Here is a 101,750-nt window from a genome sequence, read left to right on the forward strand (position 1 = left end):
ATGCTGCTGCAAATGGTAAGAATTCCTTCTTTTTTATAGCAGCATAGTATTCCATTGTGTAGATGTACCATAGTTTTCTAATCCACTCATCTGCTCATGGGCATTTAGGCTGTTTCCAAATCTTAGCTATTGTAAATTGTGCTGCTATGAACATGGGGGTGCATATATCCTTTCTAATTTGTGTTTGCGTTTTCTTGGAATATATTCCTAGAAGTAGTATTACTGGGTCAAATGGCAGTTCCATTTTTAAATTTTTGAGGAAATGCCATTCTGTTTTCCACAATGGCTGCACCAGTCTGCATTCCCACCAGCAGTGAAGAAGGGTTCCTTTTTCTCCGCATCCTCACCAGCACTTGTCATTTGTTGATTTGTTGATAATAGCCATTCTGACAGGTGTGAGGTGGTACCTCATTGTTGTTTTGATTTCCATCTCTCAGATGATTAGTGACTTTGAGCAGGTTTTCATGTGTCTCTTGGCTTTCTGTATGTCCTCTTTTGAAAAGTATCTATTTAGGTCCTTTGCCCATTTTTTGATTGGGTTGTTTATCTTTCTTTTGTTAAGTTGTATGAGTTCCCCGTAAATTTTAGAGATTAAACCCTTATGGGAGAAAACATTTGCAAATATGTTCTCCCATGCAGTGGGCTTTCTTGTTGTTTTGTTGATGGTTTCTTTTGCTGTGCATAAGTTTTTTATTTTGATGTAGTCCCATTTGTTTATTTTCTCCTTAGTCTCTCTTGCCCTAGGATCTGTGTCTGTAAAGATAGTGCTACGACATTATGTCTGCAATTTTGCTGCCTGTGGAGTCTTGTAGCATTTTTATGGTTTTCCATCTTACATTCAAGTCCTTTAGCCATTTTGAGTTTGTTTTTGTGTATGGTGTAAGTTGGTGATCTAGTTTCATTTTTTTTCATGTATCTCACCAAATTTCCCAACACCATTTATTAAAGAGACTGTTTTGACTCCATTGTATGCTCTTGCCTCCTTTGTCAAATATTAATTGAGCCTAATGGCTTGGGTCAATTTTTGGGTCCTCTATTCTGTTCCCTTGGTCTATATGTCTATAATTATGCCAGTACCAGGCAGTTTTGAGAACCGTGGCTTGGTAATAGGGTTTGATGTCTGGTATTGTGGTCCCTTCAAGTTTGTTCTTCTTTTTCAGGATAGCTGTGGCTATTTGGGGTCTTTTTTAATTCCAGATGAATTTTTGGAGAGTTTGTGCTAGATCTTTGAAATATGTCATTGGTATTTTAATAGGTATTGCATTCAATCTATAGATTGCTTTAGGTAGTGTGGACATTTTAATGATGTTGAGTCTACCAATCCATGAACATAGTAAGTTCTTCCATTTGTTTATGTCTTCCTCTCTTTTTTCAATGTCTTGTAGTTTTCCGAGTACAGGTCTTTTACATCCTTAGTTATGTTTATTCCTAGCTATGTTAATTTTTTTTTTTTTTTTGGTGCAATGGTAAATGGGATTTTTTTTTCATTTCTCTTTCTGTGAGTTCATTATTGGTGTATAAAAATATTAACACACGTAGATTTCTGGGTGTTAATTTTGTATCCTGCTACCTTGCCAAATTCATTTATTAGGTTTAGTAGTTTTTTGATGTAGTCTTTGGGGTTTTCTATGTATAGTATCATGTCATCTGCAAATAAGGACAGTTTTACTTCTTCTTTTCTAATTTGGAATCCTTTTATTTCTACTTCTTTTCTGATTGCTATGGCTAGTACTTCTAGTACTATGTCGAACAGGAGTGGTGAAAGTGGGCATCCTTGTCTTCTTCCTGTTCTTAGGGGAAATAGGTTTAGTTTTTTCCCATTGAGTATGATGTTGGCTGTAGGTTTGTCATATGGGGCTTTTATTATGTTGAGGTATGATCCCTCTATTCCCACTTTGCTGAGAGTTTTTATCAAGAAAGGGTGTTGGGCCCTAACCGGTTTGGCTAAGTGGATAGAGCATCGGCCTGCGGACTGAAGCGTCCCAGGTTTGATTCCGGTCAAGGGCATATACCTTGGTTGCAGGCACATCCCCAATAGGAGGTATGCAAGAGGCAGCTGATCGATGTTTCTCTCTCATTGATGTTTCTAACTCTCTATCCCTCTCCCTTCCTCTCTGTAAAAAGTCAATAAAATATATATATATATATATATTTAAAAAAAGCCCCTCATTTAAAAAAACAAAAGTGTGTTGGTTTTGTCAAATGCTTTTTCTGCATCGATTGATATGATTACGTGATTTTTGTTTCTTAGTTTGTTTATGTGATGTATCAGATTTATTGATTTGTGGATATTGTACCAACCTTGCATCTCCGGTATAAATCACACTTAGTCATGGTGTATGATCTTACTAATGTATTGCTGAATCCGATTTACTAGAATTTTGTTGAGGATTTTAGCATCTATGTTCATCAAGGATATTGGCCTGTAGTTCTCTTTTTTTGAGGTGTCTTGATCTCGTTTTGGGATTAGGGTAATGCTGTCTTCATAAAAAGAGCTTGGAAGTGTGCCTTCCTTTTGAATTTTTTGGAATAGTTTGAGGAGGATAGGATTTAGTTCTTCTTTGAAAGCTTGGTAGAACTCCCCTATATAGCTGTCTGGACAGGGCTTTTGTTTGCTTGAAGATTTTTTATTGCTGTTTCAAATTCATCGGTAGTTATCAGCTTATTCAGGTTTTCTTATTCTTCTTGGTTGAGTTTTGAGAGCTTGTATTTTTCTAGGAATATGTCCATTCCATCTAGGTTGTCCAGTTTGTTGGAATAGAGTTGTTCATAGTATTTTTTAACAGTTCTTTGTATTTCGGTGGGGTCTGTTGTTACTTCACCTCTTTCATTTCTGATTTTGTTTATTTGGGTCCTCTCTCTTTGCTTCTTGGTGAGCCTGGCTAGAGGTTCATCAATCTTGTTTATCCTTTCAAAGAACCAGCTCTTGGTTTTGTTGATCTTTTGTATTGTTTCTTTGGTCTCTATGTTGTTTATTTCCGCTCTGATCTTTATTATTTCCTTCCTTCTGCTTACACTGGGCTTTTCTTGTTGCTCTCTTTCTAACTCTTTGAGTTGTAGGGTTAGGTAATTTATTACCATTGTTTCTTGTTTTTTGCTGTAGGCTTGTAGAGCTATGAACTTCCCTCTCAAAACTGCTTTCATTGTATCCCAAGATTTTGGATTGTTGTGTTTTCATTGTCGTTTGTTGCTATGATGTTTTTTATTTCTTCTTTGATCTCTCTAGTAACCCATTAATTGTTTAGTAGCATGCTATTTAGTCTCCATGTGATTGAATTTTTTGGATTGTTTTTATTGTAGTTGATTTCCAGTTTTATGCCACTGTGATCTGAGAAGATGCTTGATATGATTTCTATCTTCTTGAATTTGAAGAGACTTTGCCTGTGACCCAATATATGGTCTATCTTTGAAAATGACCCATGTGCACTTGAGAAGAATGTATATTCTATGGCTTTGAGGTGAAATGTTCTGAAGCTGTCAATTAATTCCATCTGATCTAGTGAGTCATTTAGGATTGATGTTTCTTTGCTGATTTTTTGTTTAGAGTATTTGTCCAATAGTGGGGTATTAAAAACCCCTACTATGACTGTATTGCTGTCAATCTCTCCCTTGATATCCTCCAGAAGTTTTTTTTTATGTATTTAGTTCCTCCTGTATTGGATGCGTATATGTTTACCACACTTATATCTCGCGTTGGATTGCTCCCTTTAGTATTATCAAGTGGCCTTCCTTATCTCTTGTTATGTCATTAACTTTGAGGTCTAATTCTTCAGATATAAGTATTGCTACCCCAGCTTTTTTTTTCTTTTCCATTTGCCTGAATAACCTTTTTCCATTCCTTCACCATCAATCTGCATGAGTCCTTTTTTCTGAGGTGGGTTTCCTGTAGACAGCAGATATATGGGTCACGTTTTCTTATCCACTCAGCTACCTTAAGTCTTTTAATTGGGGCATTTAATCCATTTAAAGTTATTATTGCTAGGTACTTGTTTGTCACCATTTTTATTCTTTACCCCTGTGTTCCTTCTTCACTTCCTATTTCTTCTTTTTACAGCAGACCCTCTAGCATTTCTTCCATTGCTGGTTTGGTGGTAATAAACTCCCTTAGTCCTTTTTTGTCTGTGAAGCTCCTGATTTCACTTTCAATTTTGATTGGTAGCCTTGCTGGGTACAGTATTCTTGGATTCAGACCCTTCCTTTGCATGACTTTGTATATTTCATTCCATTGTCTTCTGGCCTGATGAGTTTCTGTTGAGTAATCAGTTGCTAGTCTGATGGGGGATCCTTTGTAGGTAACTTTATGTCTCTCTCTGGCTGCTTTTAATATTCTTACTTTGTCATTGGTGTTTGCCAATTTAATTATAATGTGCCTTGGCGTCGGTCTTTTTCTTACTATTTGTAGCAACCTGGATGGAATTGGAGAACATTATGCTAAGTGAAATAAGCCAGTCAATGAAAGAAAAATACCACATGATCTCACTCATTTGTGGATAATAAAAAACATTATAAACTGATGAACAAAAAGATAGATACAGAGGCAGTAAAGCATCAAACAGACTGTCAAATTACAGTGGGAAGGTTAGGGAGAGTTGGGGGAAATAGGAGATCAACTGAAGGACTTATATGCATGCATATAAGAGTAAACAATGGATGCAAAACATTGGGGGGTGAGGGCATGTATGGGGGTGGGGGGGAAATGGTAAGATATGTACACATATAATACCTTAATAAAAAAAAATAAGAAAAGTAAAAAAAAAAAAAGATGAATTGTTAACTAATATATAACCGATGGATAAGCTGCACATTTGTGGAAGAGTTCTAGGAAATAGCTGTTGGGGAAGGAGGCTGATCCCAGCAACCAAATATTCTGGCTCCAGGAGAATTGCTGATTTTCAAGCATAAAAACCCGACCTTTGCTGCCCTGACTGGGTGGCTCAGTTGGTTGGAGTGTAGTCCCATGCACTAAGAGGTTGCCAATTGGATTTCTGATCAGGGCACATACCTAGGTTTTGGGATGGATCCCTCAGTCAGGGTGCATATGGGAGGTGGCCCATTGATGTTTCTCTCATATTGATGTTTCTCCTCCTCTCTGTCCTTTCTTCCCTTTCTAAAATCAATTTTAAAACAATATCTTCAGGTGAGGATTAAAAAAGAAAGTTAAGCCCTAACTGGTATGGATAAGTTGGTCTTATGGTTTGATTCCCAGTCAGTACACATGCCCAAGTTGCAGGTTTCATACCCTGTCAGGGTGCATTCATGAGGCAACTGATTGATGTTTCTTTGTCTTTCTCTCCCTCTCCCTTCCTCTCTCTCTAAAATAAATAAAAACATTTTTTTAAAGTTAAAAAAAAATAAACCAGACCTATGCTTGACCAATTTCAAGATAATCATTGGCATGGACTATGCTGTCTTACACATAGAGAACTTTCAAACACACTCCTCCCCCATTTCTTTGTTCTGCTTTCCCTCTCCCTCCTCCTAATAAAAATCCCTGCCTTCGTGAGATGTTAAGATGGGCTTTGGGATGTGAATCCTCCACTTTCTCAGTTTGCTGGCATTTGAATAAACCACTTTCTTTCTTACCAGCACCTGTCTCATGAGTTTGGCTTTCCTTGTGGCAGGCAGCTGAAACCTGTGTTCAGTTAGTTTTACTGAGCAGCAGCTAACTAAAATCTTAGTCTAACCAAAGTTGACTTGATAGTAGCAGGAAATGCAGTTTGGAATTACTTGTATTATATCTTCACAGTGCTGCATTACTCCAGTAGTAAATAAATTCTCAAAATTTCAGTAGTTCCTTGGGGGTCAGGAAGAGAGGCTGTTGCTCCCTATTTCACAACTCAGTCTTCATTTTGTGTTTCAAATCAAACTGACAGATTCTATAGGGCTCCCATTCTAAATCACAGGCATCTACTAAGTCCATCTTCAAAAAATGGAGGGGTTAGACCTGAAACGCAGAGCTGATATTTTCTAAGTTCACCTTCTTAATCAGAGCTACACATCGCCCTCCAGGGAGGAGCCTTACAACAACTTATGTCCTCCCCTGCACCTGGTGGGGCACGGTCTGGTCCTACTTGAAAATGGTCTCCAGGAGAGTAGTGTGTATACACAGAGAACATCCAGTAGTTCAGCTCTCCGTCCAGGAAGAGTTTTTCGCCTCAGCACTTCCCCAGGCAGTTTCCTCCCGCCTTTCCTTCCAGAGCCTCCTCCGCCCCACCCCGCCCCGCCCCTAGGGCGGAGTCGCGCCGAGGCCCCGCCCTGAGCGGGCCCCTTTTGTGGGCCCCAATAGACCCGCCCCAGGGTGAGGCGACACCGGCATTCGGCGGCCGTGCTGCCGCCGCCCCGAAAATGGCGCCGGGCCGCTTCTGGCGCTGCTGCCTACGCGGCGCAGGCTGGGTGCCAGTGCTGTTCATCACTTTCGTGGTGGCGTGGTCCTACTACGCGTACGTGGTGGAGCTGTGCCTGTGTGAGTACCGGGCGGGCGGACGGGCGGGACGCGACCCTCAGCGGCGCCGTGGGGGTGGACGTTTCCCGGGGGAGCAGTGGCGGAAGTGTGTGGCCGGCTCTGCGTCTGTGACGCTCGCAGTGAAGAATCGGGCCGGGGGGCGGTGGCCGTGTGGGCCGCGGAGGCCGCGGAGGCCGCGGAGGCCGCGAGTGCGGCGGCCGGCCGGCCGGGCGGGGTTGTGGTGTCGCTCTGCCGAGGACAACTGCCGCGGACGCGACGGGCGGCCACCTCCAGCCTCCCGCGCTGCCTGCCGGATGGAAGTTCATTATTTCAAGTCAGTTAGTAACTCGCATACAACACTGCTTTTAGACAAAGAATAAGTGAGAGGAGGATCTTTTTCGCTGCTGTTTTCTAACGGAGGTTTCTAGTTCGCTCATCCCTCAGATGTTGAGATCTCCTTTTATTGTCCTTAACTATTTCCCTGGTTAGTTCTCACCCGATTCCCTGGAAAAGGGAAGGAACATCCCATTACACTTCAAAGATTTAGGATACTGGTTTGGTTAGGTTGTTCTTAGGATGGAAGGAAATTGGCTGTCAATCAAAACATTGTTCTGGGATATTGTTTGATTGATCTATCCTAACGGAATAGGCTTTGTGCGACTGCTTCAGATTTACACTGGCCTGTGTCTGTCTGTCTGCTGCTAGTATCTGTTCTTCGTGAAAACTTAGGGCCACACCGTATGTGGTGTTTGTCAGAGCAATCCCTTGCTATCCCTAGTCTTCGCGGCCACTCAGAGTCCACGCCATCAAAAGGACCGCTATTATGTATACTTAAAAAAAGAGAGTCACAGGAGAGAGAAACGAATTGTATGAATGGAAAGCTGTACCACCCACTCCACTTGAAGGTTGACACAACCAGGACTTCCTCAGTTATGGCTGCGGATTTGTACAGCTCTCAAATAAGTACTTGGCAAAAACCGAGTTCTGCACGTGGAAGAGAATGCTTTGCCTCAGAAGGCTTGAAGATGGGTTTTTAAATGAAAATATCCACCTTTAAGAAAATTATTTTGTACTCTGGAATATTTAATTCCGAGGAAAATAGAACCAGAATAACTTAGTTGTGGAATACATTTCCAAATAATAATCTGCTGAATATTATTCAGTCTCGTCTTTTTGGATACCAGACTGTTTGCTAACAATGATTTTTGAATCAATTAAGATTGGCTAGAGTTGGGTATTTTTTGAGGCTACTTCCAGTAGGTGATAGTGATCATAGGGTTCTCATCAGCTTATGACTATACTTTATCTTATTTACTCTGAAGTGGGCATTTATTATAAAAGTTGTACCTGTCTTATTTAATTCTGTCAGAAGATTGTCCCCACCCTATTTTAATCCCATAGTGGTTTTGAAGTAAAGCCTGTGACGGAACACTAAAAATGTGCATTTATGTTGAAATTGCACATTTAATCTATCAAAAGATGACATCAAACATAAAGAAAGGAAAATGAACATGAATTAAGAAGTGCTGTGTACACTAATGGGGATAGAGGGGGGGCATTTCATCATTCTTCCCTCAATATGCCACAGATGTAAGAAATGAGACTGAGCAAATAGGCTCTTTGGTTAGGTCACACAATTGTTGAGTGGGTATTAGAAAGTGCCACATCTTTCTATTATACATATAATTTTTAGTGAGCCATGAGCGTATTTTAAAATACTGATGGTGAAAGGTCTTACATAGTGCCTGTATTTAATACTTCTAAGTTATCTGAGTTAGAGTAGGGAGAATTTGGGAGGTCTGCTGGACCTGAGCATAAAAACTCATAGTCTCATATTCAAACTCTTCTTTAAATTATTCATGTATATTTGTTTTCATAAGCACAGACCTTCCCAATGAAATACATTAATATATAACTTTTTTATTTTTTTCATTAATATATAACTTTAAAATGAGAGAAGTGTCTTAATGTGCTGTTTTCATAATTTTATTATTTTTTAATTTAATAAATGTTTATTGTTCAGATTATTACAATTGTTCCTCTTTTTTCCCCCATAGCTCCCCTCCACCCGGTTCCCACCCCACCCTCTTGCCCTTACCTCCCCCCCACTGTCCTCATCCATAGGTGTACGATTTTTGTCCAGTCTCTTCCTACACTCCCCACACCCCTTTCCCCCCCGAGAATTGTCAGTCCACTCCCTTTCTATGCCCCTGATTCTGTTATATTCACAGATTATTCTGTTCATCAGATTTTTTATTCACTTGCTTTTTAGATTCACTTGTTGATAGATATGTATTTGTTGTTCATAATTTTTCTCTTTACCTTTTTCTTCTTCTTCCTCTTCTTAAAGAATACCTTTCAGCATTTCATATAATACTGGTTTGGTGTTGATGAACTCCTTTAGCTTTGTCTTATCTGTGAAGCTCTTTATCTGACCTTCAATTCTGAATGATAGCTTTGCTGGGTAGAGTAATCTTGGTTGTAGATTCTTGCTATTCATCACTTTGAATATTTCTTGCCACTCCCGTCTGGCCTGCATAGTTTCTGTTGAAAAGTCAGCTGACAGTCATATGGGTGTTCCCTTGTAGGTAACTAACTGTTTTTCTCTTGCTGCTTTTAATATTTTCTCTTTGTCTTTTGCTCTTGGCATTTTAATTACGATGTGTCTTGGTGTGGTCCTCTTTGGATTCCTTTTGTTTGGGGTTCTCTGCACTTCCTGGACTTGTAAGTCTATTTTTTTCACCAGGTGGGGGAAGTTTTCTGTCATTATTTCTTCAAATAGGTTTTCAGTATCTTGCTCTCTCTCTTCTTCTGGCACCCCCATAATTCTGATGTTGGTACGCTTGAGGTTGTCCCAGAGGCTCCTTACACTATCTTCAAATTTTTGGATTCTTTTTTCTTTTTGCTTTTCTGGTTGTGTGTTTTTTGCTTCTTTGTATTTCAAATCTTTGACTTGATTCTTGTGGTCCTCTAGTCTGCTGTTAGATCTCTGTATAATATATTTTTTTTTAATTTTTAAATATATTTTATTGATTTTTTACAGAGAGGAAGAGAGAGAGATAGAGAGTTAGAAACATCGATGAGAGAGAAACATCGATCAGCTGCCTCCTGCACACCTCCTACTGGGGATGTGCCCGCAACCAAGGTACGTGCCCTTGACCGGAATCGAACCTGGGACCCTTCAGTCCGCAGGCCGATGCTCTATCCACTGAGCCAAACCGGTTTCGGCTCTGTATAATATTTTTTATTTCAGTCAGTGTATGCTTAATTTCTACTTGGTCTTTTTTCATGTCCTTGAGGGTCTTGCTAAATTTATCGACCTTTTCTAGAAAATTCTTGAAAAACCTTAGAATGGTGGTTTTGAACTCTATATCCAGTCTTTTGCTTTCCTCCATTTCTTTCATTTGTGATCTGTTTCTTTGTCTCCGCATTTTTGCTGCTTCCCTGAGTTGATAGAATGGCTTTATGTGCTAAGTGTCCTCTAGGGCCCAGGGGCTCAGCCTCCCCCAGTTACCTGAGGTGGACACTCTTGGTGCACCCCTTTGTGGACTGTGTGTACGGCCTTGTTGTAGTTAAGTCTTGATTGTTGTTGGTATCACTGGGAGGAATTGACCTCCAGGCCAATTGGCTGTGAGGATTAGCTGTGTCTACACTGGGAGAACTTCTGTGCTGCAGACACCCTTATGAGACAAGACTTGCAAAATTACAAAAGCCTCTGTGCTCAGCCCTGATGGGGTGGAGTCTCAGGGCAGAGCAGACAGCCTTGGCTTCCCTTCAGCCCTGTCCTATGAGGCCCCCATGTCTCAGTGTCCCTCGGTAATCACTGCAAGCACCTCTGAGAGAAAGCCGCCCTTGAGTTTTGCCCGCTGCCAGACAGTCCAGTTTCTCCCAGCATGAGTCTGGGTTCCCAGATTTTCGCCCGGAACTGGAGTTCAGTGCATTCGGGATCTTCCGTCTCCCTCCCGCTTGAGAAAGCCAGCCGCGCACTCAGCAGTCAGTCCTCTTTGCGTGCACGCGCCTCTGGACCTCTGCCTTTCACAGCTCCCCTGAGTCTCAGTGTGCTTTTCTCTTTTTCTGACAGTCCAGATTCCCCCCATATGAGTCTGGGTCCCCAGGGTCTCGCTCTGAACTGGAGTTCAGCGCAGTCGGGAGCTTCCGTCTCCCTCCTGCTTGAGAAAGCCAGCCGTGCACTCAGACATCAGTCTTCTCCGTGCGCGTGTCTCCGTACCTCAGCCTTTTGCAGCTCTTCTGAGTCTCCGTGTGCTTTTCTCTTTCCTTCTAGTTGTAGAATTTCCACTCAGCCAGCTTTCCTGTGGTTCTGGATAATGTCTGTTTTGTCTTTTAGTTGTAGTTTTGAAATTGTTGTGCAAGGCAGCAGTTTAGGTGTTTACCTATGCTGCCATCTTGGTTTCTCCTCGCTGTTTTTATCCTATATAATAAAAGAGCAATATGCAAATTAACTACCACTCTGCTACACCCACCAGCCACGCCCACCAGCCAATGAGGAGCGAATATGCAAATAAACCCAACCAGGATGGCTATGGCCACAGAGAGCAGGAGGGAGGCTTGGGTTTCCCCGGCAATGGAGGAAGCCAAGCTTTCCTCCTGCCCTTGCTGGCCTAGGCTTCCACTCAAGGCTACAAAGTTTCAATGATAGAAGATACATAAATCCAAACAGAAATGGCGGCAGCCACAGAGCTGGAAAGAGCAGGAGGCTAGGGTTGTCCCCGGTGATGGAGGAAGCCAAGCTTTCTGCACACCCTGGCCGGCCCAGGCCTCTGCTTAAGGCTAGAAAGTTTCAATTATAGAAGATAAATAAACCCCAGATACCAGGGCCTCCGCTTGGGTCACCCGGGGGCGTGGCCAGCCTGTAAACCACCACAGGCTCCTCGCCCAGGCTGCCTCACGCCCCAAGGGAACCCCCACCCTGATCCAGGACACCCTTCAGGGCAAACCAGCTGGCCCCCACCCGTGCACCAGGCCTCTAGCCTATCTAATGAAAGAGTAATATGCAGATTGACCATCACTCCAACACACAAGATGGCTGCCCCCATGTGGTCAAAGATCCTGCCCCCATGTGGACACAAGATGGCCAGCAGGGGAGGGCAGTTGGAGGAGGGACCAGGCCTACAAGGGATGGCAGTTGGGGGCGATCAAGCCTGCAGGGGAGGGCAGTTAGGGGTGACCAAGCCAGCTGAGGAGGGAAGTTGGTGGTGACCAGGCCTGCAGGGAAAGGCAGTTGGGAGGGACCCAGGCCTGCAGGGGAGGGAAGTTGGGGGGGACCAGGCCTGCAGGGGAGGGCAGTTAGGGGTGACCAGGCCTGCAGGGGAGGGTAGTTGGGGGGACCCAGGCCTGCAGGGGAGAGCAGTTGGGGGGACCAGGCCTGCAGGGGAGGGCAGTTAGGGGCAAACAGGCTGGCAGGGGAGCAGTTAGGGGGTGATCAGGCTGGCAGGCAGAAGCGGTTAGGGGCAATCAGGAAGGCAGGTAGGTGAGTAGTTGGGAGCCAGCAGTCCTGGATTGTGAGAGGGATGTCCCACTGCCCATTGGGATCGGGCCTAAATGGGCAGTTGGACATCCCTCGAGGGGTCCCAGATTGGAGAGGGTGCAGGCTGGGCTGAGGGACTCCCCCCTCCCCCATGCACAAATTTCGTGCACCGGGCCTCTAGTAATTTTTATATAGTTATCTTAGCTTCTGGTATTCTTTATCAAACTATATGGGAAAGAATGATAATAATTATCTTTACATGTGTTAATTTATTTAGTGCTCATAATAATCTCCATAAAGTAGGCCCTAGCCGGGTAGCTCAGTTGGTTGGAGCATCCCTAATGCACCAAAGTTATGGGTTCAGTCTCCAGTAAGGGTACATACAAAAGTCAGCTAGTGAGTGCATAAATGAGTGGAACAACAAATCTGTGTCCCCCCCCCCCCCCCTCTGTCTTTCTCCCTCTCTCTCCCTTCCTCTCTATCTAAAATCAATAAAAATAAAAATAAATTAACTACTATGCAAGACTAGTCTACTTGTTTATCCAGACCTGTACACTCAAGGCACATTTCAGTATTATTTATGATCCATTTGTATAAGGCAGTGATTTTCAACCAGTATGGCAAGGCACACTGGTGTGCTGCAAGAATTTTTAAAACATGTAGTACCTGGCCCTAGCTGGTTTGGTTCAGTGGATAGAGCGTCGGCCTGGGGACTGAAGGGTCCCAGGTTCGATTCCGGTCAAGGGCACATGCCCAGGTTGCGGGCTTGGTCCCCACTGGGGGGTGTGCAGAAGGCAGCCCACCAACGATTCTCTCTCATCATTGATGTTACTCTCTCTCTGTCTCTCTCTCTCTCCCCCTCACCCTCCTCTTCCTCTCTGAAATCAATAAAAATCATATAGTACCTATTTAGTCAGGAGCACTGACCTCTTTTCTCTTAGATTGTCAAATTTAAAAAATGACAACAGCCAACACAATAATAGCCATCTGATGCCCTGGCCTGTGTGGTTCAGTGGTTAGAGTGTCAGTCCTTAGACTGAAGTGTCGAGGGTTCAGTTCCCAGTTAAGGGCACATACCTGGGTGTGGGTTTGTTCCCCAGCCCTGCTGGGGCACATGCAGGAGGAAACCAGTGGATGTGTCTCTCTCTCACCGATGTTTCTCTCTCTGTCTCTCCTACTCCTTTCCATTCTCTCTAAAAATCAATGGAAAATATCCTTGGGTAAGGATTAACAAAATTATAAATATATTTAGGATTGTTGTGTCCTCTTGATGAATTGACCTTTTATCATGGTGAAATCACCTTCTTACTCCTGGTGATATTGTTTACTTTGAAATATACTTTGGCAAATATTAACATGTCCACTAATCTTTCTTTGAATTAGTGTTAGCATGGTATGTCTTTCTCCTTCCTTTACTTTAACCTGTTTATATATGTATATTTAAGATGTATTTTTTTGCCCGGCCGGTGTGGCTCAATGGTTGAGCATTGACAGACCTATGAACCAGGAGGTCACGGTTCGATTCTCCATCAGGGCATATGCCTGGGTTGCAAGCTCCCCCATGGGGGGCGTGCAGGAGGCAGTCGATCAGTGATTCTCTCTCATCATTGATGTTTCTATCTTTCTTTCTGAAATCTATAAAAAATATATTTTAAAAAATGCATTTTTTGTAAACAGCATATAGTAGGTCTTGTCTTTTTTGTTGTTTGTTTTTGTTAATCCTCACTCGAGAATATCTTTTACATTGATATCTAGAGAGACTGGAACGGGGAGAGACAGAGAGAGAGAAAAAAACACATTGATGTGAGAAAGACACATTGATTGGTTGCCTCCCACACATGCCTTGACTGGAATCAAACCCTCGACCCTTCAGTACATGGGCCAATGCTCTAACCAGTGATCTAAAACATCTAGTGCAGGTCTTGTTTTTTTTCAATCCAATCTGAAAATCTCTGCCTTTTAAAAAAACTGACATGTAGCCTTATATTAGTTTCAGGTCTACAACATACTATTCATATGTATCTATATTGAAAAATGATCACCACGGTAAATGTAGTTAACATTCATCACCAGAAATAGTTATAATTTTTTTTCCTTGTGATGAGAACTTTTAAGATTTATTCTCTTAGCAAGTTTCAAATATACAATACAGTATCATTAACTACTAGAGGCCTGGTGCACGAAATTTGTGCATCTGGGACCGTGGGGCGGGTGGCTTGTCCCTCTTCCGGGCTGCAGCCTGGCTGCTCCCCATTCCTCTCTCATGAGCTCATTTGTGCCTGGCTGTTCCCCATTCCTCTCTCCCCAGTGTTGAGTGTCTGTGCAGTTCTGGCGCGAGGGTGTGAGGGCATGATGACCATTTGCATATTAGCTTTTTATTATATAGGACTAGAGGCCTGGTGCACGAAATTTGTTCAAGGGGGGTTGTTCCTCAGCCCAGCCTGCACCCTCTCGAATCTGGGACCCCTCGAGGGATGTCCGACTGCCTGTTTAGGCCCGATCCCTCTCACAATCCAGGACTCCTGGCTCCCAACCGCTCGCCTGTCTGCCTGCCTGATTGCCCCTAACTGCTTCTGCCTGCCAGCCTGATCACCCCCTAACCACTCCCCTGCCAGCCTGATCGATGCCTAACTGCTCCCCTGCTGGCCTGATTGCCCCTAACTGCCCTCCCCTGCCGGCCTGGTCACCCCTAACTGCCCTCCCCTGCAGGCCTGGTCGCCCTTAACTGTCCTCCCCTGCTGGCCTGGTCACCCCTAAATTCCCTCCCTTGCCAGCCTCGTCGCCCCTAACTGCCCTCCCCTGCCGGCCTGGTCATCACCAACTGCCCTCCCCTGCAGGCCTGGTCTCCCCACCCCCCAACTTCTCTCCCCTGCAGGCCTGGTCCCCCCTAATTATCCTCCCTGCCGGCCTGGTTGCCCCCAACTGCCCTCCCCTGCAGACCTGGTCCCCCCCAACTGTCCTCCCCTGCAGTCCTGGTCACCCCCAACTGCCCTCCTCTGCCGGCCCGTTCATCCCTAACTGCCCTCCCTGCAGGCCTGATCGCCCACAACTGCCCTCCCCTGCCGGCCACCTTGTGGCGGCCATCTTGTGTCCACATGGGGGCAGCCATCTTGTGTGTTGGAGTGATGGTCAATTTGCATATTACTCTTTTATTAGATAGGATAGTCACCATGCTGTATAATCTCTGCATTTTTAACTGAGGTGTTTTGACTCTTTATATTTAATGTGATTATTGATATGGTTAAGTTTAAGTCTTCTCATTTGTTATTTTTTAATCAGTCCTATCTGTTCTTCCTTCTGCCTTGTTTTGAATTAATCAACTTTTAAATGATTTAAAATTTCTGAATTATTCTTATGATTTTGTCTTCTTTGTTGACTTATTAGCTGTAACTCTGTTATTTTAGTGATTGCTTTAAGATTTATAGCTTACATCTTTTAACTTATCATAGCCTATCTTCAAGTGATATACAACTTCACATACTTCTACCTTATAAAAAGCATTCCTTCATTTCTTCCCTCCAAGCCCTATGCTATTGTCATACATTTTATGTTGCAAAACTCACACTATAGCCCTAGCCGGTTTGGCTCAGTGGTTAGAGTGTCGGCCTGCAGACTGAAAGGTCCCAGGTTCGATTTCAGTCAGGGGCACATGCCTAGGTTGAGGGCTCCATCCCCAGTGGGGGGCGTGCGGGAGGCAGTCGATCAATGATTCTCTCTCATCATTGATGTTTCTATATCTCTCTCCCCCTCTCCCTTCCTCTCTGAAATCAATAGAAATATATTAAAAAAACAAACAAACTCATACTATATTGCTATTATTTTGTTTAAACAGCTTATTATTTTTTAAAGATTTAAATAAGAAAACAAATGTTATATATTTACCTATGTAGTTACCATTTCTAGTGCTCTTCCTTCTTATTTATTTATTTTGTATTAATTAGAGAGATTAGAAACATCAGTTTGTTATTCCAGTTATTTATGTATTCATTGGTTGATTCTTGTATGTGCCCTGACTGGAAATCGAACCGCAGCCTTGGCATATTGGAACAACACTCTAACAAACTAAGCTACCCAGCCAGGGCTCTTCTTTCTTTCTCATTTTCTCTGTCTCTCTGTCTCTCTCTGCCTCTCTCTCTCTTTTTAAAATCCTCACCTGAGGATATTTTTCCCCATTGGGTTTTAGAGAGAGAAGAAGGGAGGGGAGGGAGGGGGAAAGGGAGAGAGAAACATTAATGTGAGAGAGACACATCTATTGATTGCCTCCTGCTCTTGCCACAACCAGGGCAGGGCTTGACCCTGCAACCTAAGTACGTGCCCTTGACTGGGATTCAAACCCAAGACCCTTCAGTGGGCAGGCCAGTGCTCTAACCACTGTACAACACCAGCCAGGGCCAGCCTAGGACCTTTCTGATGGTGACATTGCTAAAGCACTGGTAGCAGTATAAAAATGGTACAACCTCTAAAACAGGGATTTTGGGGATAAGGGGACAGATTTACTTTTGGTCCAGTAATCCCACTATTAGGAATCTACACTGAAAATAAACTTCCATAAATGACACATGCATAAAATTATTTATTGCCACATCATTTGTAGCAGCAGAAGATTGGAGACAATCCACATGTCTGTCAATAGAAGTCTGATCATATTACTGGAACTCCCAAACAGTGGAGTACTGTGCAGTGCTTTACAAACAAGCCATAATTGTGTCCATGTACTCATGTATAGTGATGAAAAAAAAAGTGTGGAAAGGTTTATAAGTGGAGAAATTGGAAATATAGGGTGGATAAAAGTAGGTTTACAGTTGTGAGTATAGGAAACAAAGAGCTTATACTTGTATTATTATTTATTAATGTATTATTTTCCATATAAACAACTATATAAACCTACTTTTACCCCACCCTGTATGTACTTACTTGCTTATTTTGCTAAAAGAAATATTAGAAGGATAAAACAGACATTAATAAAAATGATTACTTGGGATGAGGAATAAAAGGCAGGCCTTTCTGAGTACCTCTTTATAGAGTTTTGACTTTTAAACCATTGATACTTTATTCAAATTGAAAAAAATAAAATTAAAGAGGGGAATAAAAGCAAACAGTTCAATTTGAAATCATGAAATAAATGAACTTAATTTTTAAATTATTTTTCTTTTGTTTTTTTTTTCCTTTTTTTAAATGAACTTAATTTTATGTAAAGTTGATACTATACACACAGAAAAGAATTATTTTCAAATGACTTTTGAGCATAGTACTCTTTAGTGGGATATAGTTTAAAGCCAACCCAAATAAATTTAAAAGGTGCAAAGAAATCTTAAACTAGTATGCAGTTTTTAAACTATTTTATGTATATTTTAGGAAAAAACAAGTAAATTAATTAGGAACTAAGATTTTCATTGTAAAAGCAAAGAGATATAAATATGATACCAAATAAATTATTTTAAAAACTCTATAGAGATACCTCACAGACTAAATAACTCTGAGTGCCATGAAAGAGAGTCCTGTTCATTCTATAGGTAGCATTAAGGAAAGAGCTAAAGATACTTCACAACTATAAACAGGGATACACTTAAAATGAACAAAGGTCTGGAAAAAATGTGTAATGTGATTGCAGTGTTAATGATAAATAATTTGAATTTTAGCATTTTAGTGTTTTTAGGACTTTTTGAGTGTTCAGTTGTAAAGTTGCATTAGTTTATAACTAAATTTTATTTTTATGAAAATGATATTAAGATGAATAGTCAACTGGTGATAAAATTTATGTACAAAATGTTTAAAGTATATTTATTCACTGTTTTTTCTTTTATTCTAGTTACTCTTTCTGGAAATGGAGAAAATGGTAAGACACTTTTAGTCTCAGTTTAAGTAGACTACTTATAGTATCATAATTGCAACCTACCTACTTTTTATTTAGTGATGATGATTTGTGCTTTTATTTTCAGAAAGACAATATATATATTTTAAGCTTAAGTAACTAAAATGAGATGTAATACTGGGTTTATTTCTATATATTCAATATATTCTTCTTTGCACTATTTGTAAGTTGTTATTTTGTAAGGCACCTAGTACCCAAACTTCTTTGATATACTTATATATATATATTTCTGCCTTGTATAGTCTTCAGAATTCTGTAGTAATAGTTTAGATATTTAATATCAATTTTAGCTAGGGTGGAGGGAGGGATTTTATTTTCTTTTGTTTATGCATTTGTTAAAAATAGCACTGACAATTAGTTAAATAGGCAGACTGTAAAAATGAAGATTGCTAGTTCATTTTGAAAGGGAATTAAAGTTTTTATAATGACGAGTCAATGACAATATTTTGAGAAAAATATTTGCTCAAAATTCACGAGATAAAATAAATTTTTCTACCTATTGAGATCAAATTTCAAAAATAAAATTTGATTTGAGATATGGAAATCCAGAGGATATCTAGAACAGTTGCATAGCTAGAAATTAATATTTATCCTTATTACTGGAAATAATTAGGCATTCATTATGAAATTTCAAGTTGCCTTTGAATCTGGTTTCTCAGTAACAGAACAAACTCAATTTTGGTAGGCATGCTTTTCTTCTTTAAATCAGTACTGCTTTCCATATGTTGAATACGCACATACAGAAAGCAGAGAATTTCTGAGATTCTTACAACAGAATTTTTAACTTGTATCATTATTTCTCATTATTTCTTGGGGCTATTTTCCCCATGTTTTCCAAAGAGTGTTTTGATGAAGTTTTTTGTTTGCTTATTGGTCTTTAATTCAGTTATAGGTGATATTTGAATCAGATATTTTGATTTATAGGTTCAGTTTTTCTTTCAGCTTTGATTTAATTTGCTTAGTTAACTTTTACTGTATATATTTCTTCCAGCATATATATGACCAGAAGTTTGTTATTAGCAATCAAATTGATTCAAACTTATTTAAAAGCAATATTTTCTATTCTTTACATCATATTTTTTAAAATATATTTTTATTGATTTCAGAGAGGAAGGGAGCGGGAGAGAGAGAAACATCAATGATGAGAATCATCTATCGGCTGCTTGCTGCTCTCCCCCTACTGGGGATCGAGCCCACACCCAGTTATGTGCCCTGACTGGGAATCGAATCGTGACCTCCTGGATCATAGGTTGATGCTCAACTACTGAGCTACACTAGCCAGGCTACATCATAATTTTGATGCTGGAGGGGCAAGTCCCTGGTGGCAACTCAAACCCTGAGCCAAGAGGGATTTGGGCTTGGCGTAGAAAAGAATTCAAGATTAGCCCTAGCCCGTTTGGCTCAGTGGATAGAGTGTCAGCCTGTTGACTGAAGGGTCCCAGGTTTGATTCTGGCCAAGGGCACATGCCTGGGTTGCAGGCTTGATCCCCAGTGGGGGGCGTGCAGGAGGCAGCCGATCAATGATTCTCTCTCATCATTGTTTCTATCTCTCTCTCCTTTTCCCTTCCTCTCTGAAATCAATAAATATATTATAAAAAAAAGAAAAAGAAAAAAGAAATAGAATTCAAGATTAGAGCCAGAGAAGAGGTTAAAGTGGAAAAGCAGGTTTTATTGAGCAGAGGGGACAAGTAAGAAAAGCCACTCCACTGGACTCTCCTCACCAAAAAAGGAAGATAGACCCCCAACCATCTCTAGAGGTTGACTTATATCTCTTTGTAGTTTCTATGGAAAATTGCTGGTATGGAGAAATAGAGAGTGGGAAATGGTTGAGATTAACTCTAACCTTTACAAGGTATATTTTTGTGACATTGTGTTTTCCCTTTATGGTATGAGTAAATGATAAGGTATGGGTGAGGAGCTGTTTATCAATCTTCGCAGGAATTTTCTTTGTCCAGAGGCTCTTCATGATCTGCTTGCATCTCCAGTCAGCTGTTTCATGTCAGACAGCACGTAGCAGGCTCCTGACTTAACTTTGTTTGACTTCAGTTAATTTATATAGCTCTTGTACCCCTTTCCTATATCAACTTAATAATAATAATCTGTTAAGTACTTACTATATTCCCAGCATCATGTTGAGAGATTTATTTTACCTGTTTTGTAACAGGGTTACAATTTTTAAAAGCAAAAGCCATTTTGATTTTGTTCTTCTGGAGAGCTGAAATATTCTAAAAATATGTTAAATGTTTTTTAACATATTTCTGGAGTATATTGTTTTATATTCTGGCCTTAGTGTAAATAACTAAATGACAAAGTTTGAAGTAATTCTAGGTTACCATTTATTTCAAAGCTATATGATATTATGTAGATGAGGATTAACAGACTTGATTGAATATCAGGCCAGGCAAAAGTAAGTGAACTGAGCTAAGAAGTTGACAGTTGGCATAACAGTAGGAGACTGAGCTCCAGCATGCTTTTCCAAAGGAAAAAAAAAAACAAGTAAAGGAATTATATTGAATCTACTGTGTAGAATATGGGGTTCAACCTGGAGGGAACAGAGATGATACAAAGTACCGATTTTGAGAATCCAGGATTTTCAGTAAGGATGACAATCAGTTTTAATGAAAGTGAAAATAAGGCAAATTTGAAAATAGGAGGAGGTTGCAGTTAGGATTTTATCTTGGCATCAAATATTGGCTTGAAGTAGGCTGTGACTACTGTATGTTGCTAGAGGTAGACTGGTCTAGAAGTAGATTCTTGCTAAGTTGCAGGAAATGGATTTCGGTGACTCGTGTGTAGGATGATTTGAGCAATAATGACAAGATTTAGTAAAGTGTGGGCTGGGCATAGATACTCCTGAAGGGGCTGCAGCACTACTTCATCCTCGACCAGATGGCTCAGCTCCGTCTTGCTGTGGAAAGAATCCAGCCTTTGAGGCTGCTTGTTCCCACCAAGCCTAGGAGGAGGGCCAAGACCCAGAGCTGCCCTGCCATTATCCCAGCATCCAAGACTCCAGTACAGTCTCTGTTCCCCTCAGGCCTGCAATTGCGTTTTGTACCACCTGGCTGCTGAAGAGAGAGAGCATGAGGCAGATTTGGACCTTTGTTAATCTTTGATACATTTCCTTGGGTTTGGGAAGGAGTAAGCTTTCTTTCAAGTTACCTAATCTCTTTCCTAGATCTTCCTGGCTCTATGCTAGTGCCCCTCCCCTTTTGTAGGTTTTTTTCCCTCCCCTTTATGGTTGCCAGATTTCTTCCTACTGCACATGCACTCATAGTAAAAGGACCTCCCCCTGCACCATCTTGGCTTTCACTGCTTGGGTCTCAACAGAGGATTTTCCCCTTATTGTTTAACACCCCCTCTCCGCAGCCCCCACCCATGCAAAAAACCAACAGGGGACCCCAGGAGACTGGAAAACCAGTCTTTCCCATCTGCTCCAGAATTAGTAGTAACATTCCTTTGGAAGAGGATGTGGCTGTCCCCTGGAGTTTCGGTGGAGCTGTAGCTTCCTGACTTAATCTGGTTTAGCCAGTTTTGCTCCCTTCCTCTTTTGTTAATACCTTAACTAGCTACCTACCCTAACACTTAGATGATGGTTCAAGAAGTGGAAGAAAATATAACTTTAGGTATGACGTAGTGAAAAGAACCTTGGATTTTTATCAAGAAGATATGGGTGTGAATTCTGGGTTTCTCATTTAGTAGTTAAGTGAAATTGGGCATGATATTAAATTCCCTGAGCCTCAATTTTTACATTACCAGACTGTTGTGAGGATTAGAAATAATAGATACCTTACCTTAATCTTTCAGTGGACAGAAATGGTGATTTGAATAACTATAGTCAGATATAGTTCTGTTAATGTAAGGAACAGTCAAATCTGTAAAGAATTTTTGAGTCCTACAAACTGTCGACAATTTCCAGGAATCAGAATCTCAACAGATTGAGCTAATGCTTGGGAAAATGGCAGTTTTACACATTACAATCAAAGAAGGAGACATAAATGGGTTACATGAAATCCATTGGTGATAGGTTAGGGAGATGGGAGAAAGCAAGGGGAGGGGGGAAACTCTGGGATTGGGTAAAAAGTAAAATGATAGATCGTGCTTCTTTTACATAGGTGAGTACAGGATAGTTAACAGTCAACAATTAACACAGTAACAATGAAGGAATTTGTGGTCTTTGTCCTGATGCATTGGTTGTGCCCTCAAGGGTCCGGAAAAGGGGAAGTTAAAAATTACCCTGAAATTCCAAGGGTATGTTATCATAGATGCAAAAAGACAATAGGCTCAGTTAAAATCAAAGTTGATCTTTGTCAGGGAAGATACTGACTTAGGGCATGACCACCCACTATAAACTTTTGTTTTTTTTAAAAAAATTGATTTCAGAGAGGAAGGGAGAGGAAGAGAGAGATAGAAACATCAATGATAAGAGAGAATCATTGATTGGCTGCCTCCTGCACGCCCCACACTGGGGATGGAGCCTGCAACCCTGGCATGTGCCTTGACTGGGAATCAACCACTGAGCCATGCCGGTTGGGCTAAACAGCTTTTTAATTTTAAAAGTTTTAATTTCATACCATCCTTTGTGGTTACTTTAGGGTCTGAGTATGCAAGGCTGCCACGTAGGCCTTCCTTGAGTTAGGTTAGCATGTGGCCCCTTTTCATCCACAGTTCCGTTCTAGGAAATCCGAGTGTTAGAATGCATTTATTAGTCATGTAGATGGAGTTACTTCCCAGGAATTTCACTACCAAGGGATGGTGGTGGGAGACTGAGCAACATATTACATTGCCCACTGAGATGGGTTAGAAGCAAGAGAAACTGGAATAGTTAGACCAATTGGCATTTGCATTAATCCAAGTGAGTTAAGCAACAATTTATGAACTGTAGCACTGGCAGTGAAAATAATGAGAAATTTACTTTGAAAGAGATTTTAGGAGCTGGAACTTGAAGTACTTTTTACTGATTAGCTGTATGATTGAGTAGTCATTAAGCCCTGGCTTCATGTGTACTTCCTTCCTTTTCCTTGGACCAGGCATGGACCAGGATAATTGCAAAAGAAAATGCTGAAGTCCATGGAGTTGACAATTTTTTATTGTTATTTTATTTTAAAAGAAACTTTGTTAAAACCAAAAACATAAGGAAAAATAACCTCAGACCAAAGGAAAAACAGGATTTATTATGTGCCAGGCATTGTCATGTTTTACATTTATTATATTAGCTCATCAATATTAAGCAACTAACTTTAATGAATCAAGTAGTTTATTGCAGTCTGAGCAAATTATTTGGGGGTAGAGTATGAGGGGGTAATGAATTCATAAGGTAATAGAGAAGGTTTTTGTGGAAGAAGTAATATTTGATCTGAAATTTAAAATGAGTAGAACTTCAAACTTTTTAAAAAACATATTTCTATTGATTTTAAAGAGAGAGGAAGGGAGAGGGATAGAGAGATAAAAACATCCATGAGAGAGAAACACTGATTGGCTGCCTCCTGCACATCCTCTACTGGGGATTGAACCCAAAACCCGGGCATGTGCCCTGACCGGGAATCGAACCAGTGACCACTTGGTTCATGGGTCGACGTTCAACCAGTGAGTCACACAGGTTGGGCATGCTTATGTTTTTTAGTGGGTTTATGATGTTGAATTCTAAACTTAGAATTTAAGTACCTGGTAGATAGTTCTTGTTTCTTGTGGAAATCATTCTCACTTCTTCCAAATAGAAAAACTACAGAACCCAATAAAAAGCTTTAAGTTATATCAGTGAGTTAATATTTGGAGTTAAAGATGTTGTAGTCTGACACTAATTTACTTGGGAAAGAGTTATGACAGAAATTCAAAGTGGCTGAAATTTTTGGTTACCCTACGTTGAAAGGAGAATGAAATTTAGAATATCTTTCTGAACAATCCAAGAATTGAATTTTTCTAATGTACTGATTATTTGCTGTTATATGAACTTCCTTTATTTTCAGTTCAAATTTAATGTTCATAGTAATAGAACATTTATTTAATATTCATAGTAATGGATTTAATGTTCATAGTAATGGAATCTGGTTTAAGTCATTGAAAATCTAACTTTTAGGAAGAGCTTGAAATGCAACCAGTGAAAGAGGTGTTTCAACTTATATCTTCAGCAATTTAATAAAATCAAATCTAATCTCAGACTAATATTACAGAAACTATAAACCATGCTGTTAACCCTTAAATACAGAATGCGCCTTCATATCTGTAATATTACATCATGCAGATAAAGGACTTTATATATTTTATATCTTTAGTGTGTTTTTATTATTTTTTATTAGGTTAAACCTCCTGACCCTAAATATTGTGTTTTAATGTAATGCTTTTTTCTGTTTTCACCAGGATTCAATGAAATATTATTTGTTTTTATTTACCAGGAAAGGCCGTTGTTTACCTTGTGGCTTTTCATCTGTTCTTTGTTATGTTTGTATGGTCCTATTGGATGACAATTTTCACCTCTCCCGCTTCCCCCTCCAAAGAGGTAAATTTAATGTTGTTAAATTGCCAAATGCTGTAACTATGGAATTATTTTCCTTGTGTTACCTTTGTTAAAGCTTTAGTATATCATGCATTTGTTCTGTTTCCATTCATGGAACCTGCTTGGTAATTCTGCATTGTGGATGAGTCATCAGCTTATTCTCGGATACAACTCTACTGACATAGCATAGTTAAAGATTAAAGATGTGTTAAAGTTTAGCTGTACTAATATACTTCTGCCATGTTATATTTTCTTAAAGACATATTATGTTACTGGAGTAAAAATATCTTAAGGGACAGAATGAAGTTAGAAAAGTAGGTTTTATTTTTAGAAATCCTTTAACATTTATATTTCTCAGATCCGAATGAGTATGCTACAACTAAAGAGTGATTTGATTGTGGGAACAAATTGTCTAGGGCAGTGGTCGGCAAACTCATTAGTCAACAGAGCCAAATATCAACAGTACAACAATTGAAATTTCTTTTGAGAGCCAAATTTTTTAAACTTAAACTTCTTCTAACGCTGCTTCTTCAAAATAGACTCACCCAGGCCATGGTATTTTGTGGAAGAGCCACACTCAAGGGGCCAAAGAGCCGCATGTGGCTCGCGAGCCGCAGTTTGCCAACCACAGGTCTAGGGTATTGCTTGTTACACCTTAATTTGGCTAGTGTTTCTTCTAGTTGAAGGTCCTACCTGGAAAATAATGTGAGTGAACATTTACATAGAGTAAGTTTGAAGACCAGTGTGTCTCTCTTGCCTTGACATCGCCTGAATTCACCTTTACCTGTAATTTAATATAGCTAGATGTTTACTAATATATTCCCTAGAGTTAGGATCATCTGAGTTTGGTTTTTCTGCTGTAACATATTACTTAATGAATCTGAGCCTTAGTTTCTCATTGGAAAATGAAGTTAATAATAGTGCCTGTATCTGTAGGATGTTTTTGTGAGAATTAAGTGAGATTCACTCATGTAAAGCTTTTTTTTTTTATGTAAAGCTTTTGATATAGTACCTGCCACATGATTAGCCCTCAGATATTAGCTGATGATGATAATGGAATTATTTCTCTTCATAATTCATTAAATTTATAGACCAGATGTTTAAAATTATCTTCTGTTTAACTTTTTATAAAATAACATACACTAGTATGCAGAAAAATATACATACCATAAGTGTACACTTAATGAATTTTCACAAACTGAACACACTTGTGTCACCACCACCCAGGTAAGAAGCAGAACATTACCAGCTTCCCGTAGCTTCATGCTCCCTTCCACTGACCCACTTCATGGGAAGCTACTTTAGTAGCACTGATTAGTTTTGCCTAGTATTTCACATAGATGGGGTCATATAGGACATATACTTATGTGTGTGGTTTCTTTCATTAACATCCTATTTGTGCTTCCAGTTTAAGGTTACTACAAATAGTGCTGCTGTGAACATTCTAGTGCATGAACAAATGCATATACATACACACATACATATGTGCATACATATATAGTTCTTTTGGGTAGATGCGTAGGAGTAGAATTGCTGGATCATAAGTTATATATACTTCATAATCTATACTAATAAAAGGGTATATGCTAATTAGACCAGGATCTTCCGGACGTCCGACTTCCTTCTGGACAAAGCCACGGTGGTGGGGGCCGAGGCAGAGGCGGTTAGGGGTGATCAGGCCAGCAGGGGAGCAAGCAGTTAGGGGCGATCAGGCTGGCAGGGGAGCAAGCAGTTAGGGGTGAGATCAGGCCAGCTGTGGGGGAGCAAGCATTTAGGGGGTGATCAGGCCGGCAGGGTAGGGCATTTGGGGGCGATCAGGCTGGCAGGGGAGGGCAGTTGTGGGCGATCAGGCTGGCAGGGGAGTGGTTAGGTGGTGATCAGGCCAACAGGGGAGCGGTTAGGGGGTGATCAGGCAGGCAGGCAGGCGAGCGGTTAGAAGCCAGTAGCCCCGGATTGTGAGAGGGTGTCCGACTGCCGGTTTAAACCAGCAGTCGGACATCTCCCAGGGGGGGTCCCAGATTGGAGAGGGTGCAGGCCATAAATTATATATACTTCATAATCTATACTAATAAAAGGGTATATGCTAATTAGACCAGGATCTAATCCCCTAACCCCCCCCCGCACAAATTTTGTGCACCAGGCCTCTAGTTAGTAGATAATGCCAATTTTTTTTTGCCCATTTTCTTATTGTGTATTATAAAACATTAATAAAACTGTTTCTTCAAGTACATTCTTCAGACATTTGGTAATAGTCGACCCTTAAATTTATGCCATTCATATCTAAATCTCTAAGTTGAAAAGGACCTGATTTTATTTAATCAATCACTTGTTGTGATGGCTGTTGAAACATAGCATGCATGAGAGTTTAGTTCTCATTATGAGAAATAAAAAATAGAATAAGAAAACGCAATTGATAATACTTTCAAGAAGCAGTATAGTATAGAGGTTAAGAACTCAGACTAGCTCCAGACTGCCCAGGTTCAACTCTTATCTCTGCCACTGAGCAGTTGTGTGATGGCAGAGACTTTGCTTAGCTGTCTGTAGCTCAGACCTCTCCCCTGTAAAATGAGGATGACAGTACTACATACCTCTGGGATTGTTTTAAGGGTTGAATCAAGTAATATATGTGATTAATAAATGTATAGTAATATATAATTAATACTATAAAGTGCTTCAAAGAATGCCTAGGACACAATAAGTATCATCTAAATGCCATTATCTTGTTTTCTAGTGGTTGTTTTTGGCACCCATTTAGCCTTCTGGCCAGGGCTTAAGCTTTCATATCCACTGCTTCCCTATTTCTACAAGTTTAGCTGCCTGTCCAATTATGTGTCCAGTGGCCCTGTTTCGCACATTCTACCTTCCTTGTCATGACTCTATTATCTAGTATCATAATTGCGTGTTTTACTTGTTTGTATTACCTTATGGGTGCAATGTGCCAAAAAAAACCAACAGAAAAGAAGATAATGGCATTTAGATGGCACTTATTGTGTCCTAAGCATTCTTTGAAGCACTTTATAATATTAATTATATATTACTATACATTTATTAATCACATATATTAACTTCCAGCTTTTTGAGGACGGGGTCATTTCCCCACTTTTTACCACATAGTGGGTGTTCAGTAATTACTGAATGATTAAATTACTAAATCATTAAGGGCCAGCTAAGCTAAGCTGCCTTGACAACCAAAGACAGGAACTTAAGGTTCTCTTTCTAAATAAGAGTAGTGTGCTGACAGATACTCTTTATAAGTAATTACCAAGCTGTGAGATAGGGCTAATGTAACTGTTCAAAGGGTTCTTTAAGCTCAGAGGTTAGAGCAACAATTGGAGATCAAAATCTAGAGAAATTGATTGGATCTAAAAAAGCAAAAATACATTTTTAGGAAAGCTGTTATAAGTATGGGTATTTTAGTCAGCAAGTACATACTGAGTATTTACTGTTTGTAAGACTGGTAGGCAATGGGAATAAAAAAAGACAGATAGGGGCTTTACAGTTAAAGGGAATGACAGATGATAAGTGAACAAATAATTATAAATTGTGATACATTTTTTAAAAGGAATATGATGAGGTAGAGCATAACAGTAAAAGCTATTAGAAAAAAAGCTATTTTGGATAGTATGGTCAAAGAAGTCTTTTCTGAAGAAGTGCCATTTAAGTAGAGACCTTTATGAGTATCTCTTTCACTAAAGTGTAAGGTTCTTGAAGGAAAAATCTTTGTTTTTTAAAAAATATTTTTTATTGACTTCAGAGAGGAAGGGAGAGGGAAGGAGAGATAGAAACATCAATGATGAGAATCATTGATCGGCTACATCCTGCATGCCCCACACTGGGGATTGAGCCTGCAACCATGGTACATGCCCTTGACAGGAATCAAACCCGGGACCCTTTGATCCACAGGCTGATGCTCTATCCACTGAGCCAAACCCGCTAGGGCTACATGGCTAACATTTCTACTAGACTTGCCCTAGCGGGTATGGCTCAGTGGATAGAGTATTGGCCTGTGGACTGAAGGGTCCCAGATTCGATTCTGGTCAAGGGAACATGCCTGGGTTGTGGGCTCGATTCCCAGTCGGGGCATGCAGGAGGCAGCCAATCATTGATTCTCATCATTGGTGTTTCTATCTTTCCCTCTCCCTCTCTGAAGTCACTAAAAATATATTTTAAAAAAACAAACATTTTTACTAGACTTTATGAATGTACTTTTGAAGGCAAGGTGTGTATTTTTAGTCTTTGGACCCTTAATAACTTGGACATTGCCAAGCTCTTTCTTGGTATTTAATGTATATTTAAATTAAAACTGTCTGAACACTGAACCTAAAATGATATTTCATAGTTTGAATTATGTTCAGTAGTTTTTAATGGAAAATAGACTTCTAGTAATAATTTCAACACACTAATTCATTTTAAATTTTGTTTTATTCCATTCCTCATCTAAAATTTGGGCATCTCTTGAGATTTTCATTTGGTGTTAGGTTTTCATAATTTATAACCTTAGTTCTTAAGGAAAAATAATAATGTTAAGGCCTGGAATACTACGATAGGCTACAAATAGGACAGCCCAGGGAAATTGGTTCAGATTTCACAAGGAAACTAAAGTCTGGTTAAAACATCTCCTATCCAGATACATATTTAAGGTCATGTTACCAGCATTGGAGTTTTTGGGTTCCCCAAGATAGAAATCAAGAAGAACCCCAGAGAAACTTCCAGACAGGTTTTTTAAAAATAGCTTTTTATTTTTAGATTATAGTTGATGTACAATAGCATATTAGTTTAAGGCAAGCATTTCTCGCAGCCTGCATGCCTTGTTTACTTGGCCGTGTTAGCCTTTGAGTTTGACATGCTTGGTTTAAGGTGTACAGCCCAGTAATTAGATATTTATATAACTTATAAAGTGATCACCCTAATAAATCTAGTTACTCACCTGGCACCATACATAGTTATTACAGTTTTATTTACTATACTAGAGGCCTGGTGCACAAAAATGTGCATGGGTAGGGTACCTAGGCCTGGCCGGTGATCAGGGCCAATCTGTGGGGCAATTGGCGAGGCGATTGGGCCCCCCACTCACACCTGCCTTAGCCTGGCGCCGCCCACTCACTGGCCCCACCCCCGCCCACCGCATCTGGTCGCCATCTGTGGGGCGACTGGCGGGGTGATCAGGGCCCCCACTCGCAGCTGCCTTGGCCTGGCACTACCTGCTTGCCGGCCCTGCCCCCTGCTCGCACCTGCCTTGGCCTGATGCCACCTGCTTGCCAATCACCCCCGCTCACACCCGCCTTGGTCTGATGCTACCTGCTCGCCTGCTCCACCATCCCTCCACAGTCCCACTCTCTTTGGGCCCATCAGGGCCAGCAGCGCCTCCACTGCCGCCTGCTACCAGTGCTGCTTTGCTGATGCCCACCATGTTCTGCGCCGCCTCCTGGTGGTCAGAGCACATCTAACTCCCGGTCAGTTGAACTCCCGCCCATGGGGACAATTTGCATATTAGGCTTTTGTTATATAGGATTCCCTATGCTGTACTTTACATCCCTGTGACTATTCTATAACTATAATTTTGTACTTCTTAATCCTTTACCTTTTTTTACCAATTCCCTCAATCCTCCTCCCAGCTGGCAGCCATCAAAATATTCTCTGTATGTGTGACTTCGTTTCTGTTCTTATTGTTTATTTAACTTGTTTTTTAGATTCCACATATAAAAGAAATCATGGCATTTGTCTTTCTCTGTCTGACTTATTTCACTCAGCACAATTTCCTCTAGGTCCATCCATGTTGTTGTAGATGACTGGATTTCATTCTTTATTATGGCTAAGTCATATTTCATTGTATATTTGCATCACTTCTTTATTCATTTATCTATTTTTTATGTTTTTATTGATTTAAGAGAGAGGGAGGGAGAGGGAGAGATAGAAATATTAATAACGAGAATCATCTATTGGCTACAACATACATGCCCCCTACTGGGGATCGAGCCCCCAACTCAGGAATAGAATCATGTGCCCTGACCAGGAATAGAACCACGACTTCTTGATTCATGTGTCAACCCTCAACCCCTGAGTCACACCGGAAGGGCTACATTCATCTATTGATGGACACTTAGGTTGCTTCCATATCTTGGTTATTGTAAATAATGTTGCAATGAACATATGGATGTACAATATATGTTGTTGTTTTTTAATCCTCACCTGAGGACATGCTTAAAGAGAGAAAGGGGAAGGGAGACAGAGAGAGAAAAAGGGGTGGAGGAGTGAGAGAAACATCTATCAGTTGTGTTCTGCACATACCCCAACCAGTGATTGAACTCACTACCTAGGTATGTGCCCTGACTGGGAATCAACCAACAACCTCTCCGTTCACAGGACAGCACTCAACCAAATGAGCCACTCTGGCTGGGCTATATGTATTTTTTATTTAGTTTTTGGATAAATGCCTAGAAGTGGAATTGCTGGGTCCTTTATTTTATTTATTTATTTATTTATTTATTTATTTATTTATTTATTATTTATTTATTTATTTTGTTTAAAGTATTACATATAGTAGTTACATATATCTCTTTTTTCCCCCCCATTGACCTTCCCCCAGCCTCCCCTACCCCCTCATCCCACCTCCCCAGTGTCACATGTCCTCATCCCACCTCCCCAGTGTCTTGTGTCCATTGGTTGTGCTTATATGCATGAATACAAGTCCTTTGGTTGATCTCTTTCCCCCCGTCCCCAACACTCCCCAAACTTTCCGCTGTAATTTGACCGTCTATTCGATGCTTTACTGCCTCTGTATCTATCTTATTGTTCATCAGGTTATAATGTTGTTTATTTTCAATAAATGAGTGAGATCATGTGGTATTTTTCTTTCATTGCCTGGCTTATTTCACTTAACATAATGCTCTCCAGATCCATCCATGCTGCTGCAAATGGTAAGAATTACTTCTTTTTTATAGCAGCATAGTATTCCATTGTGTAGATGTACCATAGTTTTCTAATCCTCTCATCTGCTCATGGGCATTTAGGCTGTTTCCAAATCTTAGCTATGGTGACTTGTGCTGCTATGAACATAGGGGTGCATATATCCTTTCTGATTGGTACTTCTGGTTTCTTAGGATATATTCCTAGAAGTGGGATTACTGGGTCAAATGGGAGTTCCATTTTTAGTTTTTTGAGGAAACTCCATACTGTTCTCCACAGTGGCTGCACCAGTCTGCATTTCCACCAGCAGTGCACGAGGGTTCCTTTTTCTCCGCATCCTTGCCAGCACTTGTCGTTTGTCAATTTGTTGATGATTGCCATTCTGACAGGTGTGAGATGGTATCGCATGGTCGTTTTGATTTGCATCTCTTGGATAATTAGTGACTTTGAGCATGTTTTCATATGTCTCTTGGCCTTCCTTCTGTCTTCTTTCGAAAAGTTTCTATTTAGGTCCGTTGCCCATTTTTTTATTGGATCATTTATCTTCCTTTTATTAAGTTGTATGAGTTCCCTGTAGATGTTGGAGATTAAACCTTTATCAGTGATAACATTTGCAAATATGTTCTCCCATACAGTGGGGTTTCTTGTTTTGTTGATGGTTTCTTTTGCTGTGCAAAAGCCTTTTATTTTGATGTAGTCCCATTTGTTTATTTTCTCTTTAGTTTCCATTGCCCTAGGAGCGGTATCGGTGAAGAAATTGCTTCGGCATATGTCTGAGATTTCTCTGCCTGTGGATTCCTCTAGTATTTTTATGGTTTCTCGTCTTATGTTTAAGTCCTGTATGCATTTTGAGTTTATTTTTGTGTATGGTGTAAGTTGGTGGTCTAGTTTCCTTTTTTGGCGTGTATCTGTCCAATTTTCCCAACACCATTTATTGAAGAGACTGTCTTGACTCCATTGTATGATCATGCCTCCTTTGTCAAATATTAATTGAGCATAGTGGTTTGGGTCGATATCTGGGTTCTCTATTCTATTCCATTGATCTATATGTCTGTTCTTGTGCCAGTACCAGGCTGTTTTGAGAACAGTGGCTTTGCAATACAGCTTGAAATCTGAAATTGAGATCCCACCTACTTTGTTCTTCTTTCTCAGGATTGCTGTGGCTATTCCAGGTCTTTTTTTATTCCAGATGAATTTTTGGAGAGTTCTTTCTAGGTCTGTGAAATATGCCGTTGGTATTTTAATGGGGAGTGCATTGAATCTATAGATTGCTTTGGGTGGGTAGTATGGACATTTTAATGATGTTGATTCTACCAATCCATGAACACAGTATGCTCTTCCATCTATTTATGTCTTCCTCTATCTCTTTTTTCAGTGTCCTGTAGTTTTCTGCATATAGGTCTTTTACCTCCTTAGTTAAGTTTATTCCTAGGTATCTTAATTCTTTTGGTGCAATGGTAAATGGGATTGCTTTTTTAGTCTCTTTCTGTAAGTTCACTATTGGTGTATAGAAATGCCATAGATTTCTTGGCGTTAATTTTGTATCCTGCTACATTGCCGAATTCATTTATTAAGTCTAATAGTTTTTTGATGGAGTCTTTCGGGTTTTTTATGTACAATATAATGTCATCTGCAAATTAGGACAGCTTTACTTCTTTTACAATTTGGATGCCTTTTATTTCTTCTTCTTGTCTAATCACAATGGCTAATACTTCTAGTACTATGTTGAATAGGAGTGGTGAGAGTGGGCATCCCTGTCTTGTTCCTGTTCTTAGGGGAAATGGTTTTAGTTTTTGCCCATTGAGTATGATGTTGGCTGTGGGTTTATCATATATGGCTTTTATTATGTTGAGGTATGATCCTTCTATTCCCACCTTGCTGAGAGTTTTTATCAAGAAAGGGTGTTGGATGTGAAAACATGCTCAAAGTCACTAATTATCCAAGAGATGCAAATGAAAACGACAATGCGGTACCATCTCACACCTGTCAGATGGCTATCATCAACAAATCGACAAACGACAAGTGCTGGCGAGGATGCGGAGAAAAAGGAACCCTCCTTCACTGCTGGTGGGAATGCAGACTGGTGCAGCCACTGTGGAGAACAGTATGGAGTTTCCTCAAAAAACTAAAAATGGAACTCCCATTTGACCCAGTAATCCCACTTCTAGGAATATATCCTAAGAAACCAGAAGTACCAATCAGAAAGGATATATGCACCCCTATGTTCATAGCAGCACAAGTCACCATAGCTAAGATTTGGAAACAGCCTAAATGCCCATGAGCAGATGAGAGGATTAGAAAACTATGGTACATCTACACAATGGAATACTATGCTGCTATAAAAAAGAAGTAATTCTTACCATTTGCAGCAGCATGGATGGATCTGGAGAGCATTATGTTAAGTGAAATAAGCCAGGCAATGAACAAAAAATACCACATGATCTCACTCATTTATTGAAAATAAAGAACATTGTAACCTGATGAACAAAAACATAGATACAGAGGCAGTAAAGCATCAAACAGACGGTCAAATTACAGCGGGAAGGCTGGGGAGGGGAGAGGGTGGTAAGAGATCAACCAAAGGACTTGTATGCATGCATATAAGCCTAACCAATGGACACAAGACACTGGGGGGTTAGGGCATGGATGGGAGTGGGGTGGGGAGGCAATGGGGAGATACGGACGCATGTAATACCTTAATCAATAAAAAAAATGAAAAAAAAGTATTACAAAAAAAAAAAACAAGAAAGGGAGTTGCCTTTGTCAAATGCTTTTTCTGCGTCAATTGATATGACTGATTTTTATCTCTCAGTTTATGTGATGTGTCACATTTATTGTTTTGCGGATATTGTACCATCCTTGCATCCCTGGGATAAATCCTACTTGGTCATGGTGTATGATCTTTCTGATGTATTGCTTGATCTGATTTGCTAGAATATTTTTGAGGATTTTGGCATCTATGTTCATGAGGGATTTTGGCCTGTAATTCTCTTTCATTGTGTTGTCTTTATCTGGTTTTGGTATTAGGGTGATGCTGGCTTCATAGAATGAGCTTGGAAGTGTTCCTTCCTCTTGAATTTTTTGGAATAGTCTGAGGAGGATAGGTTTTAGGTCTTCCTTGAATGTTTGGTAAAACTTCCCTGTGAGGCCGTCTGGCCTCAGGCTTTTGTTTGCTGGAAGCTTTTTGATGACTGCTTCAATTTCTTCCATAGTTATTGGCATATTGAGATGTTTAGATTATTCCTGATTGAGTTTTGGAAGGTTGTATTTTTCTAGGAATATGTCCATTTCCTCCAGGTAGTCCAATTTTTTGGAGTAGAGTTGTTCATAGTATTTTTTAATAGTCCTTTGTATTTCGGTGGGGTCTGTTGTTATTTCTCCTCTTTCATTTCTGATTTTGTTTATTTGGGTCCTCTCTCTTTGCTTCTTGGTGAGCCTGGCTAGAGGTTCATCAATCTTGTTTATCCTTTCAAAGAACCAGCTCTTGGTTTTGTTGATCTTTTGTTTGTTTTTTTGTTGTTTTTTTTTGGGTCTCTATGTCATTTATCTCTGCTCTGATCTTTTTTTTTTTTTTTTCTGCGAAAAGCTTTATTGTTTCATTTGGTCCAATGCATGGGAGAGGGCTCCAGGGTGGTTAAATGAATGGCTAGTAGTTTCGGGAAGAGGCTCAGGTAAAAGCCAGGGACACCAGAGGGATGTAGGGGGGATACCTCTGAAAGGTTTCTGGGCTCCAAAGGCTCCTAGTTGTGCTTGAGGGTGAGCCTTTCGAAGAGATACTCGCCCAGCCCAGCCTGGGGGCCAGCCAGCCTGAGGATGTTAGTCAGGTGGTCACCCATCTTCTTGATCAGTTTCACCTCTTCATCCAGGAAGTGGTTCTCTAGGAAGTTGCAGACATGAGGGTCTGCAGGGGTAGAAGCCAGGGCATGCGGCTCCAAAAGGGCCTGGTTCAGGCTCTTCTCCAAGGCCAGGGCGGCTTCCATGGCATCCTGCGTTTTGGCCCAGTCATCCTGGGAAGGTTTCTGCACATCAGAGAAGATAATGCAGCTGACTCGCTTGTTTTGCAACTTTAAGAAATGCTCCGCGCCCTCGTGCTTCTTCTCCACCAACTCACGGAAGAAGTGGCCCACACCCTCCAGAGCCACATCGTTGCAGTCGAAATAGTAGCCCAGAGAGAGGTAGTTGTAGGAGGCTAGCAGATGCAGGTTGGCCAGGTGATTGACCTCAGTGGAATAATTCTGACGAATTTGGGAGCTCATGGTTTTTCAGCAATGAGGAGTTAAGGTAGAAAAAAAACCCCATGTGTTGGCTGGTCCTGGAGGTGGTTCTGAAGGTGGTGACTGGATGAGACACAGGAGAGTGGCCGGAGGCTGGAAGAATGGGTGGCCCTGGGTCTGTTCCATCCAAACACTGTTGAAGCAAGAGACAGATCTGGGACCTCCAAGTGCGCTCTCCGCTCTGATCTTTATTTTCCTTCCTTCTGCTTATACTGGGCTTTTCTTGTTGCTCTCTTTCTAACTCTTTGAGTTGTAGGGTTAGTTAATTTATTACCATTGTTTCTTGTTTTTTTGCAGTAGGCTTGTAGAGCTATGAACTTCTGTCTCAAGACTGCTTTCTCTGTATCCCATAGATTTGGGATAGTTGTATTTTCATTGTCGTTTGTTGCAATGATGTATTTATTTCTTCTTTGATCTCTCTGGCAACCCATTCATTATTTAATAGTATGCTATTTAGTCTCCATGTGTTTGAATTTTTTGGATTGTTTTTATTGTAGTTGATTTCCAGTTTTATGCCACTGTGATCTGAGAAGATGCTTGATATGATTTCTATCTTCTTGAATTTGAAGAGACTTTGCCTGTGACACAATATATGGTCTATGTTTGAAAATGACCCATGTGCACTTGAGAAGAATGTATATTCTGTGGCTTTGGGGTGAAATGTTCTGAAGATGTCAATGAATTCCATCTGGTCTAGTGAGTCATTTAGGATTGATGTTTCTTTGCTGGTTTTTTGTTTAGAGGATTTGTCCAATGGTGATAGTGGGGTCTTAAAGTCCCCTACTATGATTGTATTGCTGTCAGTCTCTCCCTTGATATCCTCCAGAAGTTTTTTTATGTATTTGGGTGCTCCTGTATTGAGTGCGTATATGTTTACCAGAGTTATTTCTTCTTGTTGGATTGCTCTCTTTAGTATTATGAAGTGGCCTTCCTGTTCTCTTGTTATGTCCTTCACTTTGAGATCTAATTTGTCAGATATAAGTATTGCTAGCCCAGCTTTTTTTTTTTCATTTCCATTCGCTTGAAAAACCTTTTTCCATGCCTTCACCCTCAGTCTGTGTGCGTCTTTTTTTCTGAGGTGGGTTTCCTGTAGGCAGCAGATATATGGGTCATGTTTTCTTATCCAGTCAATTACCCTATGTCTTTTGACTGGGGCATTTAATCCATTTGCATTTAAAGTACTTGTTTGTCGCCATTTTTATTCATTACCCCTGTGTTCCTTCTTTGCTTCCTATTTCTTCTTTTTACAGCAGATTCTTTAGCATTTCTTGCATTGCTGGTTTGGTGGTAATAAACTCCCTTAGTCCTTTTTTGTCTGTGAAGCTCCTGATTTCCCCCTCAATTTTGATTGATAGCCTTGCTGGGTACAGTATTCTTGGATTCAGACCCATCCTTTGCATGACTTTGTATATTTCATTCCATTCCCTTCTGGCCTGATGTGTTTCTGTTGAGAAATCAGTTGCTAGTCTGATGGGGGATCCTTTGTTCGTAACTTTATGTCTCTCTGGCCGCTTTTAAGATTCTTACTTTGTCGTTGGTGTTTGCCAATTTAATTATAATGTGCCTTGGTGTCGGTCTTTTTGGGTTCATTTTGCTTGGGACTCTGTGATCTTCTTGGGTTTGTGTGGGTTTTTCTTCCCTATATGAGGGAAGTTTTCTGTCATTATTTCTTCAAACAGGTTTTCTATTCCTTGCTCAGTTTCCTTTCCTTCTGGAACCCCTATTATGCGGATGTTGTTTTGTTTCGTGTTGTCCCAAAGTTCCCTTAGGCTCTCCTCCTGCTTTTTAATTTTTTTTTTTTTTAGAAGCTGCTCTACTTGGGTATTTTTTTTTCATCTTGTCTTCTAGCTCGCTGATGCGGTCCTCTGCTTCTTCTAGTATTCTCTTGATGCTTTCTATTGCGTTCTTTACAGCAGCGATGTCATTTTTCATTTCTTCTTGGTTCTTCTTCATTTCCTCTTGGTTCTTACTCATATTGTCGAATTTGTCTTCCATTCTTTTTATCCACCTTATGACCATTTCTCTGAATTCTTTCTCTGGGAGGTTGCTTGCCTCCATTTCGTTTACTTCCTTTTCTGGTGATGCCTGCTTTTCTTTCATATGCAGGCTGTGTCTTTGTCTCCCCATGGTCTCTCTTCTTTGGATGTCTGGTTATGTAGTTCTCTCTCTCCTGCGTTGATTTAAAGGCACAAAATACAACACATCCAGGTACAACACACAAGGCACTGAACAGAAATGTATTCACGATATTATTAACCTCCAATAAAGGTGACCACCAGAGAAAGGCAAATTAGGGGATAGGAGAGAAAGAAGAAGAGGAAAAAGAAAGAAAGGGAAAAAAAAGGAGTGTCAAAATGAAATTGGGAAACGGAAAAAAAAGTAAGAGAGACAAGAAAGAGACTAAGAGAGAAAGGGGAACAAACGATATATATGGGGAGAAAACTCCAATAGAACAACCACTAATCCCAGCAAATGCCAGCAACAAGTACCTGTGGATTAATACAAACTACAACACCAACTAATATCAAGCTAGGCAAGGGAAAACAGAAGCAAAAAACAAACAAAAATAAAGCGAACAAACAAACAAACAAACAAAAGAATGTGCAAAACAATCTCACAAAACATAAAAATTCGATATATCAACATTCAAGCAAACAACAAAAGGACAGAGAGAAAGACAATTTTCTGGATAGTTAAGACAGCGAAGAAAGAGGTGTGTATAGACTTGGAGCAGGGGTTTTTAGATTAGATATATAAGTAGGGTGAAATTTTATCAGGGGGTAAACAGAAAGAATAGGGAAATCTAAAGCAGGAAAGGGGTAAGATAAACAGGACACCAAAAGGGGAAAGGTTAGGAAGAGAGTGATGGCATAAAGGTAGAGTTGAGGTAGAGTAAAATGATGCTAAAGGAAAGATGAAAATAGAATGTAGAACACTAATCCCAAAGTAAAATAAAGAGAAAATAAAATGATATTTAAAAAAAATGTAAAAATAGTAGTAGTAATGATACTGATTGAAAATAAAAATGTAATAATTAAAAAGGTAAAATCAAGTGAGGACAAAGAAAAAAAATTAGTTTCTTGAGTTAAAGATGCAAAAAATGAAAATAAAAAAATAAAATTAAAAGAAAAATGTGCAGTAGTGAAGGTCATTCACTTCCTCTATTGTTCTGTTTGGCACGCCTGTTTCTCAGTCCGGACAGTATTGCAGTTCCCTCCGTTCCACTGCTCCTCAGTGTTGTAAGCCAGTCCTGATTTTTAAGCAGGCGGTGTGTCTTAATTTCTCGTATTCCTTTACTTTTAATTACACAAGATTCATTTTGTGATTCAGCCCCTGGGTGGCAGTGTTTCTGGATTGACTTCCGGATCTCTTTGGCCTCTCTAGCCTGTATTTAGATCCTTCTTTCCCTGTGGCACTCAATACCGGTTTGTGGAAGTGGGCTGCCTCAGAGCTGGCTGTCCGATGGTCACTCCCCACTCTGATCCCCAGGTTCCAGAAACACAACTTTCCCCTGCAGTCTCCCAGGGTGTCCCCAACTGGGTGATCCTATGTATTGAGCTTAGTAATCAGAAGCAAGGATTTGTAGAGGAAAAAGCCCAGGTGTGTGAACAATGGGTCTGCGCGTAAGTCTAAGCAGCCGGCACACCTTTGAAATTCTTAGGCTGTCCCTGCATGTCAGATCAAAATGGGTTGCTTTTTAGAGATCCCTTCTGTTAGCAGCTCTGAGGAACCCCTTCCACATTCACGGATCATGCCAGCCCCAACAGTCATGGATTTTTCTAGGCACAGATTTCCCTGTCCTCCAGCTCCCACAAAACACACATTTCTCTCTCCCTCCGGGACCAGAGACCTCACCTTATCCCAGGCGAAATCTGACCTTTCCGTGGTGGAGTGTAGCGCTCCTCTGAATCTGTGTGTTTGCGCCAATTGGGGACCGGTGATCTGGGGCTCGCAGCTGTTCGGTGGGTGCCGCAGTTGTGGATTTTCAGGCTTCCGATAAGCTCCACTTTCCCTTTCAAGATGGCCCAGTCTCCGCGTCCGAGCCTGTAGCTCCGGGAGGGGACCCCGCCGCAGTGGGGGCTGCCCAGTCAGGGGAACCCCGTCCAGCAGTCCCCCACCTTCTCCTGGAGTTTAGTTGTCCCTTAACTTGCCAACAAACACTCCTCGTGCGACCCTCAGCTGTTCGTTCTTTCTTTCTGCTCCGGGACAAGGCTCAGAACACGTCTGTCTATTCTGCTGCCTCCCCCCACCCCCTGTATTTCAAATCTTTGACTTGATTCTTGGGATCCTCTAGTCTGCTGTTGGATCTCTGTATATTATTCTTTATTTCAGTCAGTGTATGCTTAATTTCTAGTTGGTCCTTTTTCATATCCTTGAGGGTCTCATTATATTTCTTGGAGGTTTCTAGAAGATTCTTGAGTAACCTTATAACCGTGGTTTTGAACTCTATATCCAGTAGTTTGCTTTCCTCCATTTCTTTCATTTGTGACCTGTTTCTTTGTCTCCACATTTTGACTGCTTCCTTGTGTTGATAGAGTGGCTTTGTGTGCTAGGTGTCCTATAGGGCCCAGTGGCTCAGCCTCCGTAATTACCTGAGGTGGACACTCTTTGTGCACCCCTTTGTGGGCTGTGTGCACATTCTTCCTGTAGTTAAGCCTTGATTGCTGTTGGTATCACTGGGAGGAATTGACCTCCAGGCCAACTGGCTGTGAGGACCAGTTGTGTCTACAGTGGGTGAACTTCTGTGCTGGAGACACCCTTATGGGGCAGGACTTGCTTCAGTGGAGCTTTGGTACTCACTGAGTCTGCCCCCTGAATGTGTCTCTTATGGATGTGAAGATTTGTAATCTGGATGGTCTCACTCTGACCACTGGATACACTGGCTCTTGGATCTCCAAGGAGGTGCAAAGTCAGCTACTGCCTGAAACCACCCAGCAGGAGCTACAGAGAGATCTGCAGATTCCTCCTCTTTGTTTGAGGTTTGGAGGTGCCCAGATGAGACCCAACTGTGAAGCAATGCAAGCTGCTGTGGAGCCTTGGGCCTTCTTTTGGAAGCTCTGGGCTCTCTGACCCAGCTGCAGTTTGTTAGGTTTTTGATTGAAAAAGGCCAGTCCATTCATATGCAAAAGCCTCTGCAAACAGCTTGAGTGAGGCTGTAAATTGGGTGGGGCGGGGTCTCAGGGAATCACTAGGGCAGAGCAAACAGAAATGGCTGCCCATCAGCCCTGCCCCTAAGAGGCCCTGGGTCTCTGTGTCCTGTGGCACCATGCAGGAACAGTGATCACTGCAAGCACCTCTGAGAGAAAGCCACCCTCGTGTTCGGCCCGATGCCAGACAGTCCAGTTTCTCTCCGTATGAGTCTGGGTCTCCAGAGTCTCTCCCAGAACTGTAGTTCAGAGCAGTCAGGAGCTTGTATTGCCTTCCAGATTGAAAAAGACAACAGCGTACCCAGTTTGCTAGCCCCTTTCGCACGTGCGCCTCCATACCTCCACATTTCCACACCTCTGCACCTCCTACCGGACTCAGTGCACTTTTCTCTTTCCTTCTAGTTGTAGAATTTCCACTCAGCCAGCCTTCCCGTGGTTCTCGATGATATTCGTTTTGTCTTTTAGTTGTAGTTTTGATGTGGTTGTGCGCGGCAGCAAGTTCAGGTGTTTACCTATGCCGCCATCTTGGTTATCTCCTAATTCTTTTTTTTTTTTTTTTTAATGGGCCATCTTACAATGTAGGTAAATATTTCTGTACCTGAAAATTTCAAGAGGGGGTGGATCTTGGAAATGTGGTCTGAAGATTCCTCCCTGCCTGAGGTTAGATAAGTGACCTCAGATCTCAAGTTTAAGATCACAGGAATCTTTCCTGACTTCTTTCTGCCCTGTTTATTTGTCCGTATTGCTTCTTGTTTTTTATAAGTAGTTTGGGATTACTTCTGCCATCAAGATTGGATTGGGGTAGCCAGTCCAGGTAATCTAAATAGACTCCTCCAATTCCTACACTGTGATGTTTTGGTCAGGTTAGAGTAATGGTCTTTAAAAAGCAAGAACATGTATTTTATATCAGTAGTACAAAGGGAAACATGCTAGAGTAGAACTCAAATGACTTGTATTTAATCCTAGAAGAAACCATAGGCAGCACAATCTCAGACACCTCTCATATCAATATGTTTGCTGATACATCTCCAAAGGAAACTAAGGAGAAAATAAATGGAACTACATCAAAATAAGAAGCTTCTGCACAGCAAAAAAACCATCAACAAAATGAAAAGGGAGCCCACTATATGGGAGAACATATTTGGCAATGATGTATCTGATAAAGGGTTAATATCCAAAATATATAAAGAACTCATACAAGTTAACAAAAGGAAGACAAACAATCCAATTAAAAAATGGTCAAAGGACCAAAATAGACACTTCTCCAAAGTGGACATACGGAAAGCCAAGAGACATAGGCAAAAAATGCTCAAAGGCACTAATCATTTGAGAGATTCAAATTAAAACAACAAAAGGACTTGCATGCATGCATATGAGCATAACCAGTGGACACAGACAGTAGCGGGGTGAGAGCACATGTTGGGGGGTGGGAGTGGCTGGGGAGAGGTCAATGGGGGAAAAAGGAGACTCATGTAATACTTTAAACAATAAAGAATTTAAATTAAAAAAACAAACAAAACGACAATGACTAATCACCTCATACCTGTCAGAAGGCTCCCATCAACAAATCAACAAATGACAAGTGCTGGTGAGGATGTGGAGAAAAGGGAACCCTACTACTCTGGTGGTGGGAATGCAGACTGGTGCAGCCATTATGGAAAACAATATGGAGTTTACTCCAAAAATAAATACGGAATTACCATTTGAATCAGTAATCCCACTTCTAGGATTTTATCCTAAGAAACTCAAAACATCAATCAGAAAGAATTATGCACCCCTGTGTTCATAGCAGCACAGTTTACAATAGCTTAAGATCTGGAAACAGCCCAAGTGCCCATCAGTAGATGAGTGGATAAAAAAGTTGTGGTACATTTACACCATGGAATACTATGCAGCAGTAAAAAAGAAGAATCTCTTACCCTTTGAGACAGCATGGAGGGACCTGAAGCGAATCATGCTAAGTGAAATAAGTCAGTCTGAGAAAGACAAGTACCGCATGATTTCACTCATATGTGTAATCTTAGTAACAAAATAAACTGATGAGCCCTAGCCAGTTTGCCTCAGTGGATAGAGCCTTGGCCTGCAGACCAAAGGGTCCTGGGTTCGATTCAGGTCAAGGACATGCACCTTGGTTGCAGACTCCTCCCCAGCCCAGGCCCTGGTCAGGGCTTGCGCAGGAGGCAATGAATCAATGTGTTTCTCTCACATCGATGTTTCTCTGTCTTTCTTTCTCTCTCCCACTCTCCCTAAAAATCAATGGAAAAAATATCCTTGGGTGAGGATTAACAAAATGAATAAATAAATAAATAAAAAATATAGTGATGAAGGGAGTGGATCCATAGACCCGGAAGCATGGAACAGAGTGAGGAATCTCAGAGGGAAGGCAGGGTGGGGGAGGGGGAGGGTAAGTGGGAGGGAGGTAATCAACCAAAGACCTTATATGCATATATACATAACTCATGGAAACAGACAATAGGGTGGTGAAGGCCTGGGGTGAGGGGTGGGGGCAGGCTAGAGGGGGTTAATGGGGGATAAAAGGAGACATATGTAATACTTTCAACAATAAAGAATTATTTTTTAAAATTAATTGTATAGTCTCAGACAGTACCCTGAGCCTCTTGGGATCAGTTTCCTCAACCATAGCTCTTTCTTCTATGCCAAACTATTGCCTTGTTTATAACAAAATAGACTACATTGATAAGCTAATACTGTTATTGCTGAAGCATTAAGAGGATGGGGAGTTGGCATTTGAGTTAACAGGCAGACCAAAATATCCTATATAATAAAAGCCCATGTGGCATCACTCCTGCTCTGCACAGTGAGGCCTGGGTGTCCCACGGCTCTGCGCGGCATGGAGGAGGCTGGTCCTGGCATCTCAGCCACCTCGTGTGGAGGAGGCGGGTCCTGGTGGAGGAGGCGGGTCGCTGCAGGAGAGGGCAGTTGTGGGTGATAAGGCTGGCAGGGGAGGGCAGTTGTAGGCTATCAGGCCGGCAGGGGAGTAGTTAGCGGATGATCAGGCCAGCAGGGGGAGGGCAGTTGGGGCAATCAGGCCAGCAGGGGAGGGCAGTTGGGGGTGATCAGACTGGCAGGGGAGGGCAGTTGGGGCGATCAGGCTGGCAGGGGAGGGCAGTTGGGGGTGATCAGGCTGGCAGGGGAGGGCAGTTTTGGGCGATCAGGCCAGCAGGGGAGCAGTTAGGCATCAATCAGGCTGGCAGAGAAGCGGTTAGGGGGCAATCGGGCAGGCAGGCAAGGGGTTAGGAGCCAGCAGTCCCAGATTGTGAGAGGGTGCAGGCCGGGCTGAGGGACACCCCTCCCATGCATGAATTTCATGCACTGGGCCTCTAGTCTATATATATAAAAGCCTAAGCATGGAATCAGAGATGTCGAATCTCAGAGGGAAGGTGGGGGTGGTGGGGGGTGGGTGGGTGGGTGGGAAGAGATCAACGAAAGAACTTGTATGCATATATGCATAACCCATGGACATAGACAATAGGGTGGTGGAGGCTAGGGGCAAGGGGTAGGGGCAGGCTATAAGGGGTCAGTAGTGGAAAAAAGGGGTCATATGTAACACTTTCAACAATAAAGACTAAAAAGACACCAAAGGGACAGGGAAAAAAAAGTATGTAGTTTTGTTAAAATATAATTGATTTAGCTTCTTAAATTTGAAGACAAATTTTGCCTTCATAGAAGAAAATTTTTGTGTGTGTGTTGTTTTTTTCTGGATAAACTTTGTTGTTTTTTTCTGAGCACGATAGTTAATAATTTTGGGATTAAAAAGAATTAATAGTTTTTTCTACTTTTATAGTTCTACTTGTCCAATTCTGAAAGGGAACATTATGAAAAAGAATTCAGCCAAGAACGACAACAAGAAATTTTGAGAAGAACAGCGAAGGAATTACCTATCTACACCACATCAGGCTCAAGGAGTAAGAAAAACAAATTTTAAGCTTTTCTACTCAAAGAATTTTTAAAAATATGGTCATACCTGCCAAGATTTATTTGCATGATTTGACTGTTAAATGGATATTGAAATTCCTCAAATAACATAGGCAGGAACAAGATGTTCTGTGTCTTCTGTGATATTTTAGATATAGATATGTACATATATTGATACAGATTTTTTTAAGAGGCTCCCTTTAATATGAGTCTTTTTTTCTCTACATCTTTTTTTTCCAACTTCACCTTTATGGCTAAAAGTTTCAATTATGATTCTTAGTAAAACTATCATTTGGAAATTCTGGTTTGAATTTGAATATTATGTGCCATCTCTGAGTAATTAAAAAAAAATCAAGAACATGCTAAATTAGAGTAGAAAGAAGTAAAAGCTAATATTCAGAGAGCCAGAATATGAACTCAGGTTTGTGTGATCCCAAAGCTGTTGGTATTTCCACTGTCCCACTGCCTCCATTGAGAAAGATGTAACTGCAGTAGCAGCTTCCTTTTCTCAGGGACAGAACCTTATGATGGGGTGAAACTATGGCCAAACTTATTATTTAAATATAGTAAATTGTTTTAAATTACGTATCATGTAACTCATGAATTCATTAAATACTAGATAATAGTAATAGCTAACAATTATTCTGTTCTAAGTGCTTTGCACCTATAAACTCATTTAAACTTCACAACAATCCTGTGAAGGTGATACTGTTGTCTCTACAGATTAGGAAACTGAGACACAATGAGCTTAAATATCTTTTTCAAGGTCAGACAGATTTATGTAAAAAATATGGGTTTAAATTAAAGTGCTCTGGCTTCAGAACCCACCATGCTTCTCCACTCCAGTGGGAAACAAAAGGCTTTTCCTGTGTTTAGTTATATACACATTGTGAGTTCAGAAAGTATAAAGTTTGCACAAGATTTTTGGAGGGAATATTTGACCAAGTTTTTCGTTTTCTGATGCATTTAATGCTGTCCTTCTTACATAATCCTAACATATAAAAACCCTGGGTCCATCACATCCACAACGACTAGAGCAGCCGTGGGCAAACAACGGCCCGCGGGCCAGATCCGGCCCGTTCCGCTGTTCTATCCGGCCCGCGGAGCTGAAAGAGCGGAGGGTTCTCTTGCTCTCCCCTCCTCTCCTTTACTTTGAATTTATATTAGTTCACACAAACACTCCATCCATGCTTTTGTTCCGGCCCTCCGGTCCAGTTTAAGAACCCATTGTGGCCCTCGAGTCAAAAAGTTTGCCCACCCCTGGACTAGAGGCTCGACCTAAAGCCCAGACTACGCACGCAGCAGGCTCTGGTGGGTGGGGACTTATGGCAGTGGAGATGGGGATGGGGAAGGTGGGGCCAGCACTCACACTCACTCACAACCACACACATGCACAGGCACACACAGTGCACCAGCTCACAGCCTTTTTTTTTTTTTTTTTTTTAATATATTTTATTGATGTTTTACAGAGAGGAAGGGAGAGGGATAGAGAGTTAGAAACATCGATCAGCTGCCTCCTGCACACCTGCCACCAGGGATGTGCCCGCAACCAAGGCACATGCCCTTGACCGGAATCAAACCCGGGACCCCTCAGTCCGCAGGCCGACGCTCTATCCACTGAGCCAAACCGGTCAGGGCACTCACAGCCTTTTCTTCCTTTCTTTCCCTCCCTCCCAGCTCGCTCTCGCTCTCGGAGACTCTCTCAGAATGAGGAAACAAAACAGATTGGGCCTGAAGAGGCCTGGATGGAAGGGAGGGTGGACAGAGGGTGGAGCGGCCCCCCTAGCCCTGCCCTCTCCCAGCCGGGAAAGAGGAAGAGTGACACAGGGAGGCAGGGAGGCCTGGAGGACTGCTGAGAAAAACAAAGAGAGATAGAGACTGGGTGAGATCAGGCTGGCAGGGGAGGGCAGTTGGGGGCAACCAGGCTGGTAGGGGCGGGCAGTTGGGGGCAAGATCAGGCCGGCAGAGGAGGGCAGTTGGGGGTGAGATCAGGCGGGCAGGGGAGGGCAGTTAGGGGCAATCAGGCAGGCAGGCAGAGGCAGATAGGGGCGATCAGGCAGGCAGGCAGGTGAGCAGTTAGGAGCCAGCAGTCCCAGATTGTGAGAGGGATGACCGACTGCCGGTTTAGGCCCGATCCCTGGGATCGGGCCTAAACCGGATCCCAGGGATCGGGCCTAAACCGGCAGTCGGTCATCCCCCAAGGCGTCCCCAATTGGAGAGGATGCAGGCTGGGCTGAGGGGACCCCCCACCCCCCCGTGCACGAATTTCATGCACCAGGCCACTAGTTTAGTATATTACCATATGGAATGAAAACATGGATTTCAGATGAAACCCTAACTTTTCTATTACTAGTACAATGAGAATTAGTTAAACTTTTTAAGCCCTAGTTTCCTCATTTTAAAATGAGGGTACTATCTACATCTCTGGGTTAGTGGAAGTATTAAATGAGATACATAGATGAGATACACACTTAGTATAGATCTTTGTACATAATGAATTTTCAATATATGATAGCTAATTTAAAATAATCCTTTGTTAAAAATATTTTTATTGATTTTTAGAGAGAGAGAAAGGAAAAGAGAGAGAGAGAAACATTGATCAGCTGACTCCCGCACATCCCCTACCAGGGATCGAGCCCTAAACCCAGGCATGTGTGCTTACCAGGGAAAGAACCTTATGGTGCATCCTTATGGTGCACGGACATTGCCCAATCAACTGAGCCACATCAGCCAGGGCAATCCTTTATTATATTTAATTATTAAAGGTCTGGTTAACAATAATTCTTAGTAGTCAATAATAATTCTCTGCAGATTAGATGTATTTAACCCAAAGTCCAAGATTTCAGAGAATTTAGGAAGCCCTGAGGTTTTAGACAAAATTTCAAGTCGCCTATTCATAACAAGATTACCTGATTTTCAGAGCAGTACATGTACCCCAAAGAGTTAAGAGCCATGATATAAAATCTTGACTCTTTTTAAGAAAATATATTTTTATTGGTTTTTAGAGTGGAAAGGAAAGGGAGAAGGAGGGAGAGAGAGAGAGAAACATCGGTTTGAGAATGGAACATTGTCCCTGCTGAGGATTAAGCCCACAGCCCGTGCATATGCCCTGAGCAGCAATTGAACTGGCAGCCTTTCGGTGCACTGAACAGTGCCCAGCCACCTGAGCCATACCAGCCAGGGCTAAAATCTTTACGCTTAAAAAAGCTTTACTGCTTTTCATTATATAAAATGGCTGTCCTCTAATCTGAACAGTAGCCTTCATCTATTGAATACTACATCAGGATCAGGTCAAGAACTTTATTAGTGATTGTTTAATCCTCAGAACAATTCTGAGATGGGTGCTGCACTTGTCCCCATTTTAGAGATGTGAGGCACAGTGAGAGATACCCAGCATCCCAAATGGCCAGGCCTGGGACATGTGCCTTATCTTCTGACTGTTGGCAGGTCCTGCTCTGGGGGACCATTTTATACTGCATTTCTAATGCTTAGAATCCCAAATATTGGGGCTTTTTCTTTTTCTTGCTATAGAAGCAATACCTATTCATCTTTAAAGAACAGAGTTACAGAATACATGTTACAGAAAGTCAACCTTCCATAGACCAGAGATCATTGAAAGTATGGAGCTGCCTTCACAGAGGGGAGTTAGGGTGCTGGGCACCAGAGTAGGATATTCTCACTGAATTCCTTTGTACTTTTTCGAGCTGTGTGGATATATTATTACCTATTCAGGAAACAAAACTTCTCTTTCTAAACCAATCTCAATCCACCCAGCAGTTATCTCTAGCTTTGTCCACACTGTTTCCCTGTGTTAACTCTGCTAACACAGAGGTAGGGTTGTCCTTCCTCACCTTTTTTTTTTCTTTTGGTTGTTACCGCTGCCAGGAATGATTATTTTTCTCCCTTTAAATCCAGTTTAAAGTTTTAATTCACTGTCCACCTCTCTGCAACTTTTTTCACTTTAACAGGAAGTGATTTATTGAGTCTTCTCAGAACATCTCAAATTTTTACCTTGTAGACTATAAGTCAAAGGCTTTAGTCGATGTCCCTCTCACCTTACTGACTTTAAGCCTCTGGCAGCCAATAGTTCTCCCATGGTCTCTAACACAGTGTCTCAATAAACAGGCATCAGGAGATGTCTATGTAGTGACTCTATTTCTGGGTGTTCTCTTTCATGGCTATTTGTACTTTATTTATTCATTTATGTATTTATTTTTGTGCACTTTTTAATCTCCCTGGTTTTCTCTCCTTCACTAATTTTTCTCATCATAGAATTTTACTTTATATTTTATTTAAAATAATATTTTTATAGTGATAACTGCTTTATTGAGAATTTGCTATGTTCTAGAAGGTTTCATTTTAATCTGTAAACTAGTTCATTATACTTGATATTATTTACATTTACAGAAGAGGCCCTTAGAATGTAAGTTACTGGCCCAAGGTCACCAGCTAGTCAGTGGGCAAACTAGTGTCAAAACTGATGACAGTTATTAGTTGTCCATTTCCCCAGAGTTATTTATATAAGAAATGAAAGCAAATTTTACAGTCAAATTAACTAAACTTGTATATCCTTCAACACCTTTTAATTCTTAAATGTAGCCATCAGATATTGTGAAAGATGTCAGTTGATTAAACCTGACCGGGCGCATCACTGCTCAGCATGTGACATGTAAGTGTTACCCCTCATTTGCTTTCCTTTAACCCCAACATTGGAAATTGGTGACAGGAGAACAGAAGGGAAAGGAACATTTTATATGCTTTATACTTAGCAAAAACACTTAATTGTCTCCCATTATTTGCTACATATGTGGGCTAACATTAGTATTTCCATAAGCTAGAATATACTTTGGCGTAATCTTTAATAGTTCCTATACTGGTTGATGGAATTTTCTTTCTTTTTATTTAATCCTCACCCGAGGATATATGTTATTAGAGAAAGGAAGGGAGAGGAGAGAGAAACATTGATTGTTTGCCTCCCATACGAGCCCCAACTGGGGATCAAACCCACAACCTAGGTATGTGTCCTGACCAGGAATCGAACCCATAAACTTTTGGTGTATGGGACGACATTTCAAACAACTGAGCCACCCAGCTAGGGCTGACGGAGTTTTCTTTAAATATATTTTTTATGTTTATGCTTAAGATAATATTGATGAACAAGTAAGTAATAACCCCCTTAAGAATAACTATTTCCTGGCCCTAGCTCGTTTGGCTCAATGGATAGAGCATCAGCCTGTGGACTGAAGGGTCCCATGTTCGATTCTGGCCAAGGGCACATGCTTGGGTTGTGGGCTCGATCCCCAGTAAGGGGCGGGCAGGAGGCAGCCAATCAATGATTCACTCTCATCATTGATGTTTCTATCTCTCTCTCCCTCTCCCTTCCTATCTAAAATCAATAAAATATATTTTTTAAAAAAAATTAAAAAGGAAAAAAAAAACCCACTACCATCAGAGGGCAGTATTTGTTTTTTTTAAAAAAGAATAACTATTTCCTGGATTAAAACGTCAATTTTTTTCTTGTTTTTTATTATAAATATTGATATTAAAACCTAACAAGCCACACACACACAAAATATTTCTTTAATTTTCATCTGTAACATTGTTCCCAGAAAATACTTAAAATATTTTATTCCTGTGCACTTGTGAGAAAGTAATGTGTTGGAAGGAAAGATCCCCTGTTTGGGAATCCCAGTTAATTCTTGAACTTGAGTTAGACAAGCTATTTAACCTTCTGGGTTTTACTTTATTATTTATTATGTTAATGGAGATGATCTGTGGTCTGACTTTATAAATATATAAGAGGCCCGGTGCATGGATTTGTGCACCAGTGGGGTCCCTTGGCCTGGCCTGCGGACATCCCCTGAGGGGTCCCAGATTGCGACCCCACTGGTGCACAATAGGGGCCGGGGAGGGCTCCAGGGCATGTCTGGCCCATCTTGCCCAGTCCTGATTGGCTGGACCCCAGCAGCAAGCTAACATACCGGTTGGAGCGTCTGCCCCCTGGTGGTCAGTGTGCATCATAACTGTCAGTCAAATGGTCGAATGGTCACTTAGGCTTTTATATATATAGATAGATTACATATACTGGCGAGGAGGCAAGCTTTGGGATTTTTTTTTCCTGATTATAAAAATACTAGAGGCCTGGTGCACAGGTTCTTGCACGGGTGGGGTCCCTCGGCCTGGTTGGCGATCGGGGCTGATCAGGGCCACAGGAGGTTGGCTGGGGGGAGGGGCCATGGGAGGTTGGCCCTGGGAGGTTTCGATCGAGGCCATCAGGGGCCAGCTGACTGTGGGGAGGGACTGTGGGAGGTTGGCCAGCTGTGGGAGGTTGGCTGTAAGAGCGCATTGACCACCAGGGGGCAGCTCCTGCGTTGAGCGACTGCCCCCTGGTGGTCAGTGCACGTCATAGCAACTGGTCGACTGGTCGTTCGGTCACTTAGGCTTTTATATATATAGATAGTAATGCTTATCTATGGATAGAATTTTATAAAATACTAGAGGCCCTGTGCATGAAATTTGTGCATGGGTAGGGTCCCTAGGCCTGGCTGGCGATCAGGGCCAATCTGTGGGGCAACTGGTGGGGCAAAGGGGGACCCCGCTGACACCCGCTTTGGCTGGCCTGGGGCTGCCCGCTCGCCGGCCCTGCCCCCCGCCACCGCCAGTTGGTGCCTGCGGGCTGGGGGCAGCTCCTGCGTTGAGTGTCTGCCCCCTGGTGGTCAGTGCACGTCATAGTGGCCAGTCATTCCACCAGTTGTTTGACCGTTTAGTCGATTTGCATATTAGGCTTTTCTTATATAAAATGTGGAAAAAATAACCACATATAAGACCATCAGTGTTAATATTTTAACATAGTTGCTTCTAAAGTTTTCTTTTTATGACTTGCACATGTTTAAAGTAAGGATTGTCTGTATTTCATTTCATTTCCCTTAGCTGATTTGTGAGCTGGACTAGCTAATGTACCAAGTGCACCATATCTGTGTGTTAAAATGTCTCTTAATGTGGTCCAAGGCAAAAATCTACTATCTTTTACCTATGAAGGTATTGGTGGAAATAATCAGAAAATTTCTCTAATCTAATGCTTACTTGGTTGGTTTTTCTAAGATGTATTTGTAAAGAGAAAAATTTAAGGGAAAAAATTATCAACAATGAGAATTATGTTTATTTGTTTTTTAGATGTATTCTAAAGATGGATCATCACTGTCCTTGGTATGTATAAACATAGAGGAAGTAACATATAAGGGTGGAGAGGGGGGAAGGAGAGAAAATTTTCAAGATCAACTTAATTACTTATATACAATAAGATTGATCTATTTATATACATGTTTATGTTAAAAGTTTTCTTTTAGAGATATATTCTGGAGTTATTAATCCAAATAATTATATATTAAGAATTAATATTAAATTTCCAAGTTCCTTATAGAATTTATTAAAAACACACATTCACAATTAAGACATTGCTCCCTATTTTCCAAATGACCCATCCTATCTAATAAAAGAGTAATATGCAAATTGACCATACCTCTTCTACACCCACAAGCCATGCCCACCAGCCACGCCCATCAGCCAATCAAGAGGGAATATGCAAATAAGCCCAACCAAGATGGCTGAAGCTACAGAGAGCAGGAAGGAGGCTTGGGTTTCCCTGGCAATGGAGGAAGCCAAGCTTTCCACTTGCCCTTGCCGGCCCAGGCCTCCACTCCAGGCTACAAAGTTTCAATTATAGAAGATAAATAAATTCCAACAGAAATGGCGGCAGCCACGGAGCAGGAGGCTAGGGTTGCCTGCGACGATGGAGGAAGCCAAGCTTCTGCAGCCCTGGCCTGCTTTGGCCTCCGCTTAAGGCAACAAAGTTTCAATTATAGAAGATACATAAATCCCAACAGAAATGGCTGCCACCACGGAGCGAGCAGAAGGCTTGGCTCCACTCCAGGCTACAAAGTTTCAATTGTAGAAGATAAATAAATCCCAGATCCCAGGGCCTCTGCTTGGGTCACCGGGGGGCGTGGCCAGCCTGCAAACCACCACAGGCCCCTCGCCCAGGCCGCCCCACACCCCAAGGGAACCCCCACCCTGATCCGGGACACCCTTTAGGGCAAACCAGCTGGCCCCCACCCATGCACCAGGCCTCTATCCTATCTAATAAAAGAGTAATATGCAGATTGACCATCACTCCAACACACAAGATGGCTGCCCCCATGTGGTCAAAGATGGCTTCCCCATGTGGACACAAGATGGCCAGCAGGGGAGGGCAGTTGGGAGGAACCAGGCCTGCAAGGGAGGGCAGTTGTGGGCGATCAGGCCAGCAGGGGAGGGCAGTTGGGGGCGATCAAGCCTGCTGGGGAGGGCAGTTAGGGGTGACCTGGCCAGCAGGGGAGAGCAGTTGGGGGGTACCAGGCCTGCAGGGGAGGGCAATTAGGGGTGACCAGGCCTGCAGGGAGGGCAGTTAGGGGTGACCAGGCCTCCCGGAGAAGGCAGTTATGGGCAAACAGGCTGGCAGGGGAGCAGTTAGGCATCAATCAGGCTGGCAGGGGAGTGTTTAGGGGGTGATCAGGCTGGCAGGCAGAAGTGGTTAGGGGCATTCAGGAAGGCAAGCAGGTGAGCAGTTGAGAGCCAGCAGTCCAGGATTGTGAAAGGGATGTCTGACTTCCCAGTGGGATCAGGCCTAAATGGGCAGTTGGACATCCTCGTGGGGTCCCTGATTGCAGAGGGCGCAGGCTGGGCTGAGGGGTACCCTCCCCCCCCCCCGTGCACGAATTTTGTGCACCGGGCCTCTAGTTTCCTAATAATAATGATTAAGTTTTTTTGAAATGTCTTATTTATTATTATGGTTAACAAAAAACAACATAGCCCTAACTGGTTTGGCTCAGCTGATAGAGCGTCAGCCTGCGGACTGAAGGGTCCTAGTTCGAGTCCGGTCAAGGGCATATACCTTGGTTGCAGGCAAATCCCCAGTAGGGGGTGTGCAGGAGGCAGCTGATCAATGTTTCTCTCTCATCAGTGTTTCTAACTCTCTCTCCCTCTCCCTTACTCTCTGTAAAAAATCAATAAAATATATTAAAAAAACAACAACAACATACAGTGTACCATCTTAACCATTTCTAAGTTCAGTTTAGTAGTGTAAAGTATGTTCACATTGTCCAACCCGTCTTCAGAACTTTTTCATCTTGCAAAACTGAAACTCTGTACCCATTAATCAGCTTCTCATTTCCCCTCCCTCAGCCCCTGGCAAACATTCTAGTTTTTGTTTCTGTGAGTTTATAATTTGTCTTATTTTTACAGTGTGACCTTCTTTATTCTTCTAGGGTGAATAACTGTGTGGGATTTTCTAATTACAAATTCTTCCTGCTGTTTTTATTGTATTCCCTATTATATTGCCTGTTTGTGGCTACAACAGTTTTGCAGTACTTTATAAAATTTTGGACGGTAAGTCTTTTTCTATCCTAAAACATGTTTAAGACTTTTTAAAATGCTTTATTCATAAATAATTTATTCTTTATTACAAGTAGATATACTTTATTTTACTTTTACTAGTTAGAACTTATAATGGATCAGAGGGTAAGCAGGGTAATATTTTCCTATATATATACATATTTATTTTAAGTAAATGAATATTAAACAGGATGTAGTGAGCTTCTTTTTAGTGATCCAAATTGTTTTCAGCCACACTCTTAATAGTAGACATAACAATTTTAGGGAAATAATTGCTTTTATTTGAGTTGATGAGACTTACTGCAGTTTTATAGTAATAAAACTGATATTCTCAAGCCTTGATAATCACTAATCTCTTTCTTATCTGTATAGACATTAATCCTTTTTTCTATCATGAGTTTCAAATGTTTTTTCCACATTTTCATTTTATATCTTACTAGAGGCCCGGTGCACGGATTCGTGCACATTGAAAGGAAGTTAATTAGAAGAAATATTTTAGAGGTCAGGGTGGGACCATGGGAGGGCTCCAGGGCATGTCCAGCCCATCTTGCCCAGTCCTGATCAGCCAGATCCCAGCAGCAAGCTAACCTACCTATCAAAGTGTCAGCCCCCTGGTGGTCAGTGCATGTCATGCAACTGGTCGAACAGTCAAATGGTCGGACACTTAGAATATTAGGCTTTTATATATATAGATAACCCTGTTTTATTTTTATCAAATCAAAGTTTTACCTTTTAAAGCATACTTTTTTTAATGACTTCTGATTTTAAGGTGTTTTGTTTTTGTTTTTTAATTTAAAGGCAGTACTTTGTATTTATGATTCCTGGCGTTAGTTTGTTTGCTATAAATTTCTTCTGGAATTTTTATTGTTTGTGTTTTCACATTTAATCCTTTGATTTTGAAAGGGGGGTTGTTGTAGTTAAAAAGTACTTTTGGCCCTGGCCTGTGTTACTCAGTGGTTAGAATGTTGGCCCACGCATCAAATGGTCATGGGTTCGATTCCCGGTCAAGGGTATGTATCTGAGTTGCAGGTTTAATCCCCAACCCCTGTCGGGGTGCTTGCAGGAGCCAACCAATCAGTGTATCTCACATTGATGTTTCTCTCTCCCCCTCTCTTTACCCTCCCTTCCACTCTGCAAAGCAATGGAAAAAATATCCTCAAGTGAGGATTTAAAAAAAAGTACTTTTGGAATTTATTCTTTCTGAAAACCCTCTGAAGATGTTTTAAAATATAGGTTTTGTTATTATTCAGGTATGTTGAAGCCAACAGATAAGGAAGTAATTACCATTGAAAGGATAGTTTGTCGCTCAAAGTTCCCAAGGGACGAGGCATGCCATACCATGCTACTCCACACAGAGCCACACAGGAAGCACTGGGGTCATGCAGTAAGCAGAAGGGGCAAGCCCAGAGCCTTTATTGTGGTTTCTGCAGGAAAGGTAGGGCATTGGAGGGCACAGGGATTTATAATTGGCCAGTTTGAATAATTCAGTACTCTCTGAGCATACAGGCTGTTCCTGGTTGTCTGATATTTAACGCTTACACTCTAGGAGGGGAATATTGCACCCTAGAGTGTAAGAGTCAGGCAGAGGGGGTGTTTTGGAATTTGGGTTCTGAATTGGTTAGTTTGTACATGAAAGATACATTCCTTGCTATCTCTTAAGAATTGGATAGCCCTGGGAGTGGCAGTCTCTTCCCAGTCAGCAAAGCCCCAGATATCAGAGCATCAAGAACATAGAAAATAAGAAAGTATACTTAATGCAGGGGAGCTGTTATTATCATTCCAATTTTCAGAGTTGGAAAAGGAGGATAGAGAAGTTAGATAACTACCCAAGGTCACATATTTAATAGTATTGGAAGCCAGAATTTTAACTGACATTTGTCTATTTCAACATACAGATACTTACCACTATGACTTGCTATTCATAATCATAGTTGGGAAGAACATAATTAAAGCCTCAAGTCATAAAATGTGCCACGCCAGCACAGCCAAGGGTTTGGCGAGCCTGAGGGAGGGCGGCGATGGATGTAGAAAGACAGACAAAGAGAATAAGCTGGGTCTAGGTGGATCTTCCTGTGCCTGGCTGAGACCACAGAAAAGATCCAGACGGCAAGCTGAGCCTTTATTTTATAGTCAGAGGTAAACAAGGTAGTGATCACCATAGTTACAATGTTTTTGTGAGTTTCACTTGTTTTGGCCCTTTTACAGGAAAAGGATTCAGTGCCAGATGAATGAAGTTCAAATTATAGAAATTCATATTTCTTTATCAGAAACTTCAGCACTGTGGCATATAATGATTTATTAATGTTCTAGGCAGTATTCTAGGCACTTGGGATATATCAGTGAACAAAACAAAGAGTAATGTCTTTGGAAGAAGGAATCAAATAATAAACATAATAAAGAAGTAAATTGTATATTAGAAAGTAAATGCTGTTAAGAAAATAAAACTAGGGTAAGGGATTTGGCAAGTGTTTGAGAGTGGGTAGGGTAGGTGTAGTTCGCAGCATTAAAGAGTGATCAGGTAAACCTCAGTAAGATGTTTTGAGGAAAGACTTCAAGTTAGTGGATATCTGAGAGAAGAACATTTATGCACACAATACAGGAGCACCTATATAAAGCAAATATTATATTAACAGGAGATATAGCCTGGCTGGTGTTGTGCAGTGGTTGAGTGTTGACCTATATGAACCAGGAGGTCACAATTCCATTCCCGGTCAGGGCATTTGCCGGTGTTACAGGCTCAATCCCCAGTAGGGGGCGTGCAGAAGGCAGCCAATTGATAATTTTCTCTCATCATTGATGTTTCTATCTTCTCTCTCCCTCGCCCTTCCTCTCTCTGAAATAAATAAAAAAATATTTTTTAAAAAATGAGATATAGACAGCAATACAGTGATACTAGGGGACTTTAATACCCCACTTTAATCAGTGGATAGATCATCCAAACAAAAAATCAATAAAGAAACATCTACCTCACCTTAGCTGGTTTGGCTCAGTGGATAGAGCATCAGCCTCTAGACTGAAGGGTCCCAGGTTTGATTCCAGTCAAGGGTTGCAGGCTCGATCCCCAGTAGGGGTCATGCAGAAGGCAGCCAATCAGTGATTCTCATCATTGATGTTTCTCTCTCTCCTTCGCCCAAATCATTAAAAATATATTAAAAATAAATAAGTAAAAAAATATATATTTTTTTTTTAAAAAAAGAAACATCTACCTCAAATGACACATTAATCCATGTGTACTCAACAAACATGTAGTGAACACTCCATCAAAAAACTGCAGAATATACATTCTTCTTAAGCACACATGGAACATTCTCATCGCAGGATAGATCTTTTTTAGTCAAAAAAACAAGTCTTAAGAAATTTAAGAAGATTAAAATCATACAAAGCATCTTTTCCAACCACAATAGTATAAAACTAGAAGTCATTTACAAGAAGACAACTGGGAAATTAACAAGTAAGTGTACATTAAATGGTACTGAACAACCAGTGGATCAAAGAACATATCAAAAAATATCTTGGGACAAATGAAAATGGAAGTAAAACACACCAAAACTTATAGAATGCAGCAAAAGCAGTTCAAAGAGGGAAGTTCATAGTGATAAGCACCTATGTTAAGAATTAAGAAAGATCTCAATGCAACTTCAAACCTCAAAAACTAGGAAACGAAGAACAAATGAAGCCCAAAGTCAGCAGGAAGAAGGAAATAACAAAAATATGATTGGGGTTCATTCAGAATTCAGCTACCAGGGAAATTAAAAATGGTGGTGGAGTAAACTGATGCTACACAGACACGTTCACAGGACCAATGAGGTATTACCTCACACCTGTCAGAACAGCTACCATCCACAAATGACAAGCACTGATGAGGATGTAGAGAAAAGGGAACCCTAGTATACTGCTGGTGGGAATGCAGACTGGTGCAGCCATTATGGAAAACAGTATAGAGTTTCCTCAAAAAATTAAATATGGAACTGCCATTTGACCCAGTGATCCCACTTCTAGGAATATATCCTAAGAAACCAGAAACCAATAAGAAAGAATGTATGCGTCCCTATGTTCATAGCAGCACAATTTACAATAGCTGAGATCTGGAAACAGCCCCAGTGCCCATCAGTAGATGAGTGAATAAAGACGCTGTGGTACATTTACAGCATGGACTACTATGCAGCAGTAAAAATAGAAGGATGTCTAACCCTTTGAGACAGCATGGAGGGACCTTGAGAGTGTTATGCTAAGTGAAGTGAGCCAGTCAGAGAAAGATAAGTATCACATGATCTCACTCATGTGGAATCTAATTAACAAACTCATGAATGGAGTGGTTCCAGAGATATGGAAAAGAGTGGGGAATCTCAGAGGGAAGGCAGATGAGGGTGAGTGGATGGGTGGGAGGTGATCAACGAAAGAACTTATATGCATATATGCATAATCCATTGTCATAGACAATAGGGTGGTGAAGGCAGGGGGCGAGGGCGGGTTGGAAGGGGTCAATGGGAGTAAAAAGGGGTAATACTTTAAACAATAAACATTAAAAAATTCAACTAACATCTACAGATTTTAAAAAATAGATCAGAAATCAGTGAAATAGACTTAAAAAGAAAATAGAAAAGATTTGTGAAAACCAGAGCTGGTTTTTGTAAAGAGAAACAAAAATAAACCATTACTTAGACTCACCAAGAATAAGAGAGAACTCAAATAAAATAAAAAATGAAAGAGGAGACATTACAACTGATACCACAGAAATACAGAGGAATATAAGAAACTATTATGAACAATTATATGCCAAGTATTAGACAACCTAGAAGAAATGGATAAATTCTTAGAACCATATAACCTTCCAACACTGAATTATGATGAAATAGAAAATCTGCACAGACTAATTACTATTAAGGAGATTGAATCGGTCATCGAAAGCCGCCCCCAAGAAAAGTTCAGGACTAGATGGCTTCACTGATAAATTTCACCAAATATTTAAAGAACTAATTCCTGCCTTAAACTTATCCAATAAATGGAAGAAGAGGGAATAGTTACTTTCTGAGGCCAGCACTACCCTGACACAGAAACCAGACAAGGTCACTACAAGAAAAAATTACATGCTAAAATCCTTGGTGAACATAGATACAAAAATCCTTCAACAGAAATCAGTAATGCTTTAAAAGAATTGAAGCAGCAGCCCTGTAGGTTGCTTGGTGAAAAAAAAAAAAAAAAAGAATCATACACCATGATCAAGTGGGATTTATTCCAGGGATGCTTCACCATCTACAAATATTTAACACAATGAAGGATAAAAATCATGTTCATCTCAATATTTGTAGAAAAAGACATTTATTAAAATTCAACTCTATATATAAAAAAGTGGGTATAGAGGGAACAAAGTGGGTATAGAGGGAACATAACGCACCACAGTAAAGGCTATATATATATCAAGTGCACAGCTAACATCAACTGAAAAGATGAGAGCTGTTCCTCACAGGTGTCCTCAAACTACGGCCCGTGGGCCACATGTGGCCCGCCGAGGACATTTATATGGCCCGCTGGGTGCCACTGCCTGTCCTGCTTAGCAGCCGACTCGTCCCGGGCCCGCAATGCGCATAGGAATTTGTTCATAGTTGTTGTTTTTTTAACTATAGTCCAGCCCTCCAACCGTCTGAGGGACAGTGAACTGGCCCCCTGTTTAAAAAGTTTGAGGACCCCTGCTCTTAAGATAATGAACAAGACAAGGATGCTCACTCATTTATTCAACATAATATTGGAAGTCCTAGCCAGAGCTATTGGGCAAGATAAAGAAATAAAGACATTGCCCGGCCAGTGTGGCTCGGTGGTTCAGCATTGACCTATGAACTGGGAGGTCATGGTTCCATTCTCCATCAGGGCACGTGCCCGGGTTGTGGGCTCGATCCCCAGTGAGGTTCGAGTGGGAGGTAGCCACTTATTGATGTTTCTACTCTCTCCCTCTCCTTTCCTCTCTGAAATTAAAAAAAAAAAAAAATACTTTTTTAAAAGTTACAAAACTACTTAAAAAAGAAAAGAAATCAAGACATTGATATTGGAAAGGAAGAAGTAAAACTGTCTATTTGTAGATGACATGATATTATTTATAGAAAACCCTAAAGATTCCATCAAAAAACTTAGAATTAATAAATTCAGTAAAGTTTTATGATATAAAAATCAGTACAGAAAAATCAGTTGCATTTGCTACACTAATCATCAGAAAGAGAAAACAATCCCATTTACAATCATACCACAAAGAATAAAATACCGAGGAATAAATTTAAGGAGGTGAAAGACCTGTTACACTGAAGACAGACATTGATGATAGCATTTAAAGAAGACACAAATAAATGGAAAAATAGTCTGTGTCCACGGATAGGAAGAACTAATATTGTTAAAAGGTTCAGACTACCTAGAAGTGGTCATTGGGGGAAAAGGGGGACATATGTAATACTTTCAACAATAGAGATTTTTAAATGTTTAGACTACCAAAAATAGTTTACAAATTCAATTCATTTCTATCAAAATTTCAATGGCATTTTCCACAGAAATAAACAGTCCTAAAATTTGATTGGCAGATAAAAGGGGGTAGGGAAGGTAGAAGAGGGTAAAGGGGAGATAATGGTGATAGAAGGAAATTTGACTTAGGGTGGTAAACACACAGTATAATATACAGATGATATGTTGTAGAATTGTGCACTTGAAGCCTATATAATTTTATTAAGCAATGTGACCTCAATGAGTTCAATAAAAAAAGAAAACTACCACATGATCGAACAATTCCACTTCTGGAAATATAGTCAAAAGAAACAAAAATAATTATCTCAGAGAGATATCTGTAAGTCCATCTTCATAGCAGCATTATTTACAGTAGTGAAGACATGGAAACAACCTAAGTGTCCATTTACAGATGAATGGATAAAGAAGAAGATGTATCTATATACAGTGGGATATTATTCAGCCATAAAAAAGAAGGAAATTCTGCCACTTCGGACAACATGGATAGAACTTGAAGGCATTTTTATAAATGTAATTAGTCAAAGATAAATGTATGATCTCACTTATATGTAAACATAAAAAAAAAACACCAGCTCATAGATCTAGAGATTGGTGGTTGACAGAAGTAGGAGCTGAGGTGGGTGGACATAGTAAAAATAAAATAGACCCTGGAGATGTAATGTTCACTATAGTGACTACAGTTAATAAGGATATTTAAAAGTTGCTAACAGTAGATCTTAAAAGTTCTCATCACAAGAAAAAAATTTTAACCATGGGAGGTGATGGATGTTAACTAGACTTATTATAGTGATATTTCACAGTACATACAAATATCAAATCATTATGTTGTGCATCTGACACTAATAAAATGTTATGTCGGTTATATCTCAACTAAGGAAAATAAAAGTGATCAGGATAGACCTAAGTAAGAAATAATATTTGAGCAAAGACTTAAAGACAGTTTGGGGATATCTGCAAGTACAGCATTTCAAACAGAGGAAAATATCTGAAATTAGGAGTGTCCCAGCCATGTTTGAGCAGGAGAAAGGAATCTAGTATGGCTGAGGGTGTGAACAAGAGTGAGATTAGTAGGAAGTCCCTGATATGGGGCCAAAAAATAAAGAGCCTTGGGAAGTGTTGTAAGAACCACGGCTTCTACTCAGTGAAATGGGAACAGCCATGATGTGAAGGATCACTGATTGCTGTGCTGACACTAAAACAGAGAGGGGCAAGCGATAACCGCTTAAAAGGCTATTGCAATAACAATGAAGGGGATAAGAAATTGTCCCATCTGGATCAAGAAACTGCTAATTAGAAGTGTTTTTTTTAAAAAGCTACTTGCTAAAATTTTTTTATATGTTTTTATTTATTTCAGAGAGAGGAAGGGAGAGGGAAAGAGAGATAGAAAGATTAATGATGAGACAACCATTGATCAGCTACCTCTGCATGCCCCACGCTGGGGATTGAGCCCAAAACCTAAACTGTGACCTCCTGTTTCATAGGTTGACACTCAACCACTGAGTCACACCGGCTGGCCTATTTGTCAAAATTTTTTAATTTTATTATATCTCAGATACAAATCTGTTTTAAACACAGTGGAAAAGTGTGTATTTAAAATGTACCTGAAATGTGCTTGAAGAGTTAAATGTTCTTGTCTGTTTTGTGTTTTTTGAGAAAATGTTGTCAATGGTTTTTACAGAGCAACATCTTAGTGTTCCTTCAAAACAAAAATATAACAGTAGTATTCAGGAAAATGTTGTTTAAAAATTGGTTTCTTAATACATTGTTTCTATTTGTACAAGCTTTGCCACAGGAAATCTACACAGAGTTGTCCAAAGGTAAAACACATTATTGCCATGACATTTTTGTCATCTCCTTTATGATGTTTGTAGTGAATATATACATAAATATATAGTATTTATTTGCTTCACAAGAAGGGAGATAGGAGAATCACTTGATTTTTTTACAAAAATTTATTTACTGATTTTAAAGAGTGGAAGGGGAGAGAGACATCAATTTGTTGTTCCACTTATTTAGATATTCATTGGTTGCTTCTTGTATGTGCCTGACCAGGGATCAAACCTGCAACCTTGGCATATCGAGATGGATGCTCTAACCCAGTGGTCGGCAAACTCATTAGTCAACAGAGCGGCAAACTGCAGCTTGCGAGCCGCAGTTTGCTGACCACTGCTCTAACCAACTAAGGTACCCAGACAGGGCCACTAGATGTTTTAAAGGTATTGTGGTTGCCCTAGCCAGTGTAGCTCAGTTGGTTGTATTGTCGCCCGTACACCAAAAGGTGGCAGGTTCGATTCTCGATCAGGGCACATACCCAGATTGCAGGTTCTATCTCTGGTTGGAGCATGTGTAAAAGGCAATTGATCAATGTTTCATTCTCTTTCTGTCTCTCACTTCCTCTCTCTAAAATTAATAAAAATACAAGATATCGTGGTTACTGTTGAAGAGAAGATGAACAATAGAGTTATGTAATGCTGAAGACCTTTCTTTTAGCCTGTAAACAGTGTTTAAGTCAGGTAGCACCACCTTGTGTTGTAGTAGCTTTCATGATTACACAGTTTTAAAAGAGTCCTCCTTATCCTATCAATAGATACTAATTTCTTCTAAGTTAAGACTTTGCTTCTGTTAAAATGAACATAGCTGCCCTAACTGGTTTGGCTCAGTGGATAGAGCGTCAGCCTGCGGACTCAAGGGTCCCAGGCTCGATTCTGGTCAAGGGCATGTACCTTAGTTGCGGGCACATACCCAGTATGGAGTGTGTAGGAGGCAGCTGATAGATGTTTCTCTCTCATCGATGTTTCTAACTCTCTATCCCTCTCCCTTCCTCTCTGTAAAAAATCAATGAAATATATATATTTTTAAAAACTCTTAGCTTAAAAAAAATAAAAAATAAATGAAATGAACATAGCCATAAGAATGGGTAACCAACAAACTGTTTTCTTTCGCTCATAATTCATGTTAAATTTAAATTCATTTACCAAAATTGCTAACTACCAAAAAAGGCTCTGTAGGAATGGAGCAAGGATTAAAAAGATAGCAATGGAAACAGCTGAGAGGATGGGCATATTTGTAGTGGTGTTCCAAGAATAGAGATTAGAAAAGTACAAAAATAAATATATCATAATTAATTTCTGGTAAGCATTATATATGATTGAAATTAGCAGATAATTTAGCATTGATGTGAAAACTGTCCTACATCCTGGATGTTGGGGGAAAGATTTTCACTTATGCAGAAAGCATAAAACAAAAAAGTTGGGTAAAGAATCCATCTTTTTATTTATTACTGAAAGTATTGCTATTTTTTTTAAATGTTTAAAAGCAATTTTGTAAATAGCTCTGATTTTATGTAAGCAAGCTTCTTTGATAATACCAATTTTCTGCTTTCAAAAATATTATTTCTGGGCATATCTAATTTATTTTGTTACTCTTCATATCTGGCAAATTTTTATTGGTTTAACCATTTTTAGTAAAACCACATAATAAGAGTACATCCTAGAAGTTGACTATCTTCAAAATTAATACTTCTTTTCTCTTTTCTCAGAATGAACTCACAGATACACGTGCCAAATTCCACGTGCTTTTTCTTTTCTTTGTGTCTACAATGTTCTTCATCAGCGTCTTATCACTTTTCAGCTATCACTGCTGGCTAGTTGGAAAAAATAGAACAACAATAGGTAAGTAGGTCAAAATAAATCATAATGATTTAGGGAAATGACCATAAGTGAATATGAAATCTAGAGAAGGACAATAGATGATAAAGAAGTGTAAAGTAATTATATGTGAAAACTCACTGTGACTGGACAGGAACAATGGGTATATGTAAATGTAAAGGTTCATTCTTTTAAAGAAGTTAGATTGACTTTTATATTTTTTTTCAGTAGATCATCCTAATATATGAAAACCCTGGGTCCATCACGACCAGCGGCTCAACCAACCGCAAGTCAGTCCTGCAGTCAGCGCTGGGTTGCCGTGGCGACCCAGCACTGACTGCCTACGGAAGCAGGCGTGGTGACCCAGCATGGACTGCTGAGGGGGCTGTGAGTCAGGCCCAGAGAGAGGCCTGAAGAGAGAAGCAGGATCTGATCCGTAGCCTCTGTGGCAGCTGTTGATCAGCACTTGCCTCTCTCTTTCTCTCCGGGCTTGGTCAGCAGCCGGGACTCCATTTATCTCCAAGCCTCCACCAGGGCTGCTTATCAGCCTCACCTTTCTGATCAGGCCCTGTTGATAGGCCCAGAGATGCTGACTGGCATAGAAACTGACCAATCAGAACCAAATCTGGGTGAATTGTGAGGAGCCAATGGCTGTCTAGGAGGCGGAACTTTTGATGCTGACTGGCATAGAAACTGAACAATCAGAACCAAATCTGGGTCAACTGTGAGGAGCCAGTGGCTGCCTAGGAGGTGGAGCTTTTGACGCTGACTAGCATAGAAACCAATCAGAACCAAATTGGCTGGCAGAGGAGGGCAGTTGGGGGCGAGATCAGACCAGCAGGGGAGGGCAGTTAGGAGTGATCAGGCAGGCAGAGGCAGTTGCGGATGAGATCAGACTGGCAGGGGAGGCCAGTTGTGGGGGAACTAGGCCTGCAGAGGAGGGCAGTTGGGGGCCATTAGGCCGGCAGGGGAGGGCAGTTGGGGGGGACCAGGCTTATAGGGGAGGACAGTTGGGGCAACCAGGCCAGCAGGGGAGGGCAATTGGGGGCCATCAGGCCAGCAGGGGAGGGCATTTGGGGGAAGTTGGGGGTGATCGGGCCAGCAGGGTAGCAGTCAGGTGTTAATCAGCCCGACAGGGGAGAGGTTAGGGGGTGATCAGGCTGGCAGGCAGAAGCAGTTAGGGGCAATCAAGCAGGCAGGCAGGCAGGCGAGCAGTTAGGAGCCAGCAGTCCCAGATTGTGAGAGGGATGTCCGACTGCCCCCGAGGGATCCCAGATTAGAGAGGGTGCAGGCTGGGCTGAGGGACACTCCCCCCCCCCCCCGCCCCCCAGTGCACGAATTTCATGCACCGGGCCTCTAGTTGTACGTAAAAGTAGAGAACAAGCCATATTTTATAAATGTTAATACAAGCTACTTCCTGGGAGATTAAAAATGGTGGTGGAGTAAGTGGATACTACACCAACATGTTCCCAGGACCAAACTGGAATTACAACTAAAATACAAAAAAAAAAAAAAAAAAAATTCTGAATAATCAACTAAAGACTGGCTTGAGAGAACCCTGATAACCAAGGATGAAAAGTGGGAGACCACATAGAGACTGGTAGGAAGGACAGAGGTGCAAAAAGGCTGGCTGGGCTCCCACAGATAGCAGCTGAAGTTCTGGAGAGAGATCTCAGCTATGGGTGGTTGCCACTGAGAAATCTGGGGTCTAAACCCCAAGCTGGGTCCCACAGCAGAGAGCAACAGAACTGAGAAAAGTGCCCACATAACATCTGGCTGTGAGAAACAGCAGATTTGCTGTCTGCCAGGGAAAGACAGCTGGAAATGCAAGCACCCTCTCAAAGGACCGATGCACAAAATTTCGTGTACAGTCACTCACCTTGGGCTCCAACACAGGGAGGGCAGAGTGGTCTGGAGCTGTGTGACCAGAAGCCAGGGTTGGGGGTTCTGGAATTAGAGCTCAGAAGGCAGATACCCCGGTTTCCTGTGCTGAGTCATTCCCTCAACCTGTGGAGGTCATCTTTGTCAGGCAGACTTTGGCTATCCAGGCAATTTTTGTCTGGGAGAGAAGACAGTCAACCCACCCTAGTGGAAAGCCCCTTGTCCACTGTATCGAGTTTCTGTGGCCCATTAAGAGACAGAATAACAATTAGCCTCCAGGTAGAAGCAATTGTCCACCTGTTGGCAAACCTTGCGCTGCACCTGTGGATGATTGATTATCTGAGGGCTACTCAAGAGTAAATCCAATCAGTTTGCAGAGAGTGGCACTCTCTGGAGGCCTTGAGTCTTTGCATGATCTAATTAATCAGAAACAGCATTTGACACTGTCCTGCATTTGAGATTGGGCGGCGTAGCAGATCTACCTAGTACATAGTTACAAACCCAAACAGGCAGCCAAAATGAGAAACACCCCCCCAAATGAAAGAACAAGAGATTTCTCCAGAAGAAGAGCTAAATAAATTGGAGATAAGAAATTTATCTGATATAGAGTTCAGATGCTCAACAGCATGAGAAAAGATATAGTAACTACAAAGAATGACAGAATTAATAAACAACATGGGAAGGAATACACAACAGAATAGGGGAAGCAGAGCATCGGATCAGTGAATTAATAGGGTAGAAAAAAATCACATAATCAGAGAACCAAAAAGAAAAAACAATTACAAAACTGGAGGACAGCTTAAGGGAGCTGTGGGACATAATGAAATTTAATATTTGCATAATAGGTGTGCCAGAAGAAGAGAGTGAGCAAGGCATAGAAAATGTGCTTGAAGACATAAGGGCAGAAAACTTCCCTAACCTGGTGAAGGAAAAAGTTACTCAAGTTCAGGAGGCACAGAGAGTTTCAAAGAAGAAGAACAGGCCCACATCCAGACACATCATAATTAAAATTCCAAAAATAAAAGAGAGAGAATCTTAGAGGCAACAAGAAAAAAGAAATTTGTTGCCTACAAAGGAGCTCCCATAAGGCTGTCAGATAATTTTTCAGAAATTCTACAGGCCAGAATGGAGAGGCATAAAGTATTCAAGGTAATAATAAGCAAGGATCTGAAACAATTAAGATTGCTATATTCAGCAAGGCTATCATTCAAAATAGATGGTGAAATAAAGAGATTCCATGACAAAAAAAAAAAAAAGGCTAAAGGAGTTTATCACCACCAACCCAGCATTGCAAGAAATGCTAAAGGGACTGTTGTAATGAGCAGAAATAGGGGGAAAGAGAAACCTAGGCATACAGAATTAAGATGGCAATAAATAAGTACCTATCAATAATATCCTTAAATGTAAATGAATTAAATGCTCCAATCAAAAGACATAAGGGTACTGAATGGATAAAAAACATGACCCAATTATATGCTACCTACAAGAGACCCACCTCAGAACAAAAGATACAAACTGAGAGTGAAGGGATGGAAAAAAATATTACATGCAAATGGAAACGAAAAAAATACCTGGGGTAGAAATACTCATACCTGACAAAACAGACTTCAAATTGAAGGCCATCACAAGAGACAATAAAGGTCACTACCTAATATTAAAGATAATGATCCAACAACAGGATATAACCCTGGTAAATATATATGCACCCAATATAGGAGCACCTAAATATATATACACTAGAGGCCCGGTGCACGAAATTCGTACACGGGGCGGGGGTGTCCCTAAGCCCAGCCTGCACCCTCTCCAATCTGGGATCCCTCTCACAATCCAGGACTGCTGGCTCCCAACTGCTTGCCTGCCTGCCTTCCTGATTGCCCCTAACCACTTCTGCCTGCCAGCCTGATCACCCCCTAAACACTCCCCTGCCAGCCTGATTAATGCCTAACTGCTCCCTTGCCAGCCTGTTTACCTCTAACTGCCCTCCCCTGCAGGCCTGGTCACCCCTAACTGCCCTCCCCTGAAGGCCTGGTCATCCCAAACTGCCCTCCACCGCAGGCCTGGTTCCCCCTAACTGCTCTCCCCTGCAGGCCTGGGTCCCCCCCAACTGCCCTTCCCTGCAGGCCTGGTCGCCCCCAACTTCCCTCCTCTGCCGGCCTGGTCACCCCTAAATGCCCTCCCCTGCAGGCTTGATCGCCCCAACTGCCCTCCCTTGCAGGCCTGGTCCCTTCCAACTGCCCTCCCCTGCTGGCCTGATCGCCCCCAACTGCCCTCCCTTGCAGGCCTGGTCCCTCCCATCTGCCCTTCCCTGCTGGCCATCTTGTGGTGGCCATCTTGTGTCCACATGGGGGCAGCCATCTTTGACCACATAGGGGCAGCCATCTTGTGTGTTGGAGTGATGGTCAATCTGCATATTACTCTTTTATTAGATAGGATAGAGGCCTAGTGCATGGGTGGGGGCCAGCTGGCTTGCCCTGAAGTGTGTCCCAGATCAGGGTGGGGGTTCCCTTGGAGTGTGGGGTGGCCTGGGCAAGGGGCCTGTGGTGGTTTGCAGGCCAGCCACACCCCCCGGCGACCCAAGTGGAGGCCCTAGTATCTGGAATTTATTTATCTTCTGCAATTGAAACTTTGTAGCCTGGAGTGGAGCCAAGCCTCCTGCTTGCTCTGTGGCAGCAGCCATTCTGTTGGGATTTATTTATCTTCTATAATTAAACTTTGTAGCCTTAAGTGGAGGCCAAGGCAGGCCAGTGCTGCAGAAGCTTGGCTTCCTCCATCGCTGGGGGCAACCCTAGCCTCCTGCTCTCTCCAGCTCTGTGGCTGCCGCCATTTTTGTTGGGATTTATTTATCTTCTATAATTGAAACTTTGTAGCCTGGAGTGGAGGCCTGAGCTGGCCAGGGTGTGCGGAAAGCTTGGCTTCCTCCATCGCTGGGGAAACCCAAGCCTCCGTCCTGCTCTCTCCGTGGCCGCAGCCATCTTGGTTGCGTTAATTTGCATACTCACTCCTGATTGGCTGGTGGGCGTGGGTGGTGGGTGTAACAGAGTGGTTAATTTGCATATTACTCTTTTATTAGATAGGATAAAAAAGACTTCTAGAGGACTTTCAGGGAGAGATCAATCAACAGCAATACATTCATAGTAAGGGACTTTAACACTCCACTTACTTCACTGGACAGCTCTTCCAGATAATAAAATTTACAAAGAAACAGGGACTCTAAATGACACACTCGATCAGATGGATTTAATTGACATTTATAGAACATTTCATCCTAAAGAATATAGAATATTTAGAACATTTAGAATATTTAGAATATTATAGAACATTTCATCCTAAAGAATATAGAACATTTCATCCTAAAGCTACAGAATATACATTCTTCTCAAGTGCACATGGGTTATTCACAAAGATAGACTACATGTTAGGACACAAAACAAGTCTATACAAGTTCAGAAAGAATGAAATCATATCAAGCATATTCTCAGATTACAATGGATTGAAATTAGAAATCAACTATAGTAACAACACTCAAACACCTGGAGGCTGAATAGCATGTTATTAAATAATGAATGGGTTACCAATGAGATCAAGAATAAAATTAAAAACTTACTGGAAACCAATGAAAATGAACACACAACAGCCCACAATCTATGGGACACATCAAAAGCAGTCTTTAGAGGGAAGTTCAGAGCACTACAGGCCTACCTCAAAAAACAAGAAAAATTAATAATAAATTATTTAACTCTAAACTTAAAGAATTAGAAAGATTACAACAAGAAAAGCCCAGAGTAAGTAGAAAGAAGGAAATAATAAAGATCAGAGCAGAAATAAAGGACATAGAGACTAAAAAAAAAGCAATATCAAAAGTCAGTGAGCCCCAGCCAACTTGGCTCAGTGGATAGAGCATCAGCCTGCGGACTGAAGGGTCCCCAGTTCGATTCCGGCCAGGGGCACATGCCTGGGTTGCGGGCTTGATCCCCAGTGGGGGGTGTGCAGGAGGCAACCCATCGATGATTCTTTCTCATCATTGATGTTTCGATCCCTCTCTCCTTCTCCCTTCCTCTCTGAAATCAATAAAGAAATATATTTTTTTATAAAGTCAGTGAAAGCAAGAGTTGCTTCTTTGAAAGATTAAAAACGGTTGATGAACCATTAACCAGATTCATCAAGAAACAAAGAGAGAGGAACCAAATAAATGAAATCAAAACAAAAGTGGAGAGGTAACCACTGACAGCACAGAAATACAAAGATGGTAAGAATATACTATGAACAACTATATGCCAACAAGCTGGACAATGTGGATGGAATGGACAAATTCCTAGATAAATAGTCTCCCAAAACTGAATCAGAAAACCTGAATAGGCCAATAACAACTGAGGAAATAGAAGCAATAATAATAATAATAATAATAACAACAACAACAACAACTCCCAGAAAACAAGAGCCCTGGTCCAGATGACTTCACAGGGGAATTTTACTAAACATTCAAAGAAGAACTAACACCTATACACAAACTATTCCCGAAATCCAAGTGGAAGATACACTTCCAAGCTTTGTTATTGAGGCCAGCATTATCCTATTCCAAAACCAGATAAAGACACTACAGAGAAAAAGGATTACAGGCCAATACCCCTGATGAACACAGATGCTAAAATCCTCAACAAAATATTAGCAAATCAGATCCAGCAATATATTAAAAAGGTCATGCACCATGACTACTTGGGATTTATTCCAGGACATATATAGAACTGGTACAATATTTGCAAACGGAAAGACAAAAAATTACATTATCATATCCATAGATGTAGAAATGGCATTTGACAAAATCCAAAAACTATTTTTGATAAAATCATATCGCAACATATTAAATGCCATATATGACAAACCTACAGCCATCAACATACTCAATGGGCAAAAACTAAAACTATTTCCCCTAAGAACAGGAACAAGACAGGAATGTCCACTTTCACCATTTTTATTCAACATAGTACTGTAAGTCCTAGATACAGTGATTAGACAAGAAGAAATGAAAGGCATCCCAATTGGAAATGAGGAATTAAAACTCTCATTATTTTCTGATGACATGATTTGTACATGGAAAACCCTAAAGACTCCACCAAAAAACTACTAGATTTAATAAATGAATTTGGCAATGGAACAGAATACAAAATCAATACCCCAAAATGGATGTCTTTTTTATATACCAATAATGAATTCTCAGAAACGGAAACTAAATAAACAATCCTATTTACCATTGCAACAAAAATATTAAGATACTTAGGAATAAACTTAACCAAGGAAGTAAAAGACTTGTACTTGGAAAACTACAGGACATTGAAAGAAGAGATAGAGGAAGGTAAAAACAAGTGGAAAAATAAACCATGTTAATGGATTGGTAAAATTAAATACTAACAGCATATTTCACAGATCTAAAACAAATACTCCATAAGTTTATATGGAACCAAAAAAGACCCCAAATAGCCACAGCAATCTTGAGAAAGAAAAACAAAGTTGGATGAATCACAATACTAGATATCATGTTTAATCCTTAATTACAGTTTATCGTTTAGCTAAAACATAAGTTCTTTGCTTTTTTCTCACCGTGTTTCATGATTGGGGCTAAGGAATAGTGTTTTTGACATAGCCAATCTTTTCCATCTTTGTGTTAGTTGACAGTGAAACTTATGTATTGTATCTCTAATATCAGCATTACTCATTTTTTTTTTAAATATATTTTATTGATATTTTTACAGAGAGGAAGGGAGAGGGATAGAAAGCTAGAAACATCGATGAAAGAGAAACATCGATCAGCTGCCTCCTGCACACCCCCCACTGGGGATGTGCCCGCAGCCAAGGTACATGCCCTTGACCGGAATCAAACCCGGGACCCTTCAGTCCGCAGGCCGACGCTCTGTCCACTGAGCCAAACCGGTTTCGGCAGCATTACTCATTTTTTAAACCGGAAATATAAGGGAAGAATTCAGTAAGATATTCAAATAATTGGACAAACATTTTGAAAACAAGGTGACGTGGCATTGCTCAAACTGAGCTATTGGCATGTAAGCAGTACCACTGTGCTATAATTGAAATATTTAATTATCAGCTAATGTACCAAGATACAAAATAATGATTTGTTGCAACATTTCATTAGCAAGTTAAAGCCTTTGCCTAGCCAGAGTTGCTCAGTGGTTGAGCATCAACCTATGAACCAGGAGGTCAGGGTTCGATTTCTAGTCAGGGCACATGTCTGGGTTAAGGCTTGATCCCCAGTAGTGGGCGTGCAGGAGGCCACTGATTAATGATTCTCATCTTTGATGTTTCTCTCTCACTCTCTCTTTCTCTCTTTCCCTTCCCCTTCCTCTCTCTCTAAAATCAATAAAAACATTTAAAAAAAGAAAAGAAAATTAAAGCCTTCCCTGCTATCATGCCATGTGTCTGCTAGGTAAATTAGAAGGGGATAGATTTTAATAGAGAAAGATGAAGAAATTTATTAAGCCTTTTAGATACTTTCATTTTTGTATCGTTTTAAACTTGTGTCCAACTATGTCATGTAAGGAATGACATAGTCCAGAGTAAAGGATTTCTGTGCCATTCCTACCTCAACTCACTCTTCACTGTTGAGCACTTCAGTTCTGTCGTGCCTTCATCCATGTAAATAAACTTCCTTTTATCCATTAATTAATTTGTTACCCTCTTCATAGAATTTCCTGCCATTTTCTTACCTTTAATGAGAAATGACAAAGTGCATCCCACGTGCAGAGGCTAGCCACAACAGCTAAGACCTTCCACAACAGCTAAAAACCTAGAGATTTTACATAGAAAAATAGATTTCTTCTTTTGAAACTGATAAATCTGATATTGTGGGCCTTTTTTTCCCATCCGGCATCATTTATTCACAGCTAAATAGTAGCTTTAAATGTGTTGCAAATAGTAATTTGCCACAGTTCCCACCCAGCCCAGGTCATTAATTCCCACCAAACCATTGTGGATATTTGAGAGGCCAGTGATTGCTGGGAAACTTATTGTTCCCTTCAGTCTTTTTCAAACTTTTTGGCCAGTGACTACAGTAAGAAATGCATCATCTACACTAATAAAAGAGAAACATGCAAATTGACCATCACTCCACTACACCCACCAGCCAGTCAGGAGCAAGTATGCAAATTAACCCAACAAATATGGAGGCGGCCACAGAGCTGGAATGAGCAGGAAGCTTGGATTGCCCCCGGTGATGGAGGAAGCCAAGCTTCCCGCCCGCCCTGGCCGGCCCTGGCTTCTGTTCAAGGCTACAAAGTTTCAATTATAGAAGATAAATAAATCCCAGATACCTGCTTCCAGCCAGCCCTGGCCTCCACTCAAGGAGGCACTGGAAAAAAAAAAAGAAAGGAGGGGCTGGGAGCTTGGGTCGCCGGGGACTGTGGCCAGCCTGCAAAGAACCATCAGCCCCTCACCCAGGCTGGCCAGGCACCCCAGAGGGGACCCTCACCCTGATGGGGGTGTGGCCAGCCTGAAAACAGCCCTCAGCCCCTCACCCAGGCTGGCCACACCCCAATGGCCTGATCCCTGTAAATGGGCAGTCGAACATCCCTTGAGGGGTCCCAGATTGGAGAGGGTGCAGGCTGGGCTGAGGGACACCCCCCATGCACGAATTTCGTGCACCGGGCCTCTAGTTTTCTATAACCTAGTGTATGCACACATATGTATAAATTTATGTAAATAAGCAAAAATTTCACAAAATATTACTTAACTTTACTATGTGCAGTGATGCCACTATTTTCTGTTCTAGTTCCTTAAATAATTCTGTGGTTACAAACCAGTGAATTAATTTCACAGACTATTAAGGTATTTTAACTTGCAGTTTGTAAAAAATTACCCTCGCACAGCATTCCATTATAGCCTCACCCTCCACAACCCTGCCTCTAGATATTAGCTGGTTCTCCACTGCTTCTTCCAAATTGTTGTCTTTCTGTCCTTTGAAGGTATCTTATTCTGTCCTTTGGAGTATCACCTCTACCTTTCTTCATAACTGTCATCTACATATCTTGAGATAATTCCCCCACATTAAGTGTTTCTGTAGTCAAACTACAATCATCCCAAACAGGAAGGCTAGTCCCTTTGAATTTGATGGCCAGTAATTTCATAACTAAACACTGAACCTTTTCATTGCTTAGAACTGAAGAGCCCCTGAAATTTTCAACTTAAATTTCCATTCTCTGACCACAGTCTTTGTCCTTTTAGCTCTTTCTTTTATATACTTTTAATTCCTTTTGTAGATTACTGAGTCCTCTGTTTTCCAGCACTTTTCTTTCAAGTGCTTCTCTCCCTTCTGATTTCATTTTCTAGTCTTTTCCATTCTAGATCCTATAGTAAATGATTTTAATAATTCTTGACTGCACATTCACTTTATACCTGCCCTTAGGCTTTCTCCCATAATGCATTTGCTAATCTGTGACCTGGGTTACTCCAGCTGTCCAGTTTATCTACATGTGAATCAGGGTTATAGAAAGCCTGTGAAGGCATTCTCACTCCCACAGAGATTGTTACAACTACAGATTTAAAGTCTCAACCCTCACTTAGGACCTCACCTCTATTTGGGAGTAATGTAGTGTTTCTGATCAGGTTGATCACCTTATTACCTACAACAGTTATTCCAGATTTTCACCATTCTCCCTAATTTTCTTATCTTGTGAGCTCTTCATAGAAGAATTAGAAGTTGTCACGAGTAAATTCTTATCTTATCTTTATAACCTCACACAAACATTTCTACTTTCAAACCCATCACAGTTACCCTTCTAACTTCTGAGGATATGATATGTCTTTTCTAGTATCTAAGGCTAATCTTTAGAACTCTTCTAGAACCAATCCCATTTCTTCTAGAATAGTATTCCATCTATTTTTACATTACTTTTCTATATTACCAACCTTTCCCAATCAAACTCTCCCTGGCTTATCCTTAGCTTATAAAACATGCTGAAATGCAGTCTATTTTTAAATTTTAAAAAATACATTTATTTGGTGAAAATTAAGTCTATCTCTAACCCTCACTCTATATCACTTTACAACCAAGCTTAAAAGAATGGTCTTTAGCCCTGGCTGGTGTGGCTCAGTTGATTGAACATTATCCCATGCACCAAGAAGTCGCAGGTTTGATTCCCTGTCAGAGCACATGCCTGGGTTAGGCAGTTGATCAGTGTTTCTCTCTCCCTCTCCCTTTCTCTCTCTCTAAAATCAATTAAAACATTTTTTTTTTTAAAAAAAGAATAGTCTTTAATAACCATCTGCTTCCTTATCTGTTATTCCTTGTTTAAGATGATTCTCAAGTATCACCTCCTCCATATTTAACCCTCCTCTACCACACCCTCAATACACACATATCTCTATCACATTGTAATTTTGTTAGACTGTGAGTTCTTAGATAAAAATTGTATCTAATTTATCTTTGAATCCCAAACACCTGCTAATGTACCATCAAGCATATAGTAGGAAATGTATAAATAATGAATGAGCGAAGTTGCAAGAGTAGGCATATTAAAAAAGAGGAAGCATTTTGAGATGTTGCTTCTTGGCATGTCACCAATTTGGTTTAAATAAACTCAAATAAATAAATATATTTTAAGAAGAAAAGTAAGATATATTAAACACATTTTAGCAGATTTTCAATAATAGGTAATTATTTTGACATTTATATAAGTGATGAAGTATTCAGAGGTGATATTTTCTACTGAAATACATTTTAGAAATTTATCTTTTTATTATAAATACACTAGAGGCCCAGTGCACGAAATTCGTGCATGGGGGGGTGTCCCTCAGCCCAGCCTGCACCCTCTCCAATCTGCGACCCCTCAAGGGATGTCCGACTGCCCCTTTAGGCCCGATTGTGAGTCGGACATCCCTCTCACAATGCAGGACTGCTGGTTCCCAACTGCTCGCCTGCCTGCCTTCCTGATTGCCCCTAACCGCTTCTGCCTGCCAGCCTGATCACCCCCTAACCACTCCCCTGACAGCCTGATTGATGCCTAACTGCTCCCCTGCCAGCCTGTTTGCCCCTAACTGCCCTCCCCTGCAGGCCTGGGTCCCTCACAACTGCCTTTCCCTGCAGGCCTGGTCACCCCTAACTTCCCTCCTCTGCCGGCTTGGTCACCCCTAACTGCCCTCCCCTGCAGGCCTGGTCCCTCCCAACTGCCCTCCCCTGCTGGCCATCTTGTGGTGGCCATCTTGTGTCCACATGGGGGCAGCCATCTTTGACCACATGGGGGCAGCCATCTTGTGTGTTGGAGTGATGGTCAATTTGCATATTACTCTTTTATTAGATAGGATAGAGGCCTGGTGCACAGGTGGGGGCTGGCTGGTTTGCCCTAAAGGGTGTCCCGGATCAGGGTGGGGGTTCCCTTGGGGTATGGGGCAGCCTGGGCGAGGGGCCTGTGGTGGTTTGCAGGCCAGCCACACCCCCGGCGACCCAAGTGGAGGCCCTGGTATCTGGAATTTATTTATCTTCTATAATTGAAACTTTGTAGCCTTGAGCAGAGGCCTAGGCCTGCCAGGGTGTGCAGAAAGCTTGGCTTTCTCCATTGCCGGGTGCAACTCAAGCTTTCTGCTCTCTCCAGCTCTGTGGCTGCCGCCACTTTTGTTGGGATTTATTTATCTTCTGTAATTGAAACTTTGTAGCCTTGAGTGGAGGCCTGGGCCTGCCAGAGCTGTGGAAAGCTTGGCTTCCTCCATTACCGGGGAAACCCAAGCCTCCTGCTCACTCTGTAGCCACAGCCATCTTGGTTGGGTTAATTTGCATACTTGCTCCTGATTGGCTGGTGGGCGTGGCTTGTGGGTGTAGCGGAGTGATGGTTAATTTGAATATTACTCTTTTATTAGATAGGATTCTTTATTTTAAATTCTATTTATAGCTGTTGATTAAGATTTTCTTTCTTAAATTTTACTGATTTTTAGAGAAAGGAAGGTTGAGAAAGAGAGAAACATTGATGTGAGAGAGAAACATTGATTGGTTGCCTCCTGCATATGCCTCTACCAGGGATTGAACCCACCATCTTTTGGTGCACAGGTCAGTGCTCCAACTGGCTTAGCCACAACAGCCAAGGCTATGTTTATAGTTCTTGATATCAAAAATATAAAACAAGAAAATTGGTACTTTTCATTCCTACTATAATTTTAAATAGATTAACTCATTTTTCTATGTATGTCTATAACAGAATCATTTAGTGCACCCACATTTTCATATGGACCTGATGGAAATGGTTTCTCTCTTGGATACAGTAAAAATTGGAGACAAGTCTTTGGCGATGAAAAGAAATACTGGCTACTTCCTATATTTTCAAGGTAATTTATAAAATGCAGGTCTCAGAAATTATGAAAATTATAGTTAAATGTCTTAAGGTTCAGAGACTACAATATATAATTCTTAGCCTTAAGAATGAAAACCCAGAATAACTTGATTCTATAAAATATTTTCTTTTTCTTTCTTTTATTAGAGAGGGTAAAAGAGAGTTTGAGCATATATTTGAATGGAAAGTTGAAAAAGATGATTCATAAAAAATAAGAATTATTACCCTTTTTCCTTCAAAATGAAAATAAGTTTAAAGTATATAAATAATGAATGAGTGAAGTTGTAAGAGTAAGAATATTAAAAAAGAGGGAGCATTTTGAGATCTTGCTTCCTCGCATGTCACCAGTTTGGTTTTGTACCGCCCCAGCAGCTCCGGGCCTCTGGGCAGCGTGGGAAGATGGAAAGGCGGCTCCAGCTGGAGCGAAGGTGGTGCCGGCAGCCAGGGGAAGGAAGGCCCATTCTTGCACGAATCTTCGTGCATCGGGCCTCTAGTATTAAATAAATAAACAAATAAGTAAATAATTTTTTTAAAGAAAAGTAAGATATATTAAACATATTTTAGTAGATTTTCAGTAATATTAAATAATTATTTTGACATTTTTATAAGGGTGATGAAATATTCAGAGTTGATAGTTTTAGCCATATTTTTAAAAATTCTATCACAGGTTATATATTCTGTTTTATCTTAAATCATAGAAGACCCAATACATAATGTAATTTTTATTCAAATGTAAATGAGAGTATGTTTTAGATGTTATATAGTTTCTTTTTCTTCCAAATGCATAGCCATCCTAGGCTACCTATATATAAAAGTCATTATACAAGAGGAAGAAATATTTGATATTCAAGTGATATATTTGTGAGTGTTGTGGGTTTTTATTTTCCTTAACTGTATTGCCTATTTTTGTGTGAAAATGACTTACTTTGTCTTCATTTTAAAAAATATATATATATTTTGATTTTCTTACGGAGAGGAAGGGAGAGGGATAGAGAGGTAGAAACATCAATGAGAGAAAAACATTGATCAGCTGCCTCTTGCACACCCCCTACTGGGAATGTGCCCGCAACCAAGGTACATGCCCTTGACCTGAATGGAACCTGGTTCCCTTGAGTCCGCAGGCCGATGCTCTATCCACTGAGCCACACCGGTTAGGGCTTGTCTTCATTTTTGAAAGACATTTTTGCTTGGCATAGAATTCTTCATGATACTTCATTGTCTTCTAGCTTGTGGTTTTTCTGATGAGAAATTTGCGGTCACTATTCTTTTTTTTAATGAATATGTAATGTGTCTTTTTTTCTCCAGCTGCTTTTAAGATTTTCTATTTGTAAATAGTTTCATGAAATTGGATTTTGATGTCCCTTGGTATAATTTTCTTTGTGTTCTTGGGCTTAGGATTGATTGAACTTCCCAGGTCTATGATTTTATAACTTTTATCAGATTTGGAAATATTTCACTATTTTTTCTTCAACTATTTCTTCTGACATCCCCCTCTCCTCATTACCGCAGAGACTCCAATTACATTTATCCACTCGAAGAAGTTCATACCACAGCTTATTGATGCACTGTACATTTTTTTTGTGTAATCTTTTTTTTCTGTGTGTCATTGAGTAGATCTTATTGCTATATTTTCAAGAGCCAATCTCTTCTGTATACTTTATATTTTGTCTTTTGTATTGCAAGGTTTTTCCACTGTAGTTGGAACACAGATTTTTTTTTAAGGTTATTTTTTCTAAACAGAAAGTTCAATATTAAGGTTTTTCTTTTCTTTAAAAATGTGGCTCGATGGCCCTGGTTAGTTCATTGTCCCGATAAACTAATTTTGTGGGTTTGATCCCCAGTCAGGGCACATACAAGAGTCAACCAATGTCCCTAGCCAGTTTGGCTCAGTCTATAGAGCATTGGCCATGAACTAAAGGGACCTGGGTTCGATTCTGGTCAAGGACACATACTTCGGATGCAGGCTTGATTCCCGGCCCTGATTGGGCGGGTGTGGGAGGCAAATAATCAATGTGTCTCTCACATCGATGTTTCTCTCTTGGTGTCTCTCCCTCTCCTTTCCACTCTCTCTAAAAAAATCAATGGAAAAAATATTCTCAGAGGATCAACCGAAAAAAAGAATCAACCAATGAATACATAAATAAGTGTAACAACAGATCAATGTTTCTCTCTCTGTGTCTCAAAAAAAAATTTTTTTTAATGTTCCATTATCTTCTGGCTTGGGAACAAAAAAATGAGCCCCACTCTTATCTTTATTGCACTGTTTGTAAATTTCCCTCTGGCTACTTTGAAAATTTTATCTTTATCACTGGTTTTAAGCGGTGGGATGGTTTTCTTTGTGTTTATCCTCTCTGGAATTCATTAGGCCTTCTAAAAGTATATTTTATTGATTTTTTTACAGAGAGGAAGGGAGAGGGATAGAGAGTTAGAAACATCGATCAGCTGCCTCCTGCACACCTCCTACTGGGGATGTGCCCGCAACCAAGGTACATGCCCTTGACCAAAATTGAACCTGAGACCTTTCAGTCCGCAGGCTGACACTCTTATCCACTGAGCCAAACCGGTTGGGCCATTAGGCCTTTTAAATCTGACTTTACAGTATTCATCAAATTTGAATAATTTTCATCATATGTCTTCATTTGTTTTTGCTGCCTGCTCTACCTCTTCCCATGCCCTCTCCCCACTACCTTTTCAGATACTGGTACTTGATAAATATACCTACTTTAAATTGTTTGATTGTGACTCACCGGCCATTGCTCTTCTGCCCCTCTCTTTCCCTCCCCCATCTTTTTTCTTTGCTTTAGTTTGAATAGTTCCTATTGCTATGTTTGTCAGTTCATGATCTTTTCTTCTGTAATGTTTACTCAACTGTTATGCTAATCCAGTGAATTTTTCATTTCAGATATTATATTTTTCAGCTCTAGAAGTTCAATTTGGTTCTTTTTATATCACATTTTTATTTCTCACTTTTCCTGTAGTTTAAAGTCTTTGTTTCGTACTTCTTTTTTATTGACTGTTTTTTTTCTTGTGCATACATTTTCTTGCTACTTTTCACGTTAGTAATTTTTTATTGGATGAGTGACATTTTGAATTCTGAGTGTTTAAATTTTGTCTCCCTTTAAAGAATGTTGAGTTTTGTTGTGGCAGACAGTTTTTTTCTTTTCTTTTTCTTTTTGGAGGGAGTTATCATCAATACAGTTTCTTGTGCTTCAGCTTCTGCATCTCTCCCTCGTCCTCAGCTCTGATAGATTCAAGCTGCCTTAACTTTAGAAATTCCTCTCTCTGTCACCTCAGTTCCGTGAGACCACCTTGCTCTGTGTCCCCTCCTGGCCTGGCAAAGGCTGGAACTCCCTCAGTCAGTTCTCATCTTTCACAAAGCACAGTTCTATGATGTTTTGAAAACGGTATTGTATATACTATTCAGTTTTCTGGTTGTTTAAGACGGAAAGATCAGATTTTGTAGTTAATCCATCTTGGCGGAAAGTGAAAGTTCTTGTTATACACAATTTTGATGTTTTTAGAATGTGAAAGTTAAGCATAGCTGCATTTTTTAGATTGTAAACGTTTTGAGGGCAGAGATTTCCTTCTCTCTCATTAACTGCCAGATCTTTAGCACTTAAAATAGTACCTGGAATATCATAGGCATTCAGTAAATATTTGTTTAATGACTGTTGTCAAATGAATATTTGTGAAACTTATATCTTGAATTTTAATTTGAGCTTTTATGTCTTAAATGATTTTGAAAATCAGGTCAGTTACCTAAATATTTGAATACTTGTGTTTGTAGTATCCTAATCTTCACAGGTATCATAATTTTAATAGTCATGGAAGATAATTTTTTTATTAAAGTATAGTTGTCATACAACATTATGGAAGATACTCTTTTTAAATCCATGTAAGTTATAAATGAAAAAGGCTGCGTTTTTTTCAATGGAAGTTAATCACCCTCTTAATTAGAAATATTAGGAAATTTTCTTTGAAATGACAAGTTATTATTTCCTTATACCATGTCTCTGAAAAATGGGAGTTAAACTTGACAACATTGATTTAACTTAATATGATTTAAAATATTACTGATATTTTTTATTATGCAGTTTGGGTGATGGTTGCAGTTTTCCAACTCGCCTTGTGGGAATGGATCCAGAACAAGCTTCTGTTACAAACCAAAATGAATATTCCAGAAGGTGTGCTTTTTGTCATTATGTTTTTCAGTATTCATTATAAAACAAAATGTATATATGTGTGATACAAACATATCTTATAGATAAATACAGTAGTAATTTAGTAAGCCAGCATATATAGCAAAAGAGAACATCTATTTAAATAATTTTTAATATATTTTAATTATTATTTTTTTAATCCTGAACTTATTATTGATTTTAGAGAGAGAAGAAAGGAAAGTGAGAGAGAGATAAAAACTGTGTGAAAGAGAAACATCTATTGGTTGCCTGCTGTACATACCCCAACAGGGGATCGAACCCAAAACCTGAGTACGGGCTCTGACTGGGAGTCAAACCCACAGCCTTTCGATGTACAGGATGACACCACAACCAACTGAGCCACACAGACCAGGGCTAAATTTTAACTTAGGGTTAATAATATATATCTCCTCATATATTATATTGTTATATAATATATATGCTTAGATAATAAACATATATACTTAATATGTTTAGGATAACCATACTTTTTATCATCCAAACCAGAATACTTTTCAAAGTAAGAAAGGGAATGCTTGCTCTTACTAGTTGAACCAGAATAATCACATAAAACTGGAAATGTCTGGGCAAACTAGGAAGCAAGGCTGCCCTAAATATGCTGCATTTTCCTAGAAACTAAGACATTCTTTTGAGATTGGATTAAATTGGTGTATGTAAGTTTTTTTCTTCAAAGAAATTAGTCATTGCTCTATTCACTATTTTATTATTATAAACAGATTTTAACTGTAGTGTGAAAATGAGATTGAGAATTCAAAAAATACAAATATAAAATTTCATTCATTCATTTATAGGATATTTTCTCAGTATTTGCATGGCAAACAAACTGATCCATACATTCAGAGTAATTAATTTGAAATGAAATTTTAAAGAAGATAAAGATACTTCTGGCCCTGACCAGGTAGCGCAGTTGTTTAGAGCATCATCATGATAGCCAAGGTTGTGGGTTTGATCTCTGGTCTGGGCACATACAAGAAGCAACCAATAGCCGAAACCGGTTTGGCTCAGTGGATAGAGCGTCGGCCTGCGGACTGAAGGGTCCCGGGTTCGATTCCGGTCAGGGGCATGTACCTTGGTTGCGGGCACATCCCCAGTGGGGGGTGTGCAGGAGGCAGCTGATCGATGTTTCTCTCTCATTGATGTTTCTAACTCTCTATCCCTCTCCCTTCCTCTCTGTAAAATATCAATAAAATATATTAAAAAAAAAAAGAAGCAACCAATAAATGTACAAATAAGTGGAACAACAAATCGATATTTCTCTTTCTCTTTCCAAAATCAATTTTAAAAAGAGAGAGAGGGATATTCTGTCAAAGTGAAATAGTTGGAACTTACTACAGAAATTAATGGTGGAGGAGAAGAGATTATTAATTACAAGTTTGCATATTAATATCAAAAGCATGTAGGCCTTAGAACTTTAGGCCTTAGCTAAGATCTTAGACCTCCAACATTTATTATGGATCTAAAATCATTTTAACTGTCTGAGCCTCAGTTTCTAGCTCTATACCTCCAGTTTTTGCGAAGGTTGAAATAATGTATATACAGCACCTAGCACAGGTATCTGGCCCATAGTAGGTATATAACATATTAGTTCCCTTTTCCTTCTTCTTTTGTTCCTCCATTCCCTCTCTTCCTAATCTGTTAGCTAGAAAAATAAGTCTATGCTAAATCACTTAATCATTTTTTCCCCTTAGATCTAAACTCCAGAGATAGAAAGCAGAAAACTTGAGAGATGACAGGTAATTTTTTTGTCCTGGCCACAGACCTGTCCTAATGCTACCTTATGGCTCTTGATTAACATATGTTAAAAATGTTTCAGGCTGGCCTCTGAAGCTTTTTTCTTTTGCCTAATTGTTTTCATTGGCAGTTGGAGTACAGATTCTTGGGTCTAGAGAACCATTTAATGAGGGGGTGGGCATATATATTTTTGAAGATAGAGTTGTTGTTTTCAGCGTGCTAAGATCTTATGATTTGGCCTCATATGTTTAGGAGAAGGAATACTAATTTGCTGCTTATTAATTTTTTTAAATTTTTATTAATTTCAGAGAAGAAGGAAGAGGGAGAGAGAGATAGAAATGTCAACGATGAGAAAGAATCATTGATCAGCTGCCTCTTGTCAACCTCCCCTCCCCCGCCCCCCACCGGAGACCGAGTCCTCAACCTGGGCACATGCTCTGACCAGGAATTGAACTGTGACCTCCTGGTTCATAGGTCGATGCACAGCCACTCAGTCACACTAGCCAGGCTAATTTAGTATTCTTAATTGAGCATTAAACTATTTACTAAATTGTTTGCTCTTCTTTTCAGTATTGGCTCAAATCAACCCTTGGCTATCAAACCACTTAGTGAATCAAAAAACCGATTGCTGGACAGTGAATCTCAATGGACAGAGAATGGATCTGAAGAAGGTACTGTCAGATCAGGTAATACTTGTCATCTGAAAAAATCACTTCATCTAGTTAAAATAAATTCACCAGGTTGAATTAATGTATAAAAATCTTAAAATACTAAAATATATGAAACTTTTAAATAAAACATCTCACACACACACACACACATGGGGTGTTAGTGTTTATTGGTAGATTTTATGGAGAAGGAGGTTCAGTGAGGAAGTGTAGTGGCTGCTGCTGTGTCTTGTTCTGTTCACAGATAGGTTGTTGTTGGGTTTTTGTTACCCAGCCATGTATTTCTTTAACTCAGGCATAGAAAGTTCATTTGGCATAATTCTGAATAAATCTTAAACAAGGTGAGTTTTGGTCAAGATGGCAGCATAGGTAAATGCGGTACTCAGACTCTCCCACAACCACATCAAAATTACAATTGAAATACAAAACAACCATCATTCAGAGCACCTGAAATCTAGCTGAACAGAAGTCCTGCAACTAGGGATATATTAGAAGAAGCCACATCAAGACTGGTAGGAAAGGTGGGGTTATGGAATGGGCTGGTCGGCTGGTCCCATACTCACGGATGGCAGTTAAAAGTTGGAAGAGATATCTCAGCTGCAGAGGTCCCCCCTAAGAAGTGATGGTCCCAGCCCCACATCAGAACCCCCAGCCCAGGGTTCCAGTGCGAAGAGGAGCAGTCCCCATAACTTTTCTATCTGTTAAAACCAGCAGGAATTGTGGCTTAGTGAGGCTGAGGGCTCCTGGTGTCCAGGTGTTCCTCTTAAAGCAGGCGTCCTCAAACTATGGCCCGCGGGCCACATGCAGCCCGCCGAGGACATTTATCCTGCCCGCCGGGTGCCGCTGCCTGTCCTGCTTAGCAGCCAACTCGTCCCGGGCCCGCAGTGCGCACAGGAATTTGTTCATAGTTTTTTTTTAAACTATAGTCCGGCCCTCCAACGGTCTGAGGGACAGTGAACTGGCCCCCTGTTTAAAAAGTTTGAGGACCCCTGTCTTAAAGGATTTAGTCAGACTCACTTTCTCTGAGCCCCAATGTTGGAGCAGCAACTCAAAAGATGCCATATGGGGACATACAGGGAGGGCCTGAATTGTCTGACTGAAGGGTAAGTTTTAGAGGCTCAACTTTCTCCCAGACAGAAGTGCCAGCAGAGGTCATTGTTCCTTTTCTAAGCCCTCCTCCCACAAAACCTCCAGGTGGACACCATATCTGAGTCCCATCAACACTAGCTAACACAGCCGAAACCGGTTTGGCTCAGTGGATAGAGCGTCGGCCTGTGGACTGAAGGGTCCCGGGTTCGATTCCGGTCAAGGGCATGTACCTTGGTTGCGGGCACATCCCCAGTAGGAGGTGTGCAGGAGGCAGCTGATCGATGTTTCTTTTTCATCGATGTTTCTAGCTCTCTATCCCTCTCCCTTCCTCTCTGTAAAATATCAATAAAATATATTTAAAAAAAAAAAAAAAAAGAATGTATTTCATTTAAAAAAAAAAAAAAACAAAACACTAGCTAACACTGATGGCCTCACCCTGGTGATTTGCTGAGACCCCCAACTCCACCTTCCCATTTGCAGGTCCACCCAAGCCCTTTCCAGTGGCTTTTCCATATTCTGGCTTATGCTTCGGACATTTCTAAAATCTCTCAAACAAGCAGCAGCTGGCCTCTGCTTACCTCATACTTCTTGTTAAGTAGCTCCAGGCCTGGTACTAGTGATAGCTAGCCTTGGTTTGCAGTTTGGCCTCTCCTCTAGACACCGCCAAATAAGCACAAGTAGCAGTCAATTACAGATTGTTCTGTAGCTCATGATGAGGGGCCCTTGGCAAGGCACAGGCAGTGGCTGACCTTGCACCTGTTGGGAGGCCCCAGAGCTAGTGCACTCAGTGAACAACACCAGACCACCCCATATTTCATCCCAACTACCTCTACAAGCGACACACTCAAGGGCTAGAGGTAGCAGGCACCAAAGCCCCACTGAAGCAAGTCCTGCTCTATGGGATTGGCCTCTGCACAGCAGCTTCTCCATTGTAGTCAAAACATGTCCTCTTAGCTGGTCTTTGCAGCTGATCGGCCTAAGGGTCATTCCCTACCAGTGATGTGCCAAAACAATCAAGACTCAATTACAACAGGACAGTGCACAGAGTCCACAGAGTGCACTTGGAGTGCTCAGCTCAAGTGACTGGGGAGGCTGCTCCGCTGGGCCCTATAGGACACCTACTACTAGTCCAGAGACATAGCAGCTCTACCAAAAACATAGAAACAAACACAGGGGAGCAGCCAAAATGTGGAGACAAAGAAACATGTCCCAAATGAAAGAACAGGAAAAATCTCCAGAAAAAGAACTAAATGAAATGAAGGCAGTCTACCAGATAGAGTTCAAAACAATGATTTTAAGTGTGCTCAAGGAACTTAGCAAGAACTTCAGTAGCATGAAAAGGGACATGGAAATTATAAAAAAGGAACCAGTCAGAAATTAAGAATACCGCTCTAACCGGTTTGGCTCAGTGGATAGAGCGTCGGCCTGTGGACTGAAGGGTCCCAGGTTCGATTCCGGTCAAGGGCATGTACCTTGGTTGTGGGCACATCCCCAGTAGGGGGCGTGCAGGAGGCAGCCAATCGATGTTTCTCTCTCATCGATGTTTCTAACTCTCTATCCCTCTCCCTTCCTCTCTGTAAAAAATCAATAAAATATATTTTTAAAAAAAGAAAAGAAATGAAGAACACAATAACTGAAATGTAGAAAAAATTACAGGGAATCAACAGTAGAGTAGACGAAGCAGAAGATCAGATCATCAATTTGGAAGATAAGGAAGCAGAAAATATGCATTTAGAACTGCAAAAAGGAAGAAGAACCCAAAAAGAAGATAGTGTAAGGACCCTCTGGGTCAACTTCAAGCATACCAACAGTTCATTGTGGTGGTGCCAGAAGAGGAGAGAGAGCAAGGAATTAAAAATTTGTTTGAAAAAGTACTGATGGAGAACTTTTCTAACATGGTGAAGGAAATAGACATACAAGTCCAGGAGGCACAGAGAGTCTCAAACAAGATAAACCCAAAGAGGCCCACACAAAGACATTATAATTAAAATGCCAAAGATTAAAGACAAAGAGAGAATTCTAAAAGCAGCAAGAGACAAGCTGCTAGTTATCTACAAGGGAACTCCCTTATTACTGTCATCTGATTTCTCAACAGAAACTTTGCAGGCCAGAAGAGATTGGCACAAAATATTCAAAGTGATGAAAAACAAGGATCTACAACTAAGATTACTCGACCTAGCAAAGCTGTCATTTAGAATAGAACAGATAAAGAGTTTCCCAGACAAGAACAATCTAAAGGAGTTCATTACCACCAAAGCAGTATTACAAGAAACATTAAAGAGTCTTCTTTAAGAAGGAGGAAGAAAAAAAAAACACATCAAAAATATAAATAATAAAATGGCAGTAAATACATATCTGTCAACAATTACTTTAAAATGCAAATGGGCCCTAGCCAGTTTGGCTCAGTGGCTAGAGCTTTGGCCTGTGGGCTCAAGGGTCCTGGGTTCGATTCTGGTCAAGGGCACATGCCTGGGTTTCAGGCTTTATCCCCAGGAGGGGGAGTGCAGGAGGTAGCCAATCAATGATTCTCTCTCATCACTGATGTTTCTATCTCTCTCTCCCTCTCCCTTCCTCTCTAAAATCAATAAAAATATATTTTTTTAAAAATGCAAATGGAATAGCCCAGCCCCAGAAGCTCAGTGGTTGAACATTGACCTATGAACCAGAAGGTCATGGTTCAATTCTCAGTCGAGGCACATGCCCAGGTTCAATATAGGCTCAATACCCAGTAGGGGTTGTGTAAGAGGCAGCAAATCAATGATTCTCTCTCTGATCATTGATATTTCTGTTTCTCTCACTTCCTCTCTGAAATCAATTAAAAAAATATATTTTAAAAATGCAATGGATTAAATGCTCCAATCAAAAGATATACAGTGACTGAATGGATAATAAAATAAGACCCTTACTTATGCTGTCTGCAAGAGACTCACTTCAGATCATAAGGCACACACAGTCTGAAAGTAAAGGTATGAAAAAATATATTTCATGACAATGGAAACAAAATAAAGAAGCTATGGGCCCTAGCCAGTTTGGCTCAGTGGATAGAGCATTGGCCTGTGGACTGAAAGGTCCCAGGTTCGATTCCAGTCAAGGTCACATGCCCAGGTTACAGGCTCGATCCCCAGTAGGGGGCGTGCAGGAGGCAGCTGATCAATGATTCTCTCTGATTATTGATGTTTCTCTTTCTCCCACTCCCTTCCTCTCTGAAGTCAATAAAAACATATTTAAAAATAATTAAAAAGCATAAAACTAGACTTTCAGCTCTTAGCACTGCTTCTGGGTTCTACAAGAAGACAAATGGTTGGCACCATATACCTATTTAGTGCTTATAAGAGTTGCTTTTACTTTAATCATCAATTTTGCTATTTAGCCAGCAACTCAATTCATTTTTTTATCAGATCATATATAATTATGTGCTTACAGGGATAAATAACCTTGATACAGTGGCAATAGACAAAAAAGGTGACTTGCCCACTGTTGAAGAAATTGGATCCAGAGAAGAGTGACTAACACTAAAGGCTGTGCTAACACTAAAGGGTGAAGAAATGTTATTTACTTTGTGGGTTTTTTGTTGTTGTTGTTTGTTTTAAATAAATCTTTATTGTTCAGATTATTACAGGTGTTCCTCTTTTTTTTTCCCCATAGCTCCCCTCCACCTGACTCCCCACCCCATGCCCTTACCCCCCACCACTGTCTTCATCCATAGGTGTAGATTTTTGTCCAATCTCTTCCTGAACCCCTCAAACCCCCTTCCCCCTGAGAATTGTCAGTCCACTCCCTTTCTATGTCCCTGATTCTATTATATTCACCAGTCCAGTCTGTTCTTCAGATTTTTTATTCACTTGATTTTTAGATTCACTTGTTGGTAGGTATGTATTTGATGTCATTTTGTTGTTCATAATTTTTATCTTTACCTTTTTCTTCTTCTTCCTCTTCTTAAAGAATCCCCTTCAGCATTTCATATAGTACTGGTTTGGTGGTGATGAACTCCTTTAGCTTTTTCTTGTCTGTGAAGCTCTTTATCTGACCTTCAACTCTGAATGATAGCTTTGCTGGGTAGAGTAATCTTGGTTGTAGGTTCTTGCTGTTCATCACTTTGAATATTTCTTGCCACTCCCTTCTGGCCTGCATAGTTTCTGTTGAGAAATCAGCTGACAGTCGTATGGGTGCTCCCTTGTAGGTAACTAACCGTTTTTCTCTTTTTTTTTTTTTTATTGATTTTTTTTACAGAGAGGAAGGGAGAGGGATAGAGAGTTAGAAACATCGATGAGAGAGAAACATCGGTCAGCTGCCTCCTGCACACCCCCTACTGGGGATGTGCCTGCAACCAAGGTACGTGCCCTTGACCGGAATCGAACCTGGGACCTTTCAGTCTGCAGGCCGACGCTCTATCCACTGAGCCAAACCGGTTTTGGCCTGTTTTTCTCTTGCTGCTTTCAATATTCTCTCTTTGTCTTTTTCCCTTGGCATTTTAATTGTGATGTGTCTTGGTGTGGTCCTCTTTGGATTCCTCTTGTACGGGGTTCTGTGTGCTTCCTGAACTTGTAAGTGTATTTCTTTCACCAGGTAGGGAAAATTTTCTGTCATTATTTCTTCTGATAGGTTTTCAATATTTTGCTCTCTGTCTTCTTCTGGCACCCCAAAAATTCGGATGTTGGTACGCTTAAAGTTGTCCCAGAGGCTCCTTACACTATCTTCATATTTTTGGATTCTTTTTTCTTTTTGTTTTTCTGGTTGGGTGTTTTTTGTTTTCTCATATTTCAGATCTTTGGTTTGATTCTTGGGGTACGTTGATCTACAGTTGAGTTTCTGTATATTCTTTATTTCAGACAGTGTATGCTTAATTTCTGACTGGTCCTTTTCCATTTTTTTTTGGCATTCTCATTAAGATCCTTAAAGGTCTCACTAAGTTCCTCAGCGTTTTTTAGAAGATTCTTGAGTAACCTTATAAATGTGGTTCTGAACTCTATGTCGTCCAGTGGTTTGCTTTCCTCCATTTCTTTCATTCATGACATGTTTCTTTGTCTCCGCATTTTGCTGCTTCCCTGTGTTGATGGAGTGGCTTTGTGTGGTAGGTGACCTATAGGGGCCAGTAGCTCAGCCTCCCCAATCACCTGAGGTGGACGCCTTTGGTACACCCCTTTGTTGGCTGAGTGCAAAGTCTTGGTGTAGTTAAGTCTTGATTGCTGTTGGTACACTGGGAGGAATTGACCTCCAGGCCAATTGGCTGTGAGGACCCGCTGTGTCTATAATGGAAGAACTGCTGCGCTGGAGACACGCTTATGGTGCAGGACTTGTTTCAGTGGGGCTTTGGTGCTCACTGAGTCTGCCTCTTGAATGTGTCACTTATGGATGTGAGGAGTTGAAATCTGGTGTCTCACACTAACCACTAGGTACACTGGCTTCTGGATCTCCAATGGGGTGCAGGTCAGCTACTGTCTGAGGCCACCCAGCAGGAGCTACAGCAAGAACTATAGTTTTCTCCTCTTTGCTTGGGGTTTGGAGGTTTTGGAGCCATCTGACCCGGGCTGCAAGTTTGCTAGGTTAAGCTGTGATGGGGCAGGCCATTCATATGCTAAAGCCGCTGCTTGGAGCTTGGGTGTGTTTGTAGATTGTGCAGGGCAGGGTCTCAGGGCATCACTAGGCTAGGGCGTGGCAAACAGCGATGGCTGCCAGTAAGCCGGCTCTGCGTCTCTGACTGAGTGTCCGCGTCCCACGCCCCAGCACAGTAAACAATTATTCCTGCGCGCAGCCCTGCTAGCAAGCCTCACTCACTTTCCGACCCGATGGCAGACAGTCCAGCTTCTCCCCGTAGGAGTTTGGGTCCCTCGCGTCTCCCCAGAAACTGGAGTTCAGAGTAATCGGGAGCTTGTCTCCCTTCGGGTTGAAAAAAGCAGCACTCCCAGTTGCCCGCCACCAGCCCGATTTGTGCGCCTCCGTACCTCAGCTTTTCCGCGCTTGTGCACCTCTCAATGCTGTTTTCTCTTTCCTTCTAGCTGTAGAACTTCCACTCAGCCAGCTTTCCCGTGGTTCTGGGTGATAGACGTTTTGTCTTTTAGTTGTAGTTTTGAAATTGTTGTGCGAGGCAGCAGTTTAGGTGTTTACCTATGCCGCCATCTTGGATCCTCTCTCAAGAAATGTTATTTACTTTGTAAAAGAGCAATTTACTCTGTAGGCAAGTACATGGATGAGCTATTCTTGACTGTCCAGAAACAGGAGCCACAGAAGACAGTCCAGGTGGATCAGCAGTCTGAGCAGTGAGGGTAATCGCTAACCTAAAGTTGAACTGCAGGGAGGTAGTGAAGTCTCTCCTGACACTAAAGTTAAGGATACAGCTGCTTCAGTCATTCAGGAGCTGAGCTCAGTGCTTAGTAGCATCTTGTGAAGGTGTTCAATTTTTAACAAACTTAAAGTGTTTTAGTTACCTACTGCTCCATAATGAATGCCCACAAACCTAGCAGCTTCAGACAACACACATTCATTACCATAGTTCCTATTATTAGGAGCTCATTTTTTTTAAAAGTGTTGTCATCTGCAGTCTTAAGGAAGCCTTTGCTTCCTTGCAGGCGTTTGTCATGAGCAATGAGCATTCAGTTCAGTACCAAGGACCTAGAGCCTGAGACCCAGACAGAATCAGAACACAGGCACTCTGGCCAGGCTCATGTCAGGTGGAGCAGGCTGGACTCGGAAGATGAGCAGCAGGAGCACTTGTCAGTGCCACTGAGAACTGTGGTACAGCAGTTGGGCCTCAGTCCTGGCTTTATTTCTTCTTACTATAGGCAGAATAGTAGCTGCTGTCTGTGATGGTTGAGAATCCCCAGCTGAAGTTCCTAGAACTATTGCTGTGAGTCTTCCCTACATCCTTTCAACAGTCTTAGAAAGGTGTGGATAAGATGACTCTTCAGATTATGTCCAAGATAACAGTAAGGGAGAACCCTGAGAGTCTGCCTGTTTTAAAATGCTTTCTTGATGCTTCAGAGGAAGAAAGTCAGTGATATCCTTTATTTACTGCTTACAAAAATCATTATTACAGTATAGCAGTATTAAAATATTTATTTCTTATCTTGTTATATTAGTAGCTTTATATCTTAGCCCACAGAACCGTTTAATAAATCTTGTTTTCAGAAATATAAAATCCAGTTTTAACTAATAACTTAATTATTTCTGGTTTTATAGGTTTATAAAAGCATGGACTGATATTTTCAGTGTTATTTGCAAGAAAATTATCAATGGGATGAAATAATTGAAGTATAACAGAAGATATATTTTTTCAAAAAAGGAAGCCTTTGTACAGATCCCTGGATCCACAGAAGCACTACTGCAGAGCAGAAAGATGCCTTAATCTTAAGTCCAGCATTGACTTACAACTGCAAAAGTGACTTGATTTTACTTTGCAAATAACTCTTATTGTTATGAAATGCTATAATATGTCAGATCGTATGTTAACATGGCATATGTATTTTTTTTTTGATACCTGAGTTACATTATCAGAGTTATTTCTTGGTGTCTATGTGAATTTTCACTTAAGAAACAGAGGCTAAAAAATTCTCTTAACTGAAGTACATCTAGGGCAGCATGGTGGCTGAAACTGAATAATAATATCCAAATTACTATTGCTTGTACTATGTAGGGAAAAGGAAATAACTGCTTTTAAAGATTGGGTGTTTGATCATTTATAAATACTGTTTTATACTTTTCAACATTTTTAATAAAGATTTTTTATTGTTGGCTATACAATAACACGCAGCAGGATTAAGATATCCAAATATAATGATTTACAGCATGAAGCACATTTGTATAATTTATTGAAGGCTTAGTTCTAAGCATTAATACAACAGTGTTGTATAGTGTTGTGCCAATGCTTAAAGGGAACTTGGTAGTATAAAAAATATTTTTGTTTCTCTCTGATTTACAATTACTTTTTAAAAATTTTTTATTAGTATACATGCAGGAAAACACAAAGGAACTTAGAAATATTGGACAAAGGCAGACCCCGCAACCCTGGCCCTGACCAGGAATCAAACCGTGACCTCCTGGTTCATAGGTTGATGCTCAACCACTGATCCACACCAGTCAGGCAACCTGAGTAGTCATTTAAAACTTCCATTCTCTGAAAGGTGGATTCTACTCTTAAATCCAAAATACTAAATCTGACCAAACAGCAACATCTTTCTTCCTAGACACATACCTTCTTTTCCTTTTGAAATCCAGTCTAAGGGGCAAGAAATGTTGCATCTATACATATAAAACCCTAAGCAACCAGTCGACTGTTTGACCGGTTGCTATGACACCCACTGACCACCAGGGGGCAGATGCTCAATTCAGGAGCTGGCCCCTAGTGGTCAGTGCGCTCCCACAGTGGGAGTGCCGCTCAACTGACTGAGCCAGGCTCATTGCAGGTGCAGTGGGGCCCCGCTGAGCAGGAGCAGTGCAGCCCCTGGCCCAGGTCGGGCTCCTCCCTGGCCGCCTGCTGCTTTGCGCACTACTACATCCCTCGGGATGTCAGACTGTGAGTTCAGCCCAAAACCAGCAGTCTGACATCTCCTAAGGGGTCCTGGATTGCGAGCGGGCGCAGGCCAGGGAAGGACCCCTCCGCCTCTAGTTAATTATAAAGATAATTCAATATCTTACAAAGGAGAAACAATAAAAATGTCAATCCTTATTTATATTGTTCAGTCAAATACTATACACACACAAACCAAAATAACTGATTGCTTCCAGTAGTGGATAGAGATAAATTTTTTAAAATATATTTTTATTGATTTTCTAGAGGGAGAGAGAGAAACATCAGTGATGAGAGAGAATCATTGATTGGCTGCCTCCTGCACCCCACACTGGGGATGGAGCCCACAACCCAGGCATGTGCCCTGACCGAGAATCAAACTGTGACCTAGTTCATAGGTTGACGCTCAACCATTGAGCTACGCCAGCAGAGCTAAGTGTTAACCAGCATCTATAATTATCTAGGTTTATAGTTTTCTTATCTGTAATAGGATTGAGAAGAGGGGGTGTTACCAATGACTTGGACTGGATGACCTCTAAAATTCTTTGATTTCTGATTTTGCAAAATCACCTTACTTTTCATTTATCCAACAAATACTTCTGGAGTACCTTCTATACATCAAACAGTATACGAGGGATAGCTCTATACTTTCCTAATGTCATATACATTTTATTTTTTTTCCCATATAAGCTTTATCGTAAACTATTCCAGGTTTATAATTTCTAGGATTTGCCTAATTCCATTGACTAATAGTAATAGATTTTAAGAGGAAGTTTCCACTTTGAACTGAAGGAATATGGTAGCTTTAAAAATATAATACGGATTCTTCCACCTTTATTTCAACTCTGTAGTCTTGATAATCTTGATTCTAAAAAACTTAAGTATGAGAGTTAAATGTGTGATACCAGTTACCAACCAAAATCATCATTTTGGCAATTTGCATATAGTAAAGAAATAGTCAATGTTTTAAACTTAATACTTTCAGAAATTATCTGGCACTGTTTATGAGTATTTCTACATCTAGATCAGGATTGCATGCACCTGATTAACAGATGAGGAAACAGTTTACCCCCTTAGTGTATTCAGGCACTTTTGTGGTGGTGTAATCTTTTAAGTTCTGCTTATTCAATATCATCTTTAATAGTGTAGTAAACACCTTTTCAGAAATTTTCAGTTAAAGCCTTTTAATTACCGTTGGTTTAATTCATGGCCAACATTTTACCACATTCTGAATAATATTTGACTGAGTTTATTCATACACATTCACTACTCTTCAGCAAGGGCCTACTGGTATAGTGTGGGAATCAGGGACCAGCTGCCTCTCTGGTATTTCAACTGGTATTGGTTAGTGCTGTCACTCTTTGGGGAGAAAGGTCAAAATGAAGCCCTGTGAAAATGTATTAGTACTGTCTTTGGTCCTTCAAACACTTGAACAAATGTGATGACATTTAAGGATATTAAGTTGAATTTCAGGTATTGCCATTGCCATTTTTAAAAAAAGTAGACAGGAGACTTGATTTTATCTGGTACAAACTTACATTCAGTGCCTGAGGTATCTGACCAGTATCACTTTGCCAAACCAAAGAGCAGCTGCAGTAGAGTAGTTATTAAACAGGGACACATTTACAGAGTTTAGTTTCATCTTTACATATGGGTGATTTTTTTTAAAAATATATTTTATTGATTTTTTGCAGAGAGGAAGGGAGAGGGACAGAGAGTTAGAAACATCGATGAGAGAGAAACATTGATCAGCTGCCCCCTGCACACTCCCCACTGGGCAAGCACCCGCAACCAAGGCACATGCTCCTGACTGGAACTGAACCCGGGACCCCTGAGTCCGCAGGCCGACGCTCCATCCACTGAGCCAAACTGGCCAGGGCCATATGGGTGATTTTTTAAATCTTTTTACATATTTAATGGTTCTGATTCAATGTGTCATAAGTTAATTTGACTAAGATTAGTTTAAATCAAATATGCAGTGTTTATTTGAATTTTATTTCTATTAGAATACAGATTTTTACTTTGTATACATAGTGTTTAATTTCAAGATTATCAGACATGTCAGATTTCCATTCAGTAAACTTTAAAGCAAAAAAATGTATATTAAGGGCTTGGTGTTAGGATTTGCATATTTGGGGCACAAATAGTGACAAATATGTTTAGCTTATGTTTTGTTCTAGGAATAGCACTGCTATCGATGGAAAATACTTATAATCTGTTATTAAGAAATTAATTATATTTTTGCATTTCAGCCAACATAAAGACCAGATGTAATAATATGTAAGATACAGGTAATAAGTCAACAGGGGTTTCATATAATTAGTACTATATTTTACAATTTAAATTTAAAGTGCAATATAGATTCAGAAAGGTCCATATTTTTCTAACAAGTTCACTTTGTATTATTTTGTTGGTTTGCATAAGGAAGCAAAGATTTGTATTTATATTAAAAGCTTGAGAAAGCTATTAGTCAAGTTTATTATATTTGTACATGATTGCAGATGAGTCTATGCCCATTTAAAAGAAAAGATGGACACTTTTAAAGTGCTCTTTCATGTTTTTATTTAAACAGATTTGAAATACAGTTTTCTTTGGTTGTCTTTACCTACTGAGTCCATAAGTCTTGTATTTGTTTTTCATAAATATAACCCTGGACCATGACTTAATGTTAATTTTTTGCCTTGTCTTTTGGATAGCCTAACTACATTAACATGAAGGCTGAACGTTTTAAACTTTTTTCAAAAATCATAACTTACTTTATTAAATAAAGTTCTGTATTTGAACAGTTCGTTGTTGTTATAAAGTGGTATTTGCCAAATGAAAGAATAACTATTATTTTGGTCATAAATCTGCTAAAATAATGTTTAGTTAGAGTAAGAAATTTGGCTAATAATTTGGAGTAACTATATCTAAGACATTTAATATTTGAATGTAACAATATTGTAGTTTACCTAGGCCAGAGGTATAGATTGCTTTATTCAAAAAGTTTTTAACTTAGTTTTTACTGAACATGATTTTCAATTCAGAAGTAACTTTTGGATCATAAGTTCTTGCAAAACACTTAGAAGTTTTTGAATTGTGGTTTTCAAAATGCTGAATAATAAATTTTATTTTTTGTAGAATTCTTTTGTGGCATATGTGTTCCAATTCTCCTCCAAAAGGACGGGTTAATAGTTGAGGCTCCTGAAGGAAGCAAGAAGGATCTGAGATAGAGCTGATTCCCAAGAACTGGCAGAGGCTGTAACCGGACAACCAAGGGGTCTGGGCTGCCTGTCACTACTTGAGCCAATTAAGCAGAGACAGGGTTGAATCATATATGAGCGTTTATTCCAATATGCTGGCAGTATGGGAGAGCAGCAGGTCATCCACAAAAATCCGCTCTGCCTCTTCCCATAAGCCAGCTGCTTATATTGGGTAGAAGGACAAAGTTTGTGTGAGAAAGTAAGAATTACAGGCATGGGAAAGTAGGCACAGTATAATCATTACAGGTTACTAGTAATGTGGGGGGCGCGGGGGTTGCAGAGGGTGGGCACCTTTGGGCACTTCTGGGATTACAAGCAATAGGGGCTGGGGATTGCAAAAGGCAGGTGCCTCCAGGACTAGATTGTTTCAGCCACGGAGGCTGTAAATCTTTATATAATGATCTGTAAATCTTTCCATAATGATCTGCAGTTCTTGGGAAAGGAGGATGGACTGCATTCTGTTAGCTCCCATGTCCCCGGGCATACAACTCTCAGCCAGGTTAGAATGCACTTTCTCTAATCAGAACATAACCATCACTGTTAACAGAGCATGATTAATATTTTTATAATTGTAACTAGTCCCCAATATTCTATTTCTGCCCCTAACAAGGCCAGTAGATATGAAGCAACCTTTGGGAAGAGGAGTGCTAATTCAGCACTGTTTGGTGTAGGAAGGATTAACAACTAAATGGCCATATTTTGACTCTTTAAAGGCTAAAACTAATGGTATCACCGTGGCCTTACTTTTCTCCTTTCTCATAAGCTAGCTTTTTGGAACCACTCTGGGAAAGTTGAGTGATGTTGGCCTCTTGTACTTGTTTTACTTGCCCCCAGAATCTAGAGGGATGAGAACTAACATTTAGTTTCTTCTGTGTAACAGCTTTTTATATGTGAATTTAATAATCCTGTATTACTATCATTGTCTATAATGCTTCAGTGCCTTCCATCTGATTCAGAGGTTTTACTCCTTAATTCAGGGCATCTTGTTTTTCAACCAAGAATGTCTCTTTCCCACCCATGCCCCACATAAGGTAATTCTTTTTATCCAGGCTTTTGAACTGTAGCATTCTTCCATAACACTCTCCATGACCTCCAAACCAGATTAACATTTCTGGCTGCCTATCTAGTACTAATTTCATTTAGCCATATATTGGTTTTAAATACTTGAAACTCAACTCACTAGATTATAATTTTTTTTTCACTAGAGAAAATTTATTGGAGCAAGCAAAGAGAAAGTACACTCAAAGAGAAATTTCGAACAGGTGGCTCAAAGAGCTGCCTAGATTATAAATTCTTGAGGACTTTTTCTTTGTACTTCTAGTATTACCCACAAAATGAACGTTGACATTCAGAAAATAATTGAAGTGGTGAATTCAATGTCCATTAGATTTGTTAACTATTGTGCTGCCTAAGTTGCAGAGGACACAAGAGCCGATAAAATTATCCCAATCTTGAAAAATACTAAACTATCACACATTTTAGTGGAAGTATAAATTTATGGTGCAATATCTTTGGAGAGCAACTTGATAATACCAGGTTTTCAAATGCCCATATTCTTTGACCTATTGGGTTCTACTTTTAGGAGTTTTGATTTACTTATGCATTATGAGCAATAATTATAAGGATATTTGTTACAGTTCTGTTTGCATATGCAAAATATCTAAAAGGAGGCACTGAACTATTAATGGGATTGCCTCCAGAGGAAAATGAGGGGTAATAGATTACAATTCACTGTGTGCCCCTTTATGCTATTTCATTTCATACCTTGTGCATATATTACTTGTAAGAAAGGGAAAATGGTCCCTTAAATCGTTTATAGATTAATGGGGGGAAAGATTATTTGACATGATGCTGGACCAATGTGCTATACATTTGGGGAAAGGTAAAGATGCTTCTTGTTCGCCTCTGGCAACAAATTCCAGATGGCTCATGGATTTTATCAGAAAATGAAAGCAGGAGGTACTACAGGACTTTTATAATGGGTTAGGAAAGGTATTCCTAGGCAGATATACTGCTGGTGATCATAAAAACAGATCTGAGGCCCTGGCGGGGGTGCTCAGTGGTTAGAGCATTGGCCCGCGTATCGAAGGGTTCAGGTTCAATTCCCAGTCAAGGGCATATACCTGGATTGCATGTTCCATCCCAGCCCGGGTTGGGGTCTGTGCAGGAGACAACAAATCAATGTGTCTTTCTCATGTCGATGTTTTTCTCTCCCCTCCATCCATCCCTTCCACTCTCTTTAAAAATCAGTGGAAGCCCTAGCTGGTTTGGCTCAGTGAATAGAGCAATGGTCTGTGGACTGAAGGGTCCCGGGTTCAATTCCAGTCAAGGGCATATGCCTGGGTGAAAATACTTGATCCCCAGGAGGCGGCGTGCAGGAGGCAGCCCATCAAAGATTCTCTTTCATCATTGATGTTTCTATCTCTCTTTCCTTCTCCCTTCCTGAAATCTATAAAAATATATTTAAAAAATAAATAAATAAATAAAATAAAAATCAATGGAAAAAGTATCCTCGGGTGAGGATTAACAAAAATTAAAAAATAGGATTGATTGGTTATAGCATGGATAAAGATGCTCAGCTTCATTATTTTGCCTAAGATAGGCAATCACCAGTGTTGCTGAGGATATGAGCAAAGAAGTATTTTTGGTTGGGGGTATAAAATGGCTTAACTGTAAAAAAAAAAAAAAAAAAAAGGTAATATGACAATATGTGTCCAAGTTTCACCACATAATCTACTGACAACCCCACTTTTAAAAATTCATATAGAAATGTGTATAATGTGTGAGATAATAGAAAATATATGTATTGGTCCCTGCCCCCAGTTTCTGGCACAGCTCCTAAAACCCTTGTAATTTTCTAAGAGCACTAGAAGCTGCTTTTGTTCCAATGAGGTGACTGAGTGGGCTCCTGGATGGGGACTGGTCATCAGAGACTAGAAAAAGCTTGGAATTTCCACATCTATCCCTCATCTTCCAAAGAGGGAAGAGGGGCTGAAAATGGAGTCACTTGCCCATGCGAGGAAGCTTCTGTAAAATCCCAATCATAGAAGGTTTGGAGAACTTCCAGGCTGGCACCCTAACTCCATGGGGATTAACTCTCCTGTGCTTGGGACCCTCCCAGACCTCACCCTATGCATCTCTTCATCTGGCGGTTCATCTGTGTCCTTTATCATATCCTTTAATAAACTGCTGAAGTGTTTACCCAAGTTCTGTGAGCTGCTGGAGCAAATTGATCCGAACTGAGGAGGGGGTTATAGAAACTATTTGTAGCAAGATGAACAGCAGTTGTGGGTAATTTGGGGACCTAATATTTGCAAGGGGCAACTAAAGCAGGGTGGGGAACAGTTTTGTGGGACTGAATCTATGCCCAGGTAGATAGTGTCAGAATTAAATTCTTTGCAGCTAGTGTTGCAAAGAATTGCTTGGTGGGGGGAAAAAACCTCCATATTTGGTGATCTTAAGTGTTTCATGTGTAGTAAAGGAGACACCTTGGAGAGAAACACAGAACTGGGTTCTTCCCTACGTAGAAAGAAAAAAATCTTTCCTACACGAGGCTAGTATTTGAGAGGTTTTTTTAAAAGCAGTAAATATTGATGGACATTGGCACCTTGGCCAGTGTTGCTCAATGGTTGGAGCTTTGGCCCACACACAAAAGGATCTCGGGTTTGATTCCTGGTCAAGAGTACATACCTCGGTTGGGAGTTCACTCCCCAGCCCCAATAGGAACATGTGTGGGAGGCAACCAATTGATGTCTCTCTCTCACATCAGTTTTTCTCTCTTTCCCCTTTCCTCCCTCCTTCCTTCCAATCTGAAAAGCAATTGAAAAAAATATCCTTGGGGAGGATTAACAACAACAAAGGAAATTGGCTAAATTGTTACTGTGTTGATACAATGAAGCTACTTACAGATTCTATATTTTTATATTCATAAAATTGAAATAACTCCCTGGGAAAGATCTTAGACATTAAGTGAGCCCTAGCCGGTTTGGCTCAGTGGTTATAGTGTTGGTCCCTCAGACTGAATGGTTGAGGGTTCAATTCTTATCAAGGGCATGTCCTTGGTTGCAGGCTCCCCGGCCCCCATCAATGGATGTATCTCTCACATTGATGTTTCTGTCTCTCCCCTTCCCTTCCTCTCTCTAAAAATCAATGGAAAAAATATTTTTGGGTGAGGATTAACAAAAAAACATTTGGTGAAAAAAATGGCAGAAATCTATATACATAGTATGATCCCACAGAGTTTTAAAAGTTCATGGTCCATGTTGTGCACCTGTGTGGACCCATGTTTAGTTTGTTTCCAGAGTTGGGGGCAGAAGGCAGTGAAATATTTATCTTCTGTTCATTTTGGAAAATTTCCTATTAAACACATAAAGATTTCTGGATTATACAGCAATCCAAATCCAAGTCACTGTCATTATTGGGAGGGTAATTTTGGAGTTCCTTAAATGTTTCCTCACAGGTAAAACTGTCCCAAATGATAGTGTTGGGGGACTCCTTCCATGCTGTCTGGCACCTGTCACGTGTCAGACAACCTCCAGATTCTTAACTCATGCAGGAAAATTTTCAAGACAGAGTTCAGGTAAGTTTATTAAAGCTTGAGCCAGAGAGGCAAAGGGCCCCTGGAGGCAGGACCAGGGGTAAGTCTGCAACAGCTGCTGCTGCTGCCCATTGCTCCCCTGGGTCTCATTCAGAACCTTAGGACAGAAGATGCAAAGTATATGCCTGAAGAAAGGGGGCACTGGCATGCTCAAAGAAGAGCACACACCAGTTCTTTGTCCTGAGGGTTTTTTTTTGTTTTGTTTTGTTTTTTAAATATATTTTATTGATATTTCACAGAGAGGAAGGGAGAGGGATAGAGAGCTAGAAACATCAATGAGAGAGTAACATCGATCAGCTGCCTCCTGCACACCTCCCACTGAGGATGTGCCCGCAACCAAGGTACATGCCCTTGACCGGAATT

The 101,750-nt window shown here is 40.7% G+C and overlaps 2 protein-coding genes across 8 annotated transcripts; one reads left to right on the forward strand and one right to left on the reverse strand.

Moving 5' to 3' along the window:
• The first annotated feature begins 6,287 nt into the window (after nucleotides 1–6,287).
• Nucleotides 6,288–96,670, forward strand: ZDHHC20 (zDHHC palmitoyltransferase 20). Of its 7 annotated transcripts, XR_013960238.1 has the most exons (14): nucleotides 6,288–6,463; nucleotides 17,737–17,763; nucleotides 24,189–24,292; nucleotides 44,422–44,542; nucleotides 49,152–49,221; nucleotides 51,726–51,758; nucleotides 53,855–53,975; nucleotides 62,267–62,302; nucleotides 64,024–64,156; nucleotides 77,206–77,332; nucleotides 81,432–81,521; nucleotides 83,246–83,290; nucleotides 83,859–83,974; nucleotides 92,222–92,780. XR_013960238.1 is itself a non-coding variant. In XM_080662106.1 (13 exons), the coding sequence occupies exons 1-13, from the start codon at nucleotides 6,346–6,348 to the stop codon at nucleotides 95,356–95,358; spliced, it is 1,212 nt and encodes a 403-aa protein (XP_080518232.1). In that variant the 5' UTR covers nucleotides 6,288–6,345; the 3' UTR covers nucleotides 95,359–96,670. The 7 variants fall into 7 exon arrangements, 6 of the variants coding, with proteins under 6 accessions (XP_080518232.1, XP_080518234.1, XP_080518235.1 ...); XM_080662106.1 differs by lacking the exons at nucleotides 83,246–83,290; nucleotides 92,222–92,780 and adding an exon at nucleotides 95,243–96,670; XM_080662108.1 differs by lacking the exon at nucleotides 83,246–83,290 and having other exon boundaries at nucleotides 92,222–93,183.
• Nucleotides 34,936–35,451, reverse strand: LOC308245217 (ferritin light chain-like; the record flags this gene model as incomplete). The annotated part of the gene is made up of 1 exon (XM_080662112.1): nucleotides 34,936–35,451. One exon carries the CDS (start codon nucleotides 35,449–35,451, stop codon nucleotides 34,936–34,938), a length of 516 nt encoding a protein of 171 aa, XP_080518238.1.
• Nucleotides 96,671–101,750: the final 5,080 nt, after the last annotated feature.

This window comes from Plecotus auritus (genome assembly GCF_963455305.1).
Source record: "Plecotus auritus genome assembly, chromosome: 3".
Classification (NCBI taxonomy): Eukaryota; Metazoa; Chordata; class Mammalia; order Chiroptera; family Vespertilionidae; genus Plecotus; species Plecotus auritus.

What these genes read in the sequence shown, in the direction of transcription:
- ZDHHC20 (XM_080662106.1), top strand. Translation starts at nt 6,346, where the DNA reads ATGGCGCCGGGCCGCTTCTGGCGCTGCTGCCTACGCGGCGCAGGCTGG. An exon ending in ATGGATCATCACTGTCCTTG is followed by an intron (nt 51,759 to 53,854) that starts GTATGTATAAAC and finishes TTATTCTTCTAG; the next exon opens with GGTGAATAACTGTGTGGGAT. An exon ending in ACTTTATAAAATTTTGGACG is followed by an intron (nt 53,976 to 62,266) that starts GTAAGTCTTTTT and finishes TATTTGTACAAG; the next exon opens with CTTTGCCACAGGAAATCTAC.